The sequence below is a fragment of the Trichosurus vulpecula genome, chromosome 1, assembly GCF_011100635.1.
Source record: "Trichosurus vulpecula isolate mTriVul1 chromosome 1, mTriVul1.pri, whole genome shotgun sequence".
Lineage (NCBI taxonomy): Eukaryota > Metazoa > Chordata > Mammalia > Diprotodontia > Phalangeridae > Trichosurus > Trichosurus vulpecula.
This window is the reverse complement of record NC_050573.1, coordinates 142,360,871-142,505,049: the sequence shown is the minus strand read 5'-3', so window position 1 is coordinate 142,505,049 and position 144,179 is coordinate 142,360,871. Positions and strand designations below refer to the sequence as shown.

Sequence of the window (144,179 nt, the reverse complement as noted above, 5' to 3'; positions counted from 1 at the left end):
GACTGGTACTGAAGTCAGGGGACACCTAGGTTCAAATCTTGAGGCTAGAACATCTTCGTTGTATGACCATGGACAAGTCCCAACCTCTGTGAAACTCGACTTCCTTATCTATAAAACGAGGTTGTCGTGAGGATCAAATAAAATAATATCTGCAAAGTACAACATGTGAAAGTTTTTTAAGGTCACCAGTGACCTTTTAATGTCTGAATCAGAGTTTTCCTACTTGACTTTTTGGCAGTATTTGATACTTTTGATCACCCCCTCCTTTATATATTCTTTTCCCTTAGTTTCTGTGCCCAGCTTTTTTTCCATTTCTCCTCCCACTTTCTGTAGTACTCTTCCATTACCTTCAATGATTCATCTTTCTCCTCCTCCCACCCCTTAAGTGTTGGCATCCAAAGTGTTTCTGTCCTTGGTCTGCTTAACTCTAAGCATGCTCTCTCATTTCATGATCTCATCTGCTCTTGTTTTGTCATTCAGTAATTCAGTCGTATCTGACTCTTCATGACCCCTTGGACCATACCGTCCATGGGGTTTTCTTGGCAAAGATAGTGGAGGGGTTTGCCATTTCCTTCTCCAGTGGATTAAGGCAAACAGAGATTAAGTGCCTTGCTCAGACTGGATTTGAACTCGGGTCTTCTTGACTCCAGACCCAGCACTCTATCCACTGAGCCACCAAGCTACCCCCATCTGCTCCTGTAGCTCTCTAAGGAGATGATTGCCAAATCTCTATGGCCAGCTCTGCTTTGTCTCCTGAGTGCCAACCCCTCGCTTCTATTTCCTATTTTTTTTTGCAGGGGGAAAGGCAGGACAGTTGGGGTTAAGTGACTTGCCCAAGGTCACACAGCTAGTAAGTGTGTCAAGTGTTTGAGGCTGGATTTGAACTCAGGTCCTCCTGACTCCAGGGCCGGTCTTGTACTCACCGTACCACCTACCTGCCCCACTTCTATTTCCTATTGGTGCCTCAAACTCAATATTTCTAAAACCAAGCTCATCATCTTCTACCCCCTACCCACCCCTCAATTTATGTATTCCTCTGGATGATACCACCATCATCCCAAACACTCAGGCCTTACACCTCCAAATCACCTTTGACTCCTCACCCTCACTCTCGCTTCCATTACTCAGTTGTTTGTCCAATTATAGGCAGCCAAATATGGCAGTGGATGGAGTGCTGGGCCTTGAGTCAGGAAGACCTGAGTTCAAATCCAGCCTTAGACCTTTACTAGCTGTGTGACCCTGGGCAAGTCACATAACCTCTGTTTGCCTCAGTTTCCTCATTTGTAAAATGGGGATAATAACAGCACCTACCTTCCAGGGTTGTTGTGAGGATCAAATGCGATCATTGTAAGGTGCTTAGCAGAGTGCAGGCACATAGTAAGCTCTGTACTTGGGCCACCCTCAATCCCTTGAGGAAAAAGGCTATGACAGTTTTCATTTTTATATGGGCAATTCCTCCAACAATGCCTTTCAATCAGTCAATCCAAGAAGTGCTTGTTGAACTGAATTGAACCACTGTCCCTTAAACATCTCTGCCTTCTAAAGATCTCAAGCATTTTCACATACATTATTCTCTTAAACTTATGTGAAGTAAGAAGTAGCAGGGGAGCAGGTATGAATAACCCCATTTTATAAGTTTAGAAACTTTGGTATCCAAAGGGTAAGTAGCCCAAGCTTATACAATTTAGCAGAGGAAGGAACTACAGCTATCCCTTCCACATTGAGGTGGTTAGGGGTGTGGCCCCCCCTTGTTGTGGAAAATCCTTATAAATTCTTTTGGCCTTCCCTTCATACCAGAAAAGAATTCTAAATTATTATGGTATTAAAAGATAAAATATGTTGATGTCATACAATGCTATACATATGTTTCATGCATTTCTGAGTTTCTAAATTTTTTTCTGTGTTGTCTGCAACTCCCCCCAAATTCCCATTTAATTTCTTATGCTAACCCATGATTTATCAAAACAGTGATGGGGAAAGTTGAGACATGGAAGGGATAACCGGACTTCATCGACTAATGGACCTAGGTTTGAATCTTAGCTCTGTGATTTACCATCTGGATTTACCTTGGGCAAAACACTTCCCAGCCTCAGTTTCTTCATCTGTAAAATGAAGGTGTTTGACTAGACTACCTCTAAAGTCAATTAATCAACGGTCAATAAACATCTATTAAATACCTAATCAATCAATCATTCAAGTATTTATTAAGCATTTACTATGCTCCAGGCACTGTTAAGGTCTGGAAACACAAAGAAAAGAAAAAAGGGTTCCTGCCCTCAAGGAGTTCCCATTCTAATGAGAAAAAAAAATGTATAAATAAGTAGGTAGATGCAAGATAACTACAGAGTAGGTGAAAAGTACATAGCCCCTTGTGGTGTGCCAGATACTGTTTTAGCCCTAGTGATATAAAGACAACAGTGAAATTAGCCCTAGGAAGCTTGCATTCTATTGGGAGAAATGTCCCTTCCATGGCAAAATCCTGAAGTCATGATACTCAGAGGCACATACTATTTATATTACTTTGGTGTAATATTTTCTCCTTTTCAAATAACTTTTGGTACTGATGTAAAATTTTAATCAGTCATCATCTAAGACAATTAATATCTTTGTCATTGCTTTTTATGATTTTTTAAAAATGCAATTTGCCCCTGTCTCCTCCCTTTGGCATCTTGGCAATCTCAGATCATAAGAAGGAAAGGAGAGCCATTTGTTGAGTCCCCTCCACCCCCAGGTATGATTATAAACTCAGAGCTCATGCTAAAGTGATCCCCAATTTCTAGTCCCTGGAAGAAATGTAAACAGAGTTTTTCACAGTAAACATAAAGATGATGAAGCAGCCTGGATGTGGTGTGTTCTCAGAGTTATTCATGGGGGAAGCCTACGCTGTGGAAGGGGGATGTACAGCCAGCCCACTGATGAAAGGTGCTCATTCTGAATTATGATTCTTCTGTAGAGATGGGAGGGTTGTGATTCACATGTGTCAAGGCTGATGGAAATATTAAGGGCTCCATTCTTAAAGAGAAAGAATAGACATCCTCATTGTCTTCAGATATTTCATTTCTTTTTTAAAAAAAAAGTCATTCCTTCTCCTTCCCACTGATTCAGTGAGTAAGCATCTGATTATGTACTGAATTAAATTAAATCCATGATCAGAACAGGGTGTTAGCAATTTTCAGTGTCTGCTGAGTGTAGAGAGAACCCGATTCAACATTTGTTACTCAAGCCCCAATCCTACCTACCCAGGAAATATCAAGAGACAAATTCCTCTGGAGTGACCTCCACAAGGGAAAGTGACCTCCCTGTTCTTCGTCTCAGGGATCAAGGAAGAGGAAATTAGTCTAGGTTGTAACATGATGGATAAGAATAGACATATCAGTGTAATTGTTCAGTAGTTTTTCAGTTGTGTTTGACTCTCTGTGACCCTATTTTAGTGTTTCTTGGCAAGGATACTGGACTGGTTTGCCTTCTTCAGCTCATTTGACAGATGAGGAAACTGAGGCAAACAGGGTTTAGTGACTTGTTCAGGGTCACACAGCTATTAAGTGTCTGAGATTTTAACTCAGGAAAATGAATCTTCCTGACCTTCAGGCCTCCTTGAAAATTGGTCACTTTCTCTTCTATCCAGCATATGGTTCTTCTAAAAGGCAGGAGGGAAAACTGGATGACCTCTTAAGAACTCGTAGGGCGCAGGAACACCTCAAGCACCACCTTTTCCAGGAGGTCTTTACCATCTTTGCCAATCTCCCCATCCAACCCAATGGAACCTTCCTGCTAAAATAATCTTCTCTCTACTCGTTTATTTTGCATGTATCTTGCATATGCCAATTTATAGACGTGTTGTCTTCTCTATTTGGATGTAAGCTCCTTGAGGGCAGGACTGTTTTTTCTTTCATTTCTTTGAATTCCCCAATATTTTGTAAATGCTCAACAGAAGTTCATTGATTGGCTTAAGGGTTCCCTAAATCTGTAACTGTTATTACAATTTTTAATGGTTTTTAAAAATAATCTTAGATTTACCTCAAAGGAGCCAAATACAACACCAGTGCCTTTATTTTTATGAAACTTTCGCAAATCCTCCGCTGTTCTCAGCTTGATTTGACTCCAGCTAGCCAAGCTAGCTAGGCGGCGAGTAGATAGAGACCAGGACTGGAGTCAGGGAGACTCATCTTTCTGAGTTCAAATCTGGCCTCAGACCCTTACTAGCTGGGTGACCCTAGGCAATCACTTAAGGCTGTTTCTCTCAGTTTCCTCATCTGTAAAATGACCTGGAGAAGGACATGGCAAACCACTCCAGCATCTTTGCCAAGAAAACCCGAAGTGGAATCATGGAGAGCTGGACATAACTGAACAACAAAAGCAATGAAATCCCTGATACTTTAAGTAAAATACGAACAAAATGAGATACTTGTAGGTTATTCAGCAGGTAACAAATAATATACTTAACTATAGCAGCAGATAGATATTCAACAAGAATAGTCATTGAGGACACCTTGAGTTGATTCAACTTAATAAATCTCCCTTACCTCAGTTACCCATCCTGATCTACCAGCCATGCACCTGGAGATCCTCTTTGTTGCTTTATACTCAGGGAATGAGGAGGTGATGTCAAGAGTCTGAACCTTTAGTCTCCCAAGACAACCAACTCTTTAGGATGGTCTCTGGACTTTTTAAGGAAAAACTAGGCTGACTTACATGGGGGAGGAAGAGACAGTTGTTGCTCCTCCTCCTACCACCAGCTATAAGTAAACATTTCCTCAGATCTTTTATAGCATAGACGTCAAATACTCAGCCACAACATTCCTTGTGTGTTCTTATTAAAATGTAATTGGAAAATATTTAACAAAATAAATAAAAATATAATCGAATTATAGATAATGTTAACATGTGGTTTTCTAAGGCAAGATAGGGGTCCTTATTATGGTTTGGTGGCCCTTGTTTCTATTTGCATTTGGCACCACTGTTTTACAGGGCTTCATTTGTGCCTCTCCTATTCATTTATAGATAACATTCTCTTTTGCATTATGATTATTTGTGTACATATCCTTCCTGCCCAGCTATAAACTCCCTGAGAGCCAAGACCATGTCTTATTTGTCATTATATCACCCTAGTTCAATGCTTTGCACATAGTAGGAGGTTGATAAATGGTTGTTGAATCAAAGGTGATAGGAGAGACAGCTGCCCCCTTCCCTGCAATAAACTCAGAACAGAGTAAGCTCAGTAAGTGAGATATCCCAGGACTTGTGAGCAAGATAATTCTATGTCAAGCAATCAACCAATCAAAAAAAGAATTTACTACCTAGTTGGGGGAATCAAAACTTATAGACTGTGGTGCAATGAAAAGGTCATAATCAATCAATCAACATTTATTTAGTACCTACTATGTGCCAGGCATGGTGCTAAGTTGGAAGATCTTGGATTGAATCCTAACTTTGACAATTCCTGGCTGTGTGACCATGAGCATTGCTTAGCCTTTTTGAGCTCCAAATTTCACCTGTAAGATGCAGCCATGAACATTGCCACTCACTTCACAGGGCTGCTGCAAGAAAAGTTCTTTTCAAACCTTAAGACATTGCATAAATGTGAGTTATTATTGTCATTATCAAAGACTACCTTCCAAGCTTGAAGCTTGTGCCTTACGATGACTGCAGGGAAAGCCCTTGGCTGACACATCTCCAACATGCTCTAGTTAGCAGAGCCTGGGGCCATATTTGGACAAGAAACTGGTTCCTACTGTGGCCTGAGAAGGCCCCATCACACCCCAGAAGTCACTTGCAGGTGAGACACAACAGATTCCTACCTTGAGGTCTTGCTTCCCCCAAACACAAATACATAGGACCAATGTCATGGTCTCTGAGGGAAATCCCAGGGCTTATGACAGCTCACATACAAAGGTGGAATATAATGGAATCTCTAGACCAGGGGTGGGGAACCTGCAGCCTTGAGGCCACATGTGGCCCTCTAGGTCCTCAGGTGCGGCCCTTTGACTGAATCCAAACTTCACAGAACAAATCCCTTTAATAAAAAGATTTGTTTGGTTAAACTTGGATTCCTTCAAAAGGGCACACCTGAGGACCTAGAGGGCCACATGTAGCCTCGAGCCTGCAGGTTCCAACCCACTCCTGGTCTAGATCATCCCTGAATCTATAACTGAGCACCAGTTTTATAAACGTTAGGTCCACTGCTGTGGTATCATTTAGTCATTCTGTCTTTCCTACAATTGAATGGGCTAGTCTAATGATCCCAGCATTAATTCTCAGAATGCTACTTTAAGAAGCGGGGTCTTAATGCTATTGAGTAATTGGGCATGGCTGCTGACAAAATGTTTTACTGTTATTAAAAAGACTCGATCAAAAAACTGCCAGGCTGATAAGATTATTTCCTGAGTTTATTTCTGAATTCTCATTTTATGAATCTTTATTACAAATAATAGCTCACATTTGTATAGCACTTTAAAACTCATGAAGAACTTTTCTCACAATGCTTTGACTATTGCAGATTAGGAAACTGAGACCCAGAGAGGCTGACTAACTTGCTGGTGGTCACAAGACTAGAACTCAAACCCAAGTATCAAGGCACTAAGTTACAGGGGTCTTTTTATAACATCATGGGGCTAAATGGAAAATTCCATCTGAGCTTTATATGCTATGGGTATGTCAGATGTTGGTAAAGTCAACTACTATACACACACACACACACACACACACACACACACACATATATGTATATATATATACGCTACAGCAAACATTTGGTAAGCTCCTACTATGTGCAAAGCATAGTCTTAGGGAAACAAAACCAAAGCCAAAATAGTATCTGCCCTCAAAAGGCATACATTCTACCAGATGATACAACACATAAAAGAGATAAGTAAATACAAGATTATTTTGATAGAGAAAGAGCATTGACAGTTGGGATATCAGGGAAGGCTTCATAGAAGAAGTGGCACCTCAATTTAGTCTTAAAGGAAGACTAAGATTCTGAGAGGCAGATGTAGATAAGGAAAGAATTCACTCCAGGAGGCAACAGGAAGTCAATATGCATTTATTAAATGCTTATTATGTGCCAGGGCAGCTAGGTGGTATAGTAGACAGAGCACTAGGCCTGAAGTCAGGAAGACTATCTTCCTGAGTTCAAATCCAGCTTTAGACACTTCCTAACTGTGTGAACCTGGGCAAGTCACTTAACCCTACTTGCTTCAGCTTCCCAATCTGTCAAACAAGCTGGAGAAGGAAATGGCAAACCACTCTAGTATCTTTGCCAAGACAATTATGTAACAACAATGTTACTAGCAGTTGCTGTGGAAGGGTAAGACCAATAACACCAGCACACAGGAGGGCTGCTAGCACAGGTTCTTTGATCTGCTTTTCTAAAGAGTTTACAATCTCACTTTAATTAAACATTCATACATCGTTCACTTAATTCAGGGGAAAAAGTCAGCACCCTGAACTGCAGAGAAAACACAAACAGAAATTACAAGCAGAAATCATATCAATAGAGCAAATAAACACAAATCAACAGGGCTTCTAACTGTATGACCAAGAAATTACATACATAGTTACCAGAGAAAGAAGCACCAAAATCCGGGTTTTTCAAAGCCAGGGGGCTCCAATATATACCCAGAATTTCATCTGGTCAAATCACAGGACACTTTTCCAGTGAGTGAGCCCCAAACAAAATGCTTTTTCAAGATCAGAGTGCTTCACACTTCTCTAGGGTTTCACACCTCTCAAGGGCTTCATGCCTCTCATGACCTAATTAGCAAAAGAGTGTGGGCCTTCCTACAAACAAAGGCAAAGCTCAATAAAAGGCACTTGCTTGCCTTAGTGCTAAGAAGCACTCCAAAAAAAAAAACCAGTAAAAAGTCCCACTTTGCAAATTGCCCTTACAAATTCCAAAACAGGGTCACCGAGAGTCAAAACGGCTGAACAACAACAGCAAATGTTATGTGAAGGACACTGTGGTTAAGCACGGGGCACACAAATATATACAAAAAGAAAAATAATCCCTGACCTCAAAGAGCCCACATTCTAGCTGAGGAAGGCAGACAGCGTATAAGAGGGAGCTGAAGAGTGAAGGGGGAAGGTAGAAAGTAGTCAAGTCAGACAGCCAGCCAATAAACATTTGTAAGTGACTGCTGTAGGCCGTATACTGTCCAGAGGTATAGAAGGTATATGTAGAGTCAGAAGCAGAGCTGGGAGAGGAATGAAGCATGGGTGGCTTGGGTCCGTCCCCAGAATGGAGGCCCAGAGAAAGAACTCACCAGTGGGATATTCCAGTGCCTTCACAAGGCACTCACACCAAGGGAAGTTATATGGTGAGAACTTCCAGTACTAGGGCACGGCTTCTGTAAATGCATAGTTGTTGCTGTTTGTCCTTCATTCTTGAAGAGGACCGTGACATCAGAGAGGTGATGCCATGACTTGCAAGTGAATTGGGTTTAAGTGAGGGAGAGCTGTGCAAAGTCACCGGCTTCACTTTCTGCTCTGGAGCATTCTGGGTCCAGTGGCCAAATATAGATCAGGATGACTGGTGATGGCCCCTGAATGCATAGAGATGGCAGGTGGAATGCTAGGTTTGGGAAACAGAGTACCTGGAATGGTGGGCATGTCAGGGGGAGTGAATATGACTTGATTAAAAGGATAGGTTCAAGCCAGATTGTAAAGGACTTTAAACACCAAGTTGAGGAGTTTAGGTATTTATAATAGGTATTTATAAAATAGGTATTTATAAAATAGTTACAAGGAGGGAGGAATGGGAATCTGGAAAGGTTTCCTGTAGGAGGTGGTGCTTCGGCTTAGCTTTGACGGGAACTATTGATTCTGAAAGGCAGAAGTGAAGAGTGGATGCATTCTAGGCATAATGGGCGGCAGCTCATGCAAAGATTGGTTGGTTGTTGTCCTTCATAATCGAAGAAGACCAAAATGACATCACTGTGTTGGGGTCAGTGTACAGTGTGTCTAACTGTGGCTGATCAGACCAATACAAGCTTGGCAAGCTCTACCACAGATTGGAAACAAATAGTCCATATGAACATTTGGAGTGGAGATGTCTCTAAATTTGCACATCTCACATTTCTCTTGAACTATTGCACTTCTGTTTTGCTCATAGAGCACAGCACCTTCTTTGACGTGGGCACGCCACGCTGGGCAGTCCTTTGCCAGTGTCTCCTATTTCTCACAATTCCAAAGTTCTTCAGAGACACCTGGAGAGTATCCTTGTATTGCTTCCTCTGGCCTCTGTGTGAGTGTTTGCCTTGTGAGCACCACCGTTCACACCAGAGGTACTAATCTTCCTTAAACACCCCCACAACCCCTATACAAGGTAAGGAGACAGGCAATGGAGTGTTGTGTGTGAGGAACAGCAAGTGAGTCAGTTTGTCTAGAGTGCAGAGTGCATGGAGTGGGGAAGATATGCAATAAATCTGAAAAAGTTGACTGGAGTCAGGTTGTGAATGACTTTAAATGACAAACGTGAATTTCTAGTTACCCCTAGAGGTAATAGGGAGCCTCTGGCAGTCTTTAAGCAGAAAAATGATGTGGTTAGATTCTTTGCTAGTTTTTTGGAGGATGGACTGGAGAGAGGACAGGTGAGGCAGGGAGATCAATTAAGACATGATAACAATAACTTAGAGAAAATAACCTGGACTACGATGTGGCCATGTGAGTGGAATGGAGATACATGTGAGATGTGCTATGGAGTTAGAACTGACACCTGACGATTGATTGGATGGGAGCTAAGAGTGGGAAGTTTGTAAAAGAGAGCCGAGAAGTTCCTATCATTTAACCAACTCTAAAATGCATCCTGGGCCACCTCCAGTTGTCCTGATGAATATCTGTTCAGTGGACCCAGATGGCTCTGGAGGAGAAAGTGAGGCTGCTGACCTTACACAGCCCTCCCTCACTCAAATCAAAGCCAACTGCAAGTCATGTCATCATCTCCCTGATGTCATGGTCCTCTTTGAGAATGAAGGACAAACAAAAAATTCTGCCAAACCTCATAATGGGAGGTGAGGGGGGCAGCAGAGCTTACATGGTTTTTCTACAACATTTCTCACATCCATCTCATTTTCTTCACTCACACAACCTTTACTTTAGTTCACATTACCTCTTGACTGGGCTACTCTAATAGCCTCCTTAACTGAAGTGAGATGCCTAAAACAAAGATAGCCGTGTTACCTTCATACTCAAAAATCTCAATGGCTCACTGCTGCCTCTGGGATAGTTTACGAAAGCCTATGCTTGGCCCTTAAGGTACTCTATAATCTAGTTGCCAGCAACCTTTCCAGTTTCATTTCATAATACTCCCATAATACTCTCCATCCCAGTCAAGCTGACCTTCTAGGAGTTCCATATGCAAAGCAATGCAGCTCCCACTACTGTGTTTTTGTACAAATAGTGCCCTATTTCTGCAATCCACCCCCTCCTCACCTCTGCTCCTTGGAATCTCTAGCTTCCTTCAAGACATAGCTCACTGCCACCTTCTAACAAAAGGCCTTTCCCCATTTCCACCCTTGTCAATGCTCTCTCCTTGAAATTATTTTTCATTATTTTGTACTTATCTATGTATATGCTGGTTCCCAACTGACTTATCCAGTTGCGAATAAACTCTTTATGGACAGGGGTTGTTTTGTTTTTTTGTATCCCCAGTGCCTAGAACATAGTAGATAATAACTTTAGAGCTGGAAGAATACTTAGAGGTCATCTAGGCCAATCCCTACATATTACAGATAAGGAAACTGAGTCCCAGAGAGGTTAAGCGATTTGTTCAAAGTCACTCAGATAGTATAGGAGAGCTGAGAAGCAAACACAGATCCTATGACTACAAATCTTACATTCTTTCCATTGCATGATGAATTCAAATTAAATTAATCGAAATTAAAAATAAGTAAGGAGAGGTCCATAAATCTTAGTAGAGCTCTCACAATTCTGGACCCACTTTGATTTGCGAAAGTGCACAAAGCTCCTATACCCTTGGAAGGCCTAGTTCATTAATCTGGCAGTATTGCCTTCTGTTGTGGGTTTCCTCAATCTACCCTCTCCAACCAGAAGCAGCCCAGAAGCTCCCTCTAAGAGACAAAAGGGGAATCCATCCTCAGAATCTCAAGGACCTTACTTCTTTGTACAACATGTTTCTGCTGCCAGCATTCTTTTTGGGAAAGTGGCATTCAAATATGTATACACACAAGCGTAGCAGTGATATCAAGTGGCCTTGGTCCTTGGGGACATTGATTCCAGGGCCCACTCTTATCTGCTTTGCATTGTACGGGGTACAGAGAATGATGAGTAGCTAGTTTTTCTCATATTCAGTTAAATACCTCTAAAGGCTACTTTTCACTTGACCTATGGCTTCTTCTCAGCAGCTGAGCAGACTGAGAGTTTGTAAGCAGGAAAAAAAGAGGTAAAATTCTAGGCAATATCCACCAAAAGAATGGAGGGAAGGGAAGCTCATTGCACTGGAAATAGACAGATTCCAGGCTTTTGCCCCCATATCGTCATTGACTAGGTGATCCTAACAAGAAGTCATTTCACCCTCTCCATACCTCAGCTCCCATATTTATAAAAAGAAAGACTGTTCTAGATCTAAGATCACTTTTAGGACTAAATCCCATGATCCCATATGATTTCTTTTTTTGGTTGATGTAGTAAACAACTCATTCCATTAAATGAGCTATCCTGTTTCTTATTTATTAATTCGAAGGGCTATACCTATTGTAATAGAAACGCCTTTTAAGGAAGGTGCTGGAACTAGTCATGTCTTCATTTTCCCCCAGGCTCCACTTTTCCAGACTTTTCCACCATTTCCCCTCCCTCCAACCCCTCACACCAGGTACCTTCTCTCTCCCTTCCCCTTTTCAGTTCCTTTACGTGTTGCCTTGCTCATTGCAATATAAGCTCCTTGAGAGCAGGAACTGGTTTTTTTGCTTGTATTTGTATTCCAAGCACTTAGCACAGTGCCAGGCACAGTGAGCACTTAATAAATGCTTGTTGGTTGATTGATTGTTTATATTAACCAGCTACCATGTGGTCAGTGACAACATACAGAAATGTGACAGTGGAGAAGGAGAACAACTTCATGGATCACACTCCCCCACTCTCAACTCGAGGGAGCTCTTCATGGGCATCAGTAGGAATCCCTAACAACAAGAACATTTATCAGAAAATTTTTCATCCTCTTTGGATTATAGCTTTCAGGAAGGTGGCAGAAACCATTTACTTCCTATCCCTATCTTTTCCTAGGACATAAAGTGAGGACACACCACCCTTTTTTAGAAATCATTTTGCAAGTTTTGAGAATCATTCAACAAACATATGTTAAGAGGTTACTATGCTCAAGGTTCTGTGCTGGGCACAGGGGATACAAAGTTGAATATTTCTCCCCCCAACTGGTTCCCACCCCATCCCCCAAATGCAAATGGATGTTTTCTTTTTCGTATTTGTACGCTAGGTGCTTAGAATATAGTAGGCACCTAATAAATGCTTGTGGAATTGATTTGGGTGAGATGCCATCTCTGCCTTCAAGTAGCTGGCGAGCTAGCTGAGGGGTAAGGGAGATAAGATATGTGCACATTTAAGAAACATCTATAAAGAGGAGCACAAAGTGAAATGAGAGATGGGAGTAAGGAAAAAAAAATTACTGGGGGGATAAAAAGGTAATATGCATGCCATTCTAAAACATTTACCAACGGTCAACATTTGTATGGCACCACGAAATCTGAGAACAGCTCTATATACATTGTACCACTTGAGCCTCAGGGACTCGATGAGGTCTGGACTAAGGGCATTATTATGTCTATTTTACAGACGAAGAAACTGAGATTCAAACAGGTTGGGTTTTAGCCAAGGTTATACAGCTACTAGATGTCAGGACCAGATTCAAACTCACGTCTTCCTGAATTGTTGTTGTTGTATGTCCTTCATTCTCAAAGAGGACCAATGACATCAAGAAGGTAATATCTTGAGTGAATCTGATTTAAGTAAGGCAGTGCTGTGTGAAGTCATCCGCCTCGCTCTCTCCTCCAGAGTCACCAGAGTTCAGTGGCAAGACAGGTCAGGAAGACTGGTGATGGCTCCTCTTCCTGAATACAACACTCTTCAAGCTACTTCATGTTACTTATTAACCTAATTAACTCAGTTTTAATACATCAGAATAATACATGCTCTATTAGTCAACAAAGCACATTATAATAACAACATCCTTTGGGAATGAAAATAGTCTGTTGATATTCGAGAACATATTGAGAACACTTTCATAATTGGTTTATCATAGAAGTCTCTGACTTACATACTCCCTGAAATAACTCAGCTGATTCCAGTGCTCCATAGTGAATACATTTGCTTCAGGTTTTCTGATAGGGCTAAATGTTTATTTAAACTTCTCTGAGGAGGCTTTTTTTGTTTGTATGTTTTGTGTGTTTGTTGTTGAGTTGTTTCAGTTGTGTCTGACTCTTTGTGATTCCATTTGGGGTTTTCTTGGCAAAGATACTGAAGTGGTTTGCCATTTCCTTCTCCAGATCATTTTACTGATGAGAAAACTAAGGCAAACAGGGTTAAGTGACTTGCCCAGGGTCGTGGCTAGTGACCACAATTAGTGATCTGAGGCCAAATTTGAACTCAGGAAGATGAATCTTCCTGACTTCAGGCTTCCTATCTCTTATGCCACCTAGAAGGCAACTGGGTAACTGAAATAACTCAGCTGACCTGAATACTCCACAGTGAACACATTTGCTTCAGGTTTTCTGGTAGGACTACATGTCTATTTAATCTTTTTCTGAAGAGTTTTTTTGGTAGGATCCATTTAATAGGCAAAAAATTGTGTTTTCTTTAGATTCTGGTGTTCTTATATGGAATAGCTATGAGAAGATGAGAAGCTACCTGTTGCTTGACTTCTATGACAATAGCAGTCCTCTGCTATCTACCCATTACTAACATGTTTTACTAGGACCTAGAACTCACTGTATATGGACCAGATCATCAATTAAATCATGCTGATGGAAGAAGATATCAAGATGTCAGAGCATACATAATAGGTTGTCATGTGGAAGCAAGATCAGACTTGTTAGTGAATTTGCCCTGGGCTCACTATCCCAGTGTCAGGCTGCTACATCTCCACGCAAGGCTCTATTGGTTCTCCTGTGAAGTTGAAGCCTTCTCTCTCTCTCTCTCTCTCTCTCTCTCTCTCTCTTTCTCTCTTCCCCCTCTCTCCCTTGCTCCCTTCCTTCCTTCCTTTTTTCTTTCCTTCCTTCTTCTTTCTTCCTTTCTTTTTTCTTCCTTCTTTTCTTTCTCCTTTCTTTCATTCATTCTTTCTCTCTTTTCTTCCTTCCCCTTTCTTTTTCCTTACTTCTTTTCTCCTTCTTTCTCTCTCTCTTTCTTTTTTTCTTTCCTTCCTTCTTCTTTCTTCCTTTCTTTTTTCTTCCTTCTTTTCTTTCTCCTTCCTTTCCTCTCATTCTTTCATTCTTTCTTTCTTTCCTTCCTTCCCCTCTCTTTCTTTTTCCTTACTTCCTTTCTTCTTTCTTTCTTTCTTTCTTTCTTTCTTTCTTTCTTTCTTTCTTTCTTTCTTTCTTTCTTTCTTTCTTTCTTCCTTCCTTCCTTCCTTCCTTTCTTTCTTTCTTTTTCTTTCTTTCTTTCTTTCTTTCTTTCTTTCTTTCTTTCTTTCTTCCTTCCTTTCTTTCTCTTTCTTCCTTTCTTCCTTCCTTCCTTTCCTCCTCCTCCTTTTCCTCCTTCTTCTTCCCCAAAGCAGGGTGGGGGGGGTGATAAAAATGCAATCCTTGTGTAATCCCAGTCCCAAAGCCAATAGGTATAGGACTCTCTCCTTATTGGTGGAGATCAATGCCCCATGTTTACAGAAAGGAAATGAGAGAGCTTCAGTCTCTGGAGTCTTCTCTGAGTCTTCAAGTACTTATCAAACTTTGAGTATTTTTCAAATTGCTTTGGGTGCTTTTGGCTTCCAGCTTCAAGGGAGAAGATGGAAGAGATACTTAAGGTCAAAGAGAGCCTAAAGATGACCGAAAAGACTCAAGCTCTCTCCACCTCAACAACTCACCAATGTGATGTTGATCTCCATCAATAAAGAATCCTATACCAACGGGCTTTGGGACCAAGGTTACACTTGTAACAAATAAGCATAGTCAGGAAAAATAATGCACATGTTTTACATGTAAAAAATTTGTGTCTCATTCTGCACCTTGAATCCATCACCCTTCTGTCAGGAGGTAGATAGAATGCTTCAGTGCCCATCCTTTGGAGTCTTGGTTAGTCAATGCATTTATCTGAATTCTCAGGAAAATCTTCTAATGATTAATATTGGTCCAATAGTGAAATTTGTTGCCCCAAGAGGTGGTAGGTACACCTTCTTCAAAGGTTTTCAAGAAGAGAAGAATGACCATTTGTCAGGTATATGGGGATTCCTTTCAGGCATGGGTTTACTGTATGTCTGGTAAGGTCTCTTCCACCTTTCAGATTCTATGATTCTGATCAGCTATGTAGATAATTCTACCATTTTGCCAGCCTATATATGTTTTCACTAGCTCATTCTTCCTTCTCCATGGTCTATATAACTGCTAGGACATGGAGAAGAGATTTAATTATATCAGTGTTCTTTACATTCCTAGCTTGCTATTGCTTCTGATAACGTGTTTGCTAGGCAGATCTAAATTATAGCAATATCTTTGTATGCTATTCCTTTTTAAAAATTTGTTCCCTTGGGTAGGACTCCTTACAGCAGGGATAGATCCTATTTGAAACCAGACACATTTCCTATATGTCATTCTATTAAATTTCATTTATCAAGCATTTATTAAGCACCTACTATGTGCTGGGCACTATGCTAGGAGCTGAGGATAGAGAGAGAAAAACAGAACAGTCTCTGCCCTTAAGGAGCTTACATTCTCTACTGGAATGAAATATCTTCATTTCTTCTCACACATACTATAAGAGAGACCAAGGGTCTAACCCGGAAAAGATTTTACAGGGTCTCAGTTTGGTCTGCGACAAGCTATCATTCTGAGAGTCAGAACCCTGAAAACCTATTCTGCCACTGACTCACTCTCTGCCCATTGGGCAAGTCACTTCACTGGGCCTCAGTTTCCTCATCTGTAAAATAAAGGAATTAAGGTCTTACCACTCTAGAACTATGATCCTAAGATCTGTGTGGTATCTTCCAGCTCTAATATATATGATTTTATAGAAGTCCATTTATGTAAACATTGCTCTCTTCCTTCACCTACCCTTCTCTCTCCCCCTTACTCCTACCCCAAAGGCTCCTTTGGGAGGGGATTGATATACAGGGGCCAATCCACGGAGGAAGGATTGTAGAAGTACATCCTTGTCTAGTTTGAGGGAAGGGGACCAGGTGCCCGTCTGGCACCTTAAAAGCAGTGGGGGTGAAGATGCAAGTATTCAGTTATCCCTGTAAATGTCACAGTTCGAGAGACAGCAGTACAGGCCAAGAAGACTCTGTACCCAAACGACTGTGATCAAGTCCATTGTCAGAGATTATTACACCTTTAGTAACTGTTAATAAGGAGCTGTCCTAGCTGGTTTTCACAGTAGCTTTTGAAAATAACATGGAAATAGCCTAACGTCTCTAAACAACCCTTGGAATCAGTTCTATTTCACTAGTTCCAGGGCAAATGAAGCAGAGAAAAGGGAAACAGGAATGTCTGCCTCTTGTTTGCCATTTCCTGCTCACCGCCACTCCCCCCCCCTCCACTTTCCCAGGTACACACACACACACACACACACACACACACACACACACACACACACACCCCAGCAGCAGCTAGCATTTATATAGCACTTTAAGTCTTGCAAGTTGCTTCTCATGTTTTCTCATTTGAGTGTCACAACAACCCTGTCACATAGGCGCTCTCATTATATTCCCATCTCACAGGTGAGGAAACTGAGGCTGAGAGAGACAAGGGAGTAGCTCTTTATAATCTGGTCCCCTTCCATGTACTGTGCAATTCCTTGCTTCTCCTTTCACAAGGTACTCGATCTCCCTATTCCAAGCATTTTTCCTGGCCTGCCCAGAACTCTTTCCCTCCTCATCTCCATCCCCTGGCTTCCCTGGTGTCTTTCAAGTTTCAGCTAAAGTTCCACCTTCTGCAAGAAGTCTTTCCCAGTTCTCTTGAATCTTAGTACATTTTCTCTTATAAATCATTCCTCAGTCTATCCTTTTTATATTTTGTTTGTACATAGTTGTTTGCATGTTTTCTCTCCCATTTGACTGTGAGTTTCTTAAGAGCAGAAACTGGTTTTTTTTTGCCATTCTTTGTTTCCCTGGCACATAGTAGGTGCTTATTAAATGCTTGCTGACTGACTTGCCCAGGATCCTAGGGCTAGTAAGTGTCTGAAGCAGGATTCAAACTCAGGTTTTCTTGTCTTCAAGGCCAGTGTTCTATCCAGTGATCTAGCCAGCTGCCTCACACATAACTATACTACATTTAAACAGTTTACGAGCCATTTCTTCCTTGTCTGAATCATGACTGAATCTCAGGCAAAACTACATTTCTCCATCTGAAAGGGCTGGCTCACCGAGGCTGTGTAGATCAGCCAACTTACTTTTTTTTAAACGCCAATCAATAGCCTTGGCTCCTTACCCATAAATCTATCTACTGTCAACACCCTTATTAAGGAAATAGTGTTTTCCCTGTGTGATTCCATTTTGCCTTATACTTCCTCTTTTATTTTCCATCATCAGAGTACTATATCCTCACAGCAAGCCAGGTTTTTTATTTGGGACAGAGCACTAACAGTTCTATTTATTAGAAGCTCAGGGGAGCAAACTGAATCATGTTTCTACCTTATTTTTCAGCATGTGGAATTCATGTGACTTCTCAGTGTCTGTCATCTCTCTGGTGTAGGGAAGCAGAAGGACACAGTGGAAAGATTACGGACTCAGGCTAGAGAGCTGGGGTGAAATGCCATCTTTGACGCTTGCTACCTGTGTGACCTTGGGTGAGTCACAATCTTCCCTGGGTCTCAGTTTTCTTATCTGTAACAGGTGGATTGGACTAGCTGAGCACTAAGGTCCCCCGGCTCTGGATTTATGAACTTATGGTTATCTTCCCTGACCTAAATGTGAGTCATAGCAATGAAAGAAAATAATACGAAAAGAATAAGTTATGGTGATACCTCATAAAGTGGAAATAGCATTGGATTAAGTCACTTAGCTTTCTTTGGCCTTATTTTCCTCATATGTAAAATGATAATCTTAAAGTTCCTCCCTTTCCAGGCTCTAAGATTCTCCTTGTTTAATCTTCAGTGAAATGATGAATAAAACATGTCGGACCCTAGATTAGTCTATTTGTGGGCAAAATTAACTTAAACTGCCCTAGATGTGCTGCAAGGTATCTTTATTCACAACGAGCCCTATCTGATTTTATGGGAATATAGGAAGCGGTATGCTGATAAATGCTTAATAGTCTATTCTCTGATACCCACCCCACCAAAAATATACAGGACACAATTTTAAATTTAATTTGCATTATTAATGCTTTTCCATCACTTTCTTAAGTCTATACAATCAACAAAGCAATAAATCAAGCCCTGAGGTATAACATTTACCAATTTCTGTGGTATGAATGCTCACACTGCAAATGTAACAATTGGCTCTCTTAGCCGGGTAGAGCTGCCTCCAGCATACCCCTGAGTGTGGGGGTTAATTCAAGCCTCCCCAGATCCACTAGTATAATGGCTCATCCACCTCTGGTGTCCATTGGGCACTCTGCTCTCACCGGTGGCTCTAAGAAGCTGTAGCTTGTGCAGCAGCCACACTCTGCTAAACCATCTGAGCAAATGTGCTAAATTAGGTTGAGGGTAATGGATGGACCACAAACCCATTAGTGAATTAGGTGAGTTGTCTACCCCAAGGATGTGAAGATTTCCCTTAGCGGATGGGCAGATGGGAACAGTTTGTTGCTGAAAGCAGCAGAAGCAGACACTGTGGAAGTCTTAGAGCTCTGTCAGACATCTAAGAAGCCAAGGTCATCTACTGCATCCTAGGCCATTGCTAGTTGTCTTAATTTTTATCTTACCACTATACTTCAAAGACTCTGGAAGAGAGGATGAGGCTGACAACTATGTGCAACCCTGCCTCACTTAGATCCAGTTCACAAATGAGTCAGAACATCACCCTGTGATGTCATTGGTCCTCTTTGAAACCAAAGGACAAACAACATCATGGCTCCCAACAGAGGGCATCTACTTTATTGCAATAAACTTCTATATAACCACATATCTGTGATCTCAATTGAAAAGTTGAAGGCAGAAGATATAATGCCACTTATTACCTGTGTAACCTTAGGCAAGTCACTTGATGTGTGTGTGTGTGTGTGTGTGTGTGTGTGTGTGTGTGTGAGAGAGAGAGAGAGAGAGAGAAAAGGGAGGGAGGGAAGAAAAGAGAAGGGAAGAGAAAGAAGGGGGGGTAGAGGGAGGACGAGAAAAGAAGAGAAGAGAGTCAAATATGTTGCTTTCTTTAATGGTGCAGGTTGTAACCCATCCATGACTTCTTATCCTGTATGAATTCTGATCATTTCAACCTAAAAACATTCCACGAGGGATTTACCTAGTATCCTGGGGACTTTCCTGTAGCTCTCTTGCACATAGCTACCAGTAGAGTGCCCAGGACAAGAGTAAGGAACTTGCAGGCTTGAGGCCACATGTGGCCCTCTAGGTCCTCAAGTATGGCCCTTTGACTGAATCAGGTTCCCTGCCCTTAGCCCAGGCTATTCCATGGTTATCCCTCTCTCTCATTACATGACCTACCCAGCTCCTCCTTGTCCAGCCCTGTGCTTCTCTGATTTATTTCATACCACTGTTCTACTTCTTCATTGGTAATGTGCAGCATTGCACTCATGTCTCCCATGAATTTCTTTATTGCCCTTTAGGCAACCTGCAACTTTAATCTTTTGGTTACTGTGGTATCCCATACTCTGGATATCTGGGATATCAATGAAACAACCAATCATCCAACAAGCATTTATTAGGAACCTAGTCTGTTCTAGGCACTGTGCTAAATACTGGAAATATATAGACCAAAAGAAAAGAAAAGAAAAGGCTCTACATTTAAGGAACACACCTTATAGGAGAGGGGGGAAACATACTTTCCCTCCATAATATGTACAAAGCAAATGAAAGGTAACTTGGAGGGGGTGGTGCTAGCAGCAGCTGGGGGGGGGTGGGGATCAGAAATGGACGGATGTAAGAAGTGGCATTTAAATTGAACTTTGATAGAGGCTTGGATTCTACAAAGTAGAGGAATAGTCACCAGAAGAATACTGGCATTTTAAAAATGGGCTATTGTTATGACAAAAAAGAAAAATGATAAATGTTGGAGAAGATGTGGGAAAATTGGAACACTAATGCATTGTTGGTGGAGTTGTGAACTGATCCAACCATTCTGGAAAACAATTTGGAACTATACCTAAAGGGCTATAAAATTGTGCATACTCTTTGACCCAGCAATTCAACTACTCGGTCTGTATGCCAAAGAGATCATAAAAAGGGGAAAGGACCCACTGTAATAACAATGTTACTTGAAGTTACTGTGGAGGTGTAAGGCCAATAACACCAGCACACAAGAGGGTTGCTAGCACAGATTCTTTGATCTGCTTTTCTAAAGGAAAGTGACTTTAAGGGGTTAACAATCTTACTTTAATTAAACATACATATATCAGTCACTTAGTTCAGGGGGAAAAGTCAGCACCCTGAACTTCAAAGCAAATACAAACAGAGAAAATAACACAAATCAACAGACAAGCTTCTAACTGTCTGACCATAGCAATACATACATAGTTATCAGAGAGACAAACACCAACATCTGGGTTTTCAAAGCCCGGGGTGGGGTCCTTAATGGCTACCCAGAGTCTCATCTGGCCAAATCACAGGAACATTCTTCCAATGAGTGAGCCCCAAAGCAAAATGCTAACCTCAGAGTATATATACTGTTTCCAATCAAGGACTCTTGATTCAATCAAAGACTCTTGATTCAAACAAAGGCAAAACTCAATCAAAGGCACTTGATTGCCTTTGTGCTGAGAAGTACTCCAAAAGAAAAAACAGCAGAAAGTCCCACTTTATTTGCCATTACACCCACATGGGCAAAAATATTTATAGCAGTTCTTTTTGTGGTGGTGAAGAACTGGAAATGGCGGGGATGCCCATCAGTTGGGGAATGGCTAGACAAGTTGTGGCATATGAATGCAATGGAATACCATTCTTCTATAACAAATGATGAGCAGGTGGATTTCAGAAAAACCTACATGAAAAACTCACATGAACTGATACTGAGTGAAGTGAGCAGAACCAGGAGAACATTTTACACAGTAACAGCAACATTGTCTGATGATCAACTATGATAGACTTAGCTCTTCTCAGCAATGCAATGATCTAAGACAATTCCAAAAGACTCATGATGAAAAATGCTATCCACATCCAGAGAAGGAACTATGGAGTATGAATGCAGATCGAAGCATACTGTTTTCTCTCATTTTTTTTCTCTTTCTCATGGTTTTTCCCTTTTGTTCTGATTCTTCTTTCACAACATGACTAATGTGGAAATATGTTTAATATGATTGTACATGTATGGCCTATATCAGACTGCTTACCATCTTGGGGAGGGGGAAAAATTTGGAACTTAGAATCTTACAAAAGTGAATGGTGAAAACTAAAAATAAGTTAAAAAAGAAAAGAAAATTTGGAATTCAATATTTTGTAAAAATGAGTGCTAAAAATTGTCTTTATATATAATTGGGAAAAAATAAAATATAATTAAAAACAAATAAATAACTTTTAAAAATGGCTGTTGTTTCATGGAAAAGTTTAGGACCACTAATGAAATTGTGTAATTTTCCAAATGCAGTTCAGCTTGCTCTTCTCCTATTTAATTCTAGGCATAGTTTCATTGTTCTTCTGCATCATCTGTCCAAGATTTAAGTCCTAGTAGATAACCTCTATGAACTGTCCATTCAACTGCATATTAAAATCTGAAAAGACACCATTTTTTTGGAGGGGGGAAGGCAAGGAAATTGAGGTTAAGTGACTTGCCCAAGGTCACACAGCTAGTTAAGTGTCAAGTGTCTGAATTTTTTTCTGGAGTGGCCACAGTGTATGGGAGGGCCTGTGAAGCTGGCATAGGTTTTGCAATCAAAACTAGTCTAGTCATCAAGCTTGTATGCCTACCACAAGGAGTGAATGACAGGCTCATGACAATTGGATTGCCACTTGCAGGAAAGCACCATGACACCAATATTGGTGACTTTCTTCCCACCATGATGAATCCTGATGAGGTCAAAGAAAAAAACCATCATCACCAATGTGCCAAAAGAGGGCAAGCTTATAATTCTGGGAGACTTTAATGCTGGAGGATTTGAACTCAGGTCCTCCTGACTCCAGGGCCAGTGCTATTCACCGTGCCACCTAGCTGCCCCTAGACCCCATTTTTCTAAGTCCCATCTATTCTCACTCATGTTATATGCATAGTTATATACATATACAAAGAATGCCAAATTTTGTCACTTCTATCTAACATACATTCATCACAGCTCTCATACACATCTTCCTCTCTCTACTCAAGAGGTCACTACTCCAGTTTAGGCCCTTGTCACCTTTCCCTGGGACCTCTGTACTAGCCTCCTAATTGATCTCCTTGCATTATTTCTCTGCGAGCTCTAATCCATTCTTCATCTAGCCACCAGTGATTTTCCTAAAGTACAGGTCTGATCATATCGCCGACATACTCAATAACCCCCCTATTACCTCTAGTACCAAATATAGCCTTAGTAGTTTATTAAGGCTTTCATAGCTTAAAACTGAACTAAGGCTTTTGGGATGCCCAGTATAAATGTCTCTACTTGGCTTAAAGCTCTTTACAACATGGCATCTTCCATCCTTTCCAGGCTTCTTACGCATTACTCTCCTCTCTGCTCTCCAAGGTTCAGCCATACTAGCCAGCTTGCTATTCCTCACACTCAGTGCTCCGCCCCCTAGTCTCCTTGCCTCTGTACTGACACATTCCAATGCCTGGAAGGCTCTCTATCTTCACATCTACATTTTGGAATCCCTGGTTTCCTTCAAGACTCAGCTTAAGTACCATTTTTTTTTGCACAAGAATCCTTTCCTGGTTCCCCAGCTATTAAAGTCATGCCCTCTGAGTATCCTGTCTGTTTCTTCTCCTTAAAATGACACAGTCAATTAAATGCCAATGTTTTCTGCAAGGGTGCATCCATGAAGTTTTGTCAAATTTAGGTAAATGGAAGACAGTGTTGGTGATGGTCATGAGATGCACAAGTCTTCAGTAGTAAGTGATCATAGCTGTTGCTGTTTCTGACTCCATTCCTCCCAAGAACTCTCTACCATGTCTAATAGTCTCAGTCTCCTCTAGCATTAAAGTCTCCCAGAATTATAAGCTTGCCCTCTTTTGGCGCATTGGTGATGATGGTTTTTTTCTTTGATCTCATCAGCATTCATCACAGTGGGAGTATAGTCACCAATATTGGTGTCATGGTGCTTTCCTGCAAGTGGCAATCCAGTTGTCACGAGCCTGTCATTCACTCCTTTTGGTAGGCATACAAGCTTGATGACTAGATTAGCTTTGATTGCAAAACCTACACCAGCTTCACAGGCCTTCCCATACACTGTGGCCACTACAGAAAAATGTGTATCCAGTTCCAACTTTAGTAAGCTGGCCTTCATTTGTCAGCCTTGTTTCGCTCAGGGCTGCTATTTGGACGTGATACCTGCTGAGTTCTCTTGCAACAAGAGCTGTTCCTCTTTCAGGTCTGCTGGATTTCATGTTGTCCATAAGTATGTGTATATTCTATGTACTAATGGTGAGTGAAATCATCTTTACAGAAGTTTTTGTACAATTTTTTTTTTGTATTTCGACTGTGGGGTGGGATCCTTGCCTGCTGTGTGGTAAACAGGCCAGGGTTGGGTAAAGCAGACAATTTTTAGGGCACCTTTCCTAGCCCCTTCCTCACACCAGGAGGTGAGCAGTGAGATCCTTAAAAGGCTGCTCTGATACCCAAGGGGCTGCAGAATCCCACTGCTGCTTCCAGTGAGAAACCACCCCATGGCCTAGGCTGCCTATGTGCAGGGTTGTGACTACAGCTCCTGGTGTATCTACACCTGCTGCTTTGTCACTTGCCTGTCACTACAGGCCTTTGAGATAAGTAAAATGGTAAAATGGCATGGGTGATGTCTTTCAACATCTATGTATCTATGTAAAGCATCTACATCAAAGGTCATGGCAAATGTAAATATATACAATGTATATGTAAATGTATATGTGTGTGTGTGTGTGTGTGTGTGTGTGTGTGTATGCACCTGTCTCTGCCTTAGATTGTAAACTTTTTGAGGCCAGAGACTATTTTGATTTTATCTATTTTATTTTATTACTAAGTGCCTGACACACAATAGGTGTTTAATAAATGCTTATTGATTGATCCAGGTGAGTAGCATTATAATTGATTGCAAAGTATAAAATAAAACTTTCCCTGGAAATCCCTTATTTTCTTTCAGAGCAGGAATCTCAGTAATTTGTCTTATTTCAGGCTCTAATAATTTCAGTGAAATTCCTAGATCTCTTTAAAACTTAGTTTGTTTATGTGCTCGGCATCCACAGAGAGACCAGGAATACATTGTCAACCTTGCTAGTTTTGCCTTAGACAGTTCAAGTTCCTCATTGATCCGTGCTTCTCATACTGTATAACAGCCCTTGTGTTCTGCCAAAAAGCATCTGCTAAATCCTTTCCGCCTATTTCAGTTCCTCTCCCTTAGCTAGATTTTGTTCCTACAGATGCCTGCTGATTCCCACAGGACCCTCCTGTCGCCCACTGAAATCCTGTCAAGCTTTTCAGAGGTAGAAATAGAGAGTTTGTGGACATGTGACTATGAGATCTCTGAAAACTGCAGGAATCTAATTTGCAGAGAATTCTCCTTCTCCAAAGATATGAGATCACAGCCCCACCTTTCTTTGTTCTAAGGAGCTCTAAGACCTGAAATTTATGGACTGAGAAAGCTGTTCCTTGATTTGATTTTTACATTTGCCATGACCTTCGAATATTTTCTTAAATCTTTCTTTGCTGCTGGTGAAAAAAGCATAAAAGGGGACTGTTCTATTAACCTACCTTGTAGGATTGTTGGGAGGAACAGATCAGGAGTGTAAAGTATCTTACAAAAATGAAATGCTAGCTAGATGTTTAATTCAAGCCATTATCAGTTGAAAATGACCAGCTTCCTATTTTTTAAACTCTACTTGGAATTGTGCCTTTCTAAACCTGCCATAGCCTCTAATTTGGTCCCCCTCTTTTCTAGTCCTAACGATCTCTAATTCAAGGCTGTTCTGTTTCTCCCCTCCAATCTCCGCCCTTTGGTCACCTTGGCTACCTCATCTGGCTAGATTTTCTTCTCTCCAAGACATTTATGGTGGAGTTAGGAACATTTTCCCTTTGAGTCACCAGAACAGTCATTCACTGACATATTACAAATGAGCTGGTATAATACCTCGAATCTCTCACTACAAGGAAATCTGGAAAACATAGGTTGGAAGACACCAAAACCTACATTGTATCCATGTATTTCAACATCAGGTCATATGAAAAAGTGCTTGAAGGCCAATTATAGCTCACACTTTGTACTTATTTTACAGCATGTCTTTGGAATTAAAACTAAAAGGTAAAAAACAAAATAACAACAGAAAGCCTGGCTTTCCTGTGGTAGAAGGAATGGTTTGATTTGTAATTGAGCAAAGATAGACTTGAACTCACTTCCCATGTCGAGTGGTCTGTAAGGAAGTTTCCAGCTACCTTGACTGCTTTGCAGATGTCCCTCTTTCAGCATTTCTACTCACCCCGCTCCGCCGCCGCCCTCTCTGCCCCCCCCCTCCCCCCCGCCCCTCGCCAACCTGCAGAACTCAGCGCTTCTCCTAATTTAACATTCCAGTGTCTCTTCCTTTGTTCATACCCGGCTCTCCACCATATTTCCTCTCCTCCCCTACCCCCAATAACTGCCTTTAAAATCCTAACTACCAGGCCTCCTTTAACCTGGGAAGACTCTCTTCACTTCCCCGGGGGAGCCAGGAATGCTTCAAAATGCTTTACCAAATGGGTTCGCTTCAAATGCTAATTTCTACCTTATCCATTTTCAGGCTATGGGATAAGAAATCTGATTTTGTGCTGGGGGATACTCACCTCAGTCTCTCTGCAAGCCACTTCAGCAATTTGAAGATCAATAATGATGCCTCAACTAGCAAAGAGTGGTTGAAATTACTTTAAAATGTTCCCTAAAGAGGTTCTGCAGATAAAGGTCTCTAATTTATGGAGCATCTGTAGCAACGAGAAAACTCCATCGTGCTTTTGGGCCAAGGGTGGTTGGAAGGGACCCTACAAGTTGTAACATTCTGTGAAAGATGAGGAGAAATGTATTTGAAGGCTTAAAAACATCGATTTCCTGTTTAGGATGGATGGCCCATGGGCCAGAAGAGGCTCATGATTGTTTTAATTTCTTTCTTTGTATCCTCAATGTTTTGCATAGTGCCTGGTACATAGTAAGTGCTTAATAAATAACCGCTTTTGTGTTGATTGATTGATTTATATCACCACTGATGGAATCCTAATAAAGCTGCCCCTAGCCCCAATATTCTAACTTTCTTATAGGCTCCACTGAACAGCAGGCCCACTGCACCTACCTAGCCACTCACCCCACCCCCACACTCAATGTCCTAACTTCATATATGCCTTACTGCTCACTAGAACAACAGGTGTGAACATGAGCTCATATTTCTCACAGAATAGCAGGCCTGTTCATGTGGTGGGATCCCAGCCACTGCCTCTAGCTAGCCACTGCCCCCAGACCCATTCCTGATATTTCCCATAGAAACAGCAGGTGGGTCCATGCACTCAACCACAACAACATTCATCTAGCCTTAGACAGGACCACAATATTCTGCCAATCAGAAAGCAGCACCACCAGGATCCCCAAGCAGGATGTGGACCCCAAAACAATAGAAGGGACTTTCCCTAAATAGGCACCTGCGCAGTAATAGTAAAGAACTGACCTAGAGTAAACTTATAACATAGAGAGGCTTATTATATCATTATCATATATACATACCACACCAAATGGATTTTTTCGTATGCATTGTGGGTAATCACACGTGCAGTTCCCCTGGGGCTGGGACCACTCCCCTATTACCTAATTCCTTAACAAACCCCTCCTGCCTTTTTAATATTCATAATTTCTGTTATGTAATTGCATCTCTATACTATCAAAGTCCATTTTGCTTTCTCTGAAGTCGCTTGTTCCTCTTGGAACTTAGCCACTTCATGAGAGGCATCAATCTCAATAAATGCCTAAACTTGGATCAGAGGTGGTCTGACTCTGAAATCTTTGAGACGGTTCCACCACAATACATCAGGAAACTACAACAATTTTGGACATGTGCAGAGCCTAAACCCTAACAGTTTTTGGCATCCCTGGGTGGGCAGAGCCTAAACCCCAACCGTTTTTGGTGTCCCTGGGTGGGCAGAGCCTAAACCCCAACAGTTTTTGGTGTCCCTGGGTGGGTAGAGCCTAAACCCCAACAGTTTAACCCCAACAACCACCACCATTTTTTTTCACAAAAAAAATGTGAATAGAAGTTTCCAGCAGGGTTAGACAAATGTGTCTCTGTGCCTTTGTAAACCTGAACATTCTGTGCACCTGGGATTTACTTTATGTCTTCCCTTAATTCCCTAGTCCTTCACTAAAAGCCAGCTTAGATGTTTCATTGGGAACATGCAGATGCCTCAGGAAAGGCTTTGAATACAGATCCAGCAACAAGCTGTATGCCTATTATTCTCTGAAGACCAGCCTAGTCAAGGTCAGAGAATCCCATAACCAGAGAGTTGACCACTGAGTGATGAATTATTTTGGCCACTGTAGTTCATGCACACTCAATGTGATTCAGTAATGAGATGTGTCAGCCAGTCAATCAGTTAGTCAACAAATGCTGATTTCGTGCCTTCTATGTGCTAGGCACTGTGTTAAGTGCCAGGGACACAAAGATAGATGGAAACACAGTCCCTGCCTTTGAGACGCTCACACTCTAATGGAGGAGATGACATGCAACAAACTGTATATACAAGATATATACAGAGTAAATGGAAGGTAATCTAAATACCAGGACAACTATCAGGTGGTACAGCGGACACAAAGCCAGGCCTGGAGTCAGGAAGACTCATTTTCCCGAGTCTGGCCTCAGACACTTACTAGCTGCGTGAACCTGGGCAAGTCACTTAACCCTGTTTGCCTCCGTTTCATCATCTGTCAAATGAGCTGGAGAAGGAAATGGCAAACCACTCCAGTATCTTCACCAAGAAAACCCCAAATGGGGTCACAGAGTCAGACAAACTGAAACAACTCAACAACAACAAATCCGAATAAGGAAAGAACTAACAGTTGGGGTACTTGGAAAAAACTCCTGCAGAAAATGGGATTTGAGCTAAGTCTTGAAGGAAGTCAGGGAAACTGAGGCAGAGATGAGGAGAGAGAGGATTCCAGGCATGGGAACAGCTGGTAGAAAGGCACAGACAAGAGTTGGAATATTATGTGTGAGAGATATCAGCAAGTAACCAAAAAAGCTAATTCAATCTTGGGCTCTTAGCTTTAAGGAATAAGAAGATGAAAAACCCTTTGTACTCCGACTTGCTCAGAGCTGGAGTATTGTGTTCAGTTCCAGGTGCCACAATTTCTGAAGGACATTAATGAGCTAGAAAGCATCCAGAAGAAGGCAACCAGGATGATGGGGCCTTGAGTCATCATCATATCAAGCAATGGACAAGCATCTATTGAGGCTAAACTCTGGTAGGCCCTAAAAATACAGATAAAAATTAAATGAGTTCCTGCCCTCAAGGACCATGTAGTCTAGCCTGGTGAAGAAATTCTACCTAATCAATACAGATCAGCAACTGTTATGCAATTTATAATCTTAGAGGGTTGTCTGGGCCACAGACAGTTTAAGCAACTTGCCCACAATCCGGCAGGTTGGACTTGACCCAAGGTCTTCCTGACACTTGAAGCCTATACACTATGCCATGATGCTTCTGCATACGAAAGAAATATGAAGTAAAATATACATGGGAAGGGAGAAGGAGAGGATTAACAATAGAGAGATCAGGAAAAGCTAGTTGCAGAAAGTGGTACTTAGGACAAGTCTTGAAGGGAACTAGGGATTCTAAGAGGCAGAGGTGAGGAGGGAAGGACTCCCATGAATGAGGTGAGATGTGGACAATCCATGCAAAGATATGGTGTGGCAGATGGAATGTTGTGTGGGGGTAAGAGTAAATAGACCTGTTTGGCTGAAATGTTGAGTTCACAATGAAGAGAATTGAGGAAATCAGACCAGGAAATCAATTGCTTTGAGCTACATTGCAAAGGCTTTAAATTTCAAACAGATGAATTTATAGTTTAATCTAGAGACAACTGGGAGTTACTGAGACTTCCTGAACATGGGAGTGATAATGTGCTTTTTGAATATCAATTTGGCAGCTAAGTGGAAGATATATTGGAGGAGAGAGACACTGGAGGCAAGAAGACCAATTGGGAGGCTACTAGAGTGTTCTTGGAAAGTTGTAACAAGGGCCTAAATAAAGGTATTAATCATGTGAATGGCAAGGGACAAGAACTGACAAGATTTGGCAACTGAGGACCTATATATTCCACAGAAATACACACTAACCCTGAGAGAGGGAACACAAGCCAAGAACATACACATTGGCAACACATGTAGCAGAGAACATGCATATTGCAGGAGCAAGTCATGCATGTGCCACTGCTTGATGTCCCACAGAGCTGCTCATTTGCTGTGGTGATATCACTGGACAAGCTTCATTCTCCAATGAACGGGGGTCCTCTGGCCGGCTCTGCTGTGCTGCTTTCTGCTGACATCTCCACTGTGCTCCTCTCTCCTGCTCTCTGCTGCCATCTTCTGGTCCCCTGCTGCTATGGTACTTTTACTCTGCTTTGGGGGTTCTTTCGCAGACAGCATTCTAGTCAACTATTTTGTGGTTTCAGACACCAGCCATCCACACCCAGACAAGCTAGCCAGAGAATGTAGGTATTTGAATGTTTTTTCTCCTGATGCCACTCTGACCTTCTCTTCCAAACTTACCAGAGTGATGTTCTGAAATGTTCTTTTGTCTTATATACCTTGACCTGCTAGCCTGTGTTTTCTCCATATCTTCCTAGGGAGTTGATTTAGTAAACCGTCAAAAGGCCTGAGCGGGGCTGGGGTGAGAGTATTCCTTTCAACCTCATCATGTCCTGGTTGCCATTCGTATAGACACAGGAGCATTACTTCAAAGAACCTAGTGGTAGCAAAAGCTGGCAATCTTGTCCTACTTCTCTCCAGCAATCAAAATTTGTACTTAACCTGGCACCAGCATCACCACTTAACCTTAAGTGAAACTTCTATAAAGAATTTGTATCGGACAACAGCTGGATACAGTTTACAACAGATGTGATTCTTTCTTCCTCCCATCCCCATGTCTTTCCCTAAGCCCCTTCAAGGTGTTCTTTATCCTCTTACTTCCTGTTCTGGGTCTAGCATCTCAGCACAGTTCCTGGCACGTGGTAGGTCCTACAAGAATATTTGTTAAATTGAACTAGGTCATTTTTCAGAAAGGGTCTTTCAGTCGGCACACCCAGCTATTTGTGGGAAAAAGCACTCTAGGAAGGAGCCCCTGGCTATGTTCCCTGCAGTTGATACTTGGCCACTGAGAGGATACACTCTTCCAGATACTCAGGAAGCGGCTCTTTAGGTTTAGGTGAGAAGGGCCTCCCACCTTTAGAGAGAGACAGCTCTGACCAGGAGCTGGAGTTTCCTTGCCAGAGAATCTAGCTCTCCCAGGCTTAATACATGAAAACAGCGGCTCTTCCTTCGCAGCTAAGGATGGGCACGTGCAGATCATTCTCACGGCTCTTTACCTCTGTTTTAGTGGTCTCCTTACTTCTTTTCAGGCGTTTCCCCCGGTGCTGGCGGTTTCCACTACAGTACTTGATCAACCAACGATCGGTGGCAAAAAAAAAAAAAAAGAAAAAGAAAAAAATATCCCCGTAAAAGTATCAGCCCAGCCGTGGGGGTTAGGGGAGGGAGTGAGGTGGGGTGGAATCTTCCTGCAGCCGGGGCTCCAGGAGCATCTGAAGGTAGGGAGAAGGTTTGGCCAGGTAACTGAAGCCAGCAGGGGCTAGATCTGATCCCAGGAGCTGGACTGGCTGTGGGGCTCCCCTCAGCTCCACCCCTGGCTGACCATGTGAAGAGCGCAGGAATGAGGAGGGCAAACGGAGCGCAAGGGGATTGTGGAGACACTTCTCCAGTGAAGGAGAAGCAGCTAAGGGGAGGGGCCCTCGAGGGGGCGAGAGACTGATGAGGGGTGGGGGCGGCAGCGGGCGGGCTTTGGAGAAGAGGGAGGAGGAGAGAGGCGAGGTGGGGAGAGCGCAGCGCGGGGCGCGGAGAGCGGAGAGAGAAGAGCTCCGGGGCTGGGTCTGCCAGGGAGCTGGGCGCAGGGACCGCGGCTGTGCTGGCGGCGGCGAGCGATGCTCCTGCTGCCTGCCTACTCCGGGCTCCACTGCTGTGGGTGAAGGCTCAGCCTAGCCAAACCCAACGGCCAAGGGAGTCCGAAGCGGGACTGGAGTTGGAGGAGAGAGAGAAAGGAGGAGGAGGAGGAGGTGAAGGAGGATGGGCTGCGGGGGGAGCCGCGCCGATGCCATCGAGCCCCGCTACTACGAGAGCTGGACCCGAGAGACCGAATCCACCTGGCTGACTAACACTGACACAGACCTACAGCTCTCGGCTACCGCTACAGCCGCTGGGCTCAGCCCGGGTGAACCGGACAGCGGCCCAGAGGCGGGCGGCCTGCGGGAACAGGGCTCCCTGTATGCGGGTGAGTGAGCCAGCTGCCCACCGGGGCCAGGACTTTCCCCATGCCCTTACCCTGACTTCCTCCCTCCAGCCCTCCAGGGACAGCGGCTAAGCGAGGGGGCCAGGGCGGCACTTCCCCCTGGGCTCCAGCCCACAGTCCAGCCGGGTTTTGGGGGAGAACAGGACCGAGAATTAGGGTGGGGGGGAGGGGGCGATCGAGGGACCCATAGCAGGAGGAGGAACACATGTCTCCAGGGTGGCACCCTCACCCAGCAACTCCCTTTACTGGGAGACTTGATTACCAAAGGCTGGCTTCCTTCGCAATTACATCCCCAGTTTCTGGGCGAAATCTACTTCTCTCCCTCTGTATTTCGTTGTGCTTGTTCATCTACAAGAAGATAGGGTGGGAACATAGGGTGTGCTGTTATCACAATGGCGTATCCCCTTATTCTCCCCCCCGCCATCCCCACGCACCCCCAGCCCCCATACCCCCATTCTACCTCTGCATCCATGTTTCTCTCCATCTTTCTCTCTAGCCATCTCAGCACCTCTCCACCCAGCTAATTTCCTCATGTATCTAGTCATCTGGTCACTCTCTGCTTGGACTTGGATCAGATGTTTAAATGCTATATCTCAGCAGATTCTGGAGAGCAGTATTTTTCTCAGTTCTCCACATTTTGCTACTCTTAGAAAGCAGCTCACTGCCTCTTCCAGAAAGCAAAATTCGAACTTGCTTCATACGTTTATGAACCCTCGGAATACCAAGCAAGAGAATTTCGTGTTTGACCAGTTCTCCTGCTCTTGGGGTTTCCTCGAAAAGCATTCAGTTTTGAAAGATGTTTACCTGGGCGGTTTATTGTTTTCTCTGAAGGCTAGAATGCAACCAGATCATTCATGTTTGTCTGCTACAATGTAAATAACTTCCCAGTACTCTCCTTTTCTAGTGTAAAAGGAGGTGAGACTAAATGATTACAAAGGTCCCTTCCAGGTCTAGTTCCCATGATTTTATAATATGAGATTCTTTAAAATATACAAATAACTTTCATGTTCAACCATAAAGTTAGGATTTGGAAAGAAAACAGGTTGATAATAGTGAGAATTGATATAGAATCATTTTACTCAAAGGTGTTCCTATCTGTGACGTACTGGCTAGGTGGTCCTGGATGTCTCTTAACTTTTCAGTGCTCTAGTTAACTTTAAGACTGTAAGTTAAAACAGAAGGTTCTGACTTGAATAGGTGGAGGGAGTTTCTTCATATAGGAATTCCCTCTGTCAATAAAATCATGAGTCTAATCTCTATCCCTAAAGAATCTTAGAGTTGAAGTGACTTTAGAAGTCATCTGAAGTGGTGTCCCTGGAGTCAGGAGGACCAGAGTTCAAACCCAGCCTCACACACTTATTAGCTGTGTGACTCAGGGTAAGTCATTTAACCCCCATTGCCTCAAAAAAAGTCATCTGATCCAAGTTCTCTCCTTTAAGAGCTATGCAGAACAAATCTAATCCCTCTTACACAGGACAGCTCTTCAGATATTTAAGAATATAGACTTAGAGATGGAAGGAACCCTAGAAATCACTTAGTTACACACAAGAAAGCTAAGGTCTAGAAAGGTTAAGTGATTTACCCAAGGCTACACAGATGAGAAATGGCATTTACTTGGAGCTGGGACTTAAACCCAAGTCCTCCTGATCTGAGGACATACCTCAACATTTTTTTTCCTTTTTTGGGCTAAACATCCGCAATTCCTTCAATTTTATTTGCAATTTCCTCATCCACCTAATCTCCTATACTAACTGGCACCATGCTGTGACATTTCACCCACGATTTTAAAAAATTATTTCATAGAAGAAGAGGAGAAAGAGCTGACATTTAGCTGTTTATTACAAAGGAGCTACCATCTTCTTTCTAAATCAGTTCAAACCAAATCAAATCTTGGATAATAATTTCCTTGTTTGGTTGCCTTCATGGCTAACCACTTGAATTCTACCGACTCACTGTGTTGTTTCTGCATGAGAGCTCATAAGATCATACATCTAAGGAAGCTTATAAATTTTCTAGTCTACTCCTCTTATTTTGCAGATGAGAAAGTAGGTAATTTGCTGATGTTCACACAGGAATTAAAGTAGCAGCAAGAGAAGTCTAACCCAAAGGTAACCATGTCAAAGCCACAACTTTTCCCCACTGCTTCACATCGTTTCTTTTTTAGTTCATTTGTGAAAAATAAAAACAAGTGTAAATAATCAGCCAAATAATATGCAAATTTACTTTAAATTTATAAAAGTGAGTTGGAGAGCCACCATGAAATCCCCTTCCAATGAATGTCTTACTATTTCATGGAGGTGACTCTGGGTTCTAAAGGCGATACCAGCAGATCAAAACCCCTGAGGTCTTACCAAACTGCAAAGTCTCCAAATATTGCCCCAGTGTGCCTAGTATTCAAAGACCAGCCTTCCTAAATTTGGAGAGACCAGAAGATTGGTCACCACCATCGAGTACTATTTTTTTTGGAGGAAGTCACACATAACAACTCATAAATACATCTAATTAAGGTGTGGAGGAATTAGGATGTGTACCATTGACGAGAGTACTTCAGTGAAATAACAAGACTCTAAAGGAAAGGAAATGAAGTCCAAACAGCAGTTAATGATTGGGAAGATCAGGTGGGATGGAGAAACATTCTTATGTGTGGGCAATGAGGCCATCCAACTTAAGAGTTCTTTCATCACTCCTCATACCTCCATCATACCTCAAAACCTTCCTGTTTTGATTCATGCTGTCATTCTGCCTCACCTCAGAGGATAGTTCCCCTCTTTGTCAAAGTTATCCTAGTCACTTGCGCCCTGGATACCATTCCTCTATCCCTACTCTTATCATTCTCCAAGGCCTCCTTCCAACCTATTTTCAAACATCTTCCATTCTCTCCTTTCCTGAATTAAAAAAAAAAAACTCTTGACCTTTTAGCCCTCTCAAACTATCATCTTTGCTGTGTCTACTAAACTTCTGGGAAAAGTACTCTGACCCTGCCAGTTTTTCAAATTATCATCTACTCAGTTATCCAATCAGTTCAATTCTTACTCTTCAATATCTCTCACATCTGTCTCTTCCTCATCACTCCTACTGCAGCCACCTTAGTTCAGACTCTTAGATCTCACCTTTATTATGACAGCCTCCTAAGTGGTCTTTCTGCCTCTTGTTCTTATCCCCTCTTCAATCCTTCATTAACACTGTTGACCAAACAATTCTCCAAATGCTTGTTCTGATCATCTTTCTAATCAAAACTCTTCAGGGGCTTCCATTAGCTATCTAATAAGGTGTGAACTTCTAATCCCCATATTTAAAGCCCTCCATAATCTGGCTGCAGCCTCTCCATGCATGGTTCAGTTTACTTCCTACATGGTCACTACTCTCCAATCAAATTGGCTCCCTGAACCTCCCCCCCTTTTTACTGGGAACTCATGCTGTTTATGTATATGTCCATCTTCATGCCTTTGCTCATACCATCTCCCACAACATGAATGGACTTTCCCTTTCACCTTTCTACCTCACAAAGTCTCTCTCTTCCTTCAAGGGCAAGTTCAGGTGACACTACCTCCAGGAAGCCTTCCCAGGTGAAAGTCGTCTCTTCTTAGGAGTCTGTCTCCTGGCACTTTGCCCTAACTGATCCTTTGCTCTTCTTATACTCTCCATCACATATATTTATGCACTTGTCTTTCCTCTTAATTATAAATTGTAAAGTGCTTGGAAGTTGGGTTTAAGTCATGAATATCTTCATGTTCCTAAGTGGGGGCAAATGCCTTGCACATAATAGATGCTTAGTAAATGTCGAATTGAATGGAATTAACATTATGCATTTGCGTCCCTATAAAACAGAAGTTCCTAACCTTTGTGTGTGTGTGAGAGAGAGAGAGAGAGAGAGAGTGAGTGTGTGTGTGTGTGTGTGTGTGTGTGTGTATGTTTGTGTGTGATGGTCCCCTCTGGTAGTTTGGTGATGCTTATCTTTACAGCATAATGCCTTTAATTTCATAACATAAAATACATACTATTACAGAGAGAACCAATTAAGTTGAAATAAAGAAGTAACTTCCCCATCCAAGTTCACAGACCATTTGAAATCTATACATGGACCCTTTGGAGGGCAGGGGAGTGAGGGGGTGGGGCACTTGGCCAGCATTTATTAAGTACTTTCTTTGCGACTCTATGGTTAAGCACCAGGAATAGGAAGAAAGGCCAAAGCATCCAATACTCTTAAAGGACGTGCATTCTAATGGAGGAGACAAAACATACAAGATACATAGGAAGGTCGTCTCAGGGCGGGGGGGGGGGGGAGAATCTAGCAGCTTGGGAGGGAGGAAGGGACCAGGAAAAGAATCTATACATACATGCTTTTGAGAATGGTCTAAATAATGATAGTAATAATAATAGTAATTGATGCTTTATGTTGATCTAGTCCCTTTCAGATGAAGCTCTCATAAAACTGTCCAGAAACTGCTTTTCATCCTGAATATCAGGATGAGAATAAATCTTGAGACTTCCTAGATAATAAGTTCAATAAATTATTACTATTATTTTTCTAATAATGATAGCATTATTAATATGACTCTTTTCCTTTTGACTCCTTTCTCATTGCCCATATGCTCCATTCTGGATCTTCTTATCCAAGATTGTCTTAACTTCTGTTCTAAAATGAGAGCTTCACTACAAAGTCCTCTTAGCTCCCCTTCCATCTGTACCAGTGTGTAGAGAACCAGCTCTCCATGCCTTCTCATCTTGAGCAATTCTTCTTCATGTCTTTCCTTAAATGCCCCCTTAGGGAATCCACCCACCTCATTGAATGCTTGCCTATAGTTCTTTTCTCATCTCAGTGGTGACCAATGTACAACTTGAACTGCTCTGCCTTTTGCCTTTCACATTTCATCTATGATAAGCCCGCCTCCACATGTCTTTGAGAATGTCTTTCACACCACTCTTCATACACAATCCCTCGTCAGTAACATGCTACAAACATGCTAACACCCACCAGCCATCTTTCCATTGTTGTTTGGGTTGTCGTTTACTTAATTTCGTCATTTTTACAATTAGCTTAATTCATTTTTCTAATTAAATTACAAATAACCTAGGTACACAATTAGCATGTCTAGAAAAAAAAACTTTATACCATTGGACACATGTAAATTTTAATTCAAGTACAATTCTCCTAGCCCTAGCAATCAGCAGCCAGGTGGAACAACCTCCAAATCTATCATAACTTCACAGAAAGAAGCAGTGCTTTTGAAACCAGAACCACGAAATAAAAATGTCCTTACAAGACACTTTGTTGTTCAGTCATTTCCATCATGTCCTACTCTTCATGACTCCATTTGTGTTTTGTTTTGTTTTGTTTTGGCAAAGATACTGGAGTGGTTTGCCATTTCCTTTCTCAGCTCATTTTACAGGTGAAGAATTGAGGCAAACAAGGTTAAGCGACTTGCTTAGGGTCACACACTAGTAATTTGTCAGAGGCCAGATTTGAATTTAGGAAGATAAGCTTCCCTGACTCCAGGCCAGAACTCTATCCACTGTGCACCTTGCTACCCACAAGATACTTTAGTTACTTTTCAATTGAACTTGGGAGTTGGCTTTCTCCTGACCCTTGGCAAAGACTGGTTATAGACTTGACTTTACCACTAACTCACTGTGTGGTCTTGGAAAAGGTAATGATTTCTCATTCCCTGTATGTCTTCAGGCAAATTATGCATGACCATTTGTTGGGTGTTTTGTAGAGGGGATTTTTTTGTCAGACACATATTGGGCTAGATTATTGCTAGGAGATATTCCTCCCTCCTTCTCTCTCTCTTTCTGTCTCCTTCCTTCTCTCTCTCTCTCTCTCTCTCTCTCTCTCTCTCTCTCACTTTTTCTTTCTTTCTTTCTGGAAAGTTATTTGTAATTACACTCCCAAATGCTTACACTTTTGAAACATGACTTTTCTCTTAAGAAATGAAGTTTTTTCAAACTTTGCAAAAACTCATTCCACTTTATAGTTCTAAATGGTTGTCACAACTCCAGGAATCATGCTTATGATACCATGTTTAACAAAAGTAAAAGTTACAGTATTTGTGACTTCTTACACAATGATTTATTTAAGCAATTAAAATACAGAAAACAGTAATACCTATAGCTTTCATTTACATATTGGTTACATACTTGCAGAAACACTTTTAAAAACGTCAAAAGGCTGGCAGCAAAGTCAAGTGGCATCAGATTCCTATCTAACCTTTCTTCAGCTTTTAACATAGATGTCACATTCTCCAAACTATTCATGGTACCTACTTCACAAGAGTTTTTGTAAGGATCAAATGAGAAAATGTATATAAAGTGCTTTGAAAATCTTATAGTGCTAATTAAATGTAAGTTATTATTAATGTCTTTGTAATATATTCTTTGGCCATTTTTGGTATCTGTCACCATTACCATCTTGAGAAGTGGCCTGTGTATTATGGAATATTAAGGCCCTGGGAAACAACAGAATAGATGCTTATATGCACATCTCACATAACAACAAACCCATTTCTGTTACTTATGGGCAGAAAGTTCTGCAATTCTATGATTGAGAGAGAAGTCTTCCATCACAGGGCTCCCTATCCCAATGAGTTAGTCATGGCAGACTTGCCTTTGGCCTGTTCTCTTACCTAAGAATGTCATATCTGTTCATGACCTCACCATTCCTCACAAATGTTCCATTTCTATGATCAAGAATTCTGACATATAAAAAAAGAATTCTGAGATTACTCCATATGACCATAGCCTCCTATCATGCCATCTCTCTCTGTGCCTCATACCTCCTAAACCAACTTTACATTGTTCTCTGTTTTAGAATCCCTTGCTTTCTGGACATATTGTCATTAATACCTTGCCAAACCCCAGCCTTTGTTTACTTCCACCATCAGCCTCTCTGGTTCCTACACAACAGTGCTCATGCAAGTCATGCCACCATACTGTCTGGATCTCCTACAAATTTATGTTATTTAACCTCTACTAGGGCCTCACCACAGCAAGGCCATCTTTTTACTCTTTCCAAATTAACTTTTTATCACATTTCTCACAGATGCTGTTCCAAATTTCTCCTCCTTTCCTCAATTATCCCATATTACCTCCTACCCCCTCCATCTCCATCTTATACTTTACTGAGAAAATAGAGGTTGTTTGCTTTGGGCTCCCATTATTTTCCTACTCCACATCTTGAAATCCTTGACATCATTCCACATTCTCTTCTCCTTTGTTACAGTCTTAGATGAAGAGTTGGCCATTCTCATCAAGGCTGACCTATTTACTTGTAACCCTTGATTCCTTCCTGTCTACTTGAGAAATCATCTGCAATCATCTATTCTCCCAGCCACTCTACCCCACCCCCATCTTTAATTTCTTCCTGTCTATTGGTTTCTTTCCTGCTGCCTATATACATTCCCAGTTCTCACCCAGCTTGAAAAAAATCTTCACTTGACTGTATAATCCCCTCAAATCCCCTCTTTACTCCTTTTCATAGCTAAACCCTCCACTTCCTTTCTTTTCTCTCACATCTAGGCCCTTTGCCACCTGACTTCTAATTTTATGAATCAACTGAAATGCCATCATAATAAAAATCTGCAGTAAATAGAAACTGAGGCACAATATTCCGAGCATGATCAATTTATTAGCAAGACTAGCGATTACCAATAAATGGGATCCAAGGATCCTCAGTATCCAGGGACCCTCTGACAGGCAGAGCAACTCTTTTATATAGTTGGTCACAAAATGTCCAGTGATGCAAATTAAATAAGACTGTGATTGGCCTAACAAAAAGATAGGGAGTGGGTTTATATTGGGTTTGATTCAGAGAGGTCATTTCAAGAACCCATGGCAATGGGAAAAATACAGTTGGATAATATCCCCTAGAAAGTCTCATGGTGGGCAAACATCCTATAACTGGGTTGACTCACATCTCATCATGGTCAGCAAAAGTTCACAGATTTTGAATCTTTGTGGTCAGACTGTAGCCCATAGGAATGAGGAAGTTAAACACTTACAAACTCTACCACTGAGGGCTATACAATCAATTCTGATCCATAAGTATTGATTCCAGTGATTAGATACAATTCTCAATCAGCAATTAATACATAATACAAAATACTGGGGTATCAATTTTCAATTTCACAATGCTTACTCCAAAGTTAGCAGGAAACTCTTAATTGCCAAATCAAATCAAATAGCCTTTTCGCAGTGCTCATCCTTCTTGACCTCTGAAGTACCTGACCTGTTGACTATATTCTTCTTCTGGGTACTTTCTCTCTTTCGTCTTTCTCTTCTCTGTATTCTTCTATCTTAGATCTTCTACCTGTCTGCCTATTCCTTTTCAAGATCCTTTGGTGGGTCATTATTAGTTATCGGCCCTGCCTTTTAAGACATGGTTCAAAAATTGAAGCCCTGTAATCAAACACTGTCTTCTTAAAATTTTCACTTTCTGCCTTTCTCTCTTGAAGCCCTTGTCTGTGATCAGCAACAGGGGAAAAAACTCTACCACCTCTAGTCTTCAATTTCCTGGGCAAGACTTTACAATATTTGGCAGTGCTTTTTAGATTCCTTTTAGCTGTGTCATTTATGCCCATTTGAATGATCAGAAATGGGTAAGTTTGAACCTGTCCCTTTTCTTTTTCTTTATAGTTCCTAGAGTTATTTTCCATTCCTATGGCCTCAAATACTGGAGAATATTCCCAAATAGATTATTTAGAGCCATGAACTCTCCCAGGCTCTAGTACCACAAGTCCTAACTCTTCAGTAGACTTTTCTACCTTGACCTGAAAGTGATGCTGGGACCTCAAACTCAACATGTCTAACTGGACTTATCATCTTCCTTCCATAGCTAGCTCTTAACTTACCTATTTCCTTTCATACCACTATTCCCAGTAGCCTCACTTGAAACCAGCTGCCCCCTTTCCTTTAGCCCCAACATCTAATCAGTTACTAAGTAGTACTTGTTCTCCCTTTTGATTACTTCTTGTATTAGTCTCTGTTTTTATTCCCATAGCTACCACCCTAAATTTAGGATATCACCCCAGGGTGACATTGAAATAGCCCATTAACTTGCAAACCCACTTCAATGTTCTTAAAAAAGAAATGCTTAAATAGAACACGATGTAAGCAAAAACATCTGATACAAAGCCCATGTCTGAAGATGTAGACATTGTTTTGTTCAAGTACCCCTACCTCTGGCATGACGGACGAAGTTTGTTTCATTATCTCAATTTTGCAGGACCTCCACTGGCTTTTACATTACTCAGTTTAACTTTCTTTTAAGGATCTTTTCACTTGTATTGTTGTCATTATGTATTTTTTCTCTTAGCTTTGCTTATTTTGCTTTACATCGGTTTGTACAAGCCTTCAATTTCTCTGAATTTCTCAAATTTGGCACTTCTTACTGCATGATAATGTTATATTACATTAATATACCATTTCCCCTTACCATTCCCCAATCAATTATTTGTTTGTTTCAATCATGCCTCACTCTTCATGACCCCATTTGGTTTTTTTTTTGGCAAAGATACTAGAGTGGTTTGCCATTTCCTTCTCCAGCTCATTTGACAGATGAGGAAACTGAGGCAAAAAGGGTTAAGTGACTTGTCCAGGGTCATCCAGCTAGTAAATGTCCTAGGCCAGATTTGACAGGAAGATGGAGTCTTCCTGATCCCAGGCCTGCCACTCTATCCATGGTGCCACCTAGCTGATTCCCCAATCAATTAGTGGTAGCTCTTCAGTTTTCCCAGAAATTCTTATCCAAAAGGGAATCCTTCATCCAGTGATTAATTTTCTTGGGTTTATGAAACTCTGGGCTACTCTTTTGTTGCTTGTTTCTTGATTATCTGATGCTTAAAAAACCAGTACTAAATAGTTTTGATGACCACTGCTTCAAAAATATTTTCTGAGGCTTGGTGTACAAAGCTTTCCACAATGATTCTATTTAATTTAATGACACCTTTAAAAATAACCACTAGTTTTTTTTCTTCCTCATCCTTACTCCCACAATCAGGGCTCACTAACCTCTTTATCCCTGAGAGCTGCCAGAAGTGTCTCTGGGAGTCATTGGACTCCACTAGCAGGCTTCAGATATATGGCAAGGGAGGAAAAGGAAGGAAAGAACAGAAGGACAGGCATGGGATAGGGGAGTTAGAAAGGAAGAGGAAAGAGTCATAATCTAGAGCAGTGGTTCTAAAAAATTTTGGTCTCAGGACTCTCTTTCTTTCTTTCTTTCTTTCTTTCTTTCCTTCCTTCCTTCCTTCCATCTCTCTCTCTCTCTCTCTCTCTCTCTCTCTCTCTCTCTCTCTCTCTCTTCTCTCTCTCTCTCTCTCTCTCTCTCTCTCTCTCTCTCTCTCTCTCTCTCTCTCTCTCTCTCTCTCTCTCTTTTATCTACCTCTATCTCTTATTGAGAGCTCCATCCCCAAAGAGATTTTGTTTAGATAGGCTCTCTCTCTTTCTGTCTCCCTCTCTCCCCTCTCATCTTTCTGCTGTATTAAGAATCAAAATGTCTTAATATTGTTTTGACCTCATGAGCTATATGAAAGGGTCTTAGGACACCCAGAATTCCCTGGACCACACTTTGAGAACTGCAATCTAGCACCATACATGGAAATCCAGATTCACAGTCCAAAGGCAGTCTGCTTCATTGGTGGCAAAACCCAAAGAGGACAATCTGGAATCAAGGTTCACAAACCAGGCTAAACCAAATATCCAGAGGGAAGCTTCTAGGATTGGGAGAGCTCACCATCAAGCTGAGCCAGGGGTTGCTCACTCAGGGCTTTGACCCTCCACTGCCTGTGTCTCTCAGCACCACTCTGTGGGGAGCTTTACCATCTCTGCCATGGGGGTGCTGACATAACTCCCTTCCCAGATGGGCCTCCCTGTTGCCTGGAGACAAGACTGATGGAAGTATCTCTTGTGGAAGGTTGGACCAGTTTTGGTGGGGGGAATTTTTGCAATGTATCTGTTGTGATATCTTCTGGTCTATAGGCTCCCTAGTTGAGCTAGTAGCCTAGCATTAAGAAGACTGTGACTCTATTGGGAAGCCAATCTATCCCCACAAGCTTCTTCTGAACACCTGCTGGCCCCAGAGATGAGAGTAGTTTAAGTAGATATAGATACTCATGAATGTTTCAGAGCAGGGGCTGGGGAAGTATGGGAAGAAATAACATAGGGCTTGCTCTCATTGAAGGAAGGGTTTACTATACTGGGGAAGAGACTATGAGTTTTTCCCCCAGTGTTTGAAGCTCTGAATTGGACTAGAGGGGCTTTGTGGATAACCATAAGTTGTCACCTATTTATGTCACCCTACAGGTACTTGGGTAATCTCATGAATTTGAAGTCAGAAAGATTCATCTTCCTGGGTTCAAATCCAGTCTCAGATACTTACTAGCTGTGTGACCCTGGGCAAGTCATTTAACCCTATTTGCTTCAGTTTCCTCATCTGTAAAAATGAGCTGATGAAGGAAATGGCAAACGCCTACAGTGTTTTTGCTAGGAAAATATCAGATGGGGTCATGAAGAGTCAGACATGACTAAGCAACAACAAATACTTCATATATGAAAAAAAGTTTTAGGTGCCTCTCTGTTTTCATTTAGTGAAAAGGAATAAAATGAGATATCTGTGAAATGCTTTTCAAAACTTAAAGTGCTATATATGCGCTGCTAGCTGTTATTATTATCCTCATTATTAACACTGTACCTTCCCTAGCTATTCCAATAGGTCAGGAATTAGGGCCAGAGCGTAGCTGTTAAGAATGGCAATCCTATTCAGGGCCCAATACTTCCTAATTCTGAATTATCCACTTGTTATGTTTTTACAAACAGCCTTGGAGGAAAATTTGAGTGTTAGATCTACTGGTCTATCACAGGTCATTCTCCAGGGACTCCTGAAGGCCTTATCAAGGCACCTCCTGGGATTAGAGCCTCTAGCATCAAGTGCACCACACAACTGAAATATTAATGCAGAGAGAGGACCTCAGTTTCCTATAAGCAGAATACATTGGCAAAGGCCTGGTAACTGGCCAAGGAATTCTGGCCTGGGCTCTGGCAGTAGGGCAGGGTGACTAGTACCTGCCAAGGACAGCACTTGGCACTCCCCCTGTGTCTAGTGATAATGTGGTTCCTCAAGTCTCAACTGCCAGACTCTGAGCACTACTGGGAAAAAGGGGCAGCTCCTGAGGCCCAGAGTCAGGGTTTCTTGACTCTCCCTCAGTCTTATTGGCAGAGTTTTGAAGGTCATGGAGCTAAGCTGCAGCAAGCATCTATATATTATCCAAAACCTTCCTGGCCTGGTTTGGACTTGACTCGGGTCAGCGTGAGGTCAATGAATGTGTAGATGGGGAGTACCTAGAGTTGGGGACCATCCTCTTGCCTGGATAGACAGCCTCTGATTTTGGTAAATAGGGACAAACAGTGGGAAAAAATGCTAGGTTTTAAATCAGAGTGCCTACTTTTGAATTATCCCTCTGATGCTTATTGCCAGTATGACCTTGGGTAAGTCACTATATCTTTAGGCCTCAAATTCCTTGTTTGTAAAATAAGGAGACTGGACAAGGTGAACTCTCTAAGGTCTCTTCTAATTCTAGCCATGATCAAGTGATCATAGTAACAATAATCAATATCTCTGGAGGACTTCAACATTTGCAAGTGCTTTATAAATATTTCATTTGATGCTCACGATGACCCTGTGAAGTAGCTGCCATTATTATCCCCATTTTACAGATGAGAGAACTGAGACCTGAAAAGGTTAAATGACTTGCCTAAGGTCACACCACTAGTGAGTCTCTGAGGCAGGATGCCAGTTCAAGTATTCCTGTCTTTAAGTCCAACACCGTATTTATAAGGCCATCCATGTAATATCCATTTACACAATATCTTACATGTACATAGTTATTTGAGTTCCCTGAGGGCAGGTAGTAGGTTTTTAATCTTTCTTTGCCTCTCCAGTGCTTACTTAGCACAAAGCCTGGTATACAGTAAGCACTTAATAAATGCTTGTTGACTGGTTGGCTATGTCATTGAAATAATGGATCCAGACTCTATCCCTATCCTGAAATATGAGGTCACTGGGAGGCCTTTGCACGGAGTAGGGATAGGGAAGTGTTAGCTGCATTGTTTGAAATTAATGCCACCATTGAGCAACCACCTCAATGAAGCCATCTGATCCATTGACTGATGGTTTGGGGTCATGTCATTCGTCACTGGTACTCCTCCATGAAGTATCTGGAATGAGCCAGCAGGGGGCTGTGTGATGTCATGAATGGCATTGCCCAGTCTACGGCAAGGCTTAATGTTCAGATGCAAAATGTACTGTGGCTAAAAGTGTTGGAGTCAGGATTCCTGGATCTGAGTCCTGGCTCTTGCTGGATGTGTTATGTTGGGTGTCACTTTTCTCCGGGGTTCAGTTTCCCTCCTACAAATACTCAATTATTCTAGTACATTTGTTACTTCATCAACATTCTCTCTACTATGCAAGGAACTGAGACCCTGAGAAGGGAAGAGGCTCACACAGGAGGCACAAATGATATATGAACCCAGATCCTCTGAAATCTGGTGATCTTTTTATTGCCCCTGACTGCTTTCCTACTCCAGCTTGGTCCAAGGTGGATTATTTAGGGGGCACCTAGTAGAATCATGCCATAGTTTATCTACTCCTAGATGATAGAAGGCCACTAGCAGAACTGTGGAAAGAGCCCAGGGTAGACATTTTAGGCTGAGACCCTTAATGATGGGTCACAGAAAAATGTAATTGGGAAACGGAGGATTTTCAGTTGGGACCTGAGGCGATGTTCCCTTGTGCCCTTGCTTTCCTCACTGAGAAAATCAAACTCCATTTTTTTGGGGGGGGAACTTAGTAACTTACCTTATCTTTGGCTTGAATACAGAGATGACCAATTTCTCCTTCCCTTCCCTCCTGCCCCCCAAACTCCTACAACACCAAGAAAGTATGATATAGATATATGTTTATATATATATGTATGTATATACACATATATACCAAGAAAGTATGATATAGATGTATGTTTACATATATATGTGTATATATCTATATACATATATAACAAGCAAGTATGATTTAGATGTGTTTACATATGTATGTGTATATATCTATATACATATATAACCAAGCAAGTATGATATGGATGTGTGTTTATATATATATATGCATATATACCAATAAAGTATGATATAGATGTATGTTTATATATATACACCAAGAAAGTATGACATAGATGTGTGTTTATATATGTATACATATACACCAAGAAAGTATGATATAGATATATGTTTATATGTGTATACATATACAACCAAGAAAGTGTGATATAGATGTGTGTTTACATATATATATGTATATATATATATACACACACACATAAATATAATGGATATCCTAAATAATTATAAAATAGACAATTTTAATGGCCCTTAACCCCTTAATTTTTAGAAGTCTGTAAGGAGCCCAATGTAGAAATTTTAGAATGAGACCCCAGAATTAATTGTGGGTCACAGAAAAAATGTAATGAGGAAAGGGAAGACGGGGAAGCTGTCTGTGCTGCAAACTTCAAATGTTTTGTAGGCCCATCTTTGTTTTTTCCTGCAACTTTGTGGGAGTCCAAGGCCCACCAAAGAATAATGTGCTCACTAACATTCTGTGGCACAAATTTCTAATTAGTGACAATGAGGGGAAAGGTTCACAGCGAGGGGTCACTGGCAGACAGGAAGGCTGAAAACTTACAGAGGAATCAGGAGACAGTGGACAATTGGCTAATTGAAAGTCTTGGCAAAGTTCCTCGTGGAAATTTGGGAAATCACCATGCCCTTGTCCAATGTCTTCATGGACTTCAGAGGATGAGAAACCGAAAGGTCTGGGAGAAAACAGCAGGACTGTTTAGAAAATGGGTTGCCATAACAACAGGGAGTGATGTGAGGACCACAGCAGTGTCCGCTCTTCCAACCCTGGGATCCACTGAGCAGCAAAAGCAAACAAGCAGCACAGCTTCCAAGTAAGACCTGAATCAATCATTATCTCTAAGAATGAGTTCCCAGGAGACAGAGCTGATTGCAATAGGTTGAGGTCAGTTTGCCTTGTTGTGGTGGTGCGTCGTGTGTGGTATATGGGCTCAGACCGATTTCTCTGCATGAGTCCTTGAAGTTATGCTTGAAGTTATGGACATTTCCCATCTTGCAGGCTCTCAAAGCAGTAAAGCCTGGCTGCATGGCCTGGGTTCCACTTCGGATCAAAGGCTGGGAAGAGAATCTAGCAGAGTGCATTTGGATGACCTCCCAGGAGGTGCTTTATTTCTGTCTCCTTTCATTTTTAAAATCGCCTTTATAAATTCAATTTAAATTGAATAATAATTTAGTATGGGTACCACATTTTGCAGATGACAGATTACCATCTTAGACATGACAAATTTAAAACCAAAAGGGACCTTAGAAATGATCTAGTCCAATCCCATAACATCACAGGCGAGGAAATTGGAGCCCAGGAAAGCTGGGTTTTGTCTAAATTCAAACGGTTAGTAAGTTGTAGAGCCAGGATTTGGACCCAGGAGTGCTGATTCCAAACCCAGCATATTTTCCATTGTACCACATAGATTCAGAATTGTAGGGATTTAAGAGATGAGGAAACTGGTTCCCAGAGTGGCAAAGTGGCTCACTTGCTTTTAAAAATTTCATTTTTTCAATTGACAAGCATTTATTTTTCTCTCCCCCAGTTTAAAAGAAAAGCAAAACCCTTGCAACAAATATGCATAGTCAAACAAAACAAATTCCCATATTAGGTGTGTCAGAAAAGCGTGTCTCATTCTGCACCTTGAGTCCATCACCTGTTAGGAGGTAGAGAGCATACTCACTCACTGATTATTACTTATATAACCCTGAGCGAATCACTTAACCTCTGTCTGCCTCAGTTTTCTCATCTGTAAAATGAAGAAATAATAGCACCTACTTCCAAGATCAAATGGCAATAGCTGTAAAACAATTTACAAAACTTAAAAGAGCTATGTAAAAGCTATTCTCCTCCTCTTCCTCCTCCTTCTTCTCCTCCTCCTTCTTCTCCTTCTCCTCACCTCCTCCTCCTCCTCACCTCCTCCTCACCTCCTCCTCATTCTCCTCCTTCTCTCCCTCCTCCTTCTCCTCCTCCTTCTTCTCCTCCTCCTCCTCCCCTCCCCATCTCCCTTCTCTCTCTCCTCCTCCTCTTCCTCCTTCTCCTCCTCCTCTTCTTCCTCCTCTTCCTCTTTCTTCTTCTCATCTCCTGGAATCATAGTCGATTAATCCATTGATAAAGGTTTTGAAGTCTTTCAAAGTCATTTTTCTTGCCATGTTTTTAAATTTGTATTTAAATTGTTCTCCTGATTCTGTTCATTTCACTGTCAATTCATGCAAGTTTTCTCAGGTTTCTCTGTAACCATCTTCATCATTTATTACAACCCAATAATATTCTTTTACACTCATATAGAATATTTTCTTTATCCATTCCCCAACTGATAGACACTTCTTTACTTTCTGGTTCTTTAACATGACAAAAAACCTGATATAAATATGTCTAGATAGCTAGGTGGCACAGTGAATAGAGCGCTGGGCCTGGAATCAGGAAGACCTGAGTTCAAATCCAGCCTCAGACACTCACTGGCTAGATAACCTAGGGAAAGTCACTTAACCTCTGTCTATCTCAGTTTCCTTATCTGTAAAGTGGGAATAACAATAGAACCTACCTCACAGAGTTATTCTGATGCTCAAATGAGATAACATGTGCAAACCTTAAAGTGCTATACTAATGTTGCTATTTTTATTTTGTGTGCATCTCTTATCCTCTTGCAATTTAGCAAAAGCCTTGATACTCTCCCGTTCCCCAAGGATTTCTTCTCAAAACAATTTTCTCTCCTCTCCATTGTCATAAGCTTGCTGGACTTGGAATCTCTTGGGTTCTAATTGGCTTAGTATTTTACAGCTGATTCCTAGGATAAGGTAAAGTTTCCTTACCCAATCCAAATGCCCTTTCTTTTTGCAATGTCACTTCCAGTTCATCCAGTGGCTCATTAGAACTATCTAAATTGAACAAAAGCTTTTCACATGCTTTTGAATGATTTTTTTTTCCAATCAAGATGAGTTCCCATCTAGTTGTACCAGGGTACAACAACAGTTACCTTAAGTAGATGGAATTATTTGATTGACTGACTCATCACTCCCCGCCCCCACTCTAACATGTAACACAGAAGAGAAATTTCAGAGTAGATATGATGACTGTCTTCAAGCTGATGAAAAGCTATCAATTTAGGGGGCTCAGTCTTGTTCTGCTTGGTCCTAGAAGGCAGATCAAGCAACAATGGACAGAAGTTTCAGGGAAGAAGAAGAATTAGGCTTGATATCAGAAAAAAGTCCAACTCCTAATGATTTGAGCTACCCAAAGTGAGATGAGGTCTTTCAAAATGCAGAGGGCTCCTTTTCATTAGAGATCTTCAAATAAAGGTTGGATTTGGTGTGGAATAGATTTATGATTAAGAACAGGTGGAACTAGATGTCCCCTGTGGTCCCTTCCAACTCTAACATTGTAGAATTCTACTTTATTGCTATCATGAAAGACATTATTTTAGAAAAAACATAGGCTCAGAGGAGTTATACAGGTGGATTCATTTGACGGCATCACTATATCTTTAGATTTGTTCAAATTCTGTAAAGAGGTAACCATTCTTGAGGGCTTGGCTCTTGACAAAAACACCATTATTATCTCAAAAGAAAATTGTGACCATTTAATCTATTTCTTTGTGCAAAATTGTAAATATTTGAAGCATTAAACTTGTTTTCTCCTTCTATTCATAACATATTTGATCACATAACTACCTCCCCCCCCCCATAAAGCTCATAGGGATATTTCAGATTAAGAAGGACACTTAAAAATACATACCTTCTAGCTGAGTTCAAAATCTGGCTAATTGGACAACCATGAAATCTAATTACAATAAAGAAAGAAAATTGAATCAAATAATATCCTCTAACTTTAACATAGCTCAACACAGCTTATTATATTTACCTGGATATAAACTGAACAGTCATCATTACTAATCCTGTTACTTATTTTGATAGGAATTGGCTCAGTGTTGGCATTGAGGCTGTCTACATTATGGTAAAAAATGTAATCAACTCAATCAATATTTGTTGAACAGAATTCAAAGTTCATTAAATCCAATGGGGGGAAAACAGTCAAACTAGTTATTAGGTTGATTGCATTTCCCATTTGGAGCAGATGTTTTGGCACCATTTAGGCATGGCCTAAATCTCTTGGTATTTCTTTTCTAGTACTTTTGCTTGGCTGGCATAGAAAGACAGATCTAGGAAAGTGGGCTCAGTCTCATACTCTATTCGTGGAATATAAACCCTCTTTCTCACTCCATATCTTCGAGTCCTGAGCTTCCTTAAGGCAGAGCTCAGGTGCGACCTTTTAAAGGAGACCCTTTTTGATTCCACCTTTCTCTCCCAGTTGCAATTGCTTTTTGTATCTTTTTATATACTTTGAAATCATTTGTTATGCTTTATCCTCTTACTAGGATTTAGGCTCCTTAGGGTTGGAACTATTTTTTTTCGTCTTCTATCAATAAAAATAATAACTGACATTTACATAGAATTTTGAGGTTTGTAAAGTGGTAGGGCATACATTAAAGCTAGATGATCCTGAGCAAGTCACTTAAGCTTTGTGGGCCTCAGTTTCCTTATCTGAAAAATGAAAATGTTGGATTCAATAACTTCTAAGTCCCTTCCAACTTTAAAAAGTACTTTTGCATATACTATGTCATTCTCTGCTCACAACTCTGAGACAGGTGCTTTTATGTCCATCTTACAGATGGGGAAACTGAGGCTCAGAATTAAATGTTAAATTAATCTTTAACCTTCCCAGAGTCATACGGCTAATTAAAAATCTGAAGCAGGATTCAACTCAGCTCCTCCTGGTCCCGGGTCCAGCCCTCTATCCATTGTGCCACCCAGTTTCCTAAAAATGACCCCTTTCCTCAAGACTAGAAAGTATCGTAGGTGAGATTTGAACACAAGTCTTCTTAAATCCAAGGCTATCATTGTATCTGTTAGCAGTGCCTTGCACACAGTGCTTAGTAAATGTTTGTTGAATTGAATTTTAAGATTTTAGCCTTTGTATATAAGCATTGCTGCTACTAGAGTCTTTTGTTTCTTATAAAAATTTAATTAGGTTGTGTATTTGTCTGAACAAAAGGACAGGAGGCTACATAGCATTTGGGGGGATAGGATGGGAAAAGAATCATCATGACTGAACCACTGAAGTTACTAGTGCAGGAAATATGCCTTTGTCTTGCATGAACAGACAAGGGATCTCAAACTTTGTACAAGTATTTTGTTAATTTGTTTTAAAGAGAGTCATATGATCAAAGCCCTGACTTTTCTTCAAAACTGGATAGAATGAACAGTCAATGAATCAATAAGTATTAGGCTTTTGGATTAAGCTCTATGGAGAAAAAGAAGGTATACAATAGTCCTTGCCCTCAAAGAGCTTACATTCCAATTGGGTAGAAAATATATAAATAAATAAGCACATACAAGATGTATTCAGAATAGATGGAAGGTAACTATAGAGGGGAAGGGACTATCAGACAGGGGAACCTAGAAAGGTCTCCTGAATTTGAGATTTGGCTTTTGAGGCATTTGAGATTTGTTGAGCCTTGGGGGAAATCAGGGGTTCTGTAATGGAGGGCAGCCAGTGCAAAAGTATAGAGATGGGAAATGGAACATGTTTGAAGAACAGGAAGGCCAGTGTGGTTAGACTTTTCAGGAGGTACGTGTGCATGTAGGGGTAATGTGTAAGAAGACTGGAAAGGTAGGAAGGGGTCAGGCTATGTTATCGTTTGGTTGTTTCAGTTGTTTCTGACGCTTCATGATACCCCTTTATGGGGTTTTCTTGACAAAGATCCTGGAGTGGTTTTCTATTTCCTTCTCCAGCTCATTTTACAGATAAGGAAACTGAGGCAAATGGGGGTTAAATGACTTGCCCAGGGCCACACAGCAGTTAACTGTCTGAGGTCAGAGTGGAACTCAGGACAATGAATTTTCTTGATTTCAAGCCCAACACTCTATCCTCTGTACCACTTAGTTGCCCTCGGCCGGGCTATAAATGTTAACATGTTAACAGAAGGCTTTGTACTTGATCCTAGAGGCAATAGGGAGCCCCTAGAGATTACTGGGGTGTGTATGAAGTGTTGAGGCTTACTTTAGGGAAAATCAGTTTGGTGGCAGAATGGAAGATGGATGGGAGTAGGGAGAGACTTGAGGTAGAGAGACTAATTAGAAGATAAGAAGATTGCTTGTATGAGGATTGTGGCTATAGGAGTGAAGAGAGGATTCATAGAAGAGATAGAAAGACAAGATTGTTTATTGTTCATTATGGAGACAGAAATGATATGCTTTGGTAACTGACTAAATAGGGTAAGAATAAGGAGTAGAGGATGATACAGGTTAGAAATCTGGGTGAATGGGAGAATTGTGGTACCTTCAACAGTAATAGAGAAGTTCAGAGTAGGAGTGGGCTGTTTTTTTTAAGATAACAGGTCATTTTTTGGACCTTTAAGTTTGAGATTTCTATAGGGCTTCCAGTTCAAATTGTCTAATAGACAATTGATAATGAAGGAGAGCTCAGGGGAGAAACTAGGGCTAGATATATAGATCTGATAATCTGCATAGAGGAGATAATTGAACCCAAGGGAGCTAATGAGATCACCAAATGGGATAATATAGAGAAAAAGAAGGACCTGGGACAGATCACTGGGGGACGTGCATAGTTAGGGGGTACGACATGGCTGAGATCTAGTAAAGGAGACTGAGAAAGAGAAATCAGGTAGGAGGAGGAGGAGAACTAGGTGAGAGCTATGCCATTAAAAACCCAGAGAGGAAAAAGTATCCAGAACAAGGTAAACAAGTCTCAAATGCTGTGGAGAGCTCAACAAGGATAAAGACTGAAAAAGGGCTATGAGATTTGGCAAGCAAGAAACTATTGGAAACAATTTCAATTGAATGGTGAAGACTGAAGCCAGACTGGTGAGGGCTTAAAAGAGAGTGAGGAGAAAAGATGGAGTAGTCATTCGCTAAGCATTTATTAAATGCCTACTATGTGCCAGGCATCATGCTAAGTACTGTGGATACAAAGAATGGCAAGACAGTTCTTGCTCTTGAGGGGTTCACAATATAATGGGGAAGAAAACAGGCAAACAAATATGTGCAAACAAGCTATATACAAGATAAACAGGCAATAACTAACAGAGGGAAAGCACTAGAATTAAGAGAGATTGGGAGACGCTTCCTACCGAAGGTGGTATTTTAGCGGAGACATGAATGAAACCAGGGAATCCAGGAGGCAAAAATGAGGAGGGAAAACATTCCAGGGGTAGGGGACAGACAGAAGAAATGCCTGGAGCGGAGAGATGGAGTATCTTGTTCATAGAGGCTGGTGTCACTGGATTGTAGAGGACCAAGTGGAGGGGGGTGGAGGGCATGAGAAAACTGGAAAGGTAAAGAAGGCTAGTTTATGAAGGATTTAAAATGCCAAACAGGATTTTGCATTTGATCTTCATTATGATAGGGAGCCACTGCAGTTTTTTTAAGAGGGTGGGTGGGTGACATGGTCATGTCTGTGCTTTAGGAAAATCATTTTGACATCTGAATGGGGGATGGACAGGAGTGGAGAGAGACTTGTGGCAGACAAACCAACCAGCAAACTCTTGCAAAAGTCCAGGCTAGAGGAGATGAGGGCCAGCAGCATGATGATGACAGTATCAGAAGAGAGAAGGAGCTGTATTGGAGAAAGGTTGCAAAAGTGAAATCAATGGGCATTGGCAGAGTGAGAGAGGATGTGGAAGAGCTAAGGATGATACTAAATTGTGAGCTTGGGGACCTGGAAAGATGGTGGTACCCTTGAAAATTATAGGAAAGTTTGGAGTGGGGAGGGGGAACATGGATAGGTCAGACTACAGATGACTTTTTTCAGACTTTAGCTAAGAAAAAGAAGTTTTATATATATACATATGTTATATGTTTTATATGTATATATATACATATATACATATATGACAATAGCTAGCCAAAATAATATGATCTAGTGAGGGTTTAAACAAAGTAGAAGAGAAATAGAGAATTGTGTGTGAAACTGAACCTCTATTATGTACAGCTTGCTTTTCTTTTTAAATATATAATAAATTCAACCTATAACTTCCAAAGCTCTTCTGCTTATCTATGTTTCCTTCTGTTCTCTTCCGTGCATTTAAAAAAAAGGCTTCAATGACATTTTCTTTTGGTAACCTTATCACTAGGTCCCCTTTCTCTTCCACCTCTGCTTCCTACACCACCTCTCTCCCAGTGGGGGCAAGAATGAAAAAAACAAAAAAACAACCATTGTGTAACAAATATGCATAATCAGGCAAGACAAATTCCTGCACTGGTCATGTCCAAAAATATATGTCTCATTCTGTACCCTGAGTCCATTACCTCTCTGGAGTTGAGCAACATGCTTAGTCAGTCCTCTGGGGTAGCAGTTGGTCATTGTATTCATCAGTGTTCTCAAGTCTTTCAAAGTTGTTTATTTTTACAATATTGTTTCTAAGGTATAAATTGTTTTGCTGGTTCTGTTCATTTCCATCTACATCAGTTGATAGAAGTCTTTCCAGGTTTAGAGAAGATAGTGTTTGAATATAAGGTACTGTCAGAGACTGGATGGATAACTAAGTTTTAAACTGGCTAGTTTAAACCACCGCAAAGACTGGAAGAGGGAAGTTGGGCCTGGACTGAATGAAATGCTAATGTTTGGGCCAAAACCCTGTTGGAATCAAGTTTACAGAGTTTTATCATTTACCAGGAGGTCTGGCCACGTGTGAGAGAAAAATAAGCAGGGGGAATTGAGACCTTAGGATAATGGTATCATGGATTTAGATCTGGAAGAAACTTTAGAGGTCATCTTGTCCAATGGCTGAAGAAACTGAGGCCCCAGGGAAGTTAAATAAGTAACAATGCTTGAGTCCTTTAACTAGCCTTCACATTTCTACTGACCTGTCCCAAAGACATTGGTAGAGACAGATACCTAGTGGAAACAACAAAGGCAAATAAGAGATACAAAAACCAGTCTGGATAGAGAACATGAATAAGCCAGATGGGAACCATGAGAGTCAGCCTCTAAGGAGACAAATAGTCTGGAGACAAGGTAGAGTGGTAGCCATGCCCATCCTCAAGTTTTATCAGCTTGTTAAATACCCTTATTAAAGCATCATTGAATCTGCCTAGGTTCTTCAGAGTAATGTGGAATTTTCAGACAGGCTGTTATTAGATAATGAATTTCAGGTGAGGAATGCATCTGCACATCATTTCCTTCTGTTGGATGACCTTTCATGTCTACTCAGAATGGAAGAAACAGTGCCAAATGGAGCCAGCTGCAGCTTAGGAAAGCCAAATCAGTGAAAAAGCAAATGAGGAGAAAATGGTTTCATTCAATTTGAACCAATTTGAACATAAAACAAGCGTAATTCAGTGGACATTAAAGACAATGAGAACACAATCTGCTTGCAAAGAATCCCAAAGGCAGCAATGACCCATATAAGTCACTAGCTCTCCATTGCTCATATTCCAACTTCCTCTAGAATTCTACCAATATTTCTTAGAATCACAGCTATTATTCCTAAATTTCTTGAATCCCTCCAAACCACTCCCATGAAATCCATGCCAAATCTACCTGACGCTGAAGTTTCCAAGGTCCTCTTGGTATTGGTCTTCAAAAGCCTCTGTACCTAAACTGTCCTCAAATTGGAACTGATGCCTCATTACATCCACTCCGAATCACAAAATCTCAGAATCGGAAGGTAAGGTCATCTAGTCAAATATATCCCTAAACAGAAAACTCCTCTACAACACATCAGACAAGGAATCTGACTTTGTTCTACCTTCCTTATTCCTGCAGAGGGCAACACCATCCTCCCAGTTCCCGAGGCTCACAACCTATGTGTCACCCTCAACTCCTGACTATCTCTCACTCCACATCCAATTTATTGCCAAGGTCTGTCGATTTCACCTTTGTAACATCTCTCGAATATGCTCCATTCACTTCTCTGACCCTGCTACCAGCCTGATGTTGGCCCTCATCACTCATGTCTGGAACATTGCAATAGGCTGTTGGTGGGTCTGGCTGCTTCAAGTCTCTCCTCACACCAACCTGTCCTCTATTCAGCCATCAAAATGATTTTCCTAAAGCTCAAGTCCAACCATGTTACCCCCCTCCTCAATAAACTCCAGTGGCTCCCTATTGTCTCCAGGATCAAATACAAAATCCTTTGTTTGGCATTCAATGCCCTTCCTGACCTGGTCCTGTACTACCATTCTTACACATTACTTCCATTCAGTGACACTGGCCTCCTGGCTATTTCATTAACATGACACTCCATCTACTGTCTCCCAGCATTTTCTCTGGTTGTTCCCCCATTCTTGGAATGTTCTTCCTCCTTATCTTTACCTACTGGCTTCCCTGGCATCCTTTAATTTCTTATTAAAATCCCAACTTCTACAGGAAGCCTTTCTCAATTCCTCTTCATTCTAGTGCCTTCCCTCTGTTAATTACTTCCTATTTAATCCCATGTATAGCTTGTTTGTACATATTTGTTTGCATATTGTCTCCTCCATTAGATTGTGAGTTCCTTGAGGGCAAGGACTGTCTTTTGCCTCTTTTTGTATACCCAGGGCTTAGCTTGGTGCCTGGTACCTTGCAGGTACTTAATAAATATGTATTGACTAACTGGTCATCATCCACTTAAAGACCTCCAGGAATGGAAAACCAGCTCCCTTCCTTTTCAGTTCATAGCACTTTTAAATAGCTCTACTTATTAGGAAAATACTACTATGTCGAGCCTAACTTTGCCTTTCTTCAGCTCCTACCTACTGCTGCTCCCTCTGCCCCCGTTGGCAAACATTATCAGTAAGCAGGTAGATAAATAAGTAACATGAATGTAAGGAGTGCTTATGATGAGCCAGGCACTGAGCTAAACACTTGGGATACAAATACAATAGAAAAGACAGTCTCTGCTCGTGAGTAACTTACATTTTAAGAGGGAAAGACAACACAAAAAAAGGGAGCTGAAAAGGGAGGGGGACGCATTCGTTGGGGAAGAATGATGCCACAGTCTGGAGAGTCAGGAGGGCCTGGGCCCCTCCCCCAAACGGAGGCCAACATTCCTTCCACTCCCTAGCTTTAACCAACATCTTGCTATCCCTTGAGGATATCTTATCCTTTGCAATTCCTTCTACTGGAAGCCGTACCTTCTCTTTCACCTAATCCAGGAAGCTCCTTACTGCTATTTCCAGATCATTCCTCTGCCTATATTTTATGGTGCCCTTTCCTCTTTATTTTTCAGCACTTAGCACGGTTCCTGGCACACAATAGGTACTGAATAAATGTTTGTTGACAGACCGATGGACTTTTTTGATGTCCGCACAACTACTCTCTCTCTATTCTTGTTGCTATGGCCTACCAGTTGCTGGACCACTTTGTTCACTGTTTCTGGGTGACTTCAGTATAGCTCGAGGTTTTTTTCATTAACCCATCTCTTGCCATGGTTCGAGGACTTCAATACATATTGATGATTCCTCTCTCAGTGCTCTATCTTACCCTCTCATTTCCTTAACCTTTTCAACTCCAGAAATTGTGTGTATGTGTGTATGTGTGAGATACAGCGGAAAGAGCACTGGTTCTTGAGTCAGAGGGCTTGGATTCAAATCCTACCTTTGACATTTAATAGCTTTGTGACCTCCTCACAACCAAGTTTGCACAGCTGAATTTAAAGAGCTCTGACATGATAATACTCTTGTCTAGTAAATCTGGTCCCATCTATAATAATTATATTGATAATAATAAATGTCCATCTTGTTAATGTCTTTACTAACATATGACACTCGGAATTGAACACAACATTCAAGATGTAATGACTAGGCAGCGTGCAGTGTAACTATTACCTCCATTGTTCTGGCTACTATATCTCTTTTAAGAGTATCCAGTATCAATAAACATTTAAGTGCGTACTATAGGCATATAGTAAGTGCTGGCGATACAATTAATAGAAAGAAAGACATCTCTGCTCTCAAGAAGCTTACAATATAATGAGGGAGACAGTACATAAAAGGAGGTGGGAAGCTGTAGCAGGGAGATGAGACAGGACACCTGGCAAGACAGGTGTACCTGGCATGGGGGCATCTCACTCTGGGGAGCTGAAACCAGGCAGAATAACAGAAACAAAGTGGAGCTAGCTGAGAGTCCGCTTTCTGCCCTGTATAAAGGAAGGCACTGGGATGGATTTGGTACTCCAGTCTCTAGCCCTACAGTAAGAGGGGAGAGGAGCTGAGTCAATCAGACTTTGAGTTAGCAGCATGGTGATGAGGTTAGAGGTGATGAACTTACCCGGGGAGTGGAGTTGAAATCAGGCAGAGCAGGAGATGCAAAGTGAGGTGAGAGAGCCTAACAGATAGTTAACAGAGAGGAAACAGAATCAAACATGAAAGATAGATTGACAGATCAATCGATAGATAGGCAGATGGAGGGCAGCTAGGTGGCACAGTCGTTAGAGCACTGAGGTCAGGAAGACCCAAGTTTGAATCCAACCTCAGATACTTAGTAGCTATGTAATGGGCCACATCATTTAACCTTTCTGAGCTTCAGTTTCCTCATCCACAAAATGCAGATAAAGAAACACCCCCCTCTAAAGTGTTGTTAGAATAAAATAATATTTATAAAGTACTTTGCAAACTTTAAAGTGCTACATAAACATTATTATTACTGTTATTATTATTATTATATGGACAGATGGATAGCTAGATATCCTCAATTGCTAGGAAATCTCTAATGAGCTAGGTTTGGTGCTAGAAATCCTTCTAACTAGTTGACCAGCTGTACAACAACCTAAAACCAAATACTTTCAGTACTAATTAGTACTTGAAGCACCATTTTCAGCTTTCATCTCATGTGAAACTTTTCCTTCCACAACTCATCTTTGCCTCTCACATTTCTCTTACGAGGTCTATGGGATGGTGCAAATTCATATGCTTTCTCTCTCCCCTTTCTGGGAGAGGGCTAACCAGGAAAGTTAATGGAAATCTAGTGGCTCACCAGGGAAGAGGGAGGAAGGAGAAAAGAAAGATGTGAAGGATGCTGCATGTGTGACTCAGTAGCCCATTCCGTGATTGGCTGCCTCTATTGGCACTGGCTGCACGTCCCTGTCATTATCATCTGTGACAATAGTCTACAGGAATATATGTCAGCAGGAGGCAGGGTGTCTGGGGAAAAGACACATTATTCTGATCCCCAGATCAGTCTTCCATTCCTCAACAAGAGCTGAGGACTCAACAAGACAGGTTCTCTGTACTTCTTCCCTATGTCTTTATCAGTACCAAATGGAAACATCACCAGTCCTGTGAACTCTGGGTAAAAATCTGTGCAGTTGTCATCTGTCTATCAACACCAAAAGTTCTCATTAAAACTCTGTCTCCTTGTTGGAGGTCCTGACAACAAACCTGGGCATCCTACCATCCCTTATTTCTATATGAATTCCTCCAAAGTGAAGTCACAGGTAGTAGATAAAGCTTCTTTCACCCTCCCTCTCAGATAAGAGATGTATTGGTTGTGAGTATTTGTGACTTTTGTCTTCCCTTTTGTAATTGTATTTCCAAAACTTAGCACAGTGCTTGGCACATAGGAAGTGGTTGATAAATACTTTTTCACTAATTCACTTATTCATTCTGAGTCCCCAAAGCACAAATCAAAATGCAAACATCATAATGTTTGTGGTATAAAGTTTGTGGCATCATTCTTGGTGAAGTTATGTCACACAATGACTACAATGAGATCTCCCCCTCCTCAGTTTAGTGTTCTTAACATACTGGTATGTTTGATTGGAATGCTTAGGGGAGTAAGGTAGCTTTCTAAACTTCTATACATCGAGGCTAGCATTTCTTGGTTAGATTGTTCTCAAAGTCTCTGCCTTCATCAGAATGTATCCTGGCAGGGAATCCTTAAACTGAGAAATGTTTCAGCCAGGCATGATGGCACATGTTTGTAATCCCTGCCACTGGGAAATTGAGGCTAGTGAATTTCTTGAGTTCAGGAGTTCTGAGCTGCAGTAGGGCTAAAGCTGACTAAATTACCACACTAAATCCTTCACCAATATAATGAGCTTCCAAGAGTAAAAGACCACTAGGCTACCCAAAGAGGGGCAAAACAGCTAAGGTCATAAAAATGGAGCAGGTTAAAGCTTCTGTATTAATCTGCCCTGGGATGGAGTCTGTGAATGGCTCCTGCCCTTCCAGCCAGGGAGGGATAGGGAAACTCAGTCTCTTCCCACCCAAAAACAAAACAAAAAAACCCCAAACCAAAAACAAGAACAAAACCTCAAAACAAAGCAAAACCAACTTTACCCACAATGCTTTGTCAGCCACAGGATATTTATTTTTTATTTTTTTTAGATTTAATGATTTTTCATTTGATATATTTTAGTTTTTAGCATTGATTTCCACAAGATTTTGAATTACAAATATTCTCCCCATTTCTACCCTCCCCCCCACTCCAAGATGGCATATATTCTGATTGCCCCATTCCCCAGTCAGCCCTCCCTTCTGTCACCCCATTCCCACCCTTTCCCCTTACTTTCTTGTAGGGCAAGATAGATTTCTATATCCCATTACCTGTATATCTTATTTTCCAGTTGCATGCAAAAATAACTTTTTTTGAGCATCTGCTTTTAAAACTTTGAGTTCCAAATTTTCTCCCCTCTTCCCTCCCCGCCTACTTTCTCTAAGAAGGCAAGCAATTCAACATAGGCCACATGTATATCATTATGCAAAACACTCCCATAAATAGTCATGTTGTGAAAGACTAACTATATTTCCCTCCCTCCTATCCTGTACCCCTTTATTCAGTTTTCTCCCTTGACCCTGTCCCTTTTCAAAACTGTTTGCTTTTGATTACTTCTTCCCCCTGTCTGCTCTCACTCCTATTGTCCCCCATTTTTTATCCCCTTCCCCCTACTTTCATGTGGGGTAAGATACTCAGTTGAGTTTGTATGTTATTCCCTCCTCAAGTCAAATCCGACAACAGCAAGATTTACTCATTCCCCCTCTCCTGCCCCCTCTTCTCTTCCAATGAACTGCTTTTTTTGCCCCTTTTGTATGAGATAATTTACCCCATTCTATCTCTCCCTTTCTCCCTCTCTCAATATATTTCTCTCTCATCCCTTAATTTGATTTTATTTTTAAAAATATCATCCCTTCATATTCAACTCACCCTGTGCTTATTCCCTTCAGCTACCCTAATACTGAGGTCTCATGAGTTACACACATCATCTTTCCATGTAGTAATGTAAGCAAAACAGTTCAACTTTAGTAAGTCTCTTATGATTTCTCTTTCTTGTTTACCTTTTCATGCTTCTCTTGATTCTTGTGTTTGAAAGTCAAATTTTCTATTCAGCTCTGGTCTTTTCACTGAGAAAGCTTGAAAGTCCTCTATTTTATTGAAAATCCGTATTTTGCCTTGGAGCATGATACTCAGTTTTGCTGGGTAGATGATTCTTGGCTTCAATCCCAATTCCTTTGACCTCTGGAATATCATATTCCAAGCCCTTCAATTCCCTTAATGTGGAAGCTGCTAGATCTTGCGTTATCCTGATTGTGTTTCCACAATACTCAAATTGTTTCTTTCTGGCTGCTTGCAGTATTTTCTCCTTGACCTGGGAATTCTGGAATTTGGTGACAATATTCCTAGGAGTTTTCTTTTTGGGATCTTTTCAAGAGGCAATTGGTGGATTCTTTCAATTGCTATTTTACCCTCTGGCTCTAGAATATCAGGGCAATTTTCCTTGATAATATCTTGAAAGATGGTGTCTAGGCTCTTTTTTGATCATGGCTTTCACGTAGTCCAATAATTTTTAAATTATCTCTCTTGGATCTATTCTCCACATCAGTGGTTTTCCAATGAGATATTTCACATTGTCTTCCATTTTTTCATTCCTTTGGTTCTGTTTTATAATATCTTGATTTCTCATGAAGTCACTAGCTTCCACTTGCTCCAATTTAATTTTTAAGGTAGCACTTCCTTCAGTGGCCGTTTGGACCTCCTTTTCCATTTGGCTAATTCTGCCTTTCAAGGCATTCTTCTCCTCATTGGCTTTTTGGAGCTCTTTTGCCATTTGAGTTAGTCTATTTTTAAGGTGTTATTTTCTTCAGTATTTTTTTGGGTCTCCTTTAGCAAGTCACTGACTTGTTTTTCATGATTTTCTCATATCACTTTCATTTCTCTTCCCAATTTTTCCTCTACTTCTCTTGCTTTTCTAAATCCTTTTTGAGCTCTTCCATGGCATGAGACCAATTCATATTTTTCTTGAAGACTTTTGATGTAGGCTCTTTGACTTTATGGACTTCTTCTGGCTTTATGTTTTGCTCTTCTTTGTCACCAAAAAAAGATTCCAAAGTCTGAGTCTGAATCTGAGTCCATTTTCGCTGCCTGTTCATGTTCCCAGCCAACTACTTGACCCTTGAGCTTTTCATTGGGGTATGACTGCTTGTAGAGTAGAGAGTACTTTGTTCCAAGCTTTAGGGGCTGTGCTGCTGTTTTCAGAGCTACTTATACACAGCAAGCTCTGCCACACCAGCGCTCCTCCTCCTTCAAGAACCGCCAATCCAGACCAAGACTCAGATCCAAACAGGCTCTGCACTCCTGCTCTGATTGCCTGCTTAATTCCTCCCACCAGGTGGGCCTGGGGCTGGAAGCAACTCCAGCGGGAGGGACCTGCACCACTTCCACACCTCTGGGGCTGGGGCAAACTGCGAATTCCTTTCATTCTGTTCCAGCAGTTTTTCCCACTAACCTTCTCTGTTGCCTTTGGCTTTTGTGTGTTGAGAAGTCTGGTAACTGCCACAACTCAATGATTCATGGCCCTAAGGCCTGTTCTGGCTGGCTGACTCCTGTATCATTTGACCTGGCATGGCCCACGCTGGGCTGCGGTCCGCTCTGCTCCCAGCTCTGTGTGATAGACCCTTCCCAGCAACCATCCAGGCTTTCCTGGGCTGGAGCCCTGCTTCCCTCTGTTATTTCATGGGTTCTGCAGCTCTAGAATTTGTTCAAAACCATTTTTTACAGGTGTTTGGAGGGATCGGGGGGAGAGCTTAAGCAAGTCCCTGCTTTCCAGCTGCCATCTTGGCTCTGCCCCCAGCCATAGGATATTTATAATTCCTGATGAAACTGATGAAATGATCAGTTACTACTAAGATATGACTTATATTATTGTTATCTCTTCCAGAAGTAAAAAAAAAGTAAATGCAGACAAGTTAAAAAGATTCATTACTGTTTTTTCTCCAAATACACAGAATGAATTAGTAATGCTTTTCTTTTCACACACTGAGCACAACATGCACACTTCTTATGGCATCTATTGCCATCTTGGGGCCAATAAGATCAGTTCCTTACTAGCTTCAGTTTAGCAAGAGTTGTCAGGAGGACTCAAGATGTTAGAAATAACTATGGCAGAGAAGAAAAGACTATGAGCAAACAAGAGATGGAGAGTATTATGAGATGTAAAATGGATAATTTTGATTATATTAAATTAAAAAGGTTTTGCACAAACAAAACAAATGCAACCAAGATTAGAAAGAAAGCAGAAAGCTGGGAAATGGATTTTGTAGCAAGAGTTTCTGAAAAGGCCTCATTTCTCAAATATATATATAGGACTGAATCAAATTTATAAGAATACAAATCATTCCCCAATTGATAAAAGGTCAAAGGACAAACAGGAAGTTTTCAGATGAAAAAATTAAAGCTATCTATAGTCATATAAAAATGCTCTAAATCACTATTGATTAGAGACATGCAAATTAAAACAACACTGAGGTACTACCTCACATCTATCAGATTGGCTAATATGACACAAAAAGAAAATGATAAACCTTGGAGGGGATGTGGAAAAATTGGGACACTAATGCATTGTTGGTGAAGTTGTGAACTGATCCAGCCATTCTGGAGATCTATTTAGAACTATGCTCAAAGGGCAATAAAATTGTGCATTCCCTTTGATCCAGCAATACCACTACTAGGTCTGTATCCAAAAGAAATCAGAAAAAGGAAAAGGATCTATTTCTAAAAAAATTATAGCAGTTCTTTTTGTGTTGGCTAAGAATTGGAAATTGAGGGGATATTTATCATTTGGAGAATGGCTGAGCATGATATATTAATATAATGGAATACTATTTTGCTATAAGAAATGAAGAGCAGGCAGATTTGAGACAAACCTAGGAAGATCTTACATGAATGATACAAAATGAAGTGAAAAGAACCAGGAAAACATTGTACATAGTAACAGCAACATTGTGTGATGATCCACTATGAATGACTTAGCTCTTCTCAGAAATACAATAATCCAAGACAATTCCAAAGGACTCAAGATGAAAAATGCCATCCATATCCAGAGAAAGCACTGATAGAGTCTGAATGCAGATCGAAGAATACTATTTTCACTCTTTATTTTTTTGTGTTTTTTTCCTTTTGGTCTGTTTCTTCTTTCATAACATGACTAATATGGAGATATGTTTTATGTGATTACACATATATAACTTATGTAGGATTGCTTATAGGAAGGGACAGGGAGATAGAAAATTTAGAATTCAAAATTTTAAAAAAATGAATGTTAAAAATTGTCTTTCATGTAATTGGAAAAGTGAAATACTATTAAAAAAGAAATAACCATTGCAACTGAGCAGAATTTTACCTACTGCTCATTACATAAATGAACCCCTAAGTCTAAAGAACTTTCACATCCATAGAGCTACATGCTTGGTAGCACCATCTGCTTCCTGGTCCCATGAGCGAGATCATTTATAGTCCGGTGCTTCATTGTAGCGCTCCAGCATCTAGCATCATTTGCCTTCAAGTGAACGAAACTTGAGAGCATTAACATTATTTCCTTGCTCTTTGGTTCACATACCTCTTCATAGTCCTTCATCACCCATCTGCTCTTGCTGTGAGTCGTTCACATGACACCTGAGGGAAAGAAAATAGGGCCAACAAAACAAGTTTCACATGTACTCCTGCCATGCTGGCTGGTGGAAGTCTCAAGCTCTCAGATGTACTTCCAGTTGACTGTGGCCAAGATTCCTGGGTATCATTTATCATCGTCACTCCTTTCACTATCACCATGACTTCAATGTCACATGGCCTTTGGGACAGTGTATCTGCATCCTCAGCAGTCTTCCTTAACCGCGCTGAGTTCATAATTGACTATTGATTGCTACCCACCTCTGGCAAGAAGCATCTAACTTGATACTGGCCAAAATATGTCAGGGGAGAGGTGTCCTCTGCACTTGAAATTTTGCTTCATGTACATAGTATTTGTACTTTTCTGTGATAGCCCACTTCATAACCAAGAACTTCAGCTTATGTATGGGAAATCTCATTGTCACTAAGTCTTCTGCAGGTGAATGCAATTGGTTTCTGGTGACCGTCACTCTTCTTGACATAGGACTGCTCTCAAGTTTAGCATATGCGTACAGGACAAATGGCTTGCTTGGATCTGCATAGGCCAACACTGATTTATAACTACTGCAGTGATCAAGTCTTTGAAAGCTTGTTTGCACTTGTCCATTCACAGATCCCTAAATGGGTTTACAGGTTTTAGAGCAATTTGACCTTTCTAAGCCTATTTCTGCATCTCTTCAATTATTTATGCACAAGTGGAGTCATTTAGTGGCCTAGATCTAGTGGCATTGTTCTTAATAAACCATCACATAATAGAAAAAATTGTCAGATCTCTAAGGTTCTATAGATGGGGCTAATTTAGGAATGCTTCTGTTTTCTCTGGGTTAGTATCCTTCTTGCTGAGATATTGTGTGACCCACATATTTGACACGTTCTACAGAATTGAGGCTTGTCAATTGATAGTTTCATACAATTTTCCTCTAGCCAATCCAGTACTTTTAACAGCCTCACTGTCCCTAAGTCTTCATGTTCTTCCAAAGACAATGAGGCCTTGTAGACATATCAACACTTCCATGTCAACTTCATCGGTTGTTGCAAAGTGGCAAACGCCTTCAAGATGCCTTGGGACACATGATAAACCGCTAAAATATCACTGAGTAGATAGAAATTGTCTTTTCCTTGTCTTTCTAAGATACAGAAATCTGATAATATCTACTTGAGTAAATCTAAAGCCGAGAACCACTAGCTAGTTGCCTAATAGACAGTCCAGAGCAGATTGACTTTTTGGCATGGTTTACTCCATTTTGCTTCTTTTGTCCAAAGTTTTGTAGCCTGTATACATTTGTATCTTCCATGTTACACAATAGGTGATATATATGGGCTACTAGACTCTGTGATGATGCCATTACCAACCGTTCTTTGAGATGGTTTGTGAGGTCTTCCAGGAAGATAAAATCATCTTCCTAGATTGTTTCCGTAAGAGTCAGGAGCTTGTAATGTGTATTCTGGAAGTTGTGCCATGAGCACATTCCACATCCCACATCCCACTCAGGCAGTGAACTCTGGGTAAAATGTCTGCTTGGTTGCCATGGTTACTTCTGGCCTCTTAAGTCCCTGAGTGAACAGCAGTATTCTCTATACTGGCAGGCTGAACTACATGTAAAATCAGCAGATAACCTCTGAGGTCCCTGCAAACTCTAGCTCTATGATCCTATGATCCCATGGCACATTGGCATGGTCAAACATCAGACATTCCTGTTCTCTAACATCTAGAACTGAAATTTGACTCTCCAACCACAGCCTCATATCCTTCTGGCTCTCTCACTGTCTAATTAATTCTAAATCTATTCTCTTCCTTTATTGTGATCTGGATGCACCCAATCTCTCCCTTTTCTCCCAGTCCCCCTCTCCCACTCTAGTTTAATTTTCTTCCATGCCTAGGCTTGAGCCTATTCTCTGTTAATGTTTCACTAGCTACTTCCCTATCCCTTATATACCATCTTTCCTGACCTCATCCTTGAATAATCTCCACCATCCAATTTCTCTGCTCCTGATTGAGGGTTAATTGATGGAACATTGAAGGAGAACGTCATGACCCTGAGTTGACTTCATCCCCTACAGATTTATGCTACATCACTGAAGCTGGATTCTTATCCCTGATTAATAGTTTTTCTATTTCACCTTTATTGACTCCCAATCTCATTTCTCACAGTGTCCATTTCAAGACTTGTCTTCTCTCTGTATAGTCTCTTGTCTTCCCCCAAATCTCCTCTTTGCTTTTTATATCCAATGGCCTAGCCTCCTATTTCATTGAGAAGACCGAAGCCTTCTAACAGGAGCTTTCTCAGCCCTCTCTTAAATTATTTGAGATTTCTCAGTCTTAGAGTCATGTCTCTTTTCCTTTCAGCAAGTCATAGAACAACGTATCCCTACTACTCACCATGGCTAATACTTCTCCCTAGGCCCTCAGTTCCATTCTCTCCTGCCTTTTCTAGGACTTTGCTAACATTTGTCCCATTCCTTTCGTACATCTTTAACCTCTCCCTTTTTCATTGGCTCTTTCCTATCAGTCTGCAAACACCCTCATCTACCTGATACTAAAAAAAGCCTGCCTTTGATATTTCTAGTCTATTCAGGCATTGTCCTATTTCTCTACTCTTCACTGCTTAACTTTGAAAAACTTGTTTACAATGGATCGTTCCTCTTCCTCTGTACCCACTATCTCATTAGCTCCTTGGTTTAGGTGGGCTTTTGCCCCCAGTACTTGACAGAAACTATTCTCTCAAAGGTTCCTACTGACCTCCAAATTATACATCAAGTTGTAAAGTTCTCATAGCCCTTGACCTCTCTGCCACTTTTGACCTATGGACCACCCCCTCTTATTTAGTACTCCTCCCTTGGCTTCAGATAGATAGATCGATAGATAGTTAGATAGAGCATTTATTAGGTATTCATTATATGCCAGGCATTTTGCTACATGCTAGGGATACAAATGAAGGTATGCCAGAAAGTGCTGGCTTTCACAAAGCTTACATTCTAATAGGGGAAATCAATACACAAAGGGGAGATGTAACCAAGGAAGCACATTGTGGTTCAGAAGGTTACGATGATGGTGAGTGGAACCTTAGGCAGTAGACTGACATGTCCTTTCCAGTAACAATTGCCTCTTTTAAATTCAAAGTATTCCTAAGATTGTAGATCCAGAGCAAGAAGGGACCTTAGAGGCCATATAGTCTAACACTATCATTTAACAGATAAGGAAATTAAGGCCCATGGTGGCTGTGATTTGCTCAAGGTCACACAGGCAGAGTGGGGATTCAGTCCCCGATATTATTGCCTATGATGGTATATGGTGTTGGTCCTATATGTCTATGATGTCAAGTGGCTGAAGGAATTAAAGATATTTAACTTGTAGGAGAGAAGACACACAGTGGGGACATTTTAAAGTACCTTAAAACCTGACCCCTTTCTACCTTTCCAATCTTCTTACACTTTACTCACTCCCCACATAATCTTTTATCCGATGATGCTAGCCTCTTTGCTCTTCCTTAAACACAACACTCCATCCCCCAACTTTGAGCATTTTCTCTGGCTATCTTCCATGCCTGGAATACTTTCCTTCTCTGTCTCTGCCTCCCGGTTTCCCTGGCTTCCTTTAATTCTCAACTATAGTTGAGACTTTCCAAGTCTTCCTTTCATCTTAGTGTCTTTCCTCTGAGACTACCCTCAATTTATCCTGTCTATATTTTGTTTGTTGGATTTGTGTTGTCTCCTGCATTAGACTGTGAGCTCCTTGAGAACAGGGACTATTTTTTGTCTTTCTTTGTATCCCCAGTGCTTAGCACATTGCCTGGCACATTGGTGCCTAATAAATGCTTGTTGACTAATTGACATCATAAATTACCTTCAAGCATTTGAAGGGCTATCTTGAAGAAGAGGGGTTAGGCATATTCTGTTTGGCTCCAAACAGGAGAACTAGGGTCTATGGGCAGAAGTTACAAAGAGGCAGAGACGTATTTGATGTACTATAAAAATACTGAGACATATTTGATTTACTATAAAAACAAACTCTTCATAATTACAGTTGGCCAAAACTGGAATGAGCTTCCTCAGGAGGCAGTAAGTTACTATAAAGCAGAGGCCATACAACTGTGACCATCAGGAATGCTTTAGTAAAGATATCTACATTAAGTGGGAGTGCACACTAAATGACCTTTGGTTGTTTTCAACTCTAAAATTCTATGGAGGACGGACGAGGGGAAAGCTCTTCATCAGAGAGAATGTTGCCTAAACCAGGTTATCCTTCAAAGTTCAGGACTTTCACAAGCATGTAATTGTCAGTCCAAAAGCATCCCATCCATTGAAGCAGTTTTCTTTCAAATATCAGAAAGGTCAAGTATTTCCCATGCAAGATTTGTAAGATATTATAAGTTGTATCCAAAACATTAAAGAATAATAATCATCAATATTATAAAAGCTGTCATTCAGAAACCATTTTAAGCTTTGTAAAACACTTTCCTTATAACTATGAGGGAAGTAATATATATGGCTATGCCCATTTTATTTTATGTTTAAATTTTTATTTATTTTATTTTTAATTTATGGAATAAAATAAACATTCCCATAACATAGTATAATTTTTTAAAAAGATGATTGCACATGAAACTGCAAATCTGTTATGTACAACTTGCTATTCCTTTTAAATATATAATGAAGTCATATAAATTTCTTTTTTTCCCTTTTCTTTCTTCCCTTCTCCCTTCCCCTGCCCTAGAGATGCCTACCAAGCTTAGAGCAGTTAAATCACATTAGTTACCTCTAGGGCCCAGGGGTGGAGAACCTGTGGCCTTAAGACCACATGTGGCCCTCTAGGTCCTCAAGTGCAGCCCTTTGACTGAATCCAAACTTCAGATTCAGTCAAAGGGCTGCACTTGAGGACTTAAACTTGTTCTGTGAAGCTTGGATTCAAAGGGCCCCACTTGAGGACCTAGAGGGCCACATGTGACCTTGAGGCCATGGGTTCCCCACCCCTGATTCTAGGCTCTGTGGCTATAGCCCTTTGTTCCAGACCTAAGGGTGAGGGGAGCACTGCACAGTTCTTATGGGGCCACTGGACCAAGTGGCTGACTGAGTCTGGACCAAATTCAAATGACTAATAACCATCAGAGCTGCATTTTGAAACTGGGTTTTTCCTGAGTTGTATCTAGTGCTTATAGAAGAGAAAAATAAGAAAAAAAATAGTAATAAAACCCCACAAAACTCTCCCCTTTTAAACCTTAAGGAAGCTTAAAGTTGGAACACTGGCATTACTAAAAATGATGCCAAATAATGAGTGAGTTGCTGTACGGAATATAAGATTAGTCAGCCTCCTTATCCCATGTGCTAACAATTTACATAGGAACCAGAAGGGATTCCAAAGATTAATTCTTAAAACCATCATAGAAGGACACAGTTAAAATAAAGAAAAAGACAAACATTTCCAGAATGAGCAGGCAAATTGTCACCATTGAGAAAACCAGTGGCCTAGATCTGTGAATCATCCAGAGGATGGATAATCAAGTCTTCATTAAATAAGAATGAAAGCCTGAGGACTGGAGGCCAGTTGGCTCCTCCAGGATTTCTTGGCACTGTGGCACTGCACCCCCCTTCCCCCACAGAAGTGACATTTGTCTGTGACATCGGCCCCTGGCTGGAATCCTGCCAATCCTCCTTTAGTTGTACAGGAGACCAATCAAGCCATGGAAATTCTACCCTAGCTTCTCACCGAAGAAAGCCCCACTTTGTTCTGGGAATAAAGGAGAAAGTCATTTGTGCTGCTTGGTTAGAATGGCCTGCAAAGTAGTTCTTACATCAGTCATACTCAAGGCTCCCTGGAGGCTGCAGGTGCTAGACCCATAGAACAGGGGGAACATTTCCTGGCTTTTGTGGACTATCTACCCCATTGTGACCAAGCGGCTGATTGAATCATGACCTTGTGAACCTGCTGTGTTTAAATCTGGAAGCATTTCCTGTGTTTGCCTCGTGATTTCTGAAGACACAGAACAGTGCTATCAACATCTTAGGTAGATTTGAAACATAAGATCATTGAATTAGACCTGGAATTAGAGCTCATCAGGTCCAACCTCTTCATTTCACAGAGGGGCAGCTGAAGTCCACTTAACAGTGACCTGCCCAAGATCGTACAGGCAGGATTCAAACCCAAGTCCTTTGATATAAAAATTACGGGGACAGGATTCTCTCATCTAGGCCCTTTGACATCAAAGCTAATACTCATTCTAGTGTCGCATGCTGCCTGGCAGTGGAAAGAGCACTGAGCTTGAAGCCCCAAATTTGGGCCCCACTTTTGCAGTTTACTTGGTGTGTGACCTTGGGCAGGTCACTTCACTTCTCTTGGCTACAGTTCCTCATCTAAAATATAAAGGGATTGGATTGGTAGTGTCAAACTCAAAAGAGGGCCACTAAATCACATATAATGAACCCTTATGGGAAGCATGTTGTCGTTAATCAGTTGTTTTGTTGAGGGAGAAACGAAACCCAGGGATGTAGAAATCACAAACCAAAGTTCCCAGGGCGAGGCCGCCAGCAATGAATTCATGGACCCAAGCATTCTTTATGTCAAGGAGGCAAAGATTTATTATGCTTTTTCAGCGGGCAAGAGTTCTTAGGGAACCTGCAACCATAAAGAGGTGCAGGGGGAATCTTTATAGAAGCTAATAGGGGATTAAGATGGGGGGATATGTCAGTTAGGTGTTTGGGGGTGGGATTAGGGAGTGGTTAGGGAGTGGTTGGTTCTTAAAAGATCATGCACATTTAGTATCTACTGCGCAGGCATGTTACCCAGAGTTCTCTAGGAAATAGCCCACAGCGGGGTTACTGGGAGTGTGGTTTTTACTGTGAAGTGTCACTGAGTTCACTATCAGTCGGGGCTAAAGCGGAATAATTTCTCTTCTAGTGTTTTGTTAGACAAAATACTATGTCTGGGATATATGTTAGAAAGGTCAGTGAATAGTAAATGTAGTTATGACTCAGTGTACAGTCAGTTATCAGCATCCGGAAATCAATCTATAGTTGCGCATAGCTGCTTACGAAGGAGGAAGAGGAGATAAGTTGGGGCAGGCTGCCCTTTAGCTAGAGAGAGACAGCCTGAGAGAGAGTATGTTTTGAGAACTGTATGTGTTTTGGAATTGGGATTCTGGCACAGGCACCCAAGCAGAGGCTGTTAGAATTACGGTTCAAGCACAAGTACCCCATCAGTTTCAGTCGTGTCCAAATCAAAGATACTGGAGTGGTTTGCCATTTCCTTCTCTAGCTCATTTTTTACAGGAAACTGAGGCAAACAGAGTTATGTGACTTACACAGCTAGTAAGTGTCTGAAGCCAGATTTGAACTCAAGAAGATGAATATTCCTCACTCTAGGCCCAGTGTTCCATCTACTGCCACCTTGCTGCAAATATGGTCAGCATATTGACTTAGGAAACCACATAATAATATTATTTTTTTTGGTATTTTATCTATTTTTTGTGTTTTTATTTATTTTGTTAAATATTTCCCACTTAAATTTTAATCTAGTTCTGAGTATTCCACAGTGTTGAGGACCACATACAGTCTTCAGGCATCATGTTCTACTTGATATCTAAGGTATCTCTTGCAGCTCTAACATTGTGGAACTGTAGTTGGGTTATTCTGCGAAAGAGGCAGTGTTGTATAGTGATCAGAAAATAGGATCCAAAGCTGAGAAAGACCTGGGTTCAAGTGAAGATTCTGACATACTGCAGCTACATATCCCTGTACAATTTATCAAGAGCTCAGTGACCCTGGGAAACTTAGGCCTAAGTTGCAGAGGAGGCGCTGCCTGTTTCAGCAGTGGGGATTTCATCACCTGGAAATTCTCTGTACTAATAAAATTACAGGCCCAGTCTATCTTCTCTCTCTCTAGCGTATCTTGTGAAATATTTGTTGAATTGAATGGGAGAAGAAAACAGAAAGGACAGTCATGCCTAAGTTTGTACATAGCATAGGGAAGGTTCCCAAGGGCTCCTAGATGGAACTTGCCCAGAATCAGAAGATTGTTGGAGGAGCTGAATTTTTCCATCAGCACAGTCTTTGAAAGGATGGTGCTTGAATGGCAGAACTTAGGAAAGCAGAAGACAAGGTATGTGTTTTGTCAAGCTCTGCTTACTGGTGAGGCTTGCAATTAGAGACAAAGAAAGGGTTGTAAACGAAGTAATAAAAATGCAGCCAATCTCCCATCCAACCCTGCCTTACAAATACATTTTCAAAATTTGTTTTTGGGAATCAGAAAGCCCATTTAAGATTCTATTCAACCCGTTGAATTTGCCTTGCTTTCTTCCCTCCTAGTTTTTCCCGGAGTCTCTGACAATTGCTTACTGATCAGTCTCTCCTGTGTTTTTCCCCTGGTTTGGTGGGCTGTGGAAACACAACTGTCTATCAGTAGTTGACAAATTGCTTGCTCACAAACACCAATTCCCGTGGCAATTTAATAGAATTGAGTGCAGGTGCAGCTGATTTTTTTTTCCATCATCGATGTATCCAGAAAAACTCTGCAAATGGAGCATTTGCAAAATGAAGCCTTTTTTTTTTCTCACTGACTTTCAGTCTATTTGCAGGGATACTTTGTTTTCAATTCTGATCACCCTTCACTTGGCAATGACTCCTAACATTTTGGCTTTAAGCTCCTAGACTTCCCTGTTAAGTAGTTAGTGATTTGCAAATGATTCAACAAATATTTATTAAGTACCTACTACACAGAAGGCACTTAGTTATGATGGGAAATTCACTAAGTACCTGGGGAGAGTCTGCTGTTTTTATATATATCTTTTCATGTAAATTGTACAGAATGGTAACACAAGTTGCTTAGGGATCATGGGTTCATTGATTCAGAGTGGGAAGGGATCTTAAGTGGTACTTAGTCCAATCCCCTCATTTTATAGATGAAGAAACTGAGACACAAAGACAGTAATTTCCCCGAGGACTTATGGATAGTAACTGACAGAAATTTGAAACTAGGTCAATCAGACACTGAGCATTTATTAAGCTCCTACTATGTGTTGGACACTATACAAAGCACTGGTGATCCAATAAAAGGCAAAAGTTAGTCCCAACCCCCTTCCAGTGCTCTTTTCCAACCCCTATTATGTACCATAACCTATATTTCAATCCAACAAACACTTGAGGACCTGTTATGTGCAACATAGTATACTAACCACTGAGGAAGATTCAGTTCAGTCATTTCTGTTGTGTCCAACTTTTCATAACCCCATTTGGGGTTTTATTGGTAAAGGTACTGGAGTGGTTTGCCATGTCCTTCTCTGGCTTGTTTTACAGTTGAGGAAGCTGAGGCAAACAGAGTTAAATGACTTGCCCAGGTCACATAGCTAGGAAGTATCTGAGGTTGTATTTGAACTCAGGTCTTTCTGGTTCCAGGCCTGGTGCTCTATTCACTATACTGCCCAGCTGTCCTCACTAAGAAAGATATACAGATGAAAAAGACATAGTCCTTGCCACTGAAGAGCTTATAATCTAAATCTAGTAGGAAAAATAAAACAAGAACTCAAATAGCTAGAAATGGGGATAGAGCCTGGACCTGTGATTTCTTTCATTTCTTCATTCTAGATGAAGAAACTCCCTCTACCAATGCCGATACACACCTTCCCTGCAATTTACAGTCTTAGAGAATCATACAAAGCACCAAAAGTTAGTGGTCAGAGGTAGGAATTGGTGTTATTTTCTTCAGTACTTTTTGTGCCTTCTTTACAAGCTGTTGATCCTTTTTTCATGATTTTCTTGCATCACTCTAATTTCTCTTCCCAATTTTTCCTCTACTTCTCTTGTTTTATTTTTAAAATTCTTTTTGAACTCTTTCAGGAATTCTTTTGGGGCTTGAGACCAATTCATATTTTTCTTTGAGGCTTTGGATGTAAGCTGTTTTGACTTTGCTATCTTCTTTTGAGTTTGTGTTTTGATCTTCCCTGTCACCATAGAAACTTTCTATGGTCAAGTTCTTTTTTTGTTTGCTCATTTTCCAGACTATTTATTGACTTTTAACTTTATGTTAAAGTGGGCCTCTGCTCCTTGAGTAAAGGAAACACTGTCCTAAGCTTCAGACCTTTCTTGCTGCTGCTCTCAGAGCTAGTTCTGGGGGGTCTGTAAGTTTTCAGTTCTTCCCAGGTGGTATGATCTAGAGAGAGGTATGGTCACTGCTCTCCTGGCCTGTGCTCTGGTCTGTGAGTGACCACAAGTACTCTTTTCCACCCTGGAACTACTACCCGCTCCTCTGCAGCTTCAAGCTCTGGTGTGCTAGTGCTTCTCCTTACCCCTGAGACTGTGACTCAGGACTACTACCAGGATCCAAATACAGGCAATGCAACAGAGTCCTGCATGTAGTACAAGCAAAGGGATCCCTGTAATCTCTTTGTGACCAGTTGTCTGACCCCCTTACCATTTGTGAGCTGAGAGTTCCAGAAGCTACCGCTGACACTGCTAATTCAGTTACCCACAAGTCCTGCAGCTGCTTTGCTGGGGCCCAGCCTGCACTGGCATAGCCTGAACTGGACTGCACTCCACTCTTACCTTGATGCAACAGACCTTTCCTGTCAACCTTCTAAGCTGTCTTGGGCTGGAAAATTGTTCTATTTTGTCTTTTTATGGATTCTGCCACTCCAGAATTCATTTTGAGGCATTATTTAAAGTCATTTGGAGGGGAATTTGGGAGTGCTTAGGTGAGTCCCTGCCATTTTAGCTTTGCCCCTCTCTCCTCTGTGTTCCCTCCCCCTCCCCCAAGGTAGGATTTGATTAAAGGCCATTTTAGCTTCAAGGCCAGATCTCTAGCCATTATGGCAGGCTGCCTTTCAAGTAACTCTAGTACAAAGGAGAATATGGTGACTGCATAGAAAAGTTACAAATAGTAAATGATAATTAATTAGTACTTTGAAGTTTGCAAGTCACTTTGCACATTTTTACACCAATCCAGTGAGATAAATGCTATGGTTATAATTATACACTGCGGCCCTAGGGAACATGAAGGGGAAGGGCTCTGCATTCACATGGACCTGTATTAAATTTTAGGGGATCTGAAGTGGTCAGATTTGGCTCTCTGGTGCTGCTTCACACAGATATTTCTAGGCAAATCTCTAAAAACAAAACTAAGGCATGTCTAGGGCTCAGCAGCAGGTTTCAGAGTGCCCTCCCATAAAGGTGTTCAGTGTATAATATAATATAATATAATATAATATAATATAATATAACATAATATAATAATTTAATAATCAGGTATAGGACAGATGTTTATATCTTTTGCCATACTTATGGATACTTGTTCTCAGACAGAGAAACATAAACCATATCAAAAGGCTCATTATATTTCCGCCTAGAAAGTAAACACAAGGAAGGAGATAAGCATTTATCAAGCCTACTATGTGTCAGACATCATGTGAAGTGCTTTATAGATACTATCTCATTTGACCTCAACCCTGGGAGGTAGGGGCTATTATCCCCATTTTACAGCTGAGGAAACTGGCATACAAAGGTTAAGCGACTTGCCTGCCCAGAGTCATGCAGCAGTCTGGGGCTGGATTTGAACTCAGGTCTTATGGTCTCCAGGCCCAGCACTCTAGCCATTGCATCACCTACCTGCCAAAGACAACTTTGTGGGAGTGCTGAAGGGATATTTCATATTCACCTTGGACCTTCACTGTCGGAACAGCTACCTCACAAGGTCCAGCAGCTCTCCCAAGCAGCCAGGCTATGGCATTTTTAAGGCCCTCAGTGATGGAGCTATCCTGGTGGCATTCAGCTTCTCCTCTCAGAAGTAGGCTTTCATAGAAATTTCCTCTCCCTAGTCAGCTGATTCCCAAATTCCAAATGCAGGAATCCTCAGCCCAGGTGATAACTGGAAAAGCTGGAAGGATCCATTTCTCAGGCTCCCTAGGTGTTAATTGGTACTTATCAAAGGAAACAAAAAGTCTGCCTGGGACTCAGGCTTACCCAGGCATGCATATGTTCTTGCCACCATGTGCTTATGGTATAAGCTGCCATTGCCAATGGGCGGGGAAAGGAAGAGGAGAGAGAAATCTCCTTCCTACACCTTGCTGGAAATCCAAAGGAGAGAAAACTATTGTGAAAACAGGGCAGGGGAATGTATAAAAAAAAGAGGACAGATTTGTTTCTACAACTCTTAGACTCCTCCCAAGTCCATCCTCCTGACTATATTTGCATCCATCTTTTCTGTGTTATCCCAATAAAGTACATGTCCTTCAGAAAGGAGCCAGAATTCATGCATGTCTAGAGCCCCATAGGAGTTGCCCCAGTCCAGCAAAGCAGGGATTTCTTTGATCACCTCCTTTCTTCTTTATCATTCCCATGTTACAGATTAGGAAACAGATTGAAAGAGAAATTGAGTGACTTGAATCACACAGCTAGTAAGTGTCTGGGGTGGGATTTGAATCCAAGTCTTCTTAATTGCAAGTCCAATATTCTATGCATTATGTGAGGCTACCTCTCCTAACAAAGCACCATGAATGAGTCAAGGAAAGAGGTCACTTCAGGGTGGGGGAGGGGAGGATCAGGGAACACCCAATATAAGAGGGTGCACCTGCTCTGGGTCTTGAAGGATCAGAAGGATGCCAGCAGGCAGAGAAGAGTGGAAGCCCAAGAGGCATAAACAAGGATAGAGAAAGGAGATAGTGATTTGAATTCTGAGAGTGGAGAGTAGTCGGAGTATGATGGGATAGGGAATCTAATTAGACCATAAATAATAGTAAAATTGCCCCCGGTGCATTCTGGTTTATGTTAAATCCCTTCATTCTCACTATCCTCTGCTGTGCTTATAGGCTTGAGAGCATCTTTAATTATTTGGATTATGTGCAAATGGTTTCCCCCCTGTCGATAACGCACTAAAGAGGCCTTCCATGCTCTCATGAATGACATTTGTGCCTGGGAAGCCAAAGTGCTTTTATTTGGGATGACAGTCACAGAAGCTCCGTTAGTAGGTGGCTTCTTCCATGTAGCTGATTCAGCTCTGCAGAATTTTTCAGCTCTTAACAACAAAGACTGAGGAGCAGCTAGGTGGCACAGTCTTGGAGTCAGGAGGATGTGAGTTCAACTCTGGCCTCAGATGCTTACTAGCTTCTGTGACCCTGGGCAAGTCACTTAACCCTGATTGCCTCAAAAAAAAAGAACAAAGACAGAAAGGCCAATGCTGAAGTTGAACATGGGTCTTTGATGGGCATGCTCAGTGGTAAGTATTTGGATTAGGATAGATATTCCTGTGAGATCCCAGGGATGGACTGTACCTCCTGAGATGATACTCAGTCACCAGGCTTGGAAGCAGACCTCAGCATGGAGATAGAATACTGGCTTCCACGAGGAAGCCCTGAATTAAAGTTCTGGTTCGGCTATATATTGTTTGTGGGACAGTCAACAAGACAAGTAACTTCTACAAGGTCTAAGCAGTTCTCTAAGGCACAGTATGCTAAGAATGGTTTCTACATTTTTAAATAAAGTTTTAGTGTATTAAAAATAGACCCTATGTTGCAGAGCAAGTGCCATTTGCACTGGTAGAGGGAAGGAGTTCCTCTTTGTGATGAAATTACAGGTGTCTCTTTTCCCCCCCTGCACAAAGTACCTACTGTGTGCAATTGGAACCAACAAATTTTTTATTAAATACCCCATTTGTCTAAGGCACTGTACTAGGTCTTGAGGTAGATACAGAGATTAAAATGTCTTAATACAGAAGAAAGATTTGGAATACCAGGGTCTCATGCAAGGAAATGTGGAGTACAGTAAGCCAGCTTTATTGAAGTGAGATACTCACAAAATGAAGGTCAGTCAAAGAGAATGATGGAAGCAGATCAGGTTTTCTGGGCCCCTGGATGGAACTGAACACTCTTTTGGTGCCCAGAGAGAATGGGGCACCCTATTTCCAAATCAGTAAAATCTGTTAGGTCTTTATAGGTTCTTATCTGGTTCTAGTGGGACCAATCAGCACTGGGAAAAGGGAGTGAGGGCCCTGGACCTGGGCACTGGTGCTGATTTGTACTATTGGGGGATTCCTGGGGAATCAGCAGGTGGTTAATATTCAGACTCTCCTTCTCTGGGAAAAGAGATTTAGGCTGTTACTGCAGATCTTACCTTGACAGGTAGGCTCAGCAGGTTTTGAGCATCTTCCAGTCTTTTTAGTTAGACAATTGGGAGGCTAATGTATTCTTTAGAGGGACACCATGCATTATGATACCAGACATCATTATCTTTGCTCCTGGGACTGGACAACAACAATTACAATAACAAAGAGCATTTTTGTAGTGTTTTAAGGTGCTTTACCTATATTAACATATTTGATCCTTTCAACAATTTTCTGAGGTATCTCCACTTCATGGAAGGGGAGACTCAGACTAAGAGAGATTGATGTGATTTGCCTAGGGTCAAACAGCTAGTAAATGTCTAAGGCAGGGACTGAATGTTAGTTTTCCAGGCCTAGCATACTACCCCCTGTGGCAGCGAGCTGTTCCTACAATAAAAAGGTAAAGTACACACACACACACACACACACACACACACACACGCACACGCACACACACACACACAAGAAGCTGCCTGCTGGAATCTTCTTCTACTAACTCAGGTGCAGGAGCCTGCTACAAATATGACAACCATATGGGGACCAGTGCAGGGCCAGAAAATTGCATAAACACCATAAAGTAGTACCTTCAATATGTTAGAGAAAACAACTAATATAATTATTACATAAATTATTATTATATGAAATATAAGTAAACATGTATAGGAAAAATATAAAGGGCTTTCAAAAGAGGGAAGGATCTACTTTCTGAATGAAGTTGACAGGGAAGGCTATATGGAGGAAGTAATATTTGAGCCAGACCTTGTAGGGTAGATAGAATTCTAAGATCTCAACATGCTGAGTCTAACCTAGTAAGCTGATGTTTAAAAGGGATGTCTTAGATTTAGGTTCAGAAAATTAACTCCACAAGTACAAGGTGAAGGAGGAATGATTATACAGAAGTTAGTAAAAATCTTGGGATCTTATTTGGCTTCAGACTCAACATGAATTGATAGCATAATGTGACACTCAATAAACCTAATTCAATCTTAGGCTCTTTCAAAAAAGGAATTGTGTCTGGGACTGGACCAGCAAAAGTCTTGCTGTACACTGTCCTGGTTGAACCACATCTATAGAGTGTTCAGTTCTGGAATGCCATCTTTTATAAAGAACATTGAGAAGCTGGAGAGTACCAAAAGAAGCCAGCCAGGTTGGTAAAGGGCTTAAGATCATTGTTATAAGGACCAGCTGAAAGAAATAAGTATGTTGACCCTGGAGAAGAAAAGATTAGAGGCTGGAGAGAGAAGAGGGACTTGATAGTTCTCCTCAAGCATTTGAAGGGCTATCATGGAAGAAGAATTCGATTTATTCTTCATGGTTCCAGAGGGTGGAATTAGGAGCAATGAGTGAAAGTTTCAAATAGGCACATTTAGACTTGAAATAAGGAAAAACTTCCTAATAGAGTCAACCAGAAAAAGAATATACTGCCTTGGGAGAAAGTGGGTTCTCTGTCACTGGAAGTATGGAAACAAAAGATGGGTGCCAGGTATGCTGGAAAGATGGATTTTGTCCAGGAATGGGTCAGACTATGTGGCCTCTAATTCTGAAGGTCTATGATTCTGGCAGATATCTGAGAGAGAGGAACAGTATGAGAAAAGACTGGAATGCAGGGAAGATCCTTGGGAAATAAGTAGGACACTTTGGCTGAAGGAAGGAGTCCATGAAAGGGAAAAATTTGAAATAAGGCTGGAGCCATTTTGTAGGGAGTAGAGGAAACCAAGCTAAGGAGTTCAGATGAAGGGCCACCAAAAATGGATTGTAGCTGATTCTGCCTCAGTATTTACATGGCCTTTGGGGATTTTCCCATCCGTTGACTGAAATACAACATATTAAAGGAAGTCAGCAGGATTTAGACATTTAGCCCAAATATTCTAGCTGATTAGTCTAAACTAACAGAATAGTATTTCCCCTAAGCCCTACAAATATTAACAAGGCCACATTAATCCACCAATACTTTCCTGTTCAACTAAAATGATACCAAAACCTCCATTTATAAAATCCTTCTAGCCCTGCATCTTCACTGGAACAGTCACAGAATACTAAAGACAAGCATTTTCCTTAAATGACTCCTTGTTTCTAGTGGTCATTGAATTTCTTATGCTCTAGCCTCACCCCCTGTATTCATGACCTTTCTTTCTGTTCTACCATTTTGACCTGACCAGCCTTGAAGAATAAAGGAGACTGTGTTTTATTAGCCAGGCAAGGCTGGTCTGAAAGGAAGTTGTGTTTTCTGTCTAGAACATTTACTCCTGGTGACAGGCTTGAGTAAAAGCACATTTCACTGAATGGAATGTGTTCTTGGACAGAGAGAAAAGAAGGTGAAATGTGGGTAAATTAATAAGTCTAGTGTATGTGCAACAACTGGAGGACTAGAATAAGTGATGATGCATCAAGAACCTCATTTAGAACCAGAAATCATCACAGCTTAATGGGCTTCAGAGATTTTCTGGTTCACCCTCACCTTGTTTTGCAGATAAAAACAGAGACATACAGAGGTCAAGTGACTTGTTTAAGGTCACAAAGCACAAAGAATGGGATCTAAAACCAAAGTCTCTTACCTCCCAGTTCACTGCTTTGGGAGACTTTACAAAATGATCTTTGAGAATTTCTGTGACCCCTAAAATTTAATACTTTTGGAATTAATATCTGGGAATAAATTAATATTTGGGAAATATTAATTTGGGAATTATTTTTGGGAAATATTTGAGAAAAATTAATATTTGGGCATAAACCATCCTCTCACATCATTCTCAGCTAAGCAGGTCCTCAGATAATGGATACATAGACCATCACCAGGCCCATAGATAGTATCGTTAAAACTCTTATAGTTTTGCTAATACCTTCAAATACTTTTCAGGTAACCTCCAAACCACAACAAGAAATGAGAAGGCAACTTCAGTGGAGACTGTCAAATAATTTGTAGAGGTGGGGAGAGGATTTCAAACCTATGATGTGGAAACTTTAAATGTAGATACTCACCTCTACTTGTGTAGATGGACAATTCATCTATAACTTGTGGTCTTCGAGGGGATGTATGTGGTGCTCAATGAGAACTAGCACCTTTGGTGTAAAAGCTTGCCAAGCCTTTTTCAGAGCTGTGCATCTACCTTTGGTGCCCATCTGATTCACCCAACTCTCACCTGCGGCTTCAAGAAGCTGTAGCATGCACGGTGGCCACACTCTAGTAAAACCATTTCAGGAAATGGGGTTCCCCAGGCTGAGGGTAACCGATGGGCTACAAACCCGTTGGTGAGCTTGGAGTGTTCACTGCAACGATGTGAAGACTTCTCCCGGCAGATGGATGGGTGAGAACAATTCATTCCAACGGCCATGAAGGCAGCTATAGCAGGTGCTGTGGAGTGCTTAAAGTTTGGTCAGACAATAAAGACAGACACCAACATCATTCACTGCATCCTGCATCATTTCCAATTGTCCTGACTTGACACTGGACTTAGACGACTCTTGAAGAGAGAATGGGGCTGTTGACTTTGCGCAGCTCTGCCTCACTTAAATCCAATTCATGAGCAAGTGATGACATCACCCCATGATATCATTGGTCCTCATTGAAGTGGACCTAACAACAATAGTCTTAGAGATTTGTTGGAGCACTGAGGGATTAAGTCACAAAGCCAGTATTTGTCCAAAGCAGAATTTGAACCTCAGTCTTCTGAGCTCCAAGGCTGGCCCTTCATCAATTACTCCACATTATCTCTTTATGAGGTTGCTAGTTGGTGCAGTGGGTCTAGTGTCAGACCTGAGTTCTAATCTGGCCTCATATACTGTGTGACTCTAAGCAAATTACCTAACCTCTCATTGTCTCAGTTTCCTCAACTATAGATGTTAGTAACTCTGTCATATTTTATTTATATCTCCCAGAGTTCCTTATGAATGAATAAATGAATACAAGTGAGTGAATCTGTCTCTTTCATTCTGAGAGTCCCACTTTCCAAGACTCCAAAGTGCAATACTGTGTTGTCACTAAGCTTTCCTTTTCTAACCTAGTGAATCCCTACCTGTAGGTGGTAGATTTTAGGTGGATTATGAGTTATTCCAAAGAGTCTAGAAACCCACATGAGAATTTGTAAATGAGGAAACACACCTTCTGTTTAAGACATTAAAAATGCCTCACGGATATATATGTATGTATATACATAGATAGATAAATTTTGCTATTTTCAAATGTTTTAGATGCTGCTATGGTTATTAAATACAAATTCACTTAAAACTATCATTGAATTCATAGGAGTTTTGAGGTCAGTATGCATTAACTCAATAAATGGATATTAATAGGAAAACACCTGGGTGGTGCAGCGGATAAAGTGTGGGCTGGAGTCAGGAAGACTAATTTTCCTGAGTTCGAATCTGGCTTTAGACACTTATTAGCTGCATGATCTTGGGCAAATCACTTAACCATATTTGCCTCAGTTTTCTCATCTGCAAAATGAACTGGAGAAGGAAATGGCAAACCACTCCAGCCAAGAAAACCCCAAATAGGGTCACAAAGAGCTGGACACGACTGAAACGACTAAACAACAAACTGTGATGTGAAGGTCCTTGAAATTTTTGACAGTCAAAAGGAGGCAATATGGTGCAGTGGAAAGCGCTCTGGCTTGGAGTCAAAGCACCCAAGTTTTGACCTTGGTGCTGTGTGACCATGGACAAATCACTTAACCTCTCTAGGCTTCAGTTACTCATCTCTAAAATGAGAGGGTTAGATCAGATGACATTTAAGGTCCCTTGGTCCTCTAGGAGATGCCATTGCCCTCAAGACTTATGTCCAATCTTATTCCAGATTCAGAGTCCTTAAGGCAGCCACCCCATCTAGGGGGTGCACTTGGACCTACTTAACAGCAATTCTGTCCCTGCTTGTGCCTCTATCACTTAGAATCGTGCCTTGGACATAGATAAATGCTTGTTGGGCTGAAATGCGTTGGATTGGAGATAAAAACAAGTAATAGTTGTTGTCATGTCCAACCCTTTGTGACCCCATGCACCATAGCATGCCAGGCCCTTCCATTTCTCAAAATCTGTCCAAATTCATATTCATCATAACAAGTACTGTAGAAGAGGTACAAACAGAATTCCCTAATGCCTATGCAGTAGTGGCAACATCCAAATTGAGGTGAGTATCCTTAGATTGGTGTGTGATTGAGTGCCAAGGAAAAATTAAATTCAGGGCCTGTGGGAAATAGGATTGGTGGGAGCTTCTACACAGTGGTGCATAAGTAAATTTCTTGGAGAGAAGGCAAATTGACTTTCCCATGGGTCACAAAGAGAGGGAAATTCAGAGGTAGGATTTGAACCTACATCTTCTGACTCTACAGCCAGATTTCTTTTCATTATGCCACATTGGCACCTTTCAATTCCATTGAACTTATGTGTGTTGAATTTTTTGACATTTCCAAATACTATTTCATGTGTCTCTTTTCAGAAGTTTTTTTTTTAATTTGAATTTTACTACATACTCTTAAGCAATAGTGTTAGAACCATATTTTAGCTCCTTCTAGAGAAAAAATATCCCACTTGAAAATATCAGCTGCTTTCGAATGTTTCTACTGTCTTTTGAAGTCAGCACAGGCTTGGTATAGTATTTTCTACTTGAAGGTAATATGATTCAGTATGAATAATCATCATTACTCGGATTGAAGTACATTTTCATTTTTATAAAGGAGGCTCTGATTTTTGAATAGAACAATTCAATAATTCAAAAGGAAGTTTGTAACTTTACTGTTTGGGGAGTAGTTTATTATGATGAGGTGAAAAGTAGAAAGGTGACATTAAAGTGTCTGTGAGATTTTATTTAATGCTGCAAGAGATGGTTAACCTCATAGGATCATAGATTTCAAGCTGGAAGAGACTTCACAAGACATTTAGTCCAATCTCTTAATTTTACTGTTGAGGAAGCTGGTGCACAAGAAAGTTAAATGGCTTACTCAAGGTCACTTAAGTAGTAAATCACAGACACGGGATCTGGACCCAGATCCTCGGAGTCCCAAGCCAGTGCTTTTGCCACTGTGTTATAGTGCTTCTTGACAAAATTCTAAAATAGGTCAGAAGAATTGCTTGTGACCACTTTATAAAGGAATCACAGATTGTGAAAAGCTAACGTAGTTTCATTGCAAATAGATCAGAGCAGACTAACACTTTCCTTTTATGACAGATCACAAGACTGGTTATTCAGGGGCAACAGTGCTGATTTAGTTTACTTAGATTTTAGCAAAGCATTTGATAAAGTTTCTTATGTTCTTTTTGAGGCAAGATGAAGAGATTTTTCTAATCTAGACAATAATATAGTCAGGTGGACAGAAATTATCAAACGCAAAGACTAGATTCATTAATGGGTCAATGCCTGCTTCAAGGTTGGTCTCTATTTACAGTGCCCCAGGGATTTTTCCTTGGTCCTGGGCTGTTCAACATTTTTGTCAGTGATTTATATGAATTTATAGGAATGTACAGATGGAATCTGTTGGATGGTGGTCAGGGTCCAAAAAGGGCTGAATAGCCTGCAATGATAGGCTAAATCTCATAAGATAGCAGTTAATAGTTGTATTACTAGATAAATGTAAAGTTCTATGCAATGCCAAATAAATTAGCTTCACAACTACAGGACAGGAGAAGCATGACTAGGCAGTTCTTGTGAAAAAGATCTGGGGGGATTAATGTGCCATATGCTCAGTGTGAGCCAGAAGTGTGGCCCAGCAGCCAAGAATTAGTTCAGATTTAGGCAGGGAGAGTGTAGAGAAGTAGGAGACATGATAGTTGGACTATATTCTGACCACCTCTGGGATATTGTGTTCTAGGCACCCTACTTTGGGAAAGATATTGTCAGGTTGAAGAATATTCAGAGGATAGCCCTGATGGTAGGAAGAGTATGATTCTCAGTGAGGACCAGTTGAAGGAAAAAGGGATGCTGTAATAACAATTTGGCTAGCAGCTACTGTGGCTGTGTAAAACCAACAACAACCAACACACAGAAGGGCTAACGCAGGTTCTTCTGATCTGCTTTACTAAGGAAAGTAACTTTAAGGGGTTAACAATCTCACTTTAATCCAACATAAAAATATCATTCACTTAGTTCAGGTGGAAAAGCCAGCAACCTGAACTTCAGAGCAAATACAAACAAACTACAAATATACACAAATCACAATTCATAGTTACCAGGAAAGCATCAACATCTGGATTTACAAGCCGGGGGGCAGTTACAACGGCTTGCCCAGAGTCACATGCCACTCTTCCAGTGACTGAGAGCCCCAAGGGAGAACACCAATCTCTGGGTTTATATATCTTGTTCAAGGTCAAAGGGCGTCACAATGTGAGACTCAAACCCATGTGACCTAAAAGCTTCATAAACCTGGGAATCAAACCCACATGGCCTAAAAGCCTCTGGTGTCACAAACATGTCACTCGAACCCATGCAAACCAGGCTTTCCCTTGAGGCAAGGAGGTCATCAAAGACTCCTAATTTAATCAAAGAAACAAAGGCCAGAGTCATCAAGGGCACTTGATTAAATAAGTGCTCCAAAAGAGAAAACAGTAAAAAAAGTCCCACCTTAATTATTATTACAGATGCCTAACTTTAATGGGTATATTTGAAGGGTTGTCATGTGGATGAAGGATTATACTCACCCTGTTTGGCCTTAGAGGACAGTCAGAACTAGGATCAATGGATGGCAACTGTAAAAAGGTAGATTTTAGGTCAATATAGGGCAATACTTCCTAACAATTTGGGCTATCCCGAAGGGGAATGAGCTACCCCAGGACACGGTCAGTTTCCTCTTAATGGAGGTGTTTTAGGCAAAGTCTGGGAGGTAACTTGTTGACTACATTGTAGATAGTAATCTTATTCAGCTACAATTGGAGGTCTCTAATCCCTTCCATCTCTAAGATTCTATAATTTAGTGATATTTGAGGTTGGCTAAAATGAAATATATTTGTTAGGAAAAGTTATGAAAGATAAAGAGTCACATGCACCAGTCAAGAAATATTTATGTCTAGCACTATGCTAGGTATTGTGGGGAACAGAAAATAAGAATAAAGCGTAGTTATTGCCCTCAAGGAGGTTACAGTCTAGTTGGACAGATGAAACAATCAGTGAAAGAGTAAAAGCTATTCAACCCATTTTCCTCAACATAAATGATATCAGACTTCAAGGAAAAAGAGAGTTTATGCTTTTCAGGACAGCTGGGATGATCTAGGTCTTGAAGTACAAATAGGATTTAGAGAGGAAGAGTGGAAAAGAAGGACTTTTTAGATTGAGGAATGTCATGTACAAAGGAATCAAGGAAAATGTGTAATATATTTGAAGAGTGGGGAGATCAAGATGACTGAAAGGAAAGGGTATATGATGAGGAGTAGTGTGGAATAAAGTTCGATCAAAATGTAGAGCCAAGAAAAAAAGGGCCAAACAGAGAAGTGTGTCCATGATGAAGTGAGCGATAGGGAGTTGAGCAGTAATGAGATTCAGAAAGAGCAGCTAAGTGGCTGTTTGATAATATAATACAAAGTGTTCAGATACTGAGATACTACTTGATCTGTGATAGTAGGGAAAAAGGAAAAGGTAGACCCTAGAGACAATTTCAATGAAGATATTGGGGTTTCATGATTATTACTTGCAAGGGTCCCATAGCCCCTTACATAGACATGCCCAAGAGAATAGGGAAGGGTTTGATGTGTTGTCAAGGACACAGCTGTTACTGACACTGTGATGCTAAAATAATCATGTCCTAGCCCTTTGGTGTTCTCTGAGTCCGAGATCCACAAATCAATTCCTAGTACTTTCTCAAGGGCATACAAAACAAAGGTAAATTCAAACAACTACATAGGGAAAGTCACTTGTGTAATCAGACACCCTAGAGCTGCATTGTTCTGCCATGTTAAAGCTTTACCAGACTCCTTAATCTCTCTCCTGTACAGATTTGGGTACACAGTCAACTCCACAGCTCAGATATAGGGCCAGTTTAGTAACACCTGTCCAGAACCCTGGTTTCCCTCTAGAGGCATCTTCAGACTAGAAGAGTGGCTAATGCCATTATAAAGGCTACTGACAGTAGATGCTGCCTCCTTGTTCCCATGGTTCACTTGTCCTACTTCCATGATTGTAATACCTGGACAAATGACAGAATTTGATGACCAGTTTAGACATAAGTAATGAGAAGAAGAAATTGTCAAAGATGACTCTCAAGTTTTTAGTCTGGAATATTGGAAGAATGACAGATTGAAATTGGATAGTTGGAAAGGGGAACATTCAAGGTTGAGTTTGAGGTGATGGTGGGACATTGAATTAGAGATGTCTATTAGTTAGATATGCAAGGCTGAAACTTAAGTGAGAGGTCAGTACTGGAGATAGAAGCTTGGCAGTCATCAACACATAAACGATAGCAGAAACCTTGAGAATGGATGAGCTCTCAGCAGGAGTGTGTGTGTGTGTGTATGTGTGTGTGACAGACAGACAGAGAGAGAGAGAGAGAGAGAGAGAGAGAGAGAGAGAGAGAGAAAGAGAGGGAGGGAACAAGATCATCGGGGAAAAATAAATCCGAGCTGTATCTGACCCTTAAAAAGTAAGGCCCATTTATTATAGTTTTCTTGAACAAAAGTCGTAAAGACACAGGTCAGTGGGGTGATGGCATAAACAAGTCAATTTTTATCCCTCTTCAAACCTTTCAGCTGGGGATCTTGCCTCATATTTCACAGAAAATCGAAATCATTCACAGAGAGCTCCTTTTTCTCCTCTGTTCCTTATCTTACATCAAATGCCTTCTCCCACTATCTCTTCCTTTTTTCCTCTGACACTGCAACCATCCTGATGCAGATCCCCATCACCTCATGGATTGACTATTGCCTTAACCTTCTGGTTTCTCCCCCTGCCCCAAGTCTCTCCCTACTCCAATCCATCCTCCACTCAGCTGTCACATTAATCTTCCTAAAGCACAGGTATGACCATGTCCCCTCCTTCCACATTCACTGAACCCTAAAGACTCACAGTCACCTCCAGGATCAAATGCAAAATCATTTATTGGCCTTTTAAAGCCCTCTGTAATCTGTCCCCTACCTACTTTTCTAGTCTCCTTATGTCTTACTCCCCTCTACACACTCTGAGATCTAGTGACACTGGCCATCTGTTCCTCACACAAGATACTTCATTTCTCAGCTCTGAGAGTTTTCACTAGCTTTCCCCCACCCTGAAACTGTCTCTCCTCTTCTCTCTGTCTCCTAATTTCCCTGATTTTCTTCAAGTTTCAGCTTAAGTCCACCTTTTATAAGAAGCCTTTTCTAATTCTCTTTAATTTTAGTGCCCTCCCCTGAGACTATGTCCAATTTATCCTAAATACATCTTATTTGTCTGTAATTGTTTTTATACTGTCTCCCCCATTAAACTGTGAACTCCTTGAGAGCAGGGGCTATTTTTTGTCTTTCTTTGTATGCCCAAGCCCTCACTATTAATACTTGTTGACTGCTTGGCCCAGGGGTGGGGAATCTTCAGCCTTGAGGACACATGTGGCCCTCTAGGTTCTCAAGTTTGACCTTTGACTGAATCTAAACTTCACAGAACAAAAAATTCCCTGCTTGACCCATTCTGTAATAGCGAATAGAATTTATATGACCCTTTAAAGTTTGTAAAACACTTTACAAATATTTTCTCATTTTATCCTCACAACAACCCTGGGAGTGAGGTGATATGATTATCCCCATTTTTAAAATGAGGAAGATGAGGCAAACAGGTTGTGACTTGTCCTAGGGCACACAGCTAGTAAGTGTTTGAGGCTGGATTTGAATTTAGTACTTCCCGACTCCAGGTCCAGCACTATCCACTGTATCCCCTAGATGCCTCAGACTGTGATTGAAAGTTTAAAAAAACAAACAAACAAGGGAACTATTTTCTCCACCTGTCTTAGAAACCTTCAAGGATTCTGCTGGTAAAATTTTATAGTGATTACCCCTTTAATTAACTCTGTGTCCTTCAGGTCTTATTCCACACGTGGAACAGGAAACCTTGGAGTAAACACCTCAGTAGCTATTATATGGAGGCAGCTCAGTAGATAGAATGCTGGGCCTTGAGTCAAGAAGATCTGAGTTCAAATGTGACCTCACACACTCACTGGCTGTGTGACCCTGTGCAAATCCCTTAAACTGTCTGCTTTAATCCACTGGAGAAGGAATTGGCAAGCCACTGCAGTACCTTTGCAAGAAAATCCTACATGGGGTCACAAAGAGTTAGATATAACAGAACAGCAGCAAAATTATTTTATACCAAAGAAAATAAAACCAGTGGAAAAATAGAAAACATGCCATTTAAGATCTATGGGAAAGATATTGACTTTTTAAACCCTTCTAGTTCTATGGCTTTATTACACAGAAGAGAATAGAATCCCAGAGTTGAGATATGGCCCACAGTTTTGTGAGCAGGTTATTGCCTGTGATAATGATACCTTCTAAATCCTTCCACTGGGAAGGACGCCTCATTCTGTAAATATTGAGAGGTGTGGTTTAGTTTAAGTCAAAGCCAGCAGTCTCTACTCCTGGGGCCCCAAGTCTTGTTAGCACTTGTCAGGAGGAGAGGGGGAAAGCCTTTAACTCAGTTTGTCTGAAAAACAAAATGAGATGATTAAACTGGCTTCTAATGACATTCAGGGGAAGCTGCTGAGACAAGACTAGGGCTCCAGGGGCCAGATATTGCACTCTAGAAATGTGAAATTAAAACTGGTCAAGGAGGAGAACTGACTTTATATGTGCAATAACTTAATATGGTTATACAGAAAGGATTAGAGATGCTATATACATTATGAGCACTGAACATTAAATTTCACGTTGTAAATAGGTTTCCACGTTTAATAATTTCCATTTTATCTTTTCTTGAAGTGGTTAACCAATCAATAAATATTTATTATGTGCCTACTGTGTACCAGATGTTGATTACAGAAAGCCTTTGTTAGCTATGGGGAGCTAATATAGCACTATTAATTTGCAATATCTTTTACATAAATTAATTTAATCCTCCCAGTAACCCTATGAAATAAATTGTAGAAGGATCCCTATTCCTCTCATTTTTTCTGATTAGGAACTGAAAATCAGAAAGATTAAATGAATTGGCTAAAGTCCTGTGCCTGGTCAACAGCAGAAATGGTGTAGAAATCCAGATATTTAAGGCTCCAAGTCCTTTTTCCTCTATTACACCTTTCCTTCTCTTTCTCTGATGCAAATTCCTAATAAATTTCCTTTCTCTTTATTATGCTTAAAGGAAATATGTTACATTTGCCAGAATGGGCAAAACCCATGTGTTTGGGGAGGGGGTATATGGAGAACTTCTGAAGTGGCTTTCCCCAGATGAAATTCTCAGTGCCAATGAATAAAATATGACCATCATAAAGGAAATTAAGGTTTCCAAAAGGAGCCCATGTTTCACACTTGGCTGTGTTCGGTCGATCAATTAGCAAGTAGTTATCATGTGCCAGACAAAAAAGAAATAGTACCCATGCTCATGGTGCTTACGTTTCATTAAGGGACAAAATGCATGCAGAATCAATTCAAGATAGTTTAGTGGTTAGGGAGCTAGGGATGAGGGATAGAGAAAGGCTCACGTCAAAGTTGGTGTTTGTGCTGAGTTTTGTGTGCTCTCAGTAAGAGAAAGATAAGAAATGGCACCTGTAAAGATTCTCTCGTCCACCTGCTATGTGCAAATGAATTATGAACAAGCTATTTCACATTGGTAATGAGTTGGTTCAGATAGTCATTTTACTGTGTGAGGCAATCCTTCCAAAAGTGTTGGCAAGGAGAGCTATCTCGACCTAGCAAAAGGACCCTGAGGACCCAGTCATCACTATCAAGAAGTTTTTTTTTAACTTATTCTCCACACACATACACATACACACACACACAATTGCTGGTAAAATCTCGTCTCCACAAATGTTATTACAAAGAAGCATTTTGTATAAAGCCACGGTTCTTACCACAGCCTCAAGTGATAGTACTTGCAGATCTGGTTACAGCTAATTGTCTCTAATTCTTAGAAGAGATGTTTTCTTTGGTCCCTGCTTATGAAACAATTATTTTCTATAACAAAGAGTGACGATGGATGAGGAGCCACAGAACTGAATTCAACCAATCGCTATATAATTCTTTCTTCTTGCCATAAAATAGCAAATTATCCACCTCCTCTTACCTCTCTTCACCTCAGAAATTGTACTGCAGAAAAAAAACTAGAGAGGCCTAAATTCAATAATTCAGTTTAATTCAACTCAACACACGTTTAGTAAATGCCTTCTATATGCAGAAAATTATGCCAGGAGACAGGGAGAATAAAGCTTTGCCCTCATGAAGCTTATACTCTAGTAATGGGATTTAAAAAAACCCAACACAGGTTGTACTATCAACTTAATGTACCAAGAATTAATCTACTATTAACTATAGTAGCATATTATTTGTATACTTAAAAGATAGAAAACAAAATATCTTGTAAGGTCTGATGGGGACAAGATTATTTGCAACAGAAAGGATCAAAGTAGACTTCCTAGGGGTGATCACCTTTGAAGCCTGCTATGTACCAGGTATTGTGGCGGGTGCTGGAGATAACAAAGACAAAAAAAATCCCTGCCCTCAAGGAGCATACATTCTATAGTATGATGCTGGTGTTGGGCTTTAAAAGATCAGTAGGAATTCAAAAGGCAAGATGTCAGAGAAGAACATTTTAGGCATAAGAATCTCCACAAGCAAAGACATAGAGTTTTCTGGGGGGATGAGACAGTTGTACAGTTCAGTTGGAGGTTGGAATGTATGATGGAGGGTCACATGTAATGAGGTTGGAAATGGATTTCAGAGTGCCTTGAATATCAGGCAAATCAATTTAAACTTGACTTTTTAGGCAATATAGAGCCCCTGAAGATTTATGAGCACAAGAGTTGCATGATCAGATTCATGCATGTGGGGGCAGCTAGGTGGCACAGTGAGTAGAGCACTGGCCCTGGAGTCAGGAGGGCCTGAGTTCAAATCCACTCGGACACTTGACACACTAGTAGTGTGACTTTGGGAAAGTCACTTGACCCCAATTGCCCTGCCTTCCCTCCTTCCCCCCCACCAAAAGATTCATGCATGAGAAAAGTTATTCTGGTAATGGCATGAAGGATGGATTTGAAGGAGGAGGGGGCAGAGGTAGGAATATCTATCAGGACACTATAGTAATACTCCAAGAAGATGGTAATGAGAGAATTGATTATGGCATTGGGAGTTGAGAGGAGGAGGTAAAAGAGAAATGTTTTACAAGGGAGGAAATTGCAGACTAGTTAAAATGAAAGAACCAAAGATTTGAAATGAAAGTTTCAAGCAAGACTGGGGGAAGGGTCGTGCCATTGACAGTCAGAAGGAGAAATAGATTTAGGGAGGGACATAAAAAAGCTTGGTTTTAGACAGGTCAAGTTTGAGATATTGGTGGGACATCTAAATAGAGATGTCCTATAGTCAGTGGGGGAAGCTGATCTGTAGCTCAGAAGAGAGATAAAGGATTTAAAATGCAAATACCCTTGGGAAAGGCAACATATTAATTTAAATGCATAATAAGCTATATTTAACTGATAGTCCTAAGAACACCTAGACCCCCAAACACTTAACAAAACAACTACAGAGATCCAAGAAATAGAGAAAAATCATGCTGAATTGTGCGGAAATCCTTTCCTTCTCCTTCAGAGAATTTTTTGTCAATCGTTAATTGAGCATCCAGCCTCATACATTGCAAATGAAAAACGTGATTTTTAGCAAAATACTTACTTCAACAAAACCCTACAACAGCAAAGTATTTGGGGGTGTGGTGACTTATATAGCAAAATAGGTAATTGTTTTGAATCCTCAAACAAGAATTCCCCAAGGCTGCTCCTCCTTTGTCAATTGCCAGTCACTCAACAGTCATCAAGCATTACTTGCTATGTGTTAGACATATATGCTGGGAATACAAAGAAAGACAAAAACACAGTCTCTGCTGTCAAGGAGCTCACATTTTAATGGAGGAGTACAGGTGTTGAATGTTATATACACTGTCAGATGTCATCATAGGATCCATTGATTTTATTTAAGGAAGGCTCATGGTGGATTGTCAAGGGGGATGAGATATCTGATAATTATATGATATAAAAACAAAAGGTATAAATAAAACCTTAAAAAAAGATAAACATCTCAAGTCCATTTGCCATGTATAGTCTTTTGGGTGATGTTTACATTTGTGGTTAAAGAAAGAAAAGAATTTTTATACTGTCCTCTTAGAGACCAAAAGAACCACATATTGATTTAACATGTTCATTAACTTTCTAGTGAGCATCTTCTGCAAATTTAGAGGACTTATCTTTAGTGACAATGATATGTAAAAGGATTGTAAGTTCTCTGATAAGAGGTTGCTAATAACTCTTGCTGGACCAGCATAATCTCTAAAGAGCAGGCCTGCGGCTACCCCTGCAGCCCTAGACATGCAGAGCTGAAAGAGACCTCATATAAGACATCTAGACCAATCCCTCCTTGAAATCTGAATCTCTTTACAACATTCCTGATAAGTTGTCATTCAACATCCAGGAAGGTCCTTTCAACTTCTGGATCCCTCCAAGCCTTGTGGGAGTTTTCTGACCTTACACATCTTTTTTCTCCTTTCCTATCCAGTATTTCTGCTTTTCCATGAGCAGTCCCTATTCCTGGAATACCTTACCTCCAACTCTTGGGATCTCTGGTTTCCTTCAAGATTCAGCTCAAGTTTTTTCTGGTTCTTCCTGGCTGATTACACCTTTTCTCCATAGTTACCTCCCATCTGTTTTGTATATGTCTTGTATGAATGTGTATATATTATATGTATATATATATAAACAAATGTATATACATACATAGACATTATACATATGTGCATGTTGTTTGTGTGTAATCCAAAACTCAAAGTCCATTTGCATAAGACTCTCCTCACTGGTGGAGATTTGATTACTCAATCTCTGCACCTGTGGGAATGGAAGAATTGGTGAGAGTGGGAGGAGAGCCTAGTCTTATGGCTTTCAAGTTTGAGAGAAAAGACATATGGTGCCAGATTCTTTTCAGGTTCCTGAAGGAAAAGAAAGATTCTGGGAAGAAGCCAACATGTAGAGGAGCTGGCACCTTGATCATGTGCCTATCCTAGGCTTATTATGCTAGAGAATTCAGGATATTTCCCCTTGAATGATATCTGAGACTCTCTCTTAGTCAAACTAAGTTATCTCATTCCAAATGGGAGAGAGCTCATTCACTTTGTATTGTCTGAAATATTCTTATATGTACATCTCTTCTGATTTTTGTCTTACCTAACTTGGATATTTGTTATATGTATTGATTGTGGAACTGGCATTTGGTGGGAAGGGAATCAAGATATATATCTTGGGGTACTCTTTCCCCATTAAGATATAGCAATCAGGAACACAACTTGAAACTAAAAATTATTACTTGTAGACTAATTAGGGGCACACATAGATACAGCTCTATGCTGGCACATAGCAAGAACCTAAATACTTTTTCCATTCATTCATTCATTCATTCATTCACTCATTCATTCTTGATCACAATCCATAGACAGCAGCCTAATCTATCTATGGACACTACAGTTTTTCTGCTTTGATTAAAAAGGGAAATAAATCAGCTCCCCATCACTTGTTTTCTGCATTGAAACAACCATTGGGTGGGGTAAGGGAGAAATCCCAATCAAAATAACCTCTCCTAAGCATATTCCCAGATCTGCCTCCTGCACCGCCCAGACCTGTCTCCTTGTCCCTTGATCCGGCCCTCACTTCGAAGTTAGCATTAATACTGGTAACATTTTGTAGAGTGCTCCTCCTGATCCCAGGAAATCATGGCATTGAACAGACCTTTCCAACTATAGCCTAGTATAGTGTGACCTTTATGAAGCAAAGGTTGTTTAAGAACTGCTTTATATAGGGAGCTCTGACGTCTGTTGGCTGGCAGTTCCTGCTGCCTGGAGGGGAAAACAGGAGGGAAATAGAAACAGAGCAAAGAGAGAACAAGAATTCTTAGGATATTAAAAGGATTGGAGGGCAAACTGACAGTCTTGTAATTAAGCACAATATCCTGGAAGATGTTATAGTTTGAGATCCCCTTAGGAACTGCAGAAGACATTAGGAAAATACTGTTTGAGCAGCAGCAGCAGCAGCAGCAGCTTCCACAGATTTCCAAAATAAACTGCCTCCCCTCACGGTCCTCATTTATGTAAGCAGCTCTCATTTCCCAGGACACCTCAAAGAGAAATCTCAGCAGGAGGAATTTTTCATGTTTGCACTTGCTTCCTTGGGTTTTTTTTAGCAGTTTGTACTTAAAGGGAGGAAAACACCTACCCAGAAATAAATCTCCCACTAACTCTGGATGCCTGCTGAGGGCTGTTGTACTATCTCCAGGGTTCTCATTTTGGCAGGTCACCCTATTTACTAAGTCGCCAAGTCTCAACACATCCTAACAGTTAGAGTTGGGGAGAGGGGCAGGTTTTTCCCAAGAATAGTAGCCACAGTATGTCTGAGAACTAGCTTTGGGGAAAAACGAAACAACTTTCTGTACGATTTTGGAGATGCAGGGTGTTCAGGGTGGAAAACTCATCTAGATCATAGGTATCATTGATAAAAGGCTGCTCTTCAGTGAGGTGAGTTAGAGCTCTGAGTGCATAGAAGGGGTGCTAATAATAACAGCCTTTATTGCTGTAGCCATTCATAATAATGATATCAAGTATTTGTTAATCATCTACTTTGTGCCAAGCACCATGCTAACTAAGCATAGGCGATGAAAAGACAAATGTGAAACAGTCCTTCTCCCTCAAGGAGTTTCCACTCTAATAGGGGAGAAAGCATATAGAACATATTCGTAAAGACATGAAGAATACATACACAATGAATGCAAGGTACTTTTAGGAGAGAGAGTACAAGTGAGAAAGAAGAAGAAAACTTGTCCAGATTTACACACCTAATAAATAATAGAGGGAGGATTTGAATTCAGGTCTTCCTGACTGTATGCATAGCACTCAATCCATTACACTAGGAATATATGAATATAGAAGAATGCTTAAATTAAATTAGTCATCTTTTCTCACTGATTACAACTTATTCAATATCAATTGTTTTGAACTAAATTGACCCAAATAGCTGATATGATGGTGGGGGACAGAAGGGGAGAGGGAGAACAGCATAGATATATGATCTGACTTAAAACCATATCAGTGAAATCACAGATCTTTTAGAGGGGTTCTTAACCTGGAGTTCATAAACTTGGTAGTTTTTTAAAAGTATTTTGATCACTGTATTCCAATATAATTGCTTTCCCTTTCCTTTAAAAAATAATTATGCTTTGTTTATTTTAATATTCATTTAAAATTTTTGAGTTCCCAATTCAGTCCCTCCCTCCAGCCCCTCCCCCACCCATTCAGAAGGCAAGCAATATGATATCAATTACACATGTGAAATCATGTAAAACATTTCCATATTAGTCATATTGCAAAAAATAAAAATAAAAACCGAGAATTATAAAGTAAGTTTAAAAAGTATGCTTTAATCTTCACTCAGAATTCAACATCTCCCTTTGGATGTAGATAGAATTTTTCTTTGTCAGTCCTTTAGAATTGTATTGGATCATTCTATTGATTAGAGTAGTTAAGTCTTTCACAGTTGGTTTTTACAATGATATTGCTGTTACTATATACAATATCTTCCTGGTTCTGCTCACTTCATTTTGCATCAGTTCATGTAAGTCTTCCCACATTTTTCTGAAACCATCCCCTTAATCATTTCTTATAGTACAATAGTATTCAATCACAGTCTTATACCAAACTTGTTTAGCCATTCCCCAATTGAAGGGTATCACCTCAATTTCTAATTTTTTGCCATCACAAAAAGAGCTGCTATAAATATTTTGGTACATATAGGAGCATTTCCTTTTTCTTTAATATCTTTTGGGATATTACCTAGTGATACCTACTGGTATGCACAGTTTTATATTTCTTTGGACATAGTTCCAAACTGTCCTCCAGAATGGTTTTCCTTTCCTTTTTATTCTCTGTATTTTATTTTATGGACTTACAAACATTAATCTAAGAAGGGGTCCGTAGGCTCCACCAGACTGCCAAAAGGATTCATGACACAAAAGGCTTAAGGACTTGCTTTACAGCATTGTAGTAAAATGAGAATAAATATGTTATACCCTTGACTCATAGCTTGTTGCGAAGAAAGTTCTCCCCAAAGTGCTATATAAATGTATGCATTCTTATGATGATTATGGCCCAAACTAAACTGGAATGGCCTCAAAGACAAGATGCTATAAAGGAACAAGAAGATAAAAGGTAACTATAGGCTGATTCACATATATGGATGTGCTTGAGTGTAGAGAGAAAGTAAGCCAGGCTAGGGAAAAGAATTGATGGTAAAGAAAGAAGGAGAAAAAGAAGTAGAAGAAACAGAAGAGGGGGAAGGAAGAGGAGGAAAAAGAGAAGGAGAAGGAGAAGAGGAAGAAGGAGGAGGAGGAGAAGGAGAAGGAGGAGGAGGAGGAAGAGGAGGAAGAGGGGGGGAGGAGGAGGAAATGTGATAGTGCTAAGTGTAAGTGATAAGGTAATAGTGTAAGAACTGTCAGGCAGGTGAAGAAGGAAAAGATGGCAGATGAGAAAGATGGCCCAAAAAAATGAATAGAAGTTAGACACTGAAAAAGAGTTGGAAGGAAGAGAAGTACGAGAGAAGTACTGTGAACAAGTAGGAAGGGTGGGCTTCCTAGAGTATGAGAATGTGCAATAACTGTGATCATTACTTGCCCAAGGCTACACAGTAAGCACAAGCAATGCTAGACCCCAGGTATCCTGATGCCCAACCTAATCCTATTCCCACTAAATGTGCTTAGATAGAGCCCCACTGATAAATTATTATGTACATAAGGCATGCAGTTTATAATAATTAGCACAAAGATAAGAATGTTCTTGCCAAGAAAAACTGATGGGAGAGTGAACCTGGATCATTGGTGAAAGCTTTGAGGAAGGATGGTTTTTACAGATATGATCTGAGGCAAGTAAGGAAAAGTGCTCTGTAAAGGCTAATTAGGAAACTATGTGAGTAGATGAAAAAGAAGTACACCTTTTAATTATAGTGCCTAACACAGTGATTCACATGAAGTAGGCATTTAAAGGTTTGTTGAATGAATGCACTACACTTTCAGTATTTAGTCAATAAACATTTTAAAGCACCTACTATGTGTTAGGCATTGCAACTAAGTGCTAGAGATACAAAGAAATTAATCAATAATCAATCAATAAACATTTATGAAGTGTTAGGCACTGTGCTAAGTGCTGGGGCTACAGAAAGAGGCAAAAGATAATCCTTGTTCTCAAGGATCTTACAATCTAATGGGGGAGACAATATGCAAACAAATATATACAAAACAAGCTATAGAGAGAGTAAATAGGAAATAATTAATGGGGAATACATTGGAATTAAAAGGGATTGAGGAAGGCTTCCAGTAAAAGATAGGATTTTAGTTGGGAAGCTAGGGAGGTCAGTAGGTGGAGGAGGGAGAGTGTTCAAGGCATGGGAGATAGCTAGAGAAAATACCCAGAGCTGAGAGATGTAATGTCTTGTTCATGCAGTAGCCAGGAGGCCAGTGTTATTGGATTAGAGACTCTGCTAGCAAGTAAGGTCTAAGAAGACTGGAAAGGTAGGAGGGGGCTAGGTTATGAAGGACTTTGAATGCCAAACAGAGAATTTTGTGTTTGATCCTGGGGATAATGGAGAGCCACTAGAGTTTATTGAGTAGGAAAGGTGACACGATCAGAACTGCACTTTAGGAAAATCACTTCAGTGGTTGAATGAAGGGTAGATTGGAGTGGGGAGAGACTTGAGGCAGGAGAGACCAGCAGGCTACTGCAATATTCCAATTGTGAGGTGATGAGGGCCTACATTAGAGTGGGGGCAACATTAGAGGAGAGAAGGGGCCTTATTTGAAAAAAATTGCAAAGATGAAATTGGCAGGCTTTGGTAACAAATTGGATGTGAGGGATGAAAGATAGTAAGAAATCCAAGATGACTCCTAGGTTGTGAGCCAGACAGACTGGGAGGATCTTGTTTCCCTCTACAGTAATAGGGAAGGTAGGAGATGGGAAAAGGTTTGGGGAAAGATAATTAATTCTGTTTTGGACATTTTGAGTTTAAGGACATCCTGTTCAAGGTGTCTGTGAGATTGGAGGTTGGCAGAGAGTTTGGGAAAGGATAGGTAGATTTGAGAATTATAATCATAGAGACAGATAGTAATTAAATCCATGGTAGCTAATTTGATCATCAAATGAAGTGGTAAATAGGGAGCAGAGAAGAAGGCCAGTACTTAAACCCAAGGGATACCTACAGTTAGAGTGTGCAATCTGGAAGAAGGTCCAGCAAAGGAGACAGACATGGAGAGGTCAGATAGGTAGAATGAGAACCAGGAGAGAATGTTATCCTGAAAACCTAGAGGTAAGAGAGTATCAAGCAAAAGAGAGTGACAGTGTCAAAGGCAGCAGAGAGGTCAAAGTTAAGGAGGATTGAGAAAAGGCTATTGGACTTGGCAACAAAGAGATCATTAGTAACTTTAGAGAGAGCAGTTTCAATGGAACGATAAGGTCAGGAATCTAATTATAAGGGGTTAAGAAAAGAGTGAGAAGGGAGAAAGTGGAGGTACCTATTTTAGATGGCCTTTTAGAGGAGTTTAGTAAAAAGTACAGAAGACATATAGTATGATAGTGGAGATGGAAAGATCAAGTGAAAGTTTTCCCAGGATAGGGAAGATATGGGCATGTTTATAGTCAGTAGAGAATGAGTCAGTAGAGAGGGAGAGGATGAAAATAAGTGAAAGGGTGGGGATGACAGAAGATACAGTCTGTTGGAGGAGACAGAATGGAATGGGATTGCTTAAACAAGTAGAGGGTTTAGCCTTGGTAAATAGTAAGGCCACTTCCAAAGAACTGGAAATCGAGGGGATTGCTCATCAATTGGGAAATGGCAAAACAAGTTGTGGTATATAATTATGATAGAATGCTAAGGAGCATATGTGCTATAAAGAATAATGAGGGGGATGGTTTCAGAAAACCCTGGGAAGACCTATATGAACTGATGCAAAGGGAAGTGAGCAGAACCAGAAGAGATCATTGTATATAGTAATACAAATATTATAAGATGAACAACTGTGAAAGACTTAGCTAATCTGATCAATACAATGATCCAAGACAATTCTGAATAAATCATAATGAACAATGCTATCCACCTCCAGAAAGATACTGATGAACTCTGAGTGCAAACTGAAGTACAATTTTCTCACTTTATTTTTTCTTGCTTTTTTGAGGACACTTCTAGTATGGAAACGTGTCTTGCATGCATAATTGCTTTCCTACTCAGTGGGTGGGGCAGAGATTGGAGGGAGGGAGAGAATTTGGAACTCAAAAAATTTTAGAAAGAATTTAAAAAATGAATAATAAAAATTTACAAATAATAAAACAAAAACGAGTAAGCCTACTTCATCATGTGAGACAGGGGTGAAGAAGAGAGTGGCAGAAGTCATCAGTAATAGGAGATAAAGAAGAGGGGAGGAAGAGGGAGCTCATAACAGATGACTTCAAAATTTTCTGTAAAATATGAGGCAAAGTTCTCAGCTAAAAGAGTAGAAGGTGAGGGAGCCATGAGAGGTTTGAGGAGGAATGAAAAGGTTGGAAAAGCTGCTGTGTGAGTAGGATAGTGAGTTGATAAGGGAGGCATAGTAGGATTACCTAGCAGCAGTGAATTTGTGTTACATAAATCTGTAGACCATTCAGAATGGTTATGTGATTTTCTCATCATCATTCAGCAGCATATGTGTAGGAGTAAAGGCAGCAAATGATGGGAATGATTCAACTCAAATGCTTGACTGGACATAATTGTCAATATGATAAGGGGGTTAGGTACTCAAGTTAGGAGAACAGTTCACCAAAGGGTTAAGATGGAGAAAAGAGGGAAGAATGGTTAGTGCAAGACAGACAATTTGGGAGAGACTTGAGGGGTCAAGAGACTGGAGGTCATGGTGCAGATAAGAAAGATGGGTTTTGTAAGAGAGGGAAGAGGGAAAGATAAAAAGCCAATAAGATTGTGGTTAGATAAGGGGATTTCAGAATTCTTGAATTTAGAGGTGGTATATTCATGGTGATGGCAAGATCAAAGATATAACTGTCTTTATGTGTGTGTATGAGGTGGGATGGAGGAGTAGGTCATAGGTGGAAGAACTGAGCAGTTAGGGGGTTTGAGGGAGAATCAATGTGTCTGCTGAAGTCCCCTAGTATGAAGGCAGGAGTTAAGTTGGAGAGAACAATTGTGAGTCAGGTAGCAAACTCATTGAGGAAGGATAGGACTTGGGGTCTGAACAACCACTACCAGGATTGTGATTGAGTGGTAGATATGAATAGCATGAACTTCAAAGGAAGAGAGGTTACTGAGTTAGGCAAAAGACAGCCCCTGATCTCTAGGAGCTCACAATGTAGTGTGGGAGACAATATACAAACAACTATGTACAGACAGACTTTCTTCAGGATAAATTGAAAACAATTAAAAGGGGGAAAGTACTAGAGTTAAGAGGTAATCTCATTTTTCCATGAATGATTGTCTGGATTAAAAATCTGGAGTCTGGATCATGTAGTAGAAAGAATACAGCATTTTTAATCAGAATACCTGAGTTTAAATCTTAACTCTTCCCCTCACTGCCTATGTGACCTTGGACAAATTAGAGCACCAACCTGGGGATCAATTTCCTCAACTTCAAAAAGGTTTAGGGGAGAGAGAGAGTTAAGTCAAGAACTGTGTAATATGTGTCAGTCGTTGTACTTAGTGCTGGGAATACACATACAGGCAGAAAGAAAGACAGTACCTGCCCTAATGGGGAAAGACAACACATAAAATGAAAGCTGAAATGCTGGGGATAGGGGCAGAGGATAAAGGTACCCAGGTGGGGACATGAGAGAGAAGTCCCAAGTAAAGCCTAGAGAAGAATGAAGACACAGCTACTTGGGGCATCCTCCTTACATTGGGGGTTCTGGAACCAGCCAATTAAAGAGAGAAGCCAAAGGGTTAACAAAACCCTTGCTGGTTTGGTCTCGGTAGCTACTTTAATCACACACCCAGATTTCCTTTTTTTCAAGCTATGTGCCACATGGTGGATGTTTTCATTGTAGTTGTTTTTTTGTTGGTTTTTTTATTTGTTTTTTTTCTACTAATGCCCATGATACAGGAATATGATGCTTTTCCTTAATTAAGTTTGTCTTTGGGAAAATTTGTGCCATTTTTTGCCAGATGCCCTCTGTATCAAAGCATGTGGATCTTAGATGTTGTTTGACTGTAGCCAAAGTTGTCCTTGAAATCTTTAGAATCTGGTCAATTTTGTCTCTTTACACTCTTCAGGCCCCCTCTGTTTTTGTGTAATGGTTTCCTATGGGGGTCTGCTGCATTCCAATTGAGAGCTTGCCAAAATTTTTTTGTGAAGACAGTAAGATGGAAAAAATGCCAGCAGCAAGGAGAGATTTTTCTGTGCTGTGTAATTAATTCTGCAGGATGAAGAGTCAAGGTTTCAGTAGGTGGCAGTGTGACAGCAGAGTATTAATACGGAACATTATTCCCATAACATTACCCTCGCCATATGTCCTAGTCCAAGTCTGAACAGTCTAGAGGGACGGAGTGTGATGAGTCCAGTTCTCATTCTATGGAAGCCTAGAGTGTATTCCCCAAATAAACAGCTAAATATTTTACATTCCAGACTGTTCAGTCTTCTGTTTATCTAATGGAATCATAGTCACAATCAATGATTTTTTATCACTTACTGAAACCAGGTGCTGGGGTGAGGATGATGTGACCCTTGTGTCTGTCTGCTACATGTCTCCTAGATGTTGTTTGGGTTTTCTGTGGTTCCTTTGAGGAGCAAAGAGTGAGGTCTGGGGACCAGACAGCTTCCTCAACAACAAGAAGTCCCTGCTTTTTTGGAAAGAAGTCACTTGTTTAAATTCATTAGCAAGTATAGTATGCATCTGTTCTCTTTCTTTTGGCTAAGTCTGTGATTTGGCTTGTCTAGTACATGGAATGAGAATGCTGTGAAGTGCGTCAAGAAGACATGCCCAAAGGGCAAGCAAATGGCTTGAGATTTTTCATTATGATGTTCACTGTGGGGAAAATAGAACAATGTTTTCTTCAATCTCCAGAAACTGGCACTGGGCCATTGGTTCTTGCCACACCTATACCCCTAAACCTCCAGCGGTGCTCTGTGCCTTCTCTCAACAGAAGTTCTGACCCTCTTGATGGGAGCCTGAAAGATCTACCAAGATTTTCCCAAAAGATTGGAACCTGGGCCGAAGTCATTCCAACTATTTGTTGGGTTAAGGCTATCCATGTGAAATCAGGGGAATAAATCTTTGCTGCAATCTTTTTTTCCTTCCCAGTGGTTCTCTGCTTCTTTACCACCTCCCAAACTGTGTCTGTGTTTCCTGTTAGCCAGCTGCTGACTGACTTTGGGAACCCTGTCATTTGCTTCTAACACCTTCCTCTGGTAGGTGCCCATGCCTCTAGGTTGCCCACAAACCCCAGCTGTGGGACTCTAACTAGGCCCTCCTTCTGTTGCCCTGTGCTTTGGATCAATCTACTTTCCTCTATCAGACTTCATTGCTTTTCTCTCCTTTTTACTAAAGAAGGCTCTTCTCAGCAGTAATTAGGAAAGGGTCTGAGAAATTATTTCGCACTAAGGTGTTAGTAGACTGATAAGCTTCTTTTGTGCCATTCATATTTTCATAGCAGATAATAAAGGAATGGTAGAATATGAAATGTAGATGGTTGAGGACTTGGACCTTTAGCTCACACCACATTGGTTGTTCCTTTCTGAACCTCAAGGAGATATCATAGAAAAGATTCAAGTGTTCGGTATGGATTGGATCACTGAGGCCCCTTCCGACTCTTAGATTGCTAATATTTTATGATTAATCTAGAGCAGAGGTTCTTAACCTGGAGTCCTTTAGTTTGTTTTAAAATTTTCAATAACTATATCTTAATGTGAGTATCCCTTCCACATCACCAGAGTTTAGGGGCATGGTGCCCTCATGATCTGGAAAATCCACATAAAATTTTTTTGGCCCTCCCTTCATACCAGAGAAGAAATTCGAATTATTATAACATTAAAAGGTAAAATATGTCAATATTATACAATACAATGCAATACATATTTTTTGCATTTCTGAGTTTCTAAATTTTTTCTGTGTCATTTGCTGGCCTTCTCATGTCACATGTGGCTTCTGCAGAACTCCCAAAAAATTCCCATTTAATTTCTTATGCTGACTTGTCATATATTGAAATTGTGATGGGGAATGTCACAATGTGGAAGGGATAACTATAATTGGTTTTTAAAAATAATCCTGTTTTATTTTGTGCATTTAAAAACTTTCTTCTGAGGAGGAACCCAAAGGTTTCAGCAGACTGTTAAAGGGGTCCATAACATGGAAAAAATTAAAAACTCCTGATCTAAAGGGAACCTGTATTAGGTGGTGGCTCCTACTTACAGAGTGGGAATTATGAAGTAACTCCCTTGGGCCTTTTCAGTCCAGAGAGCACTGTCTTTTCTGATTGTTACAAACGCAGAATCCCAGGATCAGGGAATTTGAGAACAGGAAGAGACCTTCCCTCAGGGGCCATCAAGCCCAATCCATACATGAAAGGAATCCCCACTGCACATTTCCAAGAAATGGTTATCCATATCCAATTTCTGCCTGAGGACCCCCACCCTCCATCCCAAAGCTGCACAGCTCAAATTGTTAGGAAGTTCTTCCTAATATCGAGTCTAACCTGGCCTCTGTAACTTCTTCCCATCACTCTGGTTCTGCCCTCTGCAACCAAACAGAACAAATCTAATCCCTCCGTCACATGACAGCCCTTCAGATACTTGAAGACAGCTGTCACGTCCCATCCCCCCTCCATCTCTAGTCTTCTCCGGGCTAAACATCCCCAGTTCCTTAAACAGATCATCATGTAACATGAACTCAAGGCCCTGCCCTATCCTGGTGGCCTTCCCCAGGCCTTCTCTCAATCTCATTAATGTCCTTCTCACTCCTTCTAAACACCTAATTACTGGCACACCAGACATCCAGAGTCTTCTCCCTGAAGGGCATGCCAGGGTGCCGTGCAGTCTACATTTTCCCATACATGTGCAAATATGACCTCATTTTATGCTATTGTGTTTCTGAAAGTTGCATATGATCAATATTTAATATGAATATTTTCATTGAAATCACAGATCTGAACCAAATATATAACATATATAGACATATGTATGCATGTGTATACAAACATACATGCATATGTACTAGAAGATCTGTTAGAGTTGGAGGGTTTTTTCACCTCTGAAGTCCTACAATTCTCTCTCCCTCTCTCTCTCTCTCTCTCTCCCTGTCCTCCTCCTCCCTCCCTCCCTCCCCCCCACTCCCTCCATCCCTTCCTGTTCCTTCCTCCCTCCCTATCTCTCTCTCTCCCTCTCTCTCTCTCTCTCTCTCTCTCTCTCTCTCTCTCTCTCTCTCCTGAAACAAATGAACAACAACAAGAAGAACAATTTAAAAGATTGCTGGCTGGGAACTTGGCTAATCAACCTGCATATCTAAAGCAGCAATAAATGCACACTGAGAGTTGTCAAGTGAAAGCCACTCTGCATCTACTTGAGTACTTTTAGTCATGTACCCCTGCTAGGACCAGAAGTATTACATCACATCACTATTTTCTACATTCTTGTATTGCTAGTCTGTACTGCCAGTGACCAGGGTAGAACCAAGCTGTTGAAATAGAAGCCTGGGTCTCTTTTCTTTCCTTTTTAATTATTTCTTTTGGTCAAAAGAAAATCAATTAGCATTATTTGAGCGCCTACTATGGGTCCAGTCCTGTGCTAGGTGCTGAGACATCAAGACAAACCTGAAACTGTCCCTCCCCTTGAGGAGCTTCAATTCTACTGGGGGAAACAATTTGTATACATAATGGAGGAGATTTGGTTTCTACTCCTCCCCTAATCCATTTGATATAAGTCTAGATATTAAGATTTTGATGTGTTAACAAGGTGTTAACATAAAGTGATGGACTTGGAATCGTGAGGACCAGGTTCAGATCCTATCTCTGACATTTAGTAGCTGGGTCATCCTGGGTAAATGACTTAACTTCTCTGGCATTCAATGTCCTCATCTGTAAAATAAGGGCCTATAAGGTCTGTTTCAGCTCTAAATCTAGGATCTTATGAATGCATGCTATTTATTTATTTATTTATTAGCATAAACACTTCCTTAATTGAGTTAGAGGGGAGCAATACCACTGGATGAGCAAAAATTGGCCATACCCCTGAAGGGTTTGACATAACTAAGACTTGGATATAGTCTATAGCTCAAGTGAGTTGAAGAGAGAACCCAGGGAAGAAGCCAGAGCTTCCTCTCTTGGGGGGATTAGATGAATTTCTCTCCTCAGTACTGAGAATGGCCTTAGTATCTAGCAGCTGAGCAGCTTACTTAAAAGGGACAACTTGTGCAGCAGGTGAAGTATTTTTTTTTTTGTCAAGGCAATTGGGGTTAAGTGACTTGCCCAGGATCACTTGCCCAGGTCAATTTTGAACTCAGGTCCTCCTGACCCCAGGGCTGGTGCTCTATCTACTACACCACCTAGATACCACTGAAGTATCATTCAAGGCATAATTCAAGGCATAGGTGAGGGAGCAGAGCTATATTCTAGAGATATAGGGATACAGAATGTTAATCACTAGGGGGAGGATACAACATTGAAGAATGAGTCATCTACCAGTGAAAAAGAAGGCCAACTCTGGACTCAAGTGAGAGGTAGTCTCAGCAATCAAGAGTCAAGCTATAGAGGAGAACTGACCCTTGAAATCCAGCGGAGCAGCCCCTCCAGAAGAGACACCAAGCCCAATGGGTGGCTTTGTGAAGAAGACTCCACAAGAGAGGAAGTACTTAAAAGTCCAACAGTAATGGAGAAGTTAGTAGTCTTGGTCACATGTTCCTCATGAATGTGCCTTACTATCCTTGTACTTTATGTTTGTGTCTGCCTACTCTTCTCATGGACATTGGGTATATTTGTGGGACACTGTACACCAGGCTTATGGAGGCAATATTTCATAGCTACTTTTAAAAATTATAAGATTTTATAAATGATTTTGCCAAGAGTTAATTACGCTAAGTGGCTGACTATTAAGGAAAAGCACATTGGTGGGGGCTTGCCAAACAAAATTTTAAGGAGTGGATGTTTGCCTCAATTCATCATCTGTAAAATGGTCTGAAGAACAATATGGCAACCTACTCTTTGCGAAGAAAACCCCAAAGAGGGTCACAAAGAGTTAGACATGACTGAAAATGCCTAACCTGACCCATAGGGTATCTTTATAATCTGAGCGGCAGAATTCTTTGGGAGGCAGCATGGTATGAGATAAACCACCCTGCAGGAGAACTGAGGTCTTGTCCCCATTCTGACTCTGACTTATTGTGCAACATGGGCAACTCACTTAAGTGTCCTGTATCTCAGTTTTCTCTAAGGTAAAATGAGGTGAGTGGACTAAGTGATCTCTAAAGTCCTTTCCAGTTTTTAGATTCTGTGATACTATTTCCAACAACAGTCATTGTCAAGAGTTTATCAGATGTTTACAAAAGGTGTGTTGCATTTTAAGTTGTGACATCTGCACCATCGGTTTACTTCCTAACCATGTGTCTTTGGCCCAAGAAGGAGCACTGTGATTACTTGTTTAGTAAGGTTTGCTTCATCAAAGTACCTGCTGAGGAATCTTGTAGAGTAGCTGATACTTTGTGTTTCTGGGTTCTTACTTCACAGTAAATAAAGCTTATACAATAATCACTTTCTCTTTACATAGCACCTCTTATCTGATGCCTCCATAACTCTTTACCAACCACAAGGATTTCCCAACACGCTGGGAAAGGAGTTTGTTTGTTTTTCCTCAGTTATATTCCCAACAAATCAAGGGAGAACTCTGCCCATTGGCAGTGAGCGCCACATTCAGTCCCAAGATTCCATGCTGTGCTCCCTTCCCTCAGGCATGTTGGAAGATGGACTATCACCTTAGACCTATGTCCCCCTGTCTTGATCAGCAAGTGGAATCATGAACCCTGAGAAGACTACCACCTGTGGCACTCAGTGTACCAGCCCCCCAGGTCACAATGCGGGTACTTTCAGCCAGAAACAGGATGGTTTTCAGACTGCAGAGGTAGGAAGGTAACAATGTGACTAAATTCAAAGCCAAGAAAATTACTGCTGGCTGTGCCCTAAATGGTACAGTGGAAAAAGCACTGGACCCAGAGATAAGAAGGTTCAAATCCTACCTCTGACACTTGCTAGCCATGCAACCAGGGACAAGTCACCTAAACTCTCTGAGCTTCAATTTCCCTGTCTGTAAAATAGGGATAATAATATCTATTGTAACTACCTCATAAAACTGTTGCAAAATCCAAACGATATTTTATACACACACATACATTTATATACCTATATGTATATATCAGTTATTATTATTTGTGGCTACTGAAATTAAGCATCTCACCATGTAAGAATTTGAGTGCCACTTACCAGAGAAAATTATGTTTTATTTAGTATCCAGAAAAACAAAAGACTTCTTCCAAGAGTACTATTTGTCTTGAATCAATGAAGTTGGGTCTTCATTCTAAAGGATAATGGAGTCTGGTTGAATTGTAGTTTTGTTTAAGAAGCATATTTTCTGCCTTCACTTTCAACCTCAGGAATTCTATACTTACTATGACTAGCAATCAGATTCAGGCTGTAGCTTGGTTCTGGTGTCAGTGGGAAAGGGTGGTGAAAATGATGAGGATAGAATGAAGGAGGGGAGAACGGAGAAAGCAGAAATGTTTTTGATGAGCATGAAGGAGGTTTAGTGGAAAGAACCTTGATTTTAGTCATAGGCCCTAGGTTAAAATCCACTTACTACTGTGTTATTTTAGGCAAGTCACTCAATTTCTCTGTGCCTCAGCTTCTTCATCCATCAAATAAGGGGTTTGCATGAGAATAACCTTAGAGATACCTTGTATTTCTAAATCTGTGATCCTACAGAGGTGACCCTATTACTTCAATGTAACATTCCTTGAACCCTGAAGGGCATGAAGGAGTTCTTTACCTGAGTGCTTAGTCTAGTCTCTGTGCTTCTAGGATGGATAGGGTGCTATCACATGACTTCCCAGCCCCTGGTGCTGCCTTCTTTCTTTTTCACATGGGAAATCATGTACTATATCCAGTCCATTCTCCTAAATCTTGTCCCTATTTTATATTCCAGTTTACTTTGAGACATATAGGTCTTTTTACATTCACTCCTCTGGCCAAAAGTTCAAGGATTCAACAAAGTTGGCTTTTAGTGCCATCCTCTTTCCTATTCAGAACTCTTCCTCTCCTAGGAGTCATAGATCATTAATGCTGGAAGGAAAGCCACTCTACAGATAAGGCAATTAAGAACTGGAAAGATCATGTAATTTTCCCAAAGTCATGAACTTAGTAGCAGAGTTATCACCAGGTTTCTGGACTCCCAATAGGAGTGGGTACCCAAAGGATACCCTTAGAACCTGAATTACTAGCCCTCCTCTGGGGTTCCAAATGTCAGTGTAAGTAAAAGTTGGAGAAGTAGCCCAGAGGGGGAAGGAATATACATATAAATATGAACCAAAATAAATATGTCTCTTTTCAGCTTTTTTGATCTGGACTCATGATTATAAAAAAATCTGTATCATATTGAGGACAGTGGAAAAGATTTATGGTAGGTGTGAGCTGGTTACAACATATAACCAAAGAAACTTCCAAGAACAGGTGCAAAAGGTAACACTGAGGAAATATATGCTAGGAAGAGAAGTTGGGCTTCTGTGAATAAGAGATGGCAGGCAGATAGCCAGAGTGCTTCAATGGTACCCTTCTGATATCAGAAATGGAAGAAGACCTCTATAACATGTTGGTGTTCACGTAGTGGTGGACTTGTGTAGGACAAGGATGAAAGTCATATCTTTTGAACAGGCAGGAATAGGTTGTGTTATGCATTGTCATTTGTGAGAACAGAATTTGGATTTCTGGATCACTAGGTTGCAGTATATGGTTGACAGATACCTGGCCAGAGATGGAGAACACTTAAAAAAGGATTATAAAAATGTATATGTCAGATATATTCCCAATCTAACCAAAAGAGCATTAAATTAAAAAAGGCAGGGGAGGAAGATGACTTTATGCATGTCCCTCAAGTAAGATACTACAAACAGGAGTTTCCAACCTTTTTGTGTATTGTGGACCCTTTCAGCAGGCTGGGTAAACCTATGAACCCTTTCTCAGACTAACACTTTTAAATATATAAAACAAAATACTTAAGATTAAAAAGGAAACCAATTATATTGAAATGAAGATGTAACTTTTTCCCATCTAAGTTCTTGCACCCTCTGAAATTTATACACAAACCTCTTGTGTGGACCCCAAATTAAGAACCTTTGTTATAAAGAATAGCTACAAAGAAGAAAAAACAATCAGTCAATAGGTAAGTATTAAATACCTATTATAGGTTAAGTTCTGTGCTAAGTACTAGGGATACAAAGAAGGGTCAAAGTCCCTGTTCTTGAGGAACTCACAATCTAAGAGGGAAGACAACATGCAAACAACTATATATAAGTATGCAAAACAGAGGATGAATAGGAAATAACCAACCGAGAGGAGGTACTAGAATTAAGAGGGATTGGGAAAGGCTTCCTGGAGAAGGTAGGATTTTAGCTGGAACTTGAAGGACACTAGGGAAACCTCTTAAGAGACTGAGATGAGGGAGAAAAGAATTCCAAACATGGGGGACAGCCAGAGATAATTGTCAGGAGGGAAAACATCTAGTTCAAAGGAAGGTAAGAAGCCAATGTCACTGGATCACAGAGTATATGTGGGAATAAAGTATAGAGGAAAAGGTAGTTGTGGGACAGCTTATGAAAGGCTTTGAATGTAAATTTTATATTTGATCCTGGAAGTGACAGAGAGCCACTGGAATTTATTGAGTTGGGGGTGAGGGGGCAGGAGAGTTACATGACCATACCTGCCCTTTAGGAAAATTATTGACAATTGAGTGGAGGATGGACTAGAGTAGAGAAAGCCTTGTGGCAGACAGATCAACCCACAGGCTATTGCTAGTCATGAGGTGATAAAGGTGGTGGCAATGTCAGAGGAGAGGAGCAAGCATATTCAGAGGAGTTGTGAAGGTAAAATCAACAGACCCTAGAAACAGATTGGATTTAGAGGGAGAGACAGTGTCAGCCAAGTCACCTAGGTGGACAGCCTGGGTGCCTGGAAGAATGGTGGTGCCCTCAAGAGCAACAGGGAAGTTTTGAAGGGGGGAGGGTCTGGGGAGAAAGATGATTGATTCAGTTGTGGACATGTTGAGTTTAAGATGCTAACAGGACATCCAATTTGAGATGTCTGATAGACAGTTGGAGATGTGAGACAGGAGGTCAGCAGAGAGGTTAGGCTAGGATATGTAGATTTGAGAATCATGGGTATAGAGGATAATTGAATCCATAGGTCCTGATGAGGTCACTAAGTGAAATAGTCTAGAGGGAGAAGACAAGAGGGCTCAAGACAGAGTCCTATGGGCACCCACAGGGTGGGTAGCAGACATTACCTGGATGAAGATCCAGCAAAGGAGACTGAGGAGCAGTCACAAGAAAACCAAGAGAGAGCAACATCATGAAAACCCAAAGAAAAAAGAGTATTAAGGAGAAGGCAGCAATAAACAGTGTCAAAGGCATAATGTTCAGAGAGGTCAAGAAGGATGAGGATTGAGAAATGACCATTGGATATGTCAATTAAGAGATCACCGGTAACTGTGGGGAGATCAGTTTTAGTCGAACAATGAGGGTGGAAGCTGCGCTGTAGAAAGTTAAGAAGAGTGTGAGAAGAGAGGAAGGACAGGCACCAATATTGTACATCCTTTTCAAAGAGTTTAGCCACAAAATGCGGGAGAGATAGAGGTTGATAGAGATGGATCAGATGAGAGTTTTTTGAGGGTGTGGGAGACATGGGCATTTGTATAAGCAGTAAGGAAATGGCTAGTAGACAGGGAAAGATTGAAGATAAGTGACACAACAGGAATGACAGAGGAGACAATCTCTTGGAGAAGACAGAATGGAATGGGATCACGTGTGTATGTAGAGGGATTAGCCTTGTCTAGGAGAAAGACCATCTCATTCCATGAACAGGGGTAAAGAGACAGGGGACTTGAAAGATTGTGGCAGAAGGCATCTGGGCAATGTGAGATGAGGAAAAGGGGAAAAGAAGGAGCTTTTGATAAATAGCCTCAAATTTTTCAGTAAAATATCAGGCAAGATTCTTAGCTTAGGTGATAGAGAGAAGGAGAGCTATGAAAGGTTTGATGAAGGATGAAAAGGTTTGGAAGAGCTGCTATGCTAAGTGGGATAGTAAGTTAATTAGAGATGTGTAAAAGGATTGCCTTGTGGCATTAAGGGTCCGAGTGAGGCTATATAAATATCAATATGTAGTAGAATATTAGCTGAGTCACCCAGAAATTCATAGGAGACAAAGATAAAAAAGTCCCTGGAGCAGCTAGATGGCACAGTAGATAAGAGTGCCAGGACTGGAATCAGGAAGACTGAGTTCAACTCTTGCATTAGACACTTACTAGCTGTATAACCCTGGGAAAGTCACTTAACCTGGTTTGCCTCAGTTTCCTCAAGTGGAAAATGAGCTAAGGACGGAAATGGCAAACCACTCCAGTTTCTTTGCCAAGAAAACCCCCAAAAGGGGTCATAAAAAGTGGGACATGACTGAAAACAACTCAGGTTGTTGTGTTTGTCCTTTGTTTTCAAAGAGGACCATGGCATCAGGGAAATGATGAAATGACTTGCAGTTGACTTTGATTTGAACGAGGGAGGGCTGTGCAAGGTCACCAGCCTCACTTTCTCCTCCAGAGCCATCTGGATCCAGTGACCAGATATTCATCAAGATGACTGGAGATGATCCAGGATGCAATGGGGCACCCTGGCCCTTTAAGGCTAAGGCCTTTTCATGTACTCACTTAGAGTGAAGTAATACCCATTCAGTCAATAGGCCTCTTTAAGAAGTGAGTCAAGGGATGGCCCCTTTAATTAGGAAAAAAGAAAAAAATCAAGCTGGGAGGGGAAGACCCTCAGGGTCAACAACAGCAACAAAACCCCTGACCTCTAACATCAATAAAAAATGTTTAAAGTCTAGGAACAAGTCTAGTCCTAGTGCAAAGGAAATAACTTTTACCTTACAGGCATCATTGAGATTTGGTGGGATGAAACTCATGACTTGACTATGTTTTTGGATACACATGCCTAATTCTAAAGAAACAGGCTAGGTAAAAATGGGGGTACTGTAGCTTTGTATGTTAACAGGAGTCCACAAGGGACAATTCTACTCTGGATCAGATTCCCACTAACAAGGAGGAAGTGGTTGCTGAAATGATGGACCTCTTGGTGGGGTGGGGTGGGGTGAGGAGGTAAGTGACCATTCCATCTCAGAATTTGTGATAGAAGAGTCAATCTAGGCATAGCTTGATACGCACCCTAGCATGGGAGAAAATAGATTTCAAACAGTTCAAAAGATAAATAGGATCCCATGGGCTAAAATTTTCAGAGAAAGTCAATGAGGTCATGAATCTGTTTGGATATCAGTATAGGAAGCTCTCCAGTGAGGAAGTCCTAATAAAGCAGATCAGTAAATGTTCTGCCACATTTGGTATTAGAACATTGCCTAGGGCACTCAGAAAATAAGTACTTTTCCAGGGTCACACAGCCAGTGTGAGTCAAAAGTAGCTCTCGAACCCAATCTTTCTGACTCCAAGGCCAGTTCTCTATTTCCTATACATCACACTGCCTGTCTTCTTGAATGGTTCATATGGCTGTCTAAGCCACAGTCCAAATACAATCTTTATGGAGTAGTGTGAAACTATCCCACACATCTGGTAAAAGGAAAAACTTCTTTATTACACCCACCCCAGCCCGCACCTCCTCAGTTTATCAATGGCTTGCTCTAGCTATACATAAAGCCAGCTTGACAGTGACCCCATTCACACTGTTGCCACAGGCCCTTGGGTCTCCCTCCCCAACTGGCATCTGCTGGCCATACCAAGGCTGGGGTGGAGTCTATTTATTAGTAGTGTTCTAGCTGCACATTTACCAGATTCCAGTTAGTAGCAGAGTTCTCCAGCTTCTCTTCATGTTTTGATTAAGAAGGGAGTGTGTTCACTTCTTGTACTATTCCCTAGCAAGTATGCTTATGGCTACTGTGATTGTCCCCTGGCCCTTGGAATGCCACAGCTGCTCCTGCCATACCTCATGCCCAGACTACTTCATGTGTAGGATTAGTTGCTCCTAAATATCTCCAGTGCGGCAGGATAGGGTGGAGCATGTGGAGCAGTAAAGTACCTGTCTGTACATGTCTTATCCATCATTTCTCAGGGTTCCCAGGAGCCAGAAAGTGAGTTTACAAACAAAGCAAACCCCAAACCATAAATGTGAGACACACACACACACACACACACACACACACACACACAGAGAGAGAGAGAGAGAGAGAGAGAGAGAGAGAGAGAGAGTCTAACTTTATACAGATAGGTTAACAAAAATTTATTCTTTCAATTGGTGGTCAATAAGCATTAAGTGACTACTATGTGGCATGCACTGTGTTAAGTGCTGGGGCTACAAATATGAAAAAAGAAAGATAGTCCTTGCCCTCAAGGAGCTTGAAATCTAATGGAGGAAGCAACAAACAAAAGGAAGCAGAAAAGGGGTCAAAACCATTCCCCGTTCCTAATAATGGTAATTAAATACACTCAAGTAAATGATAAAAATTGCTGTCTTCCATCTTGCTGAATCTCCCCGTGATACCAGTCCTATCAGAAGTTCCAAGGCTGGCATAGAAGCTCGAAGATTGAAGACTATATTTATGGATAACTAGGTCAGCTCACAAGATTTGACCTTAAACTTGGTCTGGCACAGGTTGAAGGGCTGGACCCAGCAAGGGTTGTCTAATAAGGTTTCTTTCAGGGGCAAAATTCATAAAAATGCCATTCAGGGACAAACTAAATATACATATTTTTTCTTTTTCTTTATTTTTAATATTCATTTAAAATCTTTTTCAACCATATACTGTAACTAGTGATCCAGAAAGCCAAATTCTATTCTCACAAATGACAATGCATAACACAACTTATTCATGCCTGTTCAAAAGGCATGACTTTCCTCCTTGTCCTTACAAAAGTCCGCCACAAGGTGAACACCAACATGCTATAGAGGACTTCCTCCATCTCTCCAGATATGAGAAGGGTGCCATTGAAGCACTCTGGCTATCTGCCTGCCATCCCTTATTCACAGAAGCTCAACTTCTCTTCCTAGCATATATTTCCTCAATGTTACCTTTTGCACCTGTTCTTAGAAGTTTCCCATTGGTTATATGTTGTAACCTGCTCACACCTACCATAAATCTTTTCCAATGTCCTCAGTATGATACAACTTTTTTTTTAAAATCATGAGTCCAGACCAAAAAAAGCTCCACTAGAGAGCCTTCAGTGATTGGAAAACTCAGGACCTTATGGTGGCAGCCAGTTCTAATTTCGGGTAGCTCTAAGTGGTGGGCTTTATTATGTTCCCAGTTTTCTCTCTCCTTCCATTTTCTCCCCAAGCCATTGTGTTTTTTCTTACATTGAGTTTAAATCTGCTTCACTTTACTTTCTACCCCATTAATTCTAGCTCTGCTCTCTGGGGTTGGCTTGGAACACTTAAATGGTGCAGTGGATGGAGTGCTAGACTTGGAGCTGGAAAAACGAGTTCGAATACTGCTTCGAATAAACACTCACACTGTGACACTGAGAAAATCACTTACTTTTTTTCTGTGACTCAGTTTCTTCTGGAGAATGATGGGGTTGGACTTAATCTCCTCTAGAATCTCTCAATCTATGGTCCTAAGTAAGTATAATAGCTCTTAAAATACTCATTATCTTTAGGCCTCCCTTCTCCAGGTGAAACATTTCTGGTTCCTTCAGCTGATTTTCTTGGGGCACAGTCTCCAGTCTTCCTATCATCCCGGTTGTCCTTCCTTGGACCTGCTCCAATTTTTCAATGTTCTTCCTAAAATATGGCAGCCAAAAAGATAATACAGTACCCCAGTTATGATCTGACCAGGGCTAAGTGTGGTGGCCACTCCCTCCCAGGACACTAGGATTTAGAGGCAGCCAGGAAGTACGGTGGAAAGAGCAGTAGACTGGGAGTCAGGATGACCTGAACTCAAATCTTGTCTCAGATACATACTAGCTGTGTGATCCTGGGCAAGTCACTTACCCTCTGTCTGTCTCAGTTTCCTCATCTATAAAGTGAGGACAATAATAGCACTTACCTCTCAGGCTTGTGAGGGTAAAATGAAATAATATTTTTTTAACCTATAAGCACTATATAAATGCTAGCTATTATCATGCTTATGACTATTACAGTTTTATTAACAGCCCAAATTGCTTTAGTTTTTGGTGACTACCACATCATACCACTGACTTATTTTGAGTTTGCAGTGCCCTAAAGCCTACGGATATTTTTCCAGACAAATTGTTGTCCCACCTAGCCTTTATTTGTGCAATCCCCATTATTCTAGCCTGTCAAGATCTTTCTTGGATCCTGATTCTGTCATCTGAAATGTTAGCTATCCCTTCCAACTTCCTGTTACTTGCAAATTTCACAAGCATGCTATCTATGCCTCCATCTTATATATATATATATATATATATATATATATATATATATATATACACACACATATATATCTGTGTGTGTATATAAATATGTGTATTTATGTATGCATTTAAACATGATCTCCATAAAAGTCAAGTAAGTCACTTTTAAAGATTTATAAATAACATTTTAAAGATTATAGATTATAGATCTCCCAGAAGAACACAAGAAGTTAAAAACCCTGAATATCATAATGCATGAAATAATGTGAGAAAACCATCCAGAACTTTTGAATGCAGAAAACAAAGTACCAATAGAAAGAATTCATGAATCTCTTGAGAATAAAAACATATGTGTGTGTGTGTGTGTGTGTGTGTGTGTGTGTGTATGTACCAAATATCTGTACCAAAGCACAGAATTTGAGAGTTTGATGGCTCTCAGTGGCTATCTAGTCCAATCCACAATGGAAAAGGAATCCTCACTACAACAAACACTTGAGAAGTCATAATCCTGGTTGAAGATTTTGTTTGAAGACTTCCAATAAGGAGGAAGCCATGACCTTCTGGAAGCAGCCTAACCTACTTTTGGATAGCTCTAGCTATTAGAGGTTTTCCCAGAATTCTAAATCTGTGCTGATGCAACTTCCACTCATTATGTCTAGTTCTGCCCTCTGAGTCTAAAAAGAATAAGACTAATTTTTCTTCTACTAGACACCACTGTTTAAATATTTAAAGAGAGATCTCCTGTCCCACACCCTCTAACTTCCAGGTTAAACATCCCTTGGTCCTTAAACTGACCATCACATGGCATGGGCTTGAGACCCTTCACTATTCTGTTTGCCATTCTGCAACCTGTCCTTCTTAAATTGTGGTGCCTAGGTGTGGCACCACAATTTAAGAAGGACAGGATAGTGGAGTTTTACTTCCTTGATTCTGGAATCTATGTCTCTTAATGCAGTCCAGGTGGCTGCATTGGGCAGCTAGGTGGCACAGTGGATAGAGTACTGGTCCTGGAGTCAGGAGGACTCCTCTTCCTGAGTTCAATCTGGCCTCAGACACTTATTAGCAGTGTGACTTTGGGCAAGTCATTTCACCCTGTTTACCTCAGTTTCTTCATCTATAAAATGATCTGGAGAAGGAAATGGCAAGCTACTCCAGAATCTTTTCCAATAAAACCTCAAATGGGGTCATGAAGAGTCAGACATGACTGAAAAATGGCCAAACAACAAGAACAGCAAAATGCAGCCCAATCTCAAACAGCCCTTTTAGCTGCCATATGACAATTCTGGCTCGCACTGACTTTGCTGTCTTCTAAAACCCTCCAAATCTTTTTCATACAAACTACTGTCTGATCATGTCACCTTCACCCATGTTTATGATGTCAGTTTTTTGAACCAAAGTGCAAGCCTTTATCCCCATTAAACTTCATCTTATTAGATTCAATTCAATATTCTTTGGTCAAAATAAAATCCCTGGATGATCCCACTGCCCCAGACGTCACTTCAGGGTGATATTGACTCCTCAGTCACTTTACTGTGGGTGCAGTCATTTTACCAGCCCTAAATATGTCTAACTGTACTGTCGTCTAGCCCACATCTCTCCATCTTTGTCAGGTGTACTGTGCCTATAGACCAGAGTAGGCTATGTATGTTTTAGTTCATTTTCTCCCAGAGCTACATTAAAAAAAACCAGAAACAAAAATAACTTACCCCAACTGGATAATAATAAAGTGAATGAATGATTTATGTGAGTTCAGAACACAAAGCAATATTTCTTTCTTGCTGAACAAACCACCATTCAGGAGATAGCTTAATATAGTGGAAACAGTTCTAGTTTCTCGAGTCAGAGGATCTGGGGTTAAAATTCTGCCTCTGACACTTATTATCTGTATGAGACCTTGGCTAAGTCATTTAACCTCCATGAGCTTCAGTTCCTTCATCTGTAAAATGAAGGGATTGGATTAGATAGTTTCTGCGGGTAAAAACAACAATCCCATTGCAGACACCGCATCCCAGAACATCAAAGTCAAACACTTTATGTTTCCCAACTTTACATCAAGCCAATCATGCATGTGAAAGCCTCAAGCAATTAATTTATTCCCTAGGATCCCAGACCCCAAAGAAACTGATGTAGCCTCATTGTTGTTCGGCTATTTTCAGTTGTATCTGACTTTTCATGACCCCATTCGGGGTTTTCTTGGCAAAGATACTGGAGTAGTTTGCCATTTCCTTCTTCAGTTTATCTTACAGATGAGGAAACTGAGGCAAGCCGTTACGTGATTTGCCCAGGGTCACACAGCTAATAAGTGTCTGAGGCTGGATTTGAGCTCAGGAAGAGTAGTCTTCCTGATTCCAAGCCTGGCTCTCTATCTTCCACCTAGCTGCCCGATATAGCCTCAACTCAGTATAACAATAACATAGTTACATGTTACCTTATAGTTTACAAAGTGTTTTCTTCCCAGTAATCCCATGAGTTGGGGAATGCAAGTTATAATACTCATGTAACATATATATGTATATATATGTATATGTGTATATGTATGTGTGTGTATACATATATGTATACGTATGTGTATATATGTATATATATATATATGTATGTATGGAAAATGAGACAGTTAGTGAATCGCCCACAGTGACACAGTTACCCATTTGCAAGGGAGGGCCTGGACTCAGATTCAGCTCTTTTGAATCTGGTTCCAAACTAATATTGATTAAATAATGCCCACACCAGTCATACTCATTTCAAACTTAGATTAGCTTATGACTTTTAAGACTACTTTGCCATCTTTGCTTCCACTTCCTCCTGTCTCCCACTTTTCAACTCCTCTTCGTGTGTTGCCTTCACACATTAGAATGTAAGCTCTTTGGAGGCTTGTATTTATATTCCCAGTGCCTTACACAGTGCTTGGCATATAGTAAGTGTGCTATCTATCTATCCATCCATCCATCCATCCATCCATCCTTCCACCCATCTACTTATCTAAGTACTGGGAGAGATACAATGTTTAGATAGAAACCTCTGCCTTCATGAAGTTTGTGGTCTATTAAGGGAATACAACCCACATGCAGATAACAAAATTATAAAATAACACATATGACAGGTATATAAGATACGTGTCAGACAATGTTAAGAAAGATTAAAGCTCTGCTTTCATATAGTGGCTCAAACCAACTCTTGGCCTACCCCCCTCACAACCACACCCAAAGGCTGGCTCTTGTACTACCATGCCAAATCAAACTCCAGCACCAATACTCATGGGCAGTGGCTTGACTGTTACACCTGTCTTGTACTGCTATTTGCCTTCCCTTGGCATTCTCTGCCCTAAAATAGGAAGTTACTGAAGAATTTGGAGCAGTGGAATGATATGGCCAGATCTATACTATGAACAAGATTAACCAAGCAGTGGTTTAAGGGATAGATTAGAAGGACTGAGAGTGAAGCATGGGGTGGGTACCTGTAAGGATGTTACTTCAGTGATTCCAGGATGGTCACGGGAACCTACAGTAGTGTTAGATGAGGTTGCCTTCTTTGGCACAAAGCGCCAAAAGCAGCTCCTTTCTCATCACCTGCCTTTTCCGAACTCTGGAAGGTGGAAGAATAGCTATGTGATTCACATGACTTTCTTGCTCTCTCATCAAGCCCTCAGCAAAATAACAAAGCAGACAAAGGTGGTTCCCTCAACTTTTCATTCTGTGTCTTGCTGCACCCATTGGCGTTTCTCCCATTCTCCATCTCCCCACTTTCCCCTATGGTAGATATGCTTGTCTAAGCTCCTTTCTTCAAATATTTGAAGGGCTGTCACGTGGAAGAGAGAAACTTGTTCTGCTTGGCCCCACAGGGAAGAATTAGGAACAGTGGGTGGAAGTTGCCGAAAGGCAAATTTTTGGCTTGATATAAGGAAAAAAAAACTTCTTAAGGTTATAGCTATCCAAAACCAGAATGAGAAACTTTAGGAGGGAGTAGATGTCTAAGCAGAGGCTTAATGATTATTTGTCAGGGATTCTTTTGAGTGGATTACTACCTAGGGAGGGGTTTGGACTGCATGATCTCTATGATTCTTTACAACCCTGAGATGCTGGGATTCGGGGAAATGCACTAGCTAGGGAAATCAGATGACAGAGGCTTGACTATCACCTGTGACACTGGTTACCTGTGAACTTGTGAAAGTCATTTAACTTTCTTATGCCTCAGTAAAATAAGGAAGGTAGGGGGTGCCATGCATAGAGGACTAGGCCTAGAATCTGGAAGATTCCTCTTCCTGAGGTCAAATCTGGCTTCAGATACTTACCAGCTGTGGGACCCTGGGCAAGTCGCTTAACCTTGTTTATCTCAGTTCTTCACCTTTCAAATGTGTTGGAGAAGGAAATGGCAAAGTAATCCAGTATCTTTGCCAAGAAAATACCACAAAGTCACAAAGAGTTGGATTGAAACAACTGAACAACAACAACAAAAATAAGGAAGCTCCAGGGTCCCTTAGAGCTCTAGATAATAATGATTGCTAGCATTTATATAGCACTTTGAGATAGAAAAAGTCCTTTACAGATGTCATTTCATTTGATCCTCACAACACCCTTTGGAGGTAGATGATATTATTATCCTCATTTTACATATGAGGAAACAGAGGCACAGAGAAGATTAAGTGTCTTGCCCAGGGCCACACAGCTAGTAAGTGTCTGAGACAAGATTTGAACTCAGGTTTTTCTCACTCCAGGTGCAGCACTCTTTCAACTGTACCACCTAGCTGCCTTTGTGATGCTGTAATCCTCCTCTAGAGGCAGTATCATTTATACAATACAAATTTCAAGTACTGAATCTCATCAAGGGATGTCAGCAAATGAATTGTAGACAGTTGAAGTAAATTTCAACTGTTTTTAACCTTTCTTTGTATCCCTGACACATTAACATAGTGCCTGGCACACAGAAATGCTAGTTGATTGACTGATCGAAAGACAAGTACAGTCCTATTCATGACTCAGCTTGAGCAGGTTGAAAGCAGGAAACAATCCATTCAAGATGATTCTTGCTCCTTTCCTTTAGGCCAAAGAATCCTCTATTCACTCCTGTCATTGTTCTTCTGAATCCTATTTCCATCTTCTAGTTCCAGTTTGAGCTAAGGCCTTTCACCTGTTTTTGAGGCTCTGGTCATTTCCTCTTGGAGCCTCAGGTACATTCCTTCTGACTGCTGGTTGAATCTGGAATCAATAGTAGCCATCTTCCTCATCCACTCAGTTGGTGTCCTTCCATCTTAGACCCTTAGAATCACACTTTCTCTTCATTCTCTCTTTCCCTCCCCTTTAGTGTAAGCTCTGAACCCAGACTATTCTCTAGTCCCCAGGACCGTAGTCTCAAACCTCCAGGACAATCTTAGTATTATAGATTTAAAGGTAGAAGGGGCTTAAGATCAACTCCTTCATTTTACAGATAAGGAAAGTGGGGCCTAGAAAGATTAAATTACACACTCAAGACCATACAGGAAGCAGAGTTAGTGGAAAAGTCAGAATTTGAAGCCAGGTCCTCCAATTCCAAATCCAGGCTTTTCACCACTGCATCATACTGCTTCCTTGGCTGATGACTGTTTTCTCTTCTTCCTCGCTAACTTATTTTTCTTTAGAATCACAAAATAATCCAGTCCAACCACCATCCAAAGAGTCCATTAGGAGTCCATGATTCTGCCCCCCGCCCCCCGCAGCATCACCAGGCCATCTAGATACTATTTACCTCCATGCAGCAAGGACCCAAATCCCATACTACAATAGTTTTATTTGAGGATTTGAGACATATATTTATACAGTATGTTAAAGGTCATGAGCAACATCCCCATGTGCCTATTTTTTCTCTGTCTCTTACCTTATTAAAACTTGCTCACCATTATCCTATTCCTCCAGGAACCTGCTCACTGCTAGATGACAAGATTGCTAATTGATAGAAAGAAAGTTAATGATTTAAATGGACTTTCGTGAATTGAGGTTGATGGTCACAGAAGAAAGTATCAATGAGAAGAGATGGGCAAGTTGAGACAAGAAAGTCACCAAGAAAGCAGGAAGAAAAGATGCATAGCTGCATTTGCTACATGTGTAGCAAGTAACTATGACTTAGAATGCGAGTAAAGAAAAGGTGAGAGCAAAAATGGGAGCGAGAGACAAAGAATTAAAGGAATTCAGTCTCAAAATCATAGATCTCCACTTGGAAAGGACCTTAACAATTAATAAATTCAGAAAAGTTCCAGGATATAAATTAAATCCACATGAATCACTAGCATTTTCATATAATGCCAAGAAACCCCAGCAGGGAGAGATAGGAAGAGAAATTCCATTTAAAATAACTATAGAATGTATAAAAAAGATACACACAAGAGCTATATAAAAAAAGCTATAAAACATTCTTTGCAGAAATAAAGACATACTTAAATGATTGGAGAAATATTAATTGCTCATGGATAGGCAGAACCACTACAATAAAATGATATTTATAGTTAAAATAATTTATTTAATGCCACACCAATCTAATTATCTAATCTAACTATGATTACTTTATAGAGCTAGAAAAAATAATAACAAAATTTATCTGGAGCCACAAAAGGTCAACAGTCTCAAGGAAATAATGAAAAAAAGAGTAAGAATGATGGGGGTTTAAAAGTACCAAATTTCAAACTATACTACAAAATGGTCATTCTTAATTTGGTACTGGTTAAAAATAGAGCTAGAACAGTAGAACACATTAGAGACCAATAAAGAAGCAAAGAAACCTAGGAATTGAATTTTCAATAAAGAAAAAGACTTCAGCTAATGGGTTAAGGAGTCGCTTTTTGACTCTTCACCCTATGCTACTGCTGCTAGGAATTTTGGCTATAAGTATGGAAAATAGGTTTAGACCAACCCCTCACAAGTTATACCAAGACAAGTTCCAAAAGGATGTATGCCCTAGATATAACAGATCACAAATTAGAGAAATAAGAAAGAAATTACACATCAGATCTATATATGGGGGGAAAGTTAATGATCGGACAAGGGATAGAAAGGATCACAGAAGATAAAATAGATAATTTTGAGTGCATAAAATTTTAAAAAGTTTTGCACAAGCACATCCAATACAGCTAAGATTTGAAGGGAAACAATTACTGGGGAAGAAGGGAATCCTGTAGCAAGTTTCTCTGATAAAGGTCTCATTTCCAAGATATATAAGGAACTGATTGAAATTTTACAAGAGCCATTTTCCCCAACAGATAAAAAGTCCAAAGATATGAAAAGGTCATTTTCCAAGTAAGAAATACAAACTATCCATACTTATATGAAAAAATGATTCACATTATTAACAAATAGAGAAATGCAAATTAAAGCAATTCTGAGGTTCTACCTCATATCCATCAGGTTGGCAAATATGGAGGAGGAAAAAAGAAAATGACATTTATTGGAGGGGATGCAGGAAAACAGGCACCTTGATACATTGATGTGGGGTTGTGAGTAGGTACAATCATTCTGGAAAGCAATTTAGAACCATGCACAAAAAGCTACTAAACATTGCATACTCTTTGACCCAGATATACTATTGCTGTATATTCCAAATAGATGAAAGATTATGGCAGCTCTTTTTGTGGTGACAAAAAACTGGAAACTAAAGGGGTGTCTACTAATTAATGAATGTCTGAACAAATTGTTGTATTATGAAAGTACTATTGTGCTAAAAAATATGAGGAAACAGATGGTTTCAAAATGGCATGAAAGACTTGCAAGAACTGATACAGAGTGAAATGAGCAGAACCAGAGAACAGTTTGTATGCTATGTTTACATCAATATTATAAAAATGAACAATTTGGAAGATTTAAGAACTCTGGTTAACTAAATGATTGTGACTATGATTCCAGAGGCCTCTAAAGAAGAATGCAGCATGCCTCGTGACAGAGACATAATGGATTAATATGCAGAGTAAGAAATGCATTTTTGGACATGAACAATGTGAAAATTTGTTTTGCATATCTGTGCTTACGTGAAACAGGGATTCTTTCTTCTTTTGTTTCTTTTCAGTAAGTTTCACTGAGTTTCAGTGAGGTGAAAAGGAGGAAAAATGAATGGTTAATCATTGAAAATAAAATTTAAATAAAAAGCATATTCAAAGTCATCTAATTTCAATGACCTAATTTAATAAATGAGCATACTGAGGCCAGAAAGGTTAAATGATTTCCCCAAGCTCACAGAGACAGTACAGCTAGGTCCTGATTAGTGCAAATAATGAATTCCATGAAGTGGGATTATTATTCAAATGATGAATTATTCAAATTTTCATTATATATTCATTTCATTGTTCAAATTTTAACTACATGAAGTTATAATTATATATAAATATGGTAATTGGTTCCAGCCTAATAAAAGTATGCAAAGAAAAAACTTTAAAATAAGATTTTAAAAATTTTGTTTATTAACATAACAGCAAAGGATGCGAGAAAAATGTATTTCTGACTCAATTTTCTTACAAAGTAATACAGTAATTATAGAAAGCAAAATTTAAAAAAAATTACAAATATGTACCTAAAGATAAGCCTACACTTTTTGATCTGGTGAAAACACCTTTTCTTTCTTTAAATCTCCATACATATGCTAATAGGTGCAAAAACCTTTATCCTCATCTCAGTGAATTTGTTTGCTCCCATTCTTAGACTATGAACCAAATACAGCTGGATGACTTAAGGCTCTATCTAAAATCACTAATGCTTTAAATGTGATAATATTTTCCTTGCAATATTTTTCAACAGCTGGGCTAAATAACTTGAAAACTAGTCTTCAAAAACAGCTTTAATCACTCAAGCTTTCTCACTTGACTGCCAAAGAATTGGAAGACATCAATGATTGTAGCCACTCAGAGCTCAAGGATTTCGAGAACAATAAACAAACATTGGTTTTAATTAAAAATCCTCTTCTGTGTTACCTCCCAATAAAAGTGATAGGCAATCCTTAGATACTTTAAGTCCAGGATGAGCTTCTTTCTTTCTTTTCTCTTTCTTTCTTCCTTTCACTTTCTTTACTTTTCTTTCTTTCTTTCTTTCTTCTTTCTTTCTTCCTTTCACTTTCTTTACTTTTCTTTCTTCCTTTCTTTCTTTTTCTTTCTTTCTTTCTTCCTTCCTTTCTTTTTTTCTTCCTTCCTTCCTTTCTTCCTTCCTTCCTTTCTACTTTTCTTCCTTTCTTTTTTTCTTCCTTCCTCCCTTCCTTCCTTCCTCCCTCCCTCCCTTCCTCCCTGTCTTTCAAATATAAGTTCAGAATAGCCTGTTTTATCTATGTTAAAAATTTATTGATCAATGTATTTACCTTCTTCTTTGACTATTTTCTTCAAAACATCAGAACATTTAGCTGCCACATCCTCATCTGCACTGGCTGCCTCTCTGGTACTTTTAACATTATGATACTGAACTCAATTTTCAAAGCATTGGAATCAACCAACATTTGCAGTAGAAAATTCTTCACTATCCATTTCATTTCCATTTTCTTTCATTGTCCTAAATAGATTTGAAGCTTTTGTCTGAATGGCAACTCTGCTAAGAGAAATGTGATTTTCATTGCAATCTTCAATCCTTATAGCTAAAAGACACTCTGTCTCTACCATTGTAACACTTCTATTGCTTGTAGTTGGTTGTAAATCACAAAAGCCTGGGGCAATTTTGCCTTTTTCTTTTATTTCTCCTGTGTATCTTACAATATTATGGGCCATAGCTTCAGGCATTCAGTCATCTTGTTCTTCTTTTGAGTTAGTATGACTACTTTTATACCATACACCAAATTTTTGTTTTAACATTGTGAAAATTCTCTTCTTGTTATTGTGGTCCAACTCCTCCTCCTCCTCCTCCTTCTTTCTTCTTCCATATGAAGTATTTTTTCTTTTGGCCATTTTGTTAAGGGCTCTTTAAAAATCAACACAACTGTTGGTAATATGGTATGCTATAGCAATTATATTCACCTTTCATGAGAGGCAAATTCAGACGGATGATGTAGTAGCATATTAAAACTTGGATCAAAAAACATCGCATTAATTGAATTTTGGCTCACCTTAAATGCAGCCTGGTATCATTTTGTAATCACACTAAATCAAATTTTGCAGCAGTCAAACTCATGTTTGACTCAACCAACTGTAATTGACAGCTGGAGTTATGAACCAAGGTTCTTCAGTTTGTTCAATATTCTGCCCACTGTACCACAGCTACAGTCTCTGAAGAGGCTAACAGAGAGGGAAGGAAGAAACAAAAGAATAAGCCTCACTGAGGGACAAAAAGTTGGTCTTATTAACTACTAGCATACTTTAATTAACACAGAGATACTTGAATTTGAGGGCAGCTAGGTGGCATTGTGGATAACACACTAACTAGCCTTTGGAAGTAGGAAGACTCATATTCATGAGTTCAAATGTGACCTCAGACACTTACTAGCTGGGCAAGTCACCACTCCAGTATCTTGTCAAGAAAATCCCAGATGGGGTCACTAAGAGTTGGACACAACTAAAATGACTCAACATTTGCATTTGAGAGCTTGTTAGGAAGGAATTTTGCTCTAAAGATACATGAAAATGACTTGGAACTCCCTCTGGGTGTGTGGGTGTGGTGGGGGTTGACAATGGAAAGAAGAAACTTAGCAACTCACCCCGTGACTTTAGGATCCATATTCTGGTGTGTGTGTGTGTGTGTGTGTGTAATTAACAAACACTTGCAAAGTTGACTAACCCTGTCTTCAGGGAAAAAACCTAGATTGAAAGATCAAAGACACCTAAAATTAGATTTCTTCTAACCGAACAAACATCAATTAATGTTCTTGTCACTGTGCTAGGATACAAAGATAAAACAAATCAAAACAAATCAAACAGCAGCCCCTGCCCTCAAGGAGGTTACTTCTATTTCTTTGTATCCCCCTCAGTGCATAGTGTTCTGTATGTAATCAGCTATTGATACTGAATAAATGGAACTAGACTAGGAAACCACCTCACATGAATCCCCCAACTCCTGCAAAGCCAGAAGTCCATTTTGGAGTGTAGATCCCAGGGCATCTCCATCTTACAGGCCTCCAGAATAAAATTATCAGTTGCATATTTAAGACTAAAGTTCAGAGTGTTCATTATTCTGTCTTTACACAATTTTTGTGCATGAAAATTTCCAAGTTGTGCCAAATCAAGGCAGCTCTTTGGCCATCTGCTTCCTGTGCTGGATTTGTTGATGGCTCAACAGCTCCCAGAATTCTTTCCATCTTGGACTTTAGCAGTGTCTATACCGTGCCTAATGATGCAAATAAGACTGACTCTTGTTTGAGTGGCTAAGATCAAATATTCCTCATTGACTCAGTGTTAGTGCCTTGAACATTCATGAAGCAGTGGCAAAGAGATCAGTGGAATCCAAGAGAAATCTAAGATTTGTTAAATGTTTGTCTCCCTTTAATGGGACTAGAAAAGTGGGGGGAAATGCTGTGGAGTTTGAATTAATGAGCTTTTTAAGGTTTGCCTTTTAGTCATTTGAATAAGAAGGAAACCCTGTCTGATTAGCCCTGGGACTGTGTTGTTCACATGAACTTGGATAGCACAGTGGGAGAGCAGAGGGAACTCCCACAAGCAAGCAGGAAACTAATGAGTAGCGTTTGGGTCTGGTCTAGGTTCATTGTGATTCTGGCAGCTGCTTTGTCAAATTGCTTTAGCCTTTGTGACCTTAACTGAAAGTAGCCTAATACCTTCTACTTTTCTCACCGGGAGGTTGAGATAATGGGTCAATCCTGAGCATAATTGAAACACAATCTCCAAAGCCCTTAGGACACTCAGGCAGAGCAATGCAAACAGGTACCATTCGCAAAGGAACTTTTTTTCCCCTCAAAAAAGTCTCATCTTCGGGCTCACCTTCAATAGGAACGAAGAACTGTGAATAAAAGGCTGACAAAAACAGAGTTTAAAAGGATCTCAGAGGTCATTTAGGCCAGTCCATACCTCTAGAGAAATTCCTTTTATGATATTCCTAGTGACTGGTCACCCAGCCTCCACTTGAAGACCTTTGAGAATAGGAAACTCATTTCCTGAGGGGCAGCTGATTTCACTTTTGGACAGCTCTATGGACCCAACCGGCAAACCTTTCATTGCCCAGTTGGAGAAGTGTGAGGAGATTGTGGGTGGGTTACTATATTAGGAAGGCAGAATTTATGATTTCAAAGAGAATCTCATATGTGCCTAAAAGGTCTGGAACCGCAGGATATTTGGAATTCTCTAGGCAGAAGGCAGGAGAACTAAAGCATGTATTTACACTCCACAGTAACAAGCCCACAAACCAGCGTCCCCATTTTGATATTTTCATCAAAAGCTTCCAGGCCCAATAAGTCCGCCTCACAAGGGTAACCAGGAGGCCACAGAGAAGCGAGATGGTATAAGGCAAAATCGTATACATGCTTCCCCTCTAGATTACCCACTAGCCTCCAGTCAGCTCTGCTACCGGCAGCTCAGCTTCAGCTGTAGGTGTCTCTGGCTCCAACCGGAAAAGGAAGAGAGGATCTTCAAGCTGTCCTCTCCCCTCTTATAGAGTTTTTGACATCATCAAGCGCTGCCTGAACGACCAGGGCTGATTGGTTCTTGACTTGGCCCCTCCCCCTAGCGTAGACCAGGTTAACACACCTCCCCTCAGCCAGCCCCATGACTCATCACACAGGAAGTTCTCTGATTCCTGGCATGGTCGCTGGGCTTCCTGCCCCAGAAGAGCAAGCCCCAGTGTCCAGGGAAGCTCAATGAGGTAAGCTGAGTCATTCAAAGAAAACAAAGTCCATTCTGGTTACAGTTACCAGGAAGGAACCTAACTCATCAAATGATCACAGGTCAAGCAGTTTATTACTGATGGGTATGCAAGCGTGTGCCTCCCCCACCCCGCCAGGCCTACGGACCCATGGGCAGAAAGGCAGTGGAGCAGGAATGCTGTGGGAGTATACTCCAAATGGAGAGCCCAGATCTCTGCTCTCATATCTGATTCTTGTTGCTGGTCAGATTCATAGGGAAATAAGTATGAAGGGTTCTTTAGGGGCATTCAATCAGTGGATGGTCTGGACTCCAAACTCTCTGCCCCTCCCTTATTGACCTTGGCCATTGTGATTAGGAAAGTGTGCTAACTTGGTATACAGGGATTATGATGGTTTATTAACCTGATTATGATAAGTAGAACTTTGCATCCCTTCACCAAATGTAGCTAAGTAAACCTATATTGGGTACATAGAAACTTCTTGGTGCATAGGACAGTTAATCAGTGTCCAAACATGGAGTCACTTCTGTCAGCCAGGACCTGCCTAGATGAGCAGAAGGCTAACATCACAGGAAGGTAGCCTAGAAAGGCTGTGACAGAAGGAAAAGACCAAGCTGTGAAGAATTTTGAATGACAAGTGGAAGTTCGTATTTTGATCCTAGAGGTAACGGAGACACTGGATTTTCTTATTTAAATTTTTTTTTATTCTAAACTAAAATTATCTTTCCAATTATTTGTTCAAGAGGTTTCATTTATTTTTTTTAATCTCATTTCATTTCTTCTAAGAATTCATGTATTCCTCTGGCTATTCACATAGTCCTTGTGGGAAATCCATCTTTTTCCTGTGTCTCTGCTAACAGTTGTTATGGAGTTAGATTTGTTGATAGTAGAGGTTTTCTTTTTTCCCTGAATTAGGGCTTTGTGCCAGGGTCAGGCTCTGGCCCCTGCTGCACTTTTGGGTGAGATGACCAGCTGTGCTTCGTTTTGCCCTGATCCCCTGGGTTCTTGCACAAACTTCTACCCCTTTGGATCTTTGGTGTTTAGAGTGCTTCAGAGCCCTCTTGGGCATTTAGGATGTGAATGTTAGTGACCCCAGGGCCAATGCGCCTGGTCTATTGAGGTCTGGGTGCTGTGGTACCATGTTGGGTGGACCACCATTCTGGTTGCTGAGTGCTTTTCTGCTTCTGTGGCTTTTAAGGAGCTTTTTGATGATCTTGTGGCATTCTCAGGTGAATCTCCCACTCTTGCCACCTCTGGACACAGACCAGCAAAGGATACAAATGTCCCTGGGAGGCTACAACTGTCCTAGTGGTGGCTTTGCTATTGGGAGTCTCCAACTGACCTCATGTAGTTCTGGTGTGGAAGATATATCAGTGTAGTTTCTCATTGATTTATTGATCATTATTTGGTCCAGTATAAACTTCAGAGTTGCTGGAGAATATGTGGTTGCTGAGTTGTCTACTCCCAGTACAAGAAGTCCAGTCATTTTGTCTTACTAAGTAAGGTGGCGACATGATCTGGTTCATGTAGGCTTTAGGAAAATCACCTGGGCAGCTGTGTGGAGAATGGAGTGAAAAGAGAGAGAAAGGGAGAGACAGAATCAGAGACACAGAGAGACAGACACTGAGGGAAACAGAGGCTGAGACAGACGCACACAGAGAGAGACACATAGAGAATTTTAAGATAATGCAGGAGAACTTCATATTTTCCTTACTCTTATGACCAGCTCTGTGTAATACTCTTAGCTAACTCCCATACCTGTTCAATGTGCTAAACTGGGGGCTCTGTTACTAAGGACTCTTGAGTATCCAAAGCAGGCTTTACTTTTTTCTAGGGTTTTCTCCATTCTTTATCATGATATGATGCTATATATTTGATTTACAATTAGATGGCTGTCTAAGTATTAAGTAGTCTCTGCCCTTCTGTCTGTGAGGTCAGTTCTAGAAATGTAAATGCTAGCTTCCCAAAGTCTGCTCTCCATCATCAAACTTCAGATATTCTTTGTTATATATTATATATATATATATATATATATTAAATTCATAGATTAAGTTAATCTTAATTAAAACATTGCTTTAATCATTTCATACCCCAGCTCAAAATTTTCCAGTGTCTCCTTCCTGCCTAGAGGATACATTCCAAAGTCCTGAACCTGGCATTTGAAGAGCCCAAGGGGTAGCAAAATCCTTCAGTTGGGTGTGGTGTAATCTGTGGAGTCTGGGTAAGGCTGATAGCGTCTAGATTTCTATTTGTTGAGGAGAAAATTAAAGAGACCAAAGGGATTTTACCTGAAGTCCTGAATCAGAATTTTGAAAGGATATAAGAAATCATTTAATCCAATTCCACTCCTCTCATTTTATGGGGAGGAAATTGAGGCTTAGAATAAATGAATTAAAAAACATTCTTTAAGTCTTTACTAATGTAGGCACCATGTTAAATGCTGGGGATGACATACAAAAAAAATGGGATTTGCCCATTCTGACAGAAGATAATATAGAGAGGAATTGTGTCTAGGGAAGGGTGTTTCAGACAGGGAAGTCACTGGATGGTGAGTGGAGTAAAGGGGACTTGATCGTGTGCCCTTTCCAGGAATGGTAGTATAAATTTAATCTTATTCTAGAATACTCAGTAGTTGAGCTATAACTAAAGGCAGTTTTCCTGACTTCCAGTTCAGTATTTTCCTAAGTGTACCCTGACTGAGTCTAAGCCTACACTAAGCAGTTAAGAAAGAATTTTCTCTGGAATTTAATAAACTGGGTAATTGACTTCTGAACCATGACAGAAACAAGCCCATATAGATTTGAGGCTGCCAGGAAGTTATTGTTTCCAATTTGGCCTCTCCAGCGAAAGGATGGCTGGAGAATCATTTTTAATGAAAAAGTTCAACTAAAAGTACTAGACACTGCAGATTCCTGGTGCAGGAAACCTACAAAAGTCAAAAAGCAAACAGCAGGAAAAGGAAACGCAACAGAGAGAGGCCACTAAAAGAAAGATGGTGTACCACTGACCTTCTAGAGAGATTCCACTAAGCTCATGGAACTTTAGGATAGTTAAAACAACCTCGAAAGGGAGAAAGGAATGGAAGAGGCACCACTGATCTCGGCAGTGGGAGCCACAGGACAGAGGAGCAGCCAGTAATTTAAATGAAGTAACACTTTTTCCTTAGCCCTCATTAAAGAAAATAAATCACTAAATTAGAGGGTTCCACTGCTGCTGGGAAACCACACCAGAAAGGAAAATACCTGCATGACTCAAATGCCCTAGGCACTTGAGGAGGTTATGTATTTACTCAGAACCTTTAGCTCTTAGAAGCACAGAGCACTTTTCATTACCTCAAGAACTCTGAAAGCATTTCTTAAAGAAGTGACCTGCATACACACTAGGGTCCTACAGCTTTCCCTCCTGCTCCAGCTTTGTGCTTGAAATTATAATTAGTTGGTTTCTGCCCAAGTAAAACAACTCAATTAGTCTCCCTCCATGAAACCCCCAGTCCCAAAATCCATTGATGTGAGACTCTCTCCTTATTGGAGATCTCACCAACTCTGGCCTTTCTACCCTTCTGGCAGTCCCTCGGCCTTGATTTCCACCAATAAGGAGAGAGTCCCATACCAATGGGCTTTGGGATTGGGGGTTACATCCATCTATAGATTGCTAAGATAGGAAAAGAATACTTTTTAGACCCCTTAAAAGTTTCCCAAGCTTCAAAACAACCTCAAAAGGGAGAGACCTTGGAGTAGTGCACAGAAGACTGGCCTGGATTTAGGGAGAACCTGGCAATGTTCAGGTCCTGCCTTTTACTCTACAGATAAGTGGCTGGTGGCCCTGGACAAGCCTCTAAGATGAATCATCTGCATTAGTTAAGAGATTTTCCTTCTCAGGAGTTCCCTTTATTAATGAAATTACAGGGTCTGGTCTGCAACTTTAAATATGATATAATATAATTGTTGGGATAATACAAATGTTGGTAGCAGAGCTTGGAGTCAGGAAGACTCTTCTTGCTTTAAAATCTGGTCTCAGACACTTACTAGCTTTGTGACCCTGGGCAAGTCACTTCACCCTGTTTGCCTTCGTTTCCTCATCCATAAAATGAGCTGGAGAAAGAAATGGTAAACCACTCCAGTATCTTGTCAAGAAAACCCTGAATGGGGTCATGTAGAGTGGGACATGACTGAGAAGATTGAATAACAACAACCCCCAGACCCAAAGCCCATTGGATGGAAGTACCAAGAAAATGATACATGGTGCTTTACCATCAGTGTCCTGCTGCTTTGCCCTCCAGGCCCATAAGGACTTGGGCATAGACTACAAGGTCGTATTCTAAGAATCACTTCCAAGCCAGATGGCCCTGTAGCTGTAACCTCCTATATATGTTGTCTCCCCTGTTCAGAATGTGAGCTCCTTGACAACAGGGGTGGTCTGTCTCTTCTACTTATGTTCTCAATGCTTAGCCCAGAGCTTGGCACACAGGTTGTTAACAAATGCTTTTCCAATCCATAAAACAATTCTGGGACATTGCTTAATTCAATTCAACAGATATCTATTAAGCATTTGCACTGTGCCAGGCATTAGAGATAGAAAAGCAAAAATAAAATAGCCCTTGCTATCTCTGAGTTCGTCTTTTACCTGAGACCTATTTAGATCTCCTCTAAATCTTCCTGAGCATAGATGTCCTCTAAGGATCTATCCTAAACTTGTTTTTCATTTTCCTCTCTACAGTGACTCCCTCGATAATCTCATCCTCATCCATGGGTTCAGTGATCACATCGATGCAGGTGATTCACAAATCTATTTACCTAACCAAAATCTCTCCCAAACTCCTCTCCTTAGTCTTTACCAGCCTGGGTCTGCCACTTGCTTATCTACATGGCACTGGGCAAATCCCTTAACCTCAATGAGCCTCAGTTTCCTCATCTGTAAACTACTAGGCCTTGGACTAGATAAATTTCAAAGGTGCCTTCCAGTCTTAAATCTTTGATTCTAATAGCATCCACTTGGACATACCTTGCAAGACATCTTCACTTGTGTAGGGGTCAGTTGGTGAGAACCAAAGGAGCTTTCCAGAAGTAGACTGAGACAGTCACCCTTGTCTCATATGATGAAGTGGCCTTCCTCCTTACCAAGGCTAACTCCTCTCCCTGATCAAGCAATACCATTCCATCTGGTCTTCTCCAACAAATGGCCCCCTCTGTCATCCCCTTTCTTATCACTTATTTTTAATCTCTCCCTGTGTACCGGCTTATTCCCTGCTGCCTACAAACATGCTCATGTCTCTGTCATCCTGAAAAATCCTTCACTTGATCGTTCCATCCTCCTATCATCCCATATCTCTTTTACCCTTTGTAGTTAAACTTCTGGAAAGCAGTATGGGAGGGTAAAGGAGGGAAAGGATACAGCATGGAATGTCACCACAGGCTCTGGCACCCATGGTCTTTGGGTCAGAACATGAGAATGGTTGATGAACTGGGAAATTAGTGTGTTTAAGTGCATGTTCACATGTATATATAAATGACAAGACATTTCTGGCATTTAATATGTCTCCATATGCAAGACATAAGCAATCCAATTGATATTACATTTGTAATTTTTATCTGGTATTGATTATATTCCTTAAACAAGTACTGACAAGTACCCTTGCCTTGTGTACAGTTGGCCTTTTGACAACTCACAAAGGATGTTTAAGTCATTGTTAGTCACAAATTTGAGCTACATCTTTAGCCTTGTCCTTTAAAAGGGATAACAGACGAGAGAGACAGAGAGATAGACAGACTGAGAGAGACAGAGAGAGAGAGAGAGAGACAGAGACAGAGACAGAGAGAGACTATGGAGTAGATGTACAAATAGCAGAAAAGCTACAGAATTCAGACTTAATTCCCTGAAACAGAAGCCTATGCATGTTGCATGTTCCTCTTTTTAGGAACTTAAATGAGCTCACGAGAGAAGAATTGGTAGTTCTTAGAAGAAGAGGAACCATAAGGCCACAGAACTGACAGTGACGGGAGGCAGTCAAAGAGCAACATCAAGTTTCTGACCAAACAGAGGAGCTCTGTGACCAGAGCCAAAGGGAAACAAGGGACAAAGCCATGATGTAAAGAAGAAAAACCAGTCTTTGCCCTCCTATACTACTGTGAATTACGTGCACTGTGTTAGTAGTGGAGGAAAGGGGTCAAAGCTTTATTATTCCTAATCTTTTGGAGGATCCCAACCATGGGCTAGACCTATTTGTCTGGAAGACTGCCTGGGGGAGATGGAGTTTTCCAAAGAAAGGAGAGTTATGCTGATCATTTGTAAGCCTAGGTTTGAGTCCTTTCTGGTTTCTATCTGAATCTGTGAAATAAAGCCTGCCCTGTATTCAATGTAATACTGTTACCCTGAATGCTCAATGTGAGCTATAATCTGATGTTTATCTACAAATATCTCCCTCATTACCACCTCCTCCTCAATACATTCTTTGAGGGCAGGGACATTCTTTCTTCTTTGCCTCTCCAGAGCCTGCACCACAATGCTTGTTGAAGTCTCAGAAAAATGTTTGGGTATTGCTCTCATTCCTATCCAAGTAGATGAGAGATGTACTTGTTGGGACAATTCCAAAGCAGACTTACTATTTGCAGAACGTATTTCTTTACATATATATATATATATATGTATATATTTGATTTTTTAGTTTTAGTTTACAACACTCAGTTCCACAGGTTTTCGAGTTTCAAATTTTCTTCCCCTCCCTTCCCTTCCCCCTCCTCCCAAGACAGGCATGGAATCCAATATATGTTCTACATATACCTTCACATTAAATATATTTACACAATAGTCAAGTCATAAAGAACAACCATGATCAATGGAGTGAATCATGAGAAAGAAGAAACAAAACAAAACAATATATATATATATGTATATATATAGAAAAAAAGAGAGAGAGAGCAGATAGTTTCCTTCAATTCACATTCATACTCCATAGTTCTTTATCTGAATGTAGATAGCTCTTTTCATCATGATACCTTTGGGGCTGTCTTTGAACCTTGTATTGCTGAGAAGACCCAAGTCTATCAAAGTTAGTCATCACAGAATCAATATGTCTGTGGTTGTGTACAATGTTCTCCTGGTTCTGCTCCTCTCATTCAGCATCATATCATGTAGTTCTTTCGAGGTTATTATGAAGTCCATATCTATAACAAAGAGCTGGTTTTATGAAAAAACCAGTAAAATTGATAAACCTTTGGTCAATTTGATTAAAAAAAGAAAGAAGAAAATCAAATTACCAGTATCAAAAATGAAAAGGGTGAATTCACCTCTAATGAAGAGGAAATCAAAACAATATTTTGCCCAATTGTATGCCCATAAATTTGACAACCTTAGAGATATGGATGAATATATACAAAAACATAAATTGCCCAGGCTAACTGAAAAGGAAGTAAAATTTCTAATAACCCTATCTCAGAAAAAGAAATTGAGCATGCCATCAATGAACTCCCTAGGAAAAAATCTCCAGGGCCAGATGGTTTTACATGTGAATTCTATCAAACATTTAAAGAACAATTAATTCCTATACTTTGTGGACTATTTGGGAAAATAGGTGAAGAAGGAGTCGTACCAAATTCTTTTTATGACACAAATATGGTACTAATACCCAAACCAGGTAGAGTCAAAACAGAGAAAGAAAATTATAGACCAATTTCCCTAATAAATATTGATGCAAAAATTTTAAATAAAATATTAGCAAAAAGATTGCAGCAACTTATCACCAGAATAATACACTATGATCAGGTAGGATTTATTCCAGGAATGCAAGGCTGGTTCAATATTAGGAAAACTATTAGCATAATTGACCATATCAACAACAAAACTAGCAGAATCCATATGATCATCTCAATAGATGCAGAAAAAGCCTTTGACAAAATACAACACCCATTCCTATTAAAAACACTAGAAAGCATAGGAATAAATGGAGCCTTCCTTAAAATTATAAATAGCATCTACCTAAAACCATCAACAAGGATTATTTGTGATGGGGATAAGCTAGATGCGTTCCCAATAAGATCAGGGGTGAAACAAAGATGTCCATTATCACCCCTATTATTCAATTTGGTACTAGAAACATTAGCTGTAGCAATAAGAGAAGAAAAAGAAATTGAAGGAAAAGGCAAAGAAGAAGCTAAATTATCACTTTTTGCAGATGATGTGATGATTTACTTAGAGAATCCTAGAGAATCAAGTAAAAAACTACTTGAAATAATAAACAACTTTAGCAGGATATAAAATAAACCCACATAAATCCTCAGCATTCCTATACATTACTAACAAAGCCCAACAGCAAGAGATAGAAAGAGAGATTCCATTCAAAGTTACTGTAGACACTATAAAATATTTGGGAGTCTATCTGCCAAGACAAACCCAGGGCCTACATGAACATAATTATGAAACACTTTTCACACAAATAAAGTCAGATCTAAATAAATGGAAAAATATCAGTTGCTGATGGTTAGGCCGAGCTAATATAATAAAAATGACAATTTTACCTAAACTAATCTATCTATTCAGTGCCATACCAGCTGAACTTCCCCATTTCTTATAGCACAATAGTATTCCATTACATTCATATACTACAGCTTGTTTATCCATTCCCCAATTGATGGGCATCCCCTTGATTCCCAAATCTTTGCTACCACAAAAAGAGCTGCTATAAATATTTTTGTACATATGGGTCCCTTTCCCTCTTGTGTGATCTCTTTAGGATACAGCCCTGGAAGTGGTATTGCTGGGTCAAAGGCTATGCACATTTTTACAGCCCTTTGGGCATAGTTCCAAATTGCTCTCCAGAATGGCTGGATCTGTTCACAACTCCACCAACAATGTAACAATGTTCCATTTTTCCCACATCTTCTCCAGCATTTATCATTTTCCTGTTTTGTCATTTTAGCCAATCTGACAGGAGAGATGTGGTACCTAAGAGTTGTTTTCATTTGCATTTCTCTAATTAATAGTGATTTAGAGCATTTTTTTCATATGCCTATAGATATCTTTAATTTCTTCCTCTGAGAACTGCTTGTTCATATCCTTTGACCATTTCCCAATCGGGGAATGACTTGTATTCCTATAAATTTGGCTCAGTTCCCTGTATATTTTAGAGATGAGACCTTTATCAGAGATACTTTATCAGAGATAAAGATTTTCTCCCAATTTTCTGCTTCCTGCCTAATCTTTGTTGCATTGGCTTTGTTTATATAAAAACTTTTCAATTTAACATAATCAAAATTATCCATTTTGCATTTTGTAATGCTCTCTATCTCTTGTTGGGTCATGAATTCTTTCCTTTCCCATAAATCTGACAGGTAAACTATTCCTTGCTCTCCCAAATTGCTTATAGTATCAACCTTTATTCCTAAATCATGAACCCATTTTGACTTTATTTTGGTTTACAGTGTAAGATATTGGTCTACATCCAGTTTCTGCCCTACCATTTTCCAATTTTCCCAGCAGTTTTTGTGAAATAGTGAGTTATTAGCCCAGAAGCTGGATTCTTTGGGTTTATCAAAGAGTAGGTTGCTATAGTCGTTGACTACTGCAACTACCATTCTGTTAGCCGGTACCAAATAGTTTTGATGACTGCTGCTTTATAGTACAGTTTAATATCTGTTATGGCTAGTCCACCTTCCCTAGCATTTCTTTTCATTAATTCCCTTGATATTCTGGACCTTTTGTTCTTCCACATGAATTCTGTTATTATTTTATCCAGCTCTGTAAAATAATTTTTTGGTAGTTCAATTGGTATGGCACTGAATAAGTAAATTAATTTAGGTAAAATTGTCATTTTTATTATATTAGTTCAGCCTAACCATGAGAAACTGATGTTTGTTTGTGTGAAAAGTGTTTCATAATTGTGTTCATATAGGCCCTGGGTTTGTCTTGGCAGTTAGACTTCCAAATATTTTATAGTGTCTATGGTAACTTTAAATGGAATTTCTCTTTCTATCTCTTGCTGTTGGGCTTTGTTAGTAATATATAGGAATGTCGAGGACTTATGTGGGTTTATTTTATACCCTGCAACTTTGTTAAAGTTTTTTTTTGTTGTCTAGAGTAGCTTTTTACTTGATTCTCTAGGATTCTCTAAGTAAATCATCAGATCATCTGCAAAGAGTGATTTCTTTGGCAGGTTTCATTGTTGTTGTACTATCAACTGATGGAAAATTTAAATCTTTAAGTCTTGGAGTTGGTGGAAGTTACAAGGAGACAAATTTGGGTTAAATGTAAAGCTAAATTTCCCAGCAATTAGAATTAATCCATAGCAGAATAGGTTGCCTTGCCATGTAGTAGAATTCCCCTCATGAAAACAAGAAAAACTTGGGAAACCTTTTTTCAAAGATGTTGTATGGGTGTGTATGGGGCGGGGGGAGGCAGGGACTCATTTTTAGGAATGAATTTTAATAAATAGATTCTGATCTCCCTCTCACCTTGGGGACTCTGGTTTTAAGCAGTTTCCTGGTTTAGCAAAGAAAGACAGTGATTTACAAATCCAGAGACAGCCTCTTGGCAAGTCCTAGAGTAAGAACACTGTAGCTCAGATAAAGATTTTATCCTTTTTTTAATGCTCATCCAAGAATGATATTTTTAACCCGAGCTTGCTAATGTATTTTTTCATAGAATGGGGAAGTATATGTTTACTGAGCATTTTTATGAAAGGAACTGAAATTGATCTATTGTGTGTACTTATGGGGACAATGTAATTTTAATCTTTTTCCTGTTAATAGTATTTCAAGACTGTAGCTTTTTTCTTGGTTCCTTATTGACACTGAAATGGCATTTTGAGTTAATAAAGAAAAAAACAAATAGAAAAAAAACCATTGCAACCTTTAAGCAAGCTTGGAGATTAGGAAGTGACATTTCAGTGATACAGTCAAATGAGTTTTGCCTTAGAAAACACACCCTGCCAATCACTGGGGCCAGTTTTCAATAGGTATAATCTATGCTCTCCTAGGGAATTTAGCCAGGTGCTCTCAAGAATAGCAATTAGCTGATTCTGAGCTTTTAAAATTTAACAGCTGAAAACCAGTCAACCAGTCAACCAGTCCAGCCTAGACAATTTTGTGTGAATGTTGTCATCAACCAATCTTATTTTAAAGAAGCTGTACCATTCCTGTACCATTGAGTATTGTTTGTTAGCTTTTTTCTCTATTAATAGCTATCCTGGCCCAATGAGACTCAGTAGCCTGAGTGAGGAGAGGGTCTGGCTTCCACTAGGAAAGAAATGCTGTTTAGGTAAACCTAATGCTGTTTTACCCATGGTGTTAACTGACTGACTCTGGACTGAGTCAATGTATTTTTTTCTAAAAAGTTCCTCAGGTGGAATTACTTCCAGAAACTGAATCCTAGGTGGAGAATATTGCTTGCTGCTTGTGGCTTAATCTATTTCACACGCACACACCCCGCCCTGTGAATAGCCTTCAAAATATTAAAGAAGGAAGGATCTTTGGCTGTTACCCAGTGGACATATAACTTAATGTTGTAAACCTTTTTTAACAGGTGAAAAAAGAACACAAGCAGATGCCAGCAAGAGAAGTCACCATCAGTGTTACCCAAAGCATCCGACAAATGGCCAGATATAGAAGAATTATGAAGAACTGAGTGAATTAGCCGTGCTTTCAAATCAAAGAGAGGATGGACACCAATGTCATTTGGCAGTACTTTCCTGATCTCTCAAAGGAACTTAAAGAAACATGGATTCTCCTAATTGAACAGGCTAAATTGCTGAGTGCCTCGGGTTACTTTGCATCTCTTACCTGGCAGTAAAAGAGCTGCCCTCAATGTTTGGATATTCACTGAGCTGTGTGTATCTAATGTGGTGGCACAGTATTCCTACATGACAAAAAACTGCTAATGAGCAATTTGGTTTTTTCCACTCTCTCCAGGTTCTGTCAAGTGTTCTTCCCCAAGTCTGAGATTCTGGATTTGCAGTGGTCTAGTGCAGCCACAGGCCACTTTTTGAAATGGAAAATGGCAAGGGAAGGGTGTTACAGTGGGGGAGTTATTACCCAAGAGCAGCCATTGAATATTTCTGGGCCATCACACCAGGGGTATTTTTATATCTGTGTCCCAATACTTTCAGCATTTCAGTGGGCTACTCCCCAAAGAGAGAAGCCAAGAAGTAGGAAATCATTCATTTTGTTTTTACTCCCTTGCTTCAGCATTCAAGCGCTATAATGACATCCCCTTCCCCATCAGGAAAGCAGTCAGCTCTTGGTAAGGGGAGGGGAAACATTTCCAGTGTCATGACTCCAACACCAAAGAAGGCCTAGACAATCATTGGCTTTCCACCATTTTCCTACAGGAGGTACCATGTCAGCCCCAAGGAGTAATTGCAGATAATGAGGCCCACCTCACCAGTCTGGGGAGCCATTTTGGATCACTCGGTACAACAGAACTCATGTTTCCTGTTCATTAAGTCTATATTCTTCCATAGGATCAGAAGAGTAGAACGTACACTGGGTTTGGAGCCAGAGGATCTGCTTCGAATTCCACCTCTAACACATCTTACCTACATAACCTTGGGCAAGTAATCTCTGAGCCTTAGGTTTTTTATCTATAAATGAGAGAGTTGGATAAAATGGCACATATGGTCCCTCCCAGCTCTAAATCTATGAACATATCATCTAGAGCTGGAAAGGACCTTATTGGTCAATCATATCCAACCCACGCACTTTATAGGTAGGGAAACAAAAGCCTAGAGGTGTGAGTGACTTGCTCATATTCACACAAGCTAAGAAGGGGAGGGCTTGGATTGGAACCCAGGTCCCTTAACTCTCCACACCCAGCATTTTGTCTCCTGAGAGCAAGGGTTCTCAGGACAATTATATGACATCACTAAAAATGACTAATCAAAGGTTATTCATCACTCACATGAAGTAAGAAACCAAGGAACATTTCAGTGGCACAAGCTGATTCCCGCCACCCCCCTCCACTGCCTTCCAGGTAAATAACCTAAAGCAGATGCCAGGGATTATGTCATTTTAGGACCTGGGAAGTCATCATGTTAAGAAGCTATTAGAATAATGTGAATTTACTCTTCTTAGAAAGTTTATACAGTTTAAAAAAAAACCTTTCGGTAGACAACTATTTTCTAGCAGTCCTCTAAAATGATGGAGAAATGTATCTATTTAGCTGAAAGCATTTTTTCCCCTCCAATAACATTACATGCTTCTCTAAGCTGTGTAACGCACCTGGGATCTTCCTAAGGGAGAATAAGGGTTCTTTCATCAGCTGCTGTTTAAATAAACTCAATTTTTAGCTGAACTAGGCAATCTGGTGGTGTGTGTTTATGTAACCTAACCCAGAGAACAAACAAAAGCTGTTAGCCAATTTGCCTGTCAATTCATTGCCCTAGTAGGCCTACACTGAAGCCAGGTGCAGACTGAAGCTACAAACTCCTTTTGCAGTTAGTGTTGAGAAGACTGATTCAGATTCTAGGTACATAGATCCCAAAACTTCATAGGGAACCTACCTTCCAGATGAGTTAGTCCAGTCCCTGACCCCTTACCTTACAGATAAAGAAGCAGAGACCCAGATAGGTGAAACAACTTGTTGAAGGTCACTGAGTAGGCAATTTGAGATAGAATTTGAACACAGGGCCTCTGATTGCTGACCCAAGATTCCTCCTACCATAC

At 40.5% G+C, this 144,179-nt stretch overlaps 1 protein-coding gene across 1 annotated transcript; it reads left to right on the top strand.

The window, feature by feature from the left end:
- Window positions 1-31,687: 31,687 nt before the first annotated feature.
- On the top strand, window positions 31,688-142,143 carry BAALC (BAALC binder of MAP3K1 and KLF4). The gene is given in 3 exon segments (XM_036742319.1): window positions 31,688-31,919; window positions 109,119-109,288; window positions 142,042-142,143. Coding segments are annotated over 3 exon segments (477 nt in total). The 5' UTR covers window positions 31,688-31,714.
- Window positions 142,144-144,179: the final 2,036 nt, after the last annotated feature.